The sequence below is a fragment of the Motacilla alba genome, chromosome 4 (genome assembly GCF_015832195.1).
Source record: "Motacilla alba alba isolate MOTALB_02 chromosome 4, Motacilla_alba_V1.0_pri, whole genome shotgun sequence".
Taxonomy (NCBI): Eukaryota; Metazoa; Chordata; class Aves; order Passeriformes; family Motacillidae; genus Motacilla; species Motacilla alba.
This window is the reverse complement of record NC_052019.1, coordinates 48,012,332-48,134,227: the sequence shown is the minus strand read 5'-3', so window position 1 is coordinate 48,134,227 and position 121,896 is coordinate 48,012,332. Positions and strand designations below refer to the sequence as shown.

At 38.5% G+C, this 121,896-nt stretch overlaps 1 protein-coding gene across 1 annotated transcript; it reads right to left on the bottom strand.

The window, feature by feature from the left end:
• Window positions 1-18,784: 18,784 nt before the first annotated feature.
• Window positions 18,785-56,995, bottom strand: TACR3 (tachykinin receptor 3). Its single transcript, XM_038134367.1, has 5 exons — window positions 55,834-56,995; window positions 43,329-43,517; window positions 41,420-41,570; window positions 24,063-24,259; window positions 18,785-21,112 (listed from the first exon to the last, which is right to left on the bottom strand). Exons 1-5 carry the CDS (start codon window positions 56,298-56,300, stop codon window positions 20,797-20,799), a joined length of 1,320 nt encoding a protein of 439 aa, XP_037990295.1. The 5' UTR covers window positions 56,301-56,995; the 3' UTR covers window positions 18,785-20,796.
• Window positions 56,996-121,896: the final 64,901 nt, after the last annotated feature.

Here is a 121,896-nt window from a genome sequence, read left to right as displayed (position 1 = left end):
AATGAGCCATGGAGTGCCCAGGTGCACTGACCCATCACCAAAGGGCGTACAGGTGCAATGCATGACCATGAGTGGTATAAAAAGTTGGGCTAAAGAACAAGAAGGGCTGAGACTTGAAGCCTTCTGCAGTGGTCTGATGTTACTCTGTATGGGTTTTGGTTTTCTGAAATGGTATGAGGATTGTGGCTGTGTATTGTGACTGTCTCAACTGTGACATATGCCATGACATTAATACAAAAAGCCTTTTCTTCTTTCTTTGATTTTTCTTGCACTTGTGCATGGCTCTAATCCCCAGCTCCCATTTTAATTTTAGTCTTCAGGGTACTTCACCAGCATAGAAGAGAACATGGTGTACTGGTTGAAACCTACACTGGTATCACAGTAACTTCCCAGCAGCCACTTATGAACATCAGCAAGGAGTCCTTCATAAGAAATTGTAGTGAGTTCACTTCTCATTTTCAGCTTTTTGTTCTATTTGTATCTGTAAGAACTAAGAAAGATTGAGCAAGTAAGAAAGCGGGAATAGAGAAAAACTTCATAAAGCTAAGAGGCGGGCTATAGATTTTGGGTAGTGTAATAGCAATAGGTTTATTGTTGTTGGATAAGAAATTTTTTCTGAACTTTAAAAAATATAAATGCACCAATGCAGCCTTTAGGCACTAATTCATCAAAGCTATAAATTATAGTTTTGAATAGTATAACTCAACTTGACAGTAAATGAATCATAAGGATTAAAGCTAAGATTTTTTTTAAATGGTAAACTTTAAAATAATAGACTGGAGGTTAGGTTTAAATTGTTCATAGGCAACTGTGCTAAATTATTTTCAAAGGCAGTGTATGAGAAGAAAATTATGGCTGTTCAAACAAAGTAATTCAAATCTTACCAGAATTAATCAGGAAGAAGGCAGAATGGTAATATCTTAATTCAAGTATTTCAGTTACCAACTGATCTAATTGAGTGGAAATCTTAAAAACTCTCTTGAGAAGGAAAGGAGCTCATATTCCAGGAGACAGTAGTTTTATTTTTTATTTAGCAACAATGTATTTAAGTCAAGTTTTCCTTTTCCACTTCAATGCTAACATAAAACTGTGTCTACACAGAAGAGGCTTCCAGGGATAAGAGTGAGATGACAGTGTCTCTTTTCAAAGCATTTATTGATTTTAGACTATATTACATAATTGCATTGGGAATAGTGAAATAGAACAACTTCATCTCTTCAGAATCAATGGAATAGAACTATCAGGAGGTTTTGATTAAAAAATTATATTGAATCATAGAAAAATTTAGGTTGGAGAAGCTCCCTAAGATCATGAAGTCCATCCATTGCTGTGTGTGAGAAGAGAATTTTCGTTGTAATGATTTGGTTATAACTGGTAATTTGCTGGTGAATAGTGCGTTATTCTCCAGTGTAAAAATAAGAAGTTGCAGTATGTTTGTGTTATTGCACCAAGCATTTTGCAAACTTTATATCTATGCATTTCTTGGTGGCAAGATTGCTTCACCCTCAGAAATAACAAGCAGCTCTGTAGACACAGCTGTTTCAGCATTCTCTGAGCGTGCAATGATATTTTTATAATGAGGAGTCTTTGTGTTAATTGAAGATAGCTTCTATTTTGATGGGCATCACTTGTGGAAGGACTTTTTAATATTGCAGAATGCAGACAGGAACTAATCTCATTTTTTGGAATATGCTACTGTGGGGCACCTCACATAAGGTGCATTTTTATTTTCAGCTCATTATTTTTGCTATATTCAATTATTCCATATGAAATTTTATCATATTTAGATCTTTTCTGTAGTCCATTGAGAGGAGGAGGTTTCTGTTATTTTCACTTTTGCAATTACCCTCTGCTCCATTGTCTGAAAGACTTGATGTAGCAACTGGTGAAAGCACAAAATAATTTTGTCAGTGCAGTTTCTGTCTAAGCAGATTTTTTGATAACCCTTTAAGCCCTTGTGCTGTGCTATGATGAACCTAAAGGCAGACTTTGTTTTTGACTTCACATTGACTTAATTATTTCAAGCTTTATCTCTTTTACCAACCTAGTAGAGGTTCAGATTTCTTCATTTAAATTATGAAAGCATTGCAACTTAAATTCAGCCTTTTTACTGCTGGAAGATGGTGTATCCTGGAGAAATTTTTGTCAAGGTAATACATTTGTTCCATTTTTTGGTGCAAGGGTGTGGGGGGATAGAATGGAGATGGTATATAAAGTAATGTTACCCCTAAGGAGTTGCAGCTGGGCTAATTATCAAAATGAGGAGAAGGCCTAACTTCAACAAGCCACAGCTGTAACTAGTAAGAACAATAGGAGCTATAAAAGAGTGGGTTGGCCTCTCAAGAGGAGAGACACCTTAAAGCAGGAAGGGAACTGGAGTCAGTCGGTTATCTGGTGAGAGAGGAAGGATGTGCTCAGGGGAGCTGCTCATCAGAAAACACCGAATAGGTATGAAACTTTTGTGAGAAAGAGATAATAGTATAAAAATTCCTGTTAAATATATGCATATATGATGAGACAAGGCAATTCTAGAACAAGGGCAAGATGGAACTTGATACTCTTTTTGTCAATGAAAATGTGTTTTTCCTGACAAGTGACTTGAAAATTATGGAAATTATTTTCATGGAGATGCTTTATAGCATTTTTTTTCAGGAGACATGTTAAGTAATTTCTTTACTGTTTTTCTTTCTTAATCTTTTTGCAGACAAATTGCTGAATATCTGTCTCTGCTTTAAGTGTCTGTATTAATTCAGAATAATATACCAACATCCTTGAACATGCATAAGTCTGCAATGTAAGTAGTTCTATCAGGTCGTAGGAGGGAAGACCACTTTTGTTTAGCACTCTAAGTAACTAAGCTGTGAAGTGGACAAGAAAAATGTAGGCAGATTGTGCTATGACATGGAACAGACCTAGTAAAGTAGCTACTGAAATTTTGTAAAGAAAAACATAGCCTGAGACAAGGGCACAGGCCAAATTCAGTGCTGAAATACATCAAAATAGGTTTCTTCAAAGAAAGACAGGAATGTCACCAGCTTACAAACTGTTTTCCAAGGAAATGTCAATAGGGTGGTATTTGTGAAGCCAAGTGGCGTGTGAGGATGTGTATGTTGTGAAGCCATGTTACAATGTGCTGATATTGCAGAGGCAGACAGAACAGTGCTAACAGGAGCTGCAGTGCCAGAAGGGAGCAGCCCCACCTGAGTTCCCTGCGTGGTTTGTGGTGACAGAGGCAGATTGCCACAGTAACTCAAGGCACTGCAAAGCCTCGTCGCTTGGCCACACAAATGGCATCTTGCACTGATGAGCAAGAGCTCGAGGAACTTTTGCCCTGCATGTCCTGGCAGTGCTCAGCTACTCTGGCTGTCCTGGTCAACTCCTCCTGCAGTTTCCTGATGTTATTTGTGATGTGCCTGTGCACTCGTACGGTGCCATTCACCAGCCATCTCCATTCCAGTCCCATTTCATCGTCTCTTTTGCCCATTTCTGCCCTGCCAGCTCCTGGTTGGTAGTTCTTGATCTCAGTGTAGTCTTGCCTGTGCTCTAAACCTGGTATCTTTCCTTCATGCTATGTTCTTGAGGGATATAAGCCCTTTGGGGGCTACATCCTGAATGGAGAGATCTGGGAACAAATCAGACAGTGCTTTATGTATACAGGATTATGTATAGGGCTGGCACACCAGCAGGGTTTTCTAGCAGACAATTAATTGGTATTTAAAAATAGTCCAGCTTTTGGTTTTCAAAAGCAAGCAGGTTGTGAGGAATAACTATGTAGCCAGTGAGTTGGAGAGTGACGCTCACAGCTCTGGTTACTAGTCACGCAGTGAACTGACTTGCCAGAATTCTTTTCTACTTTGCAGTCTTCTTTTTCAGTGGTTAGTGCATAAAAGCCTACCAAAGTGAACAAGAGGCAAGTAACCTCTGAAGTAGAAATCCATGTTTAAAGATGAAAAAATATATAGAGGGGACATTTTTAATAATCATGCAGGAAAAAAGTGCACTCAATTTCATGACTATGGCAAACACCAGATTTAGCTATGAAAGATGTGGTTTTTACCTGGAGAAAAATCTGGAGAAAGAAAATCCTTGGGATTTAATTGGACTTTGAATGTAACTATGAGAAGATTCATACAGTGGCTATCCCACTTTGACAGGAACAGTGACTTGGTAGTTATTAATTTGACCTTGGACAACCGAGCTATTTGAACTGTCTTAACCCTGTGATTGCTGCTCCATGGCTTTTATTCTTATCTGTGTTCCCTCACTTCCTCACTAATGGAACTAATGTTTGGGCAATGATTCAGTCTTCTCTTTGGAGAATAAATCCTGCTCCATTGATTGTGGCTTTTTTTTTTCTTTTTTTCTTTCTTCTTTTCCATTCCAATCAGTTCTCTGGTACTGCTGTTTTGGAAGATACCTTCACATGTCTTCCTGCCAGCAACAATAATATCTAGAGACAGAACTGCCTCCCCCCTCCCCCTCCCCCCCTTTTTTTTTCTGGCAGTATGGATGCTTAAGTGCAAGCTAAGCACATGGTGTGAATGACACAAGTTGTTTCTTGATTGGGAGTTACCATTTTTATTTCTTGTCCTGTAGCTACTGCTGTTGTGGAGGTTGCTTGTAACTCTTCTCTGGTATTTTTATTTGCTAGCAAAAATACTTTATAGAAAAGTTTGTTAGTCACTCCTGTGGCAGTATTTGAGAACTTCTCTCTCCATTTATTTGGAAAAAATGTTATCTAGATACTTTAGGATATCTTGCACTGCCTCTTATTTAGTTGGATCACTTTTAATCAGTACACAGGAGTATTGGAATCATTACTGTCCTCTGTGTGAAACGTGGAGACTTGGTTAGACATAAGCCCACACATTCTCTGGGGAGATAGGGAAATACTTTTTCACAAAAATATGGTGAATTGTTTGCTGAAATTGTTCCTCAAGATGAGAATTGAATAGAAATTCCTCTGTGTCCTCACAGCCTCTTTTATCTTGGATGCTATTCATTTAGTAGGATTGTGCTTTCTTGTAAGTCAAGGTATTTTCTCACTCTTCAACATAGTTATGATTTTACAGTACTTCTACTCTGTTGTGACTGCAGTTATTATTTATTCTGGGTCCCGTTTCATGCATTTGCTCTACATTCAGAGTCAAAACTGCCAAGATATTGCTCTCACATCAGCCTTACACCTTTTCATACTATCACAGCAATACTTTGAACTCCTTATTATTCTATCCGTCTGTTTACCACTAACAGAATGTTTGCATCAACAAGATGTTGAAACCTATAGAAAATCTGGTCTTTTAGAACAGTGATATCGAATCTCTGACATATGGGGGAAAAAATTGAGTAAAATTCCAAAAGCATGGGAGATAGTACTTGAAATATGATATACTTGTTTTGTAAAAGAATCATTATTGCTATTGAATGTGTCATATAAATTATGCCAGTCAGCTGCCTTGTTTATTTTTTTTCAGGTAAGGTCATACAAGTCTTCTTGATATAATTGGAATAGCAAAATAAACTTTATGAAATTAAACTACCAAATATATTTTGCTTGGTTAATGGTTTTGCTAGAAAGTCAGTGGAGAAAGAATCATCTTCAATTTTGCTGGCTCAAGATCCACTTTAAATTTAAGCAAAAAAAAAAAGTGAATGCATGGGGAGAAAAAAAGCAAAATATTTTTGGATTTTGCCTGCGTTTAGGACTTGCTGGTGTTCAGGTTTTTGTGGACTAGGTAATGGTTGTTTTTCTCTGATTTTGGTAGTATAAGAAGTTGCCATTTTCAAAGGAATGATTTTACAAACACTCTTCATTTGTTCTAATAGATGAAAGCTAGATAAGAAGAGCTTATGGAAGGGTAAATAGATTCTTGTTAACAATTTGTTTGGGGAAAAAAAAAATCTCCTTTTGCAAACTGGACTGTGTATTCATCCAGGTGAGGAGAAGGTCGTAAAATCTTTATACAACCCTTAAAAACAAATTTAAAAATCCTTTGTAGACTACATTGAATTTGTTGCAGTTTCTAGAAAGATCATTTGCATCCTCACTTCCCCCCTCAGTAACCATGAGACATGAATAGCTTTCTTTTTTAAATTTTGTTATAAACAAATTGCATTTCTGCTACAGAGAGGCAGTCAGTTAATTCATAGAAAACATTGACACTAGATGAGAAATTCTGCCTTTCTTCTTTCCTTTCTGCTCCAAAACTGCTTCTGATATTTTCTCAGTATTGGGATGTCATCTGGGAATCTGCGGTACCTGACTTTTCTAGAATCTCTCTAGTGCTTCTTATGTTTGTGTTTATTTTCTCAATGCAGTTGTTCAATGATTTTCATGTGGAAAGATATCCCAAGTGCATTTGTTGCATATATAACTAAGCACAAAGCTGTATATTGGCATAGGAAAGCCTGAGGACTGGACATAAAGGCCAGTTTCAGTTTGTGATATGTAGCACTTCCTTTTTCATGTCCTCATTGAGTAACATTAAGGTGTGCTTTAACACCTGACTCAGCAGAAGTGTGTGTTTCAACTAGAATAGTTTTCCTGGCTTTTAAAGGAGCAAATACAGACAGATCCTTGTTAGGGGTAAGATTCCTTACCTGTGCAATTTCTTTCCCTTTATAGCATGTCTGCCCAAAGCTGTCTCGAAGTCTTTATTACTGCCTATGAAGTCAGCTACATGTTTTGCAGCAGTGATTTGGCTTGGCAGTGGAATTAGTAGCTAGAATTGGCTCCTTTATCTACTGGGGACCTGTCCTTCTGTCTTCACAGTGTTAGTATGTCTTTAATTGGTCTTTCTACTTAGGCTCATTTCCTGTTCTCCTTCACATGTACACACCTTGAATTCACTTGAAAGGAAGACTTTTCTTGTTGTACTCAAAGCACTTTTCTTGTCTATTTGGTTCATGTGAAACAAAAGTGCATAATGACAAAAACATTAAAGAACCCCATATTGTAATATTCTTTGACAGTCATAATGTAGTTACCTAAATAAGTTAAAATGGGTACAACTGATAGCACTAATGAAAAACAACAGTGATGGCTCGTAGAAATCTGCCTTAGAAAAAATTGCCTTCTGTAGACATCAATCCTTCCTGTCTCTTGCAGACTGTTTTCTTTAACATCTTTTCTTTTTCCTGACCATCTTTTTTCTCATGTGTCTAGGTCAGCTTGATGAGTGACACACAAACCCTCTCAAAAATTGAAAGATTAGCAAACTTAAAGCATCTGCTCTTTTTCTCTTAGATATGAAAAACAGCAGGAAACCTTAATTGTGTTTTACCCATTTGGAATATTTCGGTTCCCACAGGAAGAGGTGGCATTCTTCCTATATGGATTTAATGGAAATTGCTGTACAGATACCACTGTATACATAGCTCAGTGTAAGCTTTCTGTCAGTGTCTTTTTATGGTACTCAGATGTGAGTATGGGGTAGACTTCAGTAATGTAGATAGTGGAGGGTTTTATAAAGAAATATGTTCATACCATTGAGGAGAACCATATGAGAGACCTGCTGAGATCATCCGAATCAGCCTTGGGACACCAAAAGTCTTATTTTACTGTCTAGCTTATAGTGAGGATAAGTTCAGTCTCTTTTTCATCTACTGAGTCTCTGAAGACAGGCAGTTTACTGGCTAGGTGAAAAGCAAATACTGCTAGTAAAAATGGGAATACGCTGATTGGAAAGGACAGTTCAGCTAGAGTTCTTAGTCTCAAGGGTGTTCCCATTTTCTTTTTAGAATGGGTGTTCCCATTTTCTTTTCATGGTGTGTACTCTTTTGCTTCACATTCTCCTTGATCCTGTTGTGCCTCTGCATTGCTCAATGTGCTCCATCAGTATACTTAGTCTAAGTTTCTTTATCACAATGTCTATGATTCATCCATTTCAGTCCCTGAGTTGCTCAGAGAATGTGCATCACATTGTTCAGCTTAGAAGTTTCATGTTTATCTTAAGAGAGCTTTCTGCCTTGTTTTGAGTGATTTAGTGTTTCCATAATTTGTCCCTACACACTGGTATGTTGTCAACACCTTCCTAGCCATGAATTCAAATCATAACACTGTGAGGGCAGCTGTGGGGAAAAGTAGCTCCATCATATTCAGGCCCAATACAATCTCCACCCTTTATTCCCTATGGTTTGCACCGAACTTATGTTCCACATAATTTAATACACACACACACACACATATATATGTACACATCAGTTTGTAGTATTTAGTTAGTTGTTTCTCTTTGCTTTTACTGTGTTCTTTGGGCTTTTATCACATGTTGTGGAAGTTCATTGTGGAAGTTTTTTTCTTCCCCTGGAACAAAATGTTCCACTTTTGACAGTCATTCAGGCAAGCTATTCCTTAGACTTCAATACATATTTATAAAAACCTCTCAGGCCTGTTTATATTTGGATACTTTTGCAGAATAACGAGTGTGTGGATAAGAATAAAGGACAACTAGTTCCCTGAATTCCATTTTCTGACGCATGCACCAGAAACCTGTTTCACAGAGGCTAAAGCAACTAAGTTGTTGCTTTTGAGTCTATAGGTGTCATTGAGGTAATAGCTTGTTTTCGGTGCATTTGCCTCATGTTTGCAAAAAAAACATTGATCTGAAATGTGCTGTTTTTCATCTCCACTTCATAATGTCACAACTTACAGCATTATAAGATTTAGTATGTGCAGTGTATCTTTGGCAAGATGCTGAACTACTTTAAAAGCATATCCCTTGATTTTGTCAGGAATCAGAATTTCTCAGTACTTCAGAGAAAGATGCTTTTCTGTAGTATGAAAAGATCTTGTTTGGTGTGAACTAATTGACTCAAATGCAGACGAGAAAACTGTGTGATGGTTTAGACCCTTTGTTTCAGCCTTTGGTTTCTCAGTTGAGGAGGAGCTAATGAGTTCCATCCAGTGGTGGGAAATTCTGTTCAGCTGTATTAAGTCCACATCACTCAACTCACTGAAGTGCCCTCCCATGTCAGGTGTGGTACCACACTTTGAGAAGCTCTGTGTTTTCTTAATAATACAGAGTACTGTAGCTCAATTGTAGAATAACCCCTAGTAATAGCTTTTAGAATACATAGAAAAGCAGCTATTGCTTTTTAATACATTCAATTTTTAAAATAATTTTGTCTTTTTAAGTGATTTTGCCCATTACAAGTTCTTGCTTTTCTGCAGTTAGGAAGAAGGATTTGTGCTTTTTGGAAGATTAGGACTATGGTTGTGTTGTTGTGCAGTCAAGATTTCCATTCATGATGAATTAGTTAAGAACAGAAGGATAAATATTAGGTAGTTTGGAGGAAAAGTCACTTGAGACAGATCATAAACCCTGTGTCAATAACAAGGTAAACAAGGTCATTAAAAGCTAGTAGTTCCAAGGGACTTAGGATGAAAAAAAGACAAAATTCTTCTAACAGCAGCCAAAGACTGCTGTGCTACCTGCTGCCTCTGTTGGATGTGATCCATGTCCACAGGTAAAGATTTTATTTCACCAACATGGAGCACCTTGCTTTTACAAGTCATGAGGGAACAGACCCTGGCTGTTACATTGCTTATAATTTGAAGATTTCTTTACAAACACCCCCTGTTGTACAGTAGGAAAGGCTTTTCATCTTACATTCAGGAAATTAAATAACGTGAATAGATTAGTGGAAACACCTAAGGTCTCTTTGATGTTTGGATACTATCAGTGCTTTTTTGTTTTCACTTCCATGAGGGTGAGTCCTGCCTGATGAGCACAGTGGCCCTCTATGACTGAGTGACTATGTTAGTGGACAAGGAGAGGCTACAGATTTCATTTATCTAGACTTCCATAAACATTACATGGTTCCTCACAACATCCTTCTCTCTGAATTGGAGAGGTGGATTTTATGAGTTGACTGTCAGATGAATCCGACAGTGGTTGAATGGTCATGTCCAGAGGGTAGCGGTCAATGGCTCTCAGTTCCGATGGACATCAGTGACAAGTGATGTCCCTCAGGGGTCTGTATTGTGACCAGAGTTATTTCCCATCTTCATTACTGAAATAGATCAAGGGATTGAGTGCAGATTTAGCAAATTTTGTAGATGACACCAGGCTGAGTGGTGCTGTTGTGACACCTGAAGGGTGGGATGCCATCCAGAAGGACCTGAGCAAGCTTAAGAAGTGGGTCAATGGGAATCTCATGTGATTTAGCAACACCAAGTATGAGGTGCTGCAGCTGGGTTTGTACAACCCTGGTACCAACACAGGCTGGGGATGAACAGATCAGAGGAGCCCTGCTGAGAAAGACTTGGGCATGCTGGTGGGAGACAGGATGGACCTGACCCAGCAATGGGAACTTGCAGCCCAGAAAGCCAAACGATTAGGAAAAGGTTTTTCCCCAGATAGTGGTTGGGGACTGGGCTCCCCAGGGAAGTGGTTCCAGCATCAAGCTTGACAGAGTTCAAGAAGTGCTTGGATAATCTTCTCAAGCACCTCGTATGATTCTTGGGACTGTCCTATGCAGGACTAGGAGCTGGACTTTGATAAACCTTGTGAGTCTCTTGCAACTCAGCATATTCTATGATTTCTACAAATCTTGTCATTTATAGCTCTATAACTTTATACAAGTTCTCAATTTCTGTGTAAATGGATGTATTAGGTGCAAAGCTAAGAGAAATAATGATTTGGTTTTTTTCTTTCTACCTGAATGAATACAAATAAAATGTTATAATGAAAATATCTGAGTCAATTTTTCTCAGTTATATCAGAGTGAACCTTGTGTGATTTAATTAACTGTATTGCATGCAGTTGAAAAGAAAACTGTATTTGGTTCCAAATACTCTCTCTCAGACCATCTTGTGAATTCAATGTTAACCTTGCCAGGAAAGTGAGGCATTTTACATTTCTGTTGAGAGAACCAGGAGACATTTTGAGAGCCTTTCCTAATCAAGTTGACTATTATTATAAGCAAACCTTTTTTCATCTGCCAGTCATTGTGTTACACATTCTTGTGTTACATTTGAATTCTAAGCACCTTGAAGCAGTGGTTTTGTTTTCTGCTGAGATACGCAGCACAGTGGGTCTTACTCCGTAAGAACTTGGTCAGTATTATACTACTAATGTAAGAGAAGTAAGTACTGTGCTTATATATTAGGATTATAAAATAAGAATTAATTTTATCCTACTGATATCATGAAACATATCCATGCCCTGTCATGGTTTGCAGTACCATGTTTACCCAGTGCCTTCTACAGGTGTACAGTTTGATATATAAAAAGAATTATTGCTTTTTCATGTTACAATGGTACAGACATGTTTGTACTTTAATAGTAAAAGGTCATAGATTATCTGGTGTGGGAAAATAAAAAATTTAACAAGAGCTCTCTTAACATTTGTGGGAAAGCAAGTTGAAAGGAATTACCTTTGCCTCCCCCCCCCCCCCCCCCCCCCAGTTCCCCATTCTTATTAAAAGCTTTTCTGGTGTGTTCATTGAGGAAAATGCTGAGCTTTACAAATATACATTTAATCAATTCTATATCATAGAGACTGACTGCTTTCCATCAAAGTAGACAAGATTAATCTACTTTTTCCCCCTATTCTTTTCTATGTCTTTTGCCATTATCTCTTCTTCCCCCCCCCCCCCCCCCCTCGAATTTCTTTGAAATAAAATGATCAATCAGCTATTTCTAAGGGTGTTATTTAACAACATTTATATTATTTATTTAAGGGCACAATACATAACTATAATCTTGAGCTGATATTTGCTGCTTTGCATCTGTGTTACAGAGTAATGTTTTTTTCTCTTGTTGATTGCCAAAGCATTTTCTGCAATTCTCATCTTTAAGGTTTTATGAACAAACCTAGTTATCCCCTTTCCATCTACAGAATTTGGGACAAGCCTCTTAACAAAAGAGGAGGAAGAGCTGGAGACTAGTGTTTTTTCAGCTTTAGTGGGCTGACTCTAACACACTTTTCTATGGAGGTCACAGTAATTCAATGGGACCATTTTCAGGCTGCCTTACAAGTACAGGCCGTGCATAATAGTCATAGTAGTCTTGCTAGAGGAGCAAGAGAAAAGAAGTGGAATTTACAAATATGGGCAGAAGCTGATGATGAAACTGACAGCTCTAATACTATTTAATCTACTGGAGAAATATGGCAAACTACAAATATTTTCAAGGGATTGAATTTCATCAGTCTCACGCTGCAGTAGTGTGATTTGGTGAAGCATTCAGCAAAGCTGTCATAGGAGAGAGCAAAATTCATTTTGATTAACCATATCATAGTCAAGTCTGACCCTGTGCATCAATAGCTTGTGATAACAAGTTACTTACGTATGCTAATTCAATCTGTGTTCACAGTTGTGGGTTTTTAAAAGCATCCAGATGTTATACTCAGTTGTTCCAAGTGTCAGCTGCTCTCAGGACATTTGTTCTTCTTCTTTGGAGGTTGACTGGCATATAATCCCAGTATCGACAACAGAATTCTCTGCCTTCATCTTCAGTCTGATTAAATATGCTCCATGAAGAGAGAGCAGGTGAAGTTTCTTCTTAGTTTGAGGAGAAACTATATCAAATTTAAAAAAAAAAAAAAAAAAACCAAAACCAAAGAACAGGAGGAAGAAAAAGTATTGTACAAACTGGGAGAAGGGTTTGAGAATTGGTGGCACAAGTGCATTTAGAATAATGCACTTGCTGAGTCCCTGCCAGGTCACACAAGTGGTTCCTGGCTCTTTGCCTCATGGTTTAGTGCTCTGCAGAACATATGTGCAGGCTTCTTCTTCTGTGGCCTAAACTATATGGTAAAATTGCTGCCTCTGGTGTTCCCCAACACCAGTGAACATCTCTCCAGAGACTAACCTTTTCAAAATTTCAAATTCACATCTGTCAGGCAAAAGATAGCTTCTTATTCTAATCTATTTTGTTCAGTTTTTTTCTATCCTTGGGTTCAGGCAGGAACTGTGGACCTTGCAGAGTTAACAGCCTTGGTATGTACTCTACCTCTTCAGCAAAGTTAATTTAGTGTTTGACCTTCATTATTAAGAGCTTTTGCAGTGATTGGAATTACAGAATAATATTAGCAGGGCTTTTTCAATTAAAACATGAAGACTTGTTTTAGTATATCCAGAAACATGTGGTGCCTTGTGTCAGAGTTTTTTTTTCTGTTTTCAATTACCCCTAAGACAACAGCTCCGAAGTATTTTGGTGCCTGAACTCCAAGTTCTCTGTCACCTGCTCCGAGGCCTCAAAAGAGTTAAGACCCTTGTGCAGTTATTAGTTTTCAGGCAGTTTTTCAGTAGAACATGCATTTCAGCCTGAAGATCCTATTACGTTGATTAGGCAAATGGTCATCCAGATCCCCTCAAAGCTGTATATCAAAATTGTATGATTAGCACACTTTATCATACCAACCTCTGAGATATCGACATGGATTTATGTTGAAATACTCACCTGCCAGTGGAAGAAGGTGGAAGATTATTAGCATTTAACTATTTGGTTGTCCCAATGCCTCATTTCTGAATTCCTGTTTATTATTGAGTGTTTATTATATTACTTAAAAATTCTTGCAAGGGTTTGAGCTCTGTGAGTGGGCCCCAGAACCAGTGCTAAGAGTCCAAGGTGCACTGGGAATTGCTTAGTTCTTTTCTGTGGATGAAACTAGTGGATTTCATTCAGGATTGTTTTCCTTCCCCAGGGCTTGTGTGTGTATGTGTGCATTGGTTGTTCTATTTAAAAGAATTGATGTGAAACCCACCCTTCCATGGCAAGCAAGGCAAATGGAATGATTTGGTAGAAAACAAATAGGATTTGGTAGAAAACAAATAGGATTTGGTAGAAAACAAATAGGATTATCACTCCTGGCTCTTCAGGTATTTAGATCTATGTTGAGATAAGGTGTGGAGCTGTCAGAACTTGCAGCCATGCTGGGAAATCTGTCGGGTTGCACCACAATTCTCTCATGGCCTTAGGGTCAGGCTTCTCTTGGGTTGAAACAAGGAAGGGCTGCCAAAGGTGGAGTAGGATGGAATGTGTGTAGAGTGTGTGAGGAGTTCTGCCATTTCCGTTTTTGAGAGCTTGGCAGATGGTTAGACTGATTTTTTTTTTTTTTTTTTTAATTCTCTTGGTACACATTAAGATAATAATTGCTTTGGAATGTGGAGGTAGCTACATGTGCTGTCAGTGGGATAGTAGTGCTGTATCATTAGGGGTAGTAGAAATGGTCCAGCCAAATGCCAGCATGGGCAAGTTTACCTGTGGTAGCTTGGTAATTTCAAGGTAAATTTTAGCCCCCACAGAGCTCCATGTTCATATATCTGTGCTATATGTATCTAAGCTTATCTGCTGCTAGCTCTAAAGTATCTCTACATCCTATTAGTTTTAGGGTGATGACATGTCTAACAAGCTATGAAAAGGAGTTTTGGGGCAAGCTGTTTGACTGCTTCCTCCTTCCTCTGTTAGCAGTGGTCCTGCTACGCCATACACATTAGCCTGGCTAGGTGGCAGCAACCACATGACTTAGTAGCCATAGGGTGCTGCGGTGCAGGGCATGCATAGGATGAGAAGTGAAGATCATAATGCTTTATGATCACTTATTGTCTGCCTTGTTGAAGTTGCCAGTCCTCGGGAGAGCTGCTCCAGGTGGGCCACCTCACCTGGCCCATACCTTCTTGGTGACACATTTGTCTAAATGTTTTCAAGGTTCCAAACTCAACCAAATGAATGAAGCCTGTGAATATTAGAACACACTTCTGAATAAAAGCTTACTTTGCCTAGTGTAAGGTCCCACTGAGTAGAGCTTCAGGTCAAGTAAAGCTGTACCTTTGCTCTTGGAGGTGTTGCTTGCTGCCTTAAGTTTTTCAGTTCTCATACAAGATACAGATTTCAGTATGGCAAACAGGAAAGAGCTGCTGGCTGGACTGCTCAAAGGACTGCTCTGAAGTCCTTTGATGCTGGGACATATCCCTGTCCTTGGTCAGACCTCCTCTGGCAGAACCTTTGCAAATCTGGAGATGCTGCCCAGGAAGTTTTCCCTTGCATTCAAGAAAGGGCTTGCCTGAAGTTTTGATGTGTGTAGTATCTAAAGACTTGGTCTGTTAAGTTCATTTGCATATGGATTTGTGGGCAATGTTGTAGAAGAGTTGCTGAGCCTTTCAAGTGTTGGCAGATTTGTAGGACTTAATTGGTGAATGCCTACTGATTAAATTACTAGTTGGTTTGTTTTGTATTTTTTAAAATCTAAAGTGTGTAAATCCAAGCAAGATGGGCAGCATGAATTTCCATAGTAAGTGTGCTTGGAAAGTACAATTCATGTGACTGTTCCTGGTGTCCCTTTTTCTGTTTGCATCACAAATATTGCAGTGAAAAACTCATTGTGAAACTTAGGAATAGTGATTCCAGAGGCTGTTACTGAGCACCTATAACAGACAGGTTTGGTATTTGTAAGCTTAACCCTTTGCTTTGGGTAATCTGATTCCAGTTTAATGCAATATGCATGTTTCAGTTTTATAGATGGGAGAGAAGCAATTCAATTAGCCAATGACTATGTCCCATGTGATATATGAGCCCATCCAAATACAATTTGTATTTAAATACCCACAGCAACTGCTCATGGACTGATAAAGAATTAACTTTGACTGGTCTCAACAGATCATTTTGATTTATGAATGTAGAACCACTTGAATCTGCTCATGAGCAGGAAGACACAAATTGAACAGAATGCATTATTTAATACAGGGAACTCACAAGATATCTGTAAACAGTCGGATACCCTTAGTAGTATCTCTTGCATCTTTTGTAGCAGTCTTTGATGGTATTCTTTAACAAACAGCCCATAGTATTTGAGACTCTAAATTTAAACTCATCTTGAATTAGAGGAAGAAGTTCAGCAGTAAATTTCTACTTGGAATAGGCACTTCAAAATTAGGCACTTGAGAGAAGTGCAAAAGGAACAAGAGTTTCTCTAAATCCTGTGTCCTAGTGGGCACAGCCTGAAAGGTTTTGAAATTTATATCAGTGAAATAGGTTCTTCTTCACTGGTGCGAAAAGAAATTCCCCAGTATTAAAGGAGGAACATCCACTTCCAAAATACCTGAATGGTTTTATTTAGATAAAAAAGCACCAACTTTTAAAACCGGCTTTGTTCTCCTTTTTTTCCATCAGTTCCTTCTGTACGTTTTTTTTGAAAATATATGTTGGTATTGATCAGTGACATTTCTCAGTGACACATTTAGTTACCAGATGTAGACATTCTGTAAATAGCTCCCTGTGCGGGTCTGCCAGTGCCTCCCAACCTTGGCAATGTGCTGTATGTGAACGGGAAGGAAGGCTGTCAAGGGATTCCTACCAAAGAGATCCAGGCTGCAATCTGCTGAATGCATCCTGTCTGAGTGCCCTGAGCTTGCTTGGAGTTCATTTTTCCTCTCAAGATTATAGTTTTATGTGGAAGACTGTTGCGAATTCTGATTTAGTATTCTGCTGACTATGCCAATTTGTCACAATTGAGTGGTTTAGGTAGCTTAAAGAATCACTGTCACGGGTATTGAGAAAAGTAAGTTTTAATGTAAATGTGTGAAAGTGCAACAAAGTTCAATAGCAATTTTCTCTCTATTATTTACTATGTAAATGAAGCATACAAAGGAATATTGACTTAAAATCACTAGAATGATTTTCATGGTGACCAGGGATCTGAGTGATGAGGGTGCAAAAGTAAGGAGGACCTTCCCATAGTGGAGTGGACCCCATTAACAAACTTAGCCTTAGACCTGATCAATGTTTCATGCTTAAATGATTTAAATAGTACTTAATTGATTAACTAATTCAGCATTTATAAAGTAATTCAATAAAATTGACTAAAATTGCAGTAGTTACTTAATTATCATTCTGAGATGTCAGTGTTTATGCTATACTTGCTACAGGGTATTTAAATCAATTCACACACATGCATGCACACAGACACAATGAAGTGTGTACAGAAGTATCTGTGAAAAATTCCCTCTGATTTCAGTCAAATACCCCTGTCGAGGGCCTTGGCTTTTCTCAGCAGTTGAGGATTGATGCTCAAGGAGTGAGGCTTTATCTGCCTATGCCCTGTCTTCAGCTTTCTCACAAAGATGAGAGTCTGCATGCTCTGAGAGTCATTCCACTCAAAGGGAGATTCTGGTGCACCCCCCTGAAGTCCAGGGAAGCTCAAAGGGCCTTGCTTAGTGCCCCTATTTATAGGGTAGTGAGATGCAATCTGTAAAATTTCCATCCTCAGATCCATAATGACTGGAGTTTCCAAAACAATTCCAAATTGTTTTCAAAACTCCAGCTACAGTGCTATCATTCCCCTTGGGTTATGGTCCAGAGAAAGTCCCAAGGCTTCAAGTGGGGGACTGTGTTCTTGTCCATCATCTCAGGGATGTTCTTGGCTTAACCACTCAAGAGTTGCCATGTGGTCAAGGGAAGCTTGACCACCCAACTCATCACACAAAGACCAATGCCCAGTAGGGATTCCTGAGGTTGTAGAGTGGTTCAGGGAAGAGTGTGGGGAGAAGAATGCACCACCACGAAGACTTGAGACAAGAAATGAGGGGGCCTTTTTTTATTGTTTAAATAGTCATGTTTGCTTTTCAAGTCAGTTTGGTTATGTTTTCTGTTTCTGTTTTTGGGTTTTCTTTTTTGCAAGTTCAGCCAATGTCAAGGGAATGACAGAGTAAACTGATGGTGATTATTTCATCTTTGGTGATGTGTAAGTTAAACCTGTTCTCTACCAAGAGCATCTCCTTACAAAATGGCTGTCCAGGGAGCAATGATCTCTTCATCACATACATGTTTGAGGCAGACTCCAGTAGGAGCCTGGGTTGAAGTACTACAAACTGTTATACTGAGAAGAATGAGCATGTTTCAGAAGGTTTCAGGATCAGCAGACCTTTCCTTATGCTGTTTAATTGCAGCTGTTTTGGAGTATTATTGTGCCCTTCTCAGTGAGAAGTTAGCTCTGTATCTATCCATTTTCCTTAACTCACTCCTAGCAGAATTGAAGAATGTGGATTGAAGGTTGCAGACATGAGACAGCCACAGTGCTGCACCAGCAGTCATGCAAGAGCACGTGCTCTGCCTGCCCACTACTACTTTGAGCAGTCTTACTGACACAAACTGAGGATGACCTGATTTCCTCTACACGGTGAGTGGTGTCAGGAAGCCTATAAGGAATTTTATAGTGACCAGGCCACTTGCTGAAAATGTTTGTTCAGAAATAGTAATTCATATGGAAGCTGCTGTCAGTCACAGCTTTTGTTGTGCTACTTGTTTAACTGTGTAGCCCTGCATGTTCTTAGGGGCTGAGACACTGATTGATTTGCACCATGTTATCACTGTAATGTTTTGTTAAAGCCATGCTGTGATTTCAGGCATATGTTTCTTAATTTGTTATACAGAAATATCCTGTAACTTCAGAGAAGAACTACAGGGATGGTGAGGGTGTTTTTGATACCTCTAGCCCACCAAAATATAGCAAGCTTATCTATGGATTAGTTGTCCAGGAGGTCATATCATAAACACTTAAAGTGAAATTGTTTCACTAGAGGTACAAGTGTGAGGAAGCCACCATTGCTTTTTTGATTTTTGTCAAGGAAGAATCCTAAAAGTTACATGAAGATGATGTTTTATACATTTTTCCTGCTGTCCTTTTATATACGGCTTTTAAAAATTTATACTCTACATTTAAAAACAATAATTTATCAGCACTGATTTTGTAATAGCCATAGTTAGAAAAGACTGTTTATTTAACAAGTATACATTTTCTCTAGGTATGTTCTCAGAAGTTGTATATGAGCAGACAGAGGACTTCACAGCATGTGTTTGTAGTACATGACCTTCAGGTTAATACACTTAGCATAATTTTTTGTTTGTGTGTGACTATCCTGGATCCTCTCAACAGAGTTGTTAAAAACCTGTGAAGAATTCAAGTTCTTAAAACAGAGTATTTCAGGGGAAAAATTCACAAGTATTTTATAGGCATTGCATGACACTTGCTGAATTACTACACACAAAAAAAACCCCAAACAAACAAAAAACCAAAACCAAGGAGAAGTGAGAGGATAACAATTACAATGTTGGATAATACCTGTTTTTTTTAGAGAAATAGACTGTTGAAAAGCATGGATCAACATTTAAAAGGGAACTCACTAATGAATGGAGCTCTTTGTTTCAGTGGATTTAAGATCAGGCCGTAGACAGAAAGCGTGAGTCTGGAATTGTGATACATTTTTGTAAGAGTGCAATATTCTATGACCAGGTTCTTCAGTTATTCCATACATGGAGAGTTTAATGTATCAGGTTGGTGTATTTGAGGATATTTTACCTTATGCAGGATTTTTATTTAGTAAGTGATACCACAGTGCACTGCAATCACTATACAAATACAAGTTAGCACTTAGCAGAACATAACAATTGACTATATACATGAATCACAATACAAATATGATTCTTGCTTTACTGGTCTTGTTTGATATGTTCACTGTCACAAAGCTGATCATCCCCAGTCACTGGGAAGGAATGTGGACTAAAGCCAGCTCAAGCCTGCCTTTCTACAAATGTCTCTATTAATTGCTCAGCTTTGGTACTGTGTTGGGTTCAGCCAGATACGCTCTGTCCTGTGCTGGTTTGGCTAACTCAGGAAGACATTCACATTGTTGCTTGTGTTTTTATTAACTCTTTGACAACAAACCTTCATGTAACCAATCTATCCATGCAACTGACACAGTCATTTAACTAAAACAAAGGCTGCTCTCTGGTCCCTTTTTTTGTTACATTTAGCTTTCTCTGCAACAGTGATGGTAAGTGGATTTTGTCTGAATTCAGTGCGAACGTGGCTGTGTAAGAATGCCTAGCATATTTTGGGAGGCAGGCACAGGAGTATTTTTACATGCATCAAGCTATCGGAAATTTGTGAAAAGAGCCCAAATAGGTTTTTTTTTCCAGTGGAAGTTTTTCATCATGAATCTTGTTACTTTATCTTCTGCAGAGTAGAGTCCATTGCCACTGTGATATTTTTTTCATGTATGAATCTCCAGTTTAAAATCTTTTGGCCTTTATAAAGTCAATCAGAAGTGACCTGTTAAGGTCACTGGAGACAGACCTTACCCTTAGAACCAAGATATCAAGCTGTGAGAGATTCATCAAAGCAATATATTCCCCTGGAAGTACAGATCCCATTAGAGTCTAAAGTTTACTAATATGCAGACTTTGGTAGAACTAACTTAGTCTCTTAGTCATGTTCTCCTGTTCTTATATATATTTGCAGAATTGTACTGTTGCAGACAGAGCTGAACTGCATTCACGTGAACTTAATTTCATCTATTTGTCTGGGAATGGAGTTAAGTTGTGAAACAGCTTAATAGACTTGGGGCTCATTAGACCTTCATTATAAATACATCTTTATAATCAAATATCATGTAATTTTGTTACTGTAGAATTAATACACTCATAATGGAAAACACAGTACATTTCTGCTTCAATAAATAAAGGAGCCTGTTACATTTCGGTAACAGGTCAAACATAAATGCCACAGATCAGGGACAACTTGAAACAAAGTTTTTTATGCCATAGGTTTATTCTGGATAATCCCTACAAATGTGGTTGTGGCTAAGGTGCAAAAATGCTTTTGGACCAAGACATACATATGTCTTCAAATTCCTCTTCCTCTTCAAAGCAAAAAAAGTAAGAGATTCCCAAAAGTCTCACAATATTTATAGCTAGGGTTTGTTAGTGGAATCTGGTTTGCTTTCTTGTGGTGATAATACCAAGTCCCAAAGTAGGAGAACCTTGTCCAATATTGCCCTTCTAGCAAGGTGAAATGTTTAGGAATAAACATCTGCTGATGTGTGCAGTGAACTGATGAGGCTTGAGGCTGTGGAGACAGTCTTGGAATTCCTCTGTGAACAACCATTGAAGTTCAGGTCCCTTGGAGCTGCTCTTTTCTTGTGGCTGGAGTGCATGCTGTCTCCGTCGTTGGTGTCAAACACCACCGTCATGCTGGAGTCCATCCTGGACACAGCATAGAGGCTGCTCTGCCGCGTGGGGTGGAACCTGGCTGCCTTGAGCTCCAGCTCGTCATAGCTGGACACCTCAATGAAGGGGCACCAGCGGAAAGCTCGCTTGAAGCCAGCTCGGAACCTAGGAGGGAGGGAAGAAGCCTGGTGAAAGCCTGTGCCCTGTGAGAGCCAGCCCCAGGCCCTCACTTGAAAAACACACAGTGCTGCCAGGATACTGACTTGGCCAATTGTCCTGCTCCTATGCCTGGGTGTGCTGAAGTCAGTGGGAGTTTCCTTGACTGAAGTCAGAGTAGGGCAAAAAAGATAGTGGTAACAACTAATTTCAGTTTCTGGTTTTCTATATGCTGTCCCTGCATTTTAACAGTGGTGTTTTCCTTATAATGAATTTCCTGGTTTTTGCCTATGCAAAGTAAACAAATACCAACTTTCACAGAACTGTCTTCACAGAAATTGTTTTGATTGACCTCTAAGGAGATCTGCACCTATATTTTCGTCTTCTTTCAGCAAGAAACTTCGCATCTTTCGTTTCTCTAAAATACCATCCCAGGTTCCAAATTTCAATCTCCCTTCTGTGTTTCTCTCTAAAAGGCATGCTTATATGGGAATGATGTAATGACTAATAATTGTTCATGTAAAATATTTGGAAAATAAATTTTAAAATTAAGAGGATCCTCGAAAATTGAAATATGAATGTGAGCAATCTGCAAACTGACTTTTTGAGGCTTCAGAGCATCAGTGTTTGCAATACTCAAAAAGAGGTAGGGATTCACCATAAAAACCATTGTTATATTTGGTGTGTATACATTTCCAGAATAAGAGTTTAATATATTAGAAAAGCAATTCCCTATGTATCTGTGTATAACTGGAAAAAGAACACCTTTTCACCTAGACCTAAAGCTTATCTGACTTTCTCACTTGCCATGCTTCTCTTGTTTTGTTTTAACCATCAGCTCTGTGTATCCTGTCTGTAAGCTTTTTGGAGCAGTGTTTAAACTACCACAGTGATGACTGCAGGTAAAAATTCAGATCAATTGTTCAGTTAAAGTTAACAGATCTCACAGTAATGACTTTTCCTTCCTTCAAATTTTTAAGTTTGCTGTAGAAGTTCTCACATGATGACAACCAAGCAGGTAGCTTGCTATTCAGCATTCTCTGTTTACATGCAGTCCATATTTAGGAAAAATACCTAAAGAACCTCTGATGGAAAAGGATTTAGTGACAGGAATTGTAAAACCAAAATGTCTTTAAACTGTTTTACTTTTCTTGGCACCTTCCGTCCTCCTTCTAATTCAGGGCATGTTTTTTCTTCATCTTGAAATAATGCTCTCTTTATCTAGGTACATAATATCCTAATTAGCCTGGAAGATGAGGCTGGGGATAGATGTTCTAACTCTGCCTGATACTAGATCCAGCAAAGGCACGAATTGATCTGACTCCCAGCAACAAGCTCTATTTTCCTGCTTAATGAAAAGGAAGCAGACATTCTGGTATCTTCATTTCAATATGGAACTTAATTATAAGAACACTGTCACCAGGACTTCATTCTTGCATCAAATTCTGAATAAGGTGACCTTTAGTATGTCTCAAAATATTAATTTTTCTTTGGCTGTATTCTTTAATCCAGACATTTAATTTTGCAGTTTGCAAGTGTCAACATAAGCCACATAAGGGATATTATTCTTTTATAAATACTTTTGTAATGGTGCCAGAAAAAATTCTTGAAGAAAATGGGATTAGTTTAAAAGTCTCATGGTAGTAATTGAAAAAAATGAGGCCTCATTCTTCCTTGCCTTTGATTTTGCAGACATTGGGCACTTAGTGAAATCTAGTTTCTGTTGAAATTAATGGAAAATTTGCCATTTGAGTTAGTTTTGTTCTGGCATGCGAAAACTTTACCTCATCTTTAAGTAGTTGTAAATGATGCAAAGCTCATCCTTAAGCAGTTGTAAAATGATGAAAAACTCATCAGAAGGCAGAAGGCTCTATGAATTTAGTCATTACCTTGTCTTTTTAAAAAATCATGAGTGTTTAATTGTTGTAAGTTATCCTCATCAAGAAGTATGCACCAGTGTTTTTACACCAATAAAAACTTGTTAGGATTTTTTCACTTCATTTTTGATTAGATTCATTTTGACAGGTACTGCATGATCTTTAATGGGGTTTAGAAATACCTTGCAATATTGGTATAAAGTTTGACAGTAATTAAACTTTGCACTGGCTGCTAAGTCAAAAGAGATTTAAAATAATCTTTAAGATTACTTATTCAATACTGATTCGCACTGACTGAGTTTGTGAAGTAATTAATTGTTCCTGTTTATCCAATAATGCTAGAAGACATACTGGTGACTAGGATGGCCAGGATGATGTTTGTGTAGATCCTGGTCCAGTAAATTGAAATGACAGGCTTGAGTCCATTCTGGAATGCAGTAGTCTCAGACTAGCAAGTATCTGTAAAATGTCACCAAACTCAACAGGTGCAGTGCCTTTGAAATTCAGAGTATAATGTGATGCTATCAAACAATACTTTAAGTTAGTATTAAGTAATGAGAATATAAATATTTGTATAATATTTATCAGCCTCTTGCAGATCTTGGGACACAGTAGAAATCTAATGCTGAGATCTACAGAACAAAAAAAAAAATCATATTTTGTATTGCATTCTTCCAGCAAAACAAAACTGGGGCAACATTTACTGAACATAGAGCTTGCGCTCTATGTCACTAATTACCATCTTCTTTATTTTTATATTTTGCAAACCAAAACTATTAAACTGCTATAGGGTTTTTATTTTAATTTTTCAGGTGCACATGGAAAGGACTGGTTTCTGAAAACTGAATTTCTGAATTTTGCTCTCAAATTTTAAGTAGACCAGAATGTTTACTGGAAGTCTGCCTTTGGGTTTTTGGGGATTTTCAAGTACAAACCTTTAAGAAAGGGGGTTTTATTTGCATTTTGTTTTTTCACTAACTGGAAGCTATTTAAGTGGAAATTCTGTGTCTTTTTTTTTTTTTTCCATTTAAGCAGTTTGTTCTTGGTGAAGTTATGCACCTCATTTCATAACCAGCTCTTACCTCTTATTAAGACAGCAGTAGATAATGGGATTGTACATTGTAGAGCTCATGGCAAGCCAAAAGCTGGCTAAATAGATTTGCTGAATGTATTTCCACCGATTTAATTGTTGGTAGATCCCAGTGACTATGAAGTAAATATGATAGGGCAGCCAGCAGACGGCAAATGTCAGCACAACCACAATCATCATTTTTACCACCTGAAAGAAGTAATAATGATATTTAGCCTTTTTAATTTGGACTAGCATTTCAACATCTATTATTAATTTTCTTGTAATTAATTTTTAAAGTTAGTCAGAGGAAAGCTGAATATGCTTTTGTATCGTTTTTCCTTTTGATCTGACTCAATTATTTTCTTTTTCCTCTTTTTCCTAAGAAAAATAGCAAGAAAACCTTTCCTGATTTTATTTGTATTGATTTTTGTAAGTAATATATTTGGCTATCTAAAATATCACTTCTTTTCTGTACATCTAACCATGGTGCAAGGTTGCAGTGTGTTTTATTCGGGCACCTCATTTAGGCCTTTATTGACCTTGGTCTTCATTTTTATTGTGGTCTGCAAATCTATTTCTTGTCCCTAATTTTTAGATGTGATTTGAATAACACTAGGTTGTAGGAAATGAGCAACTGCAGCATCCTGTGTTATTTCAGAGCCTAACAATTCCCTTGGCTGGTGATTCTTATTTGTTGTTTTCTGCAAGCATCACAACATGCATTAAGCTGCCATAGTTTCCAGTAAGCTCAAATGAAGAGGAGCTCTGCTTTGTGCTCCAAACACATGAAGAAAGCTTGCAACTCATGTAAAATTTTCACTCCCACCTTTCTCTTTTCAGCTATGTCAAATGGTAGTCCAGCTACCATTTTCAGCACAATATGTCACATATTTACACCACAGGTTTTCTTTTTGCCACTGCAAAGAAACTAGACATGATAGATCCATGCTGGGAAGTCTGTTGTTCATTCTTACTTGTGAATACTGAGGAATAACAGGGATCTCTCAGAACAGTTCCTTTGTTTTCTCCGTTTTACCTGTTTCTAGTTTTACCAAGGGAAAAATCCAAAGGCCTGAAATTTCCCATACTTACATGTCTTTGGTTAATGTTTTTATAAAATCCCAACTAAAATAATGACATCATTTTACATGTAAATGTTATGGTATCCTCCTTAACTCTCATTACATCTTCCTATGGGAAACAGAGCAATTTTTTATTTAATAGCTGGCACCAATTAACCATCTTTCCTGCTGGATGGGACTGTAATGTGCAAGATTTTGCTTATAAGATTACTTACTATTGTTATATATATGCACTGATCATCACTTAAAGGCAAAAAAGAGGCACCTGGCCACATATAAAACATAATTAGTAGTTGGTTCTTCTGAAGCACTTTCCATCAGTTAACTATCAATCATCCTGTGATCAGGAAGATCATTGTTATAAAGCAAGACAACACACCAAAACGTAGTATCACTTCTACTTTTCACATGTATGTCCGTGTGTCTACATCTAGGCATATATATGTTTATGGGACTATATATGTGATTTTTGGTGTGCAGGGAAAAGGTTATGATTTTATATGGACAAATTTCTGGACTGAACTATGTATGTGAAATGATGCATAAAAATATGTTGTCAAATCAGTCTATCATTAAATGGCATCGCTATTTCTCTGCTTTTGATGTAACTTCCACTGTTCTGCTGGGGACTTACACTTCAGCCTTGCACACATTGTATAGATAGAAGCCTTAATTCTGTAGTTTTACCATGGTAATTAAGCTCCCTGTCATTGATTTTTCAGGTGCCCTTTGCTTGTTGTTGTGTTTTTATAGATCTGTCAGGAATAAGTGTTACCTCAACACCTTTCGGGACTTCTGTGATTTCAGAACACTTGAGAGTCTTAATTTTTTACCTTGATATTTAATTAGCAAGCCTTGCGGTTCCAGCTGTGCATGTGAAATTGTTCCTGGAATTAGTAATCACTGGAATATTGTAGGTATGAATGAAAGGATTTTTGTGTCCAAATTTTCAGAGTGTAAAGAGATAAATCTATTTACAGTTTACATTTCATCTGTGCAGTGCTTGAGAACCAAAACAGTTGAGCTTCCCAGCAACAAATGAAGTTGAATCTGGTTGAGCACTGTGTCACTCATGCCCCAGAGATGCTAGGAATCACAGAAAGAATCCAGGTTGCCTGTTTGGTGTACTCAATTGTGTTAATTTTTTCCAAAAGAAAGGTGTTTGTCTTCTTTCTGATATCCAAATGCTTATTGTCTAGTTTTCTGTGGTATATTGAAGGGCAAGGCAAGCAGTGCTTCCGGAGTCTACTTAAAGGTCTCCTAAAGCTAATAAACCTTCACAAGCTGTACAAAAAAATAGATTTTAGATTTCAACTGCTGCAAAAATTAACCTTGAAGAAATGAAGTTTCAGTTTAAATTACTATTAAATACAACATTTCAGGTTTTCTTTAAGGGACCAGAAATCCCAAATTAACTTCTACCCTGCAAAGAAAATCCACATTTTTTTTGGTCACAACTTCAGGCAATTCAATTCTAATTTTGAATGTTTTAACTTTTTTAAGCTTTGAAGTGAAAAATGCCAAATCACCCACAGAGAATTGCATCTTTCCCTGCAAGGTTACTCTTTTGTTTAAAACAAAATACTCATAGTTTAAAAGAGTGAGATTCCTATAAGGCTTTCTTGTTGCTGTTTCTGTCTGGAAATCCATGATTAAATATTAAGTCATCATCTTCCTGAAAGCAGAAATTTGTGAAGCAAATAGTCAAACTAGACAAGCTACAGATGGTTTTAGATGGACGTTAGTGTTTGATTTAATTTGTGAAGTAACAAGTCACTTGAATGACAGACAGTGAAGCACATTACATTCTTAATCATTCAGGTTTGCATGTCATTTTCAGTATTTATGTACTACAGTGCACTTACTAACATATTTCCTAGGAGAAGATAAGTGAGATGTTGCAAGTCTGTGTGGTGTAAAATTGTTGGAAACAGAAGGCAATTAAGGTTAAATTTGAAGTCAAATGCAGAAATTGTGAGAGGAATCAAAAGGACCTAGTCTATTCTCATTTCGTCATCTAAGAATGACTGTGTTGGCAGAAATGGGGAAAAAAAGAATCAGAAGAAGGAGGAGATTATTCCCAATGTCCTTTTCCTTTTCAGAGAGAGGCACACATTGCAAGGCCATACCTTGCAGTTTATGGCTGTGGTTCTTGTCTGTAATGTTGGCCTTTCCAGTATAAAGTTTCATTTCTTGATTATATCAATAACAATGACCAGAAAGTGACTTCAAGGTCTATAAACCCAGGGCACCTTGAGTTTACTTGGAATAAATTCTGATGAACAAGTGCCTGTAAGCCAACAGACAAACTAAATTAAACAGGCCCAGTATGAATTTACCACAAAAACTTGATTGCCTCTTCCCAGTACACTGTGATGTTTCATTAAGAAACCCCAGTGACACTTTATAGGTCGAACTGCAGAATATAAAAGAGAGCTTCAGTGCTGGGGTTGTTTTTTGACTACTTAAACCTGTCACAAAAAAAAAAGCTCTTTAATAGGTCTTTTCTGTTTTACTATTTTTCAGTTGCTTTTCCTTCTGTTCTGAGTTGCATAGAATTCATTAGAAGGGTTTTCTCTTGTGCATCAGGAAACATTTCTAAAGCAAGAAAATTACTGAGTTCAGTTGCTTAGCTTAAAATCTAGCTCTGTTCCTGCCACCATTACACCATGGAGCTTTCCAAAATGTGAATTGCATCTAAAAGTCAAAATCTTTTATCCTGGTGGCACCATTTTCTCCTGTTGTTCTGTTCAATCTCCCTCTGTGTATATTATGGGCAGCATGACTGGAGGAAAGAGGATTTTTCCTGTTCTAGGCAATACTTTTGTTAAATGAGTTGTGCTGCGTCTCTCAGTTGTGCAACCTTCATGCAAGTCTTGAGGCTAGATTTGTAAATGTAAAATCAAAGCATTTATTTTTATACATTGGTTTTCATCAACCAGTTCTGCTGATTAATGCACTGCTGCCTATGTCTAAGAAAAACTATGTCTAGAAAAGAAAATTGATGTGCTTTGTAGTCTTTTCCTTTAAATCCTTTCTGTCTGAGTAAGAAGCATTGTTTCATTAATGGATGTAAAGAGAAAAAGATATATTTAAAAGAGCAAAACTGATGTAAGTTCATTGGAATCAGGGTTTGCAAGTTTGCTGTGAAACACTTGGAACAGCAACAGTGAAAAGGAACTAACAGATTCTGCTACACTTGAAAAAAACAGCAAGTACATTTATTTTTCCATCCTGTTTCTAGTTTGCATGAAGAATAGCTAGAAGAGTAGTCTGGTTTAAGATGTAGCATTGAGAGCAGATCATGAAAGATTGGGAATAATGTATACTGTTCTGAGAGACTCAGTTGCTGCTGGAGAACTATAGCAATTCACTTTGCAAGGCATTGATTTGCCAGCAATACCTAAGATGTGGACCATGCAATCATTTCCTTTTCAATCTTCTCTGCAGCTCCTTATTGCCTTTCTAAGTCATCTTTGATACTGCGGCTTCTGCAAGTACAGGAATTTGACTTTTGGTTTCATTTGCACTTATATCACAGGGAACAATTTATTACTTTTATTCCAGGGTGTTATGCAGATATAAACAAGAAGCAAATTATTTAAGAATCCATGGAGTGTAACAATGTCTTTGTTTACCCTCTCCTGGATGTTATTTATTCATGAATACAGCTTAAACACAGTTCACAGATAATCCCTGGAATCATAACTTTGGCCCTGTGCTCTTTTGGGACAAGTAAAATGCCACACTGACATTTCACAAAGTGTTTCTCCCAGCATGTTAGATGCAGCCAGTAAATCCACTTCCTAGTCCTGGGGACGTACATGGTGCTTATGCATGAAGCACCAGAGAGAAAGGAGCACCAATATGCCTTTGCTTCTTCACAGTGCTTCTTTGGAGTAAACCATCTCTCTTCTGCCAGAAAGTTAGGATTCAAAGGTAATTCTACTGGCAATAGTACAGAGATGGAACTGACTTCTGAGGTACCAAGTGTTTTGACTCACTCAGGGATTTTCTGTGTTCTTTCAGCCCATAGGAAAGGATGGATTATCAATAGCTGAAGGAGATGCACATTTAGGAGGAGAAAGTATGAGAGTGCTTGGAATTCTTTCAGCCAGGTAGGGTATTTGCCAATTCCAGTGCTCCAGATACTTTTAGTCTTCTGACTTATGTGTTCCATCTGTTTTTCTTAGTTACTTGCAATAAAGAAACTGTTTCTCATTTCAGTTTGCATAATCCCTTGTTGCAAAAAGAATTCATAATCATTTACTTTTTAGTTAAGCTCCAAAGTTAAAAAATATATTCTTGTCTAGAGTGAAGTAGTTTTTAATTAGTTTGGTTTCTTCCAAATTCCCCAATGTGGGACTGCCCTCAAACCAAAGCAATTCTGACATTTTTTGAGAGTGGTCTTAGCTTTGCAAAAAAGGGGTAAATATTTTGCTCAAGAGTTTTATTTTCCTTGAGAATATGTGATTTTACACGCATCTGATTGGGGGCAAGGAGGAGAAGTTCCCACAAGTTTTGTTACTTTATCTAAGAAGAGATGTCTCAATTTCTCACAAGAGATTGTTGGATATTTGGCAACATGCTAATGTCTGCTACTCAACCTAAGAGGTTTTTTCTGTAAGCTAGATAACAAGGAAAGGTAGGTGGCCATATATGCTTTTCTTGGTCTTAAGCGTTGAGTGGCCTAAGAAGTTGATGTTCTTTAGAAAATGACTCTGAGTGGCTGTTTTGGGATTGGCATTATTGGGCATGATTATCTACCAAGATCTAGTCCTGGAAAAAAATGGGAAAGTTGATCTAGTGCTTTTGTGCTTAAGATTCATACCACCACTTAGTTTACAATAGTTTCCTTCCTTACCGGCAATGAATGATGTGGCATGATTCATTTCCATGCCTCCAACCAAATATGAGATTTGGTGTGGGGGGAAATAAAATAATACTATCTTCTCTTTTGTTTTGCTAATAGGGGTGGTTAATTCTGAAGTCCACATGGAAACAATTCCGAAAGTTTTCTGGAACCTTTAATCCTCATTGTAGGCTCAATGTTTAAATTAATTTTCCGTATAAGTGTTCTCAAGAAATGGCACCTTGTGAATGTTCTCTTTTGAAAATTAATCTTATATATTGGACACTGCAATAACCAACTGATGCTATGATAAATTATGCCAATGAATTATGCAGAAGTTGCATACCATTCTACCTGTGTTTTGCTTAATGTGGGCTCCTTATAATGAAATCTGTCCTCCTGAACCTAAAATGAGATGGGTACCTTTTGTTATCTTTGGAATAGGAGCACAGACTCTTATTTCATACAGGAAGACTACTTTTTGAATTGTTTTATTTCCACCTTATTCACCTAGGGGAATTAAATAAGTGATTTATGTAATTAGAGGCCATTTGAATGTTTATGATATTTCTCTAGAATTTTGGCACAAGAAAATAATGAGAAGTAATGCAGATGGTTGACTACATAGTTTGAAAAACATCTTTCTTCTCTTCTCTGTTGATAAGAAAATAACTATGAATTATGCCTGGACTGTACTTGTTTAAATTGCATGGCAAAATGCTGTTAGAGAAAAGCACAGTGAAAGCTATTTTTAGTTGCCATTGTAATTATGCATTTGCAGTGGTAATAGCGTCTTCTCTTTCAAAATCTGAAGAAAAAACTTTTATTACCACCTAAGAAAAAAAAGGGCAAAAAATTTCAATATTGTTCCCCATTCTATTTTCAGTCTAATTTTTTAAATTGGCTTCAAACAAAACCGTTCATGTCAGTAATGTTGAGGTTTATATTTTGAATTTTATGTACCTAGTTTATTTTTGTCATTCTTCAAATGGCTATGCAAGGTTGTGAATTTATTAGGAGAAGTAGACTTGTAACTCACGTACAGAATATTTTGGAAAGACTTGGTCAATAAAAAGTGGTACATGCTATGGTCAATTATTGATGAAAAGTATCAGGAGTGGTGTTATCCTGACAGCATCTACTTTTGTACAGACAAGCATTGCTTCAAGTATTAAAGTATCCACATGGCTTGGCCATAATGGTCAACACGTTGGTCATTATTGCTCTGGTTTGATACTCCTTTGGTATGCCAATTTGTGGAATAAAGAATAAGCTGACCCATGCCGGGTTGGCTGAAACTGTTTCCTAGGAAACCTGCTTTAAAACCTGGGGAAATAAATTACTTCTCTCCACCCCAGAAAATGAGTAATGAAATGAAGGTGCTTTGAATAGGTTGCAGTAGAGAAACTTCTAAAGAATTAAATTCTTGAGTTAAAGGATTAGATTTGTTAGGAGAGGACATTAATAGACGTAACAAAGACACCCCTCTGTGTGGAGGTGTGTAGATTTCTGCTTTAACTCAGAAAAAGCCTGTGCTGAAGTTATGTTTTGTTTTGACATGAGGAGCATCATGTAATGAATGCAGAAGTGTGTGGGTGTAATACTGGAACTACAGTACTGTTCTGCTGAATATACAGGTCTTGGCTCTGCAGTCCTCCAGAATGAGTGATCTGCATCACATTTCCTGGGCTTTTCACCACACAGATGCTTGGCAGTAATCTGGAAAGCTCAGCAGACTGAAAACTCATACTAAAATTCATTTGTTCATAACTTCCCTACAGGGACTCAATGAGGAAGGGGTTTCTTAATAATTTTCTTCTGTTTCTCTCTGTGTGTGTGTATATATATGTGTGTATATATATATATATATATACACACACACACACGTGTTTTTATGCACCCGTGCGCACACAGCACTGTTCACGTGGTCATACTTCAGTATATGTAATGGGATAACTTTGCTGATTAGATGATACAACAAAAGACCTTTTGAAGTTTCCAAGGTGGTGAAAAAATTTTCGTACGACTTAAAGAATACACTTTGTCCTGAATGTGGGATTTCAAGGTTATCGGTCTGGAGGGTCAGGTCCCAAACTTGAACCTGAGGAGAACTGCATAGAAAACATGAAGTCTGTCTTATAAAACCCAGCTCCGTTGTTTGAACCATGAAGATGATAATCTCCATGCTGAAAATCTGAATGTTGAAAAAGAGACACTTGGCTTTTATTTGTCTTTCTCGTAGGTATCTTGGTTTTATTGTTAACAAACATGTATAGTTGAATTCAGCAGTGCATTTGAAAACACACTGAGCTCTCAGACACTGGAGTGAAGCATTGTTGAAATTTTTTGTCGGTTAACCTAGTGTTTCTTCCATTCTTAAAAATATGAGGCACTAGTAAGCAGAAATTTTTGCCCTAGGACTGTGCCTAGACTTTATAGTTCACATAAATTTTCTGCAAATAGTGATGGAAAATATAAAAATAACAAGGAGAAACATCACAGCAACTCTAACTGCACAATTCTGAGCCTAATTACTGACCATGCAGAACCAGTCTCTTAAATCTGCCCCTGATCTGGAGGTGTTGCCAGCTGTTCTATAAAAAAGTATTGACCAGAAAACTTCCATCAGTTTCCATGAATATGTGAACTGGCAAGGCTCATGCACAGTATAAAGCCATTTTTAGTATTTCCTTCGCTTTTACTTCTCTGTGGTTGCTGCCTGAAGCATGGACAATGGGTGTGGCAAGATGTGTTTGTTCACAGGTCATAGCAGAGTTTTAGGACCTTGAGGCAATGTGTTCTGTAGCTATTGGGAGATAGAGAGCAGAGAAGAGCAGCTTCCAATAACTTTGTTATATTTCACTGTGTCAGTCATGTTCAGAGAATGACTGGGAGGACGTCTGACTTTATTTTTACCTCAATAGGAAATCTTTTTCAAAGTTATGGGCAGATCATTAAAAAGATAACAATTTGCTAGGAAAAAAATCTTGAAAAGGAGAACAGGTAATCTTTTTTTTTTTTTTTCTGAAGTTCTAAGATGATAAAACAGCTCTGTAAAAAATATTTTGTGTTGAACATGCAGTGACAGCAATTCCCCTGTACCTCATGCCCCAATTTTTCCCTAGGCAATTTCTAAGCATGTGAAGAGTGAGACTGAAAAATAGAAATCATGATTCACAACATTAATGATTACTTTGCTCATTTCCTACATTTTCAGTGGGTTTTCAGTCCATATACTTGGTAATAAGAAGAGTTTACAGAACTTTTTAAAACTTGAAACCAAAGATTATTGGTTACTCTGCCTCATCCTTATGGGAAAAAAAGGTGCCTCTTTGTGTGTATGTGTTTATGGAGGGGTCATGCATTGTAATTAATGTGATGATTGTGCAAGAACTTAATTCATCGTTAATGAAAAAGCCTAAATCAGGCTTTCATGTCAATATTCTGTATTCTTGTGGAGATTTTTGAGAACTATGGGAATGTATTACTGCTCAAAATAGTAACGGATATCTTATTCTGCAAGTATTTTCACCAGAAAGATACTCCTATGATATTCTGATCCTCATTACCCTTTTCAATTTTTTCTTAAACTTAGAGAAAATAAGCTTGAAAAAAGTCCTATTCTGCAAACATTTGACTGTAATAGCAATTACTTGCAAGTAGAGACTTTGACTATAGTGTTAACAGCAATCTGGTGAGTCTGACAAGGTATTTGTCTGTATGGTTATGGAACAACTGCTCAAAATGTTAGTGAACACCAACATCTGCAGTCAGGTCCAATAACCTTAATGGCCAGTCCTGACTCACAGATGCAGAGCCATGGAGAAGAGCAGCAGGCAGGGTAAGCATCTGTGCTCTGTAGGAAACATACACAGCATCATGTCACATCTCCTTGCATAGCTTACTCTATCTACATGGTTACAAACCCAATTTTAGGCATGTGTAGCACTTTGTGAAGTCAGACTTAGCTTCATTAGGATTGGTTTGCATCTACTGTATTAACAAAGCTATTTCATACTTCCCATGAATAGTCAGAGTTAAGGATATCATAGTAAGAGGCGCCCTGAAGCAGCGTGAGAGGAAACCTATCTTTAGTTATTAATGTTTGTTAGTAATTTTACCTGCTACTTGTCATTACTGAGCATGATTTGGGGAACACTTTCCATTGGAATGGTAGTGGAGAGAAAAAAAAATTGAAAGTATTTAATACTAATTTCTCTCCAATCTGGGGTATATTCTCCAAGTATCAGTCTTGAGATCTACCTAACTTAATGTATTTACTTAGCTGTAATGTATTTACAGCAAAATAAAGGGATGCCAGATAAGTTTGATGACATGACACTTCTGAGTAACTTTGCTGCTGCAGAAGCAAGAAAGAACTGGGATGTGGAAGAACTGTGGGAGCAGAAATGAAGTTTCACAGTGCTGGTCATATACTTTGTATGGTACCAGTAGTGATTGTGTCCCTAGGTGGAGTAGTGTCAGTGACAGATATAACAGAATAGATAGGAACTGCTGGACTGGTACTGTGCTAGTTTTGATGAGTTGTTTTACTGTACTTCCATAGGTATGATCATACTCAGAAAAATTCTGGGATTTGCTCAATTAAGGACTAATAAAATTATCTGCAGTGATAATGATGAGGAGGAGACAGTTGCTATTGACTTATTATAGCAGGACCAGGTCATCTGTTTCATGAAAGGAGAAAATGAGATATTAGGATGTTCCAGATGAGGCATTCTCAATGGAGAACAGGGAGTTACCCCTGTGCAGGACCATGGTGACACTACATTGCTGGCATTCCTTGTCTGGTTTTGGCCACTTGTTGCATACAGATGCTATATACAGAAGCACTTGTTTCACTTATGTAACAAATGTAAACAAAGACTGAGAGAAGAAACAGACATAAAAACATCTGTAGTCCTGACAACAGTGAAGGATGTTAAGTAATTAAGCGAACTGAAAATAATGGGATAGATAGAGCTGTCTATAAAGAAATTTAGCCTGGAAAACTGAACTCTAGGATTGGTGAGATTTTTTTAGAAGATGGAAGTTTAAGATGATATCAGAGGAGTTCTGTAAGAGTTGTTTGTGGTGACAGGCCTGAGGGCTGATTCCTATTCTGTTTTCATTTAATATTTTACTATTGAAAGACCCAAACTGACACTCAGTGAATAAGTGGAGAAAACACTGGACACAGTTCAACATCTTCCAGTGTCTGGCAAACAAGGGATGAGTTTGTTTTCTGAAGAGCCTTTAAAACCACCTGAGAATTCCTTCTTCTTGTTTTCTTTTTCTTTACAATAAGTAACAAATGTGACGTTGTTGAACACAAAACTTTGCATGACTCATTGATATGAAAGTCTTCAGAAAGATTTAATTTCGAGAGTAGCTTCACAAAATCAGAGATGTATGACTCCGTGATTATAACCTCAGAGGAGACTAAATTAAAAGTATGGAATCATAAAGTCAGACTAATCACTTCAGAAACTTTTTGGTCCCTTTGTATATTTCTATGGGGAAGCACAGTGTATGAGCATAAGCTTTCACTTTGGTGTTTTTGTTACACCTTCAGTTGCCTGAGAATTTAATCAGGGACATTTCTATGTAAGGACTGCAGTCTTTAACAAGCATCTCTTTTTCTGTTGATTGTTGGCTGATAACAGAGCTGTGGAGTGCACAGAAGTGGCGCTAGCTGGCGTAAGTTGTTCTTCAACCTCGTATTACTAAGTCTTTTTTTCTTTTTGAATGTGCTGAACAATGATTGCTAAATTTGTGAATGTGGCTACACTGAAGTACACCTGTGGCTTTCAATCACAGTAGAGTTTTGGCCAGCAAGGTGCTCACGGTGCATCAGCCTTTTGGATAAATGGTGATTTAACTGTAGCTGTATGAAATTTCAGCTAGTCTAGCAATACCGCCCCCCACACATTATAATATAAGCCATAGTGCTATGACTGTTAGATCAGTGAGATCACCTCTTCTTAAAATAGTGTTTATTTCTCCAGCTTAACCTTCTGTGTTAGCTCTCTTCTAGTATTTATTTAGTCTGTTTTGCATTTTGTTTTCATTGCTACTCTCTGCAAAGTCAAAGAGAAGACCCATTTACAGAAGATGTGTATCAATGGACCAAAAAATTATACAGGCCTCTATTTTTGGCAGGAGATACAGTGTTCCTAGCTAACTGAGCTTCTGCACCTCATTACCCCACAGCAGGAAGGGTAGGTTGTTTCACGTATCACTCCCAGAAATTTAAGACCAGCTAAAGGGAAGAGGTGTGTGAGCCAAGTGCTCAGACACCACCATTGCAGTAGTTTCTGTCCGGGTGCACAAACACAAACAAATCTTCAAGGTGTTTGTGCCACACTCGTGCCCCATGAATAAATAAATGGTGAGGAAGGCACAGCTCTCTTCATCAGTCTGCTGTTGCATGGCAGGTTTGGGTGATCTGTAGTCCTACACTGTATGTAGGGTGAAGATGCATTCACTGCACATACAGGGTGTTCTAGGATTTGGTTTGCTTTGCACACCTAAACATGTGTAGTGAATATTTTGACCGATGTGCAGCCTTGGCAAATCATTACCTGAAAAAAGACCATAAAATTGTGTTTCTTACTGTCTGACTTTCAAAAACTAGTCACATGCGATGATTCAGTGTATATAAGGGCATCAGCTGTCAAGATTGTGCTTTTCCTTGAAATCTGTAGTACAAATTTGTGTAGACTAGTTGACTGCAGGAGGAGGTTAATTGAATTTAGGATAATTGAGTTATATTTACTTTCTGCTGCCTTAAACTTCTATTCTCTATGTCGTTTTGAAAATGGCATATAAATATAAGTTAGTGGAGATAGCATGGGAACCAGCACTGCAGTGATAAGTCACAAGATGGATTGCTAAAATAACTGATTTTAAATGAGTGAAGATTTTAAACTTACCATGTCTTTGCTTCCTCACGGGACTGCATAATTACTTTCCAATCTTGAAGAAGTCTGAACAAATATGTAGGATGGAAGTGAAGTTTCAAGATGGTGTAGGAAGTCACATGCAAGATAAACCTTTGGACCCAGAGTGTCAAAACATTTTGTTTCACATGGCTGGATGCAAACTTTCATGAAAGGTTTTATGAATGGAGCTGTATATAACCTTTGTCTGTCTAAGCTTAGTGGTTGCTTGTTAACTGGAAGGATCTCTGGTTTCAGAGTTAATTATTGGCTATCATCTGATCTGTGAGTTCATAGTCTAATATTTTCAGCACCTATTTATTTTGAATAAGCTTTATATTATGAGGAAAGTCTTGTTTTTTCAAATATGTGTCAGCCCATGATTAATTCAGTATTTCAAGAGTTTTGATGCCGTACTGCAATGTTTTAGGCTTTGACTCTCTTGCTTTTTTTTCTCTCTTTTACTTTTCTCTTTTTTCCTGCCTCTTCTCCACAATAAATTGCTCCATAGAGAAACAATTCATCTTCTATTTTTTTGGTCTGACCTGGTTGGCTACCTTTTAATGCCAGCACAAGTATCATTATTTCTAATTAGTGCTTCTCTTTGTAAGGTGTGGTATAAAATATGTATTAATGTGTTTTCATGTCATTTATTCATATGAGATAAAGAAATAAAAAAGGGAAAGCTGCATTTTTAGTGGCACCGAAAGCCAGTGAGAAGTCAGGGGTATTTTTATAGCTGCACTGCTATGTAAAAAACTGGAGCATAAAGACACAGGACAGTTCCTTCTGAATCAGACAGCTGCCCATCTATTGTACTGTTCTGTCCCAGAGGCAGTAGGACGTGCTATTTATCCCCTGAACCTGGCCATTTTCCTAATACTATCCCAGCACCCAGGATTGCATTAAAGAGGAGTGCATCTCTGATTCATCCTTTCAGTATCTACTTGGACATTAGGGAGAATTTTTGGACATCAGGAAGCATTTATTCATGGAAAGGGTTGCCAGCCATTGGAAAAGGCTGCCCAGGGATGTGGTGGAGTCGCTATGTTGTTACATCTGAAAGTGTTCAAGGAGTGAATGAACATGGCACTTAGTGTTGTGGTCTGGTTGACCGTGGAGACCGGTCAGAGGTTGGACTCGTTATCTTGGAGGTCTTTTCCAACCTTTTCCAACTCTATGATTTATGAATTTATGTTTGTTAATTTTTCTAAAACCTTTCTGAATCCTCTGATATCATAAGCATCAGGCAGGAGAACATCTCAGATGCTCTTTACTGACTTGAAAATTATCCTTTCTTAAAGTGCTCTCTCTTCTACCAGCCTTGTGCTGCTCTCCTATTAGTTCTTGCATTTCAGGATTTGGTGAACTGGCACTTCTTCAGTCCCTTTATCCACTATCTTTGTGTTTCCCTAAACGCTGACATCGTGTCCCTTGGCCTCCTCGTCTCCAAACTAAGAAGGGTAGGCTATTTTAATCACTTCATAAGTCCTGTGATAATTTTTAGCTGCCCTTCCTTAGACTTTCTTGAAATCTATGAAAAGGAGGGGAAAGAAAAAGAGAGCAAACCAGAGAAATATGTGTGAAGTGTTCATACAGGAGTTCTCACGGAGGCTGTGAGAAGCAAAAATATGGGGCTTTTTTTCTCATTTTATACTCAAATTTGAGAAAAAGAAATGCATTGAAACAATGTGGCTTTTAATCAATCTTCATTGCTAAAATAAATTGAGATGACACCTCAAGCTGTGTTAGGAGAAGCGGAAAATACAGGCAGAAGCATAAGTGTGGAGGAATGAAAATTACTGAAAAAGATGCCTGGTGACATATTATCACCAAGTAACAGTCATAAGTAAAAGGAACAGTAAATGAAATGCAAAACTTAAGGAGAACATTTTCTGCTCCTCTTTATTCTTCCCATTGTGGCCAGCAATAGCATCTTCTGATAAGATAAATGTTCTTTTTTTTTTCAGCAAACTGTTGTATCAGAACTGTACTTCTTGATAAAAACAATACAAACTGGTTTTACTTGCAGTACATGATTATTCCCACTTATGGTTTAAGTAAAGCTGAAAGAATGATTGGAACTTGTTAGCTAGCAAAAGCAGGGTGTGGGGACAACATCTGAGAGCAAGGATTTGCAGTGGATATAAAGAACATTTTGACCTAGAAAATCTTATAGTAATATTATCAGACACTCATATAAACTTGTTATGTGTTACACCATTGAGACTATAATTCCATATTATGAAAGTGGGAATTGCAGAATTGCAGGAGAGTAAATGATGTTCAGCTGAACATCAGTCAGTCTCATGCCAGGAGCTTTAAGAAGGGATAATGGCTGCAAAGTCCCCGCATGTAGGAAAGTTCAGAAGTTTAAGACACTGATACCAGGTAGATGTGAATGGGTCAGTCCCTGAGATATTTGAGCTGTGTATCCAAAAAAAAAAAAAAAGGCAAAGAGAAGTAGGTTTGTCGTTCCATCCAGCCCTGAATTTCTAAATATTTTGTCTTTGACCTTATAGATACTAAGCATGAGTTTGTGTTGTCCAGCCTACAGTGTGCAGTGTGAAATTCTTTGAATCCTTTGTCCTTCAATGTTGCTTTCAGGAGGATTCAGGACTGCATTGCCCAATCATAAATATAAAATGATGACACTTTCTGTTGAACTACTAGCAACTGTCTCAAGCTTCAGATCTTTTGCTGGCAAACATTGTTTCTTTTAAAGGTCTTACATGAACTGTTTGTTACTTAATGTTAAAATTATTAATATTAATATTAAATGCCATTTCGAACAACCCTAATCAGACACCTTTGTGCTGTAACATGGCCTGATATGAAAGGTAGTCAGCTATTTGATATTTCTCCTTCATAATAAGTGCACAGATTTTTCTATATGTCTTGATACCTATATACTTAATAGCAAGAAAAAAAGATTATTTCTTTGCCTGAAAAGGGCAAAGCACTAGCTCTGTTATCAGAGGCAGGCTGAGTTATGGCTTTATTTGGATTCCAGTCTGTTAGTTCCTCTCCATGAATAACCAATTATGATTCATCTTCCCAAATACCAGTTATTTCATAAATCCTGCTGGAGAGCACAGCAGTGTAGCTAAAGTGCCGTCATGGAGCTCTACCCATAAAGTCACTGATGCAGTTATAATATATCTGCACATAATTTAATTCCCTTGTTGCATGTCTTGAAGGTATGCATCCCCGTACTCTCACATTTAAAATCCTTTAATTAGGGATGCTCTTCCTTGTCTCTTGTATATATTTAGAATTCTAAACAGGTGCTTTTTTTAAAGTATTCAAGGGATTTATTTGGGCTTTCTGTTTCATATAGTAAAAGCCAGATTTGGTCTTCAGAGGCCTCTAGTTTCTATGTCACAAGATGATTACTTTTCTTAGTCATTATGATAACAGGTTCTGAACTTCTGGCATGTCCTGTTTCTGCAATAATTTAATAATTTCCCTTCCACATTTGCTTTTGCAAGTTGTGTCTGTTACATAAAGTGATTTCTGCGGTGTCCTGAAAGAAATGAAAATGTTAGTGTTCTCCAGAATTTGCAGGAGATCTCGTGTGGTCTCAAGACTCAACTCTGCTGTTGCTGCAGCACAGTAGCATATTCCACTGTTCAAACATACTCACAGCATCAGGAAGCAAACTGAGCAACTGAAAACGTGCTCATTGTTGTGAATTAGAAGTTTGCATTAGGGTACCATTTTTTCAAGTCTGAAAGGTTAACTACATTTTAGTATAAAAAAATGTGTCAGAAATAAAAAAGTGGAATGCCGCCTTACAAAATAAGAAAAGTTAGGTAAAGAAAAAGAATGTTGTGGGAAAGAAACCTTCATTGCACTGCAACATTAGGAAAACTGAACTGGAGTTAGTCAAATAGTTCATAAGCAATCCCAAATCTAGTTAGTTTAAGCAATACCTACAGTGAAAGAGATTGAAAGAAAATATCTGGGGAAACTTGTTTGCATTTCTCACAAAAAAGTTATTGTTTAAAAATTTAATTTATTTATTATAAGCAGGCTGATCAGTGATTATCTCAAATATGCATGGACCTTAATTACCTGAGAGTTACAGCAAGATTAATGTTTGTTCTGGTAGGATGAGACTCTTGCCTAACAAGAGCTACTGGTTTGCTAGCCCATTGTTCAAAAGTCAGTGTCTTAACTCTGTGAAGGCTAAACTTTTTGCCTTAGCTCCCACATAGCAGACACAGTGTGTGCTGCAACATGTGGAGTAAGAAGTCAAAACCCAAATGTTTCCTTTATTTAATGACAAGCATTAAAGTTATGAAAAGAAGAGCCAGTGAACAGAGAAGACAACTTGTCACACTTAATGAAATTTTGGATTGAAGCTGATCTCTCATTACTTCTATTTCAAGTGATTTGGTGTTTCTGAAAGAATTTACTGTGATATGTTGCAACACAATTGCAGATGATTTTATAAGTATTCACTTAGTGAGATTTACTGGAACAGTACCTTTCTCTTAGCTTTGAGCTGCTCATGATATTTGTTGGATGTGTCGCCTGGTATTTCTCCTCCCCAGAGGGTAATTCCCACCATGGAATAAGTGATGCCCATGACAAGCAGTGGGAAACAGTAGACCAGCACAATCACGATAACATGATATCTGCAATAAAAAGATATTAAGGTGTTAAGTGCTTTCAGAGGAGCTATACCAATGGAATAGGTTGCTACAAGTCAAGACTTCTATTTTAGCACAAAGCATGTTTTATATTAACTGGCTAGTCCTTGGTGTTTTCACTGTTTTTTTGAAAGTCTTGAATTGCACTGCAAATTTATGTACATTTTAATGCATGTGCTTTGTGGGGTGTCTAATGCTGAGCACTAGTATATTATGAGTGACTGTATAGTTTATCATGATTAGTGATAGCAGAATAAGGTATGTTTGCCCATAACTAGCTGAGTTGATTTAATTGCACAGCCGAGTATTATGAGGGCAAGCTAGGCATCTGGAGCTCTAGTCTGGACCATAAATGAAAGAGGAAAATAAGTGTTCTAGTGATATATTGATGCAAAGACCCTGATAAAAGTCCTGTCACCCATCATTGGGTGGGTGATCACATGGCAGATCTGTAGCACATGGACAATACAGATCTGCAGCCTGTGTGCAATATAGTCACCACTGGGAAAACAAAGATAATTTCTTTTGCCTCCTGTTAGTTCCTGGTTAAATGCCAAGTTCAGATGAAATCCTAGTGAATGATAAGTGAAGGATCCCCAGCTGCCACTAAGTGTGACCTTCCTGCCCTAAAGAGAAATGTCTGTGTATGGCTTCTAAAGTGATAAAAATTCTATGTGACTAGGATGTCTTTCACCTGCTTCAAAAAGAGCAAAGGGTCAAATTTGATTCTACAGGGTTACGCAGACTTTCAGCCTTAAACACAATATTTTTCTTAAATGTCAGTGATGACATGAAAGGACAGATGCCTAAGTAGCCACTTATTCCTAATTCTACCAGAGGGACAAATAAGATATATTTAATTTAATTGACTGATATTCTCACTTTCAGAAAGTGGGACCAGTTACGGATTATCCAGTTTTGTCTTGTGGACTAGTATCTGACATAAGTAATTGTGATAGTGTCACAAAATGAAGTGGCAAAATCCAGCCCTCCCATGAAGAGATCTAGAGAAAAAAACCTGGTTAGAGCCTTCTCATTCTCTACAATTACCTGAAAGGAGATTGTAGTAAGGTGGATGTTTGTCTCTTCTCCCTAGTTACAAGAGAAGAAATGGCTTCAGGCTGTGCCAGGGGAAGCTTAGACTGAATACTAGGAAATTTTTTCCATGAGAAGGGTTGTCAAACATTGGTACAGGCTTCCCAGAGAATCAATTGATTCACCATCTCTGGGTGTATTGAAAACGTGTTGCTGTGGCATTTAGGGACATGGTCTAGTGGTGGACTTGGTAGTGTAGGGTCAGTGGTTGGACTTGGTAGTATAGGGTCAGTGGTTGGACTTGATGACCTTGGAAGTCTTTTCCAACCTAATTGGTTCTAAGAAGAGACTAGAAATCCTTGTTTTCCTGGTTAGGATAAAGAGGAAGCTTGCTTTGAATTGCATGTTATGTTCCTAATTCTGACCGTCTCTGTACAGAAGTAGTGCTCTTAAGCAGAGCAATGATGGTAAAAATGTAGCACAGGAGGGAGCTCACTCAGATGTGGTAGAGAATAAATTTGTTCTGTTTATCACACATAATGCTTTATCATCCTTACTTAGAAAACTGGCTCTGCATTTCTCAGATCAAAGCTGTTAGTTATTCTGCATGCAGAGTATCTGCATGATGCCAGAAATTTTGTGAAGTCCATGAAGTCCATTGCAAGTCCCAACACCACCATGCACAAGTTTAAAAGAACAAAAGCTTACGTAAAATGCTGTTTTGGACCACCTGGCCATGCTACATAGCAAAGAGTTCTCCCAGGCATCACCTTGGTTATGGAGTATAGGCACTGGGGAAAGGCCAACAGGAATGCCAAAATCCATATGCTCCCAATGACCACCTTGGTAGCAGTTGCAGAGAGCCTAGGTTTCAAGGGATCGATAATGGCCATATATCTGTAAAAGAAAGCAAAAAACCTTTGTGTAAGAACTCTTTGGAGATTCACATATATCTAGAATCAGCCGAAGCTTAGGATAAAAGCAGAGACATTTGTCCTCCTGCAGTTGTGATGTCACTGTGCTCTTTGTGTAGTTCATCTCCAATGAGGGCAGCACTGGAAGAAGAAGGTTCATTGGATATTATTTTGGAGCCATGGGACACCCAGTTAATCAAATGTGTATCAGTAGAGAAACTATTTTGCAAAAAGTTAGACCATTCTGTTACTGTACACCCTAATTGAAAAGCAACAATGCAGCTGGATCCTCTGTTCCTCTGCTAGGTCATACAACATTTATTTCTTATACAAAAATTTACAGCCAAGCTGTGAGGATTATTAGTCATCTGTCCCAAAGCTACAGGAACCTGGTAAGTCCACATGCATTTATTTCAGTAGAGATAGACTGACTTCAGATTGTCTGCCAAAGAACACCAGAACACTGATTCATACAGAGACTGAGAGAAGAGCCAGTTTAGAACTGGTAAAAGCACTGAGGGAAATAGATGCATGAAGCAAGGAAACATCTCATTGGCCTTCTCAGTTCCCATGCTCTCAGGAAGGATATAGCATTCTTTGTGCTGCCCCATAATTGTATTGGCAGTTCAGGTGTGCTGGTAACCTTAGAAGAACATGTAAAAAAAGAATCAAAATGTTTAAGTATTTACAACGTAAACGCTTAGGAAAAAAAGCAATGAGAAAAAGCATCTAGATAGACGGTAATAGAAAAACAAGTCTTGTTTTCTGGTTTTTGATCTCTGTATCTGATCTCTACAGATGCAGGGAACAAGGGATACAAAATTTGTAGCAATCATTTTTTTGGTCAGTGTTTTGCGTTTGCTGCAATTGAAAGACTCATACTCATTTCAAATAAATGGAGTGATATATTTTAATTGTTACAATACACATCTAGGTTCTTGGCAGACTTGTCCAAGATTTTTACGTATAGACATTAGCCATGATACAATAACAATAATATTGGTAAGATAATGTTCCTGATAAGAATTTGTGGAAGAATCTTTTGCATCTGTATTTATGTGCTGTGGTACAGAAATTTCTCTCAAGATAGTCTTATTTTTTTGGATATTTTATCTTTGACAGATGAGTAATTACAGAACAGATATTTGTTTTAGCAAAGCTAACTCTGTTTATAGTTAATGATAAAATATGTGATAAATCCGACATTGGTCATAATAGTGTATGCCTTTTCTAATAGACATAACTGCCCTAATAGCTTAAAACATCTAGTGCTGTCAGAAACAGGGAGTGATCTAAAACAGCTTCAGTTCTGAATCATCAGTTTCCATATCTGGAATTGCAAGCTTGTTAATTTTTTTGTTTTACTGCACTTTGATATTTTTCTCTGTAGGGTGACAGTTAGTTCCCCTCTCTTTCACCTGCCTTTTGGTTTTTTATTTCAGCCAAACTGGTGCTTCTGGTATTACATAGTATGAAATAGTTTTGAGTGCTGGGTGTCTTCTCTTTCTTGAGAACAGCAGTTGGGTTGCTGCCCTCTACCACCTAGCTCCCTTCTCCTCCAAAGAGTATGTACCACTTGGTAAATGTAGCCATGAGCCCTGTCTTTCAAATTGAGCTGGCTTTTGTGTGGACTGCCAAACACTGTCCAAATATTTGAAGATCTTTACTTGTAGTAAGTGATAAGCTGTAAGCAGATAATAATGCTTGTGAGACTCTTAAGGCATCTCCTCCTAGCCTGGAATCTTTCCTTCAAATTGCTACTTTTCTTCAGATTGCACATATCTATTATTTTATGTGCTATTGTCAGATTTCTATAACATTCACATTATTCTTATTCCCAGTTATATTAATCTTACTCCCAAAAGATACCAACAGTAGTTCTTGTTGCCTGAGATAAAATTTGGTTGTTTTATCACCCCGTCTGCCCTTTAAAGACATGGATTGTTTGGGTGAAGTGACTCATACAGCTGTACTGATGGAAATTTTAACAACTGGCTGAGTAACATAAGTCAAAGGACAAGGATCAGATGAAAGGCATGCTATTTATTTTTAGAGTTCAAATTTGAGTGATAAGCCAACAGCCTAGCTATTGCACAAGATTGATTACAAATATGTAGCAGGCAGTCATTCTAACAAGCAAAATGGAAAGGAGGTTGGGGAATTTTGACTATTCCCTCAATGATATCTTTGTGCTGGGTAGATTTAGTGGAGAGTATTGACAACTCTGTTACAGAGCCTTTGATAACAAATCTACGTTATTCTACTTTGCCAGTACACTAACAATTACAGTGTATTCTGTAAGTTCTGTAAGTGGCTTTTCTGAGAAACAAAATTGCTTAATTAACATAGTAAAATGTTGCTTTATAACTGCAATTATTACAATCACTCAGATTTGTCATACGTGGTTGGTAGCATTTTCTTAGAGAAACCATCATTGCCACAAGTAAGTAAAGCAGAAAATGTGGAATGACCCTTCATTGAAGGTCAAAAACTACCTCCATGTTTGAATGGAATCTGGATGTTACCTCTGTAGCCAAAAGAAGCCTTAAAAAGAACTGATTTCTTTCTACACTTTTAGCTGTAATTTGCAGAGGAGGCACACATGCTTCTGCTTATGATTTTGTTTGCTGTAAATGTTATCTTACCATTACAGGTATCTAAGGGTAGTTTGGCTGTCTCTTTAGGCTCAATCTGAAGTAGTGGTAGCTAAATTTTCAGTTTGCTCTCGCTTTTGATCTCTCTCCACTCAGCAAGGGTGCTTCCAGCAGGAATGAAAGCTCCTGCTAGCACAGGCCAGAGGTTCCATGCTTAGGTGTTGCTCAGAAAATCAGTGAGGTAAGGAGGCTAAGGATAGGATGATGGGTATGTATGATGAGCATATTGCCCCGTATATTACGATTCCCCATGGCTGACAACTGTCTGTCATGTTTCATGTTGTAGCTCTATCATTATGGCTAATGTTTTTGCTCTGTATGATATCCTTACATATGTTAAGGATGGCAAAATGCCAGTTACAAGGGGGAAGCGTAGGCATGCTATCTGAATTGTGCAGTGAATGGTGCTGAACATGGTGTAGAAATAAAAGAAACGTTTGAATAGGCCAGGTGTGAAAGGGAGAATGATGAGACATAGGATCTAGCAAAAGAACGGAGACTAGGGAGCAGTTTGTTGAATGAAAAAAAAAAGAAGTGAAAAGAGAAAAATGAGAAACTAGTAGGAGAAGCAAATAAAGGAGAATTGTAGAATAACAGCATATAGAAATTGTGTTGTGAGAATAAGAAAGGAAACTGGGGGTCATGTAAGAGCAAAAGACATGAAAGAGATCAGCCCTAGCATAGCAGAGATTCCAAGGTAAGAAGTGGAATAAAACCAGAACATTTTGGCAGTGTGGCTATGTGGTGGCAAGCCCTCCTGCCTCTGCAGGTATATGGGAGAGAACTCCCAGAGAGTTTATCCTCTCTGTAATCAGCCAACCATAAACAACGTGTTTAAGACTGCAGTGAGATTTCTCTTCAGTTTCCTCTTCTCTAGGCCGAGCAAGCCAAGTGACCACAGCCACTCCTCATAAGGCTTCCCCTCCAGACCCTTCACCAGCCTTGTGGTCCTCGTCTAGATGCTCTCTAGATAGATAAATGCCTTTTTATGTTATTGTGCCCAAAATTTATGCAGTTGTTCTGAAGCCAGTGACAAATGCAGAAGCCCTCATAGGTTCACCATGTTCAGTGATATTTATACACAGACCTTGTACCTCTCCACATCTCCTCTCCAAGGACAGTAAAAGATGGTAGGCATTTGAGCTGAAGAAGGATTTCTAATGGCTACAAGCAACTGAAGCCTTGTTACACCACTGAAAAGCATTCTGGAGCCACACATCCATTTTTTCAGTGGGATGCTGTGACAATTTGCTTTGCAGTCTTTGGACAGTTTCTGTTCCATCTGTCACCAGGCTTGAGCTGTGTGGTTCCCTGCTGAATAAAGGACTCTGAACTCCCACTGAGGTGGTTTGATTTAAAGGTGGGACTTCTAATGCTTTCTCACTCCAGTGGGAGCTGTTGATAGTGCTACAGATAGCTTATTCTACACAATGAAGCAGGGATATAAAATGTACATCGCTGAAAGGAATGAACTCATTACACTCATCACAACAAGGAAAAATTATTATTACCCCACCCAACAAAACATTTATACTTGGAAAATAATTATAAGATGGAATATTCATATTTAGAAATGGAGGGATAAAAATAGGTGCAGGTAGAGTTCAAGCCAACGCTTCCAAGAATGTGGCTTGCTTAACAACTGCACCATGTTCTTCTGTGTATGACTCCAGAGCATTTTAGGTAGCACTTCAGTTTCATATGTTCATCATTAGCACATGATTTTGTTTCTTGTGACCATATGACATCCCACTGTCATCACTTCTCTTACAGCTTTATTTTGTGTGAATCTTTGTCCCTAATTGATTACTACTGAAGTCACCAAGAGTCTTTCCACTGAGCTTAATGAGAAATCATTCAGGCTGTATGATACAATGGCTGGTGCATCATGGTGTACTTGCTGCTGCACTCTTTTCTTAGCTTCTGGGGTCAGAACAGATCCAGTTCCCTTCTGAGCTGCTCTGTTTGTCTAGAATCTACAATTTAGACTCTTCTCTTCTTGTGTCTTGGGTACCAAATCAAGAAAACCTGTTTTCTCTGAAACAAAAATAGAGACAGTCTTCTTTTGAGTAATGTTGATAAACTCTTTAAGCCAGTAGTTTTAATGGCAGCATAATCATGTATCTCTCTTACAGTTTTCAAGCAACATGAGCCAAATAGCTGCTAAATACTATAAAAGCTTGTGAAGTTTGTGTATGATGATCCCAACAATAGAAAAGATTAAAAAAACCCCTTATTTGTCATTTTGTAAAATAGCATACACTGGCTAATACAGCTAGGAAGACCTTTCGTCTTTAACACATCATTTAGAAAATTGTGGCAAAAATACACAAGATGTTATTAAAATAAAATGAGGTTCAAAATTGGATCCTACAAATGCCCATTTGGAGACCTGGTTGGAAGCCTTTAATCATCCTGATTTGTTTCACCTCTTTACAATGTATTTATAAACTCACATGGGGCAAAATGTAATCATCCCAGATTGTAATAGGAAATTGGAACTTGACAAAGGAAGAGACTGAGAGAAAAATCACAAGTGACTTGTCAACAGGAAACAGCAGAGCATGTTTCTTTCATTACTACACAGAAGCTGTTATTCCCTCAAGACAGGAGCTGGTCTTGAAACTTTCTACTTAGAATCAACTGGTATTTAAAAAACTTAAGGGAATTGCTGTGATTCCCTGCCCTTGTTTAGAACATTGCTGTGGAAAATCCTCCAAAATGTGAGCTATATAGAGTAGACTAAAGGTGATGGAATGAACTGAGATTTTAAATGCATTTTTTGTATGATGAAAACCAAATCTTTAACTTTTGTATTCTTAAATTTTTATCTTCTACCTACTGTAGAACAAGGCACCTTCTTTTCTTGTGGGACTGGTTTGTATTAATTTATTTAGTGTGACTTTCTCTGCAGGAAGAGAGCTGTGGGCATTTCTGTAGGACTATAACTGACTGTTGAGAAGGGACTGGTTTTGGTGTCCTGAAGGGTCTGTTGTGCCGTGTTCACCTTAAAGCTAATGCCATAAAGGAGGTGTGTGACAGCAGACAGATAAACACCTGGTACATTTGAGATATCGGTGGGCAATATCCCAGGGTTATCATTTGGCCTTGATTTACCCAGAGGAATGTGTGCTGCTCTGGGTGAATGACTATTTGTGCTTTGAGCAGGGGCAAACACTGAAGTTTTTCTGAAATCAGGAGTATCTTCCAACGCCTTGCTTACAAGCTCCTCTTAACTAAAACCTAAAACCAGTAACAGTGAAAGTTTTCAGGATGGCTGAGCTCTCATAAACAATGCTTTCTACTTGAGGAGGATCTGGTAACTGACAATGGGCTAGATTTTTATGAGTATGTAATTGATTTTATGCAACGTATTCTACATCTATGAGTATTGATAGAAAAGGTCTGTCTCATAAAATGATAGACTGACTTCCCCTGACTGAAAGGTTTCTCCTTTTCTTTTAGTATCATCTACCTAGGCTATTGAGGGCCAATATCAGTGCAAAGTCTGTAGAAGCAGCTGCATTAAACCACTGTTAGTGTCTACATTTCTGCCAGTGTCATCTAGATGGCTTCCTACTTGTTTCTGCAGTTATCTTGATATAATTTTACTTTAGGGAAACAGATATCTGAATGATACAACTCTCCTGGTTGGTAAATTAGTAAGAAGAACATGCATTTAGGCAATAATATTTCAGAAAATAAATAAATGAAACAAACCTTTCTCCCCAAAAAACTCATCACCCCAATCCTTGACTAACTTTTAAAAGTACCACAGGCTACATTGCATAGTAAACCACAGAACATATTTTAATAGTTTTCATTAAATTAGGAACAAGTATGTATTTAATGCTAAGACTCTGTCTAAAATGAACTTGTTGTTTGAACATAAGGTTAAAACTTAGTGGCTATTTCCTCTCTGGAACAAGAATTCTGGGGGCTTGTTGCTGTTGTAAATGTTGCTTATATTTCTCAAGATATTGGTGTATCAACCTTTTTTTTACAGCACCTTTTGAAAGCAGCTTATTAAATAGAATATTTACTCAGTACAAAACAAGAAAGAAAAAATAACTGTTATGCCTGTATTTTATTTTTCCTGGACTGCCCCAATATGTTGTTAATAGTATAACTCTGACATGAAGTTTGACCAAAACTGCAAAAAAATCCTGTCTTTTTGCCCAATTGCTATGAAATTGTATCATTGCAGGAAAAGGTTATTTTCCCTAGGCCTCTGCATGCTGAATCCTGTATCCATTGTATCAGTGTTCTGCAGAAACTATCTCACCTTTTTAGTAAAAGAGAAAGAAAGAGATTTGTCAAGTCCCAAAAAATACTTTTAGACCCCCTGATAATAGAGTCCTTTGTGTTTCAGCTCTTGATATTTGAACCCTTAATGCCCTGCTATTGAATTTTCTCTCCAGTTCTAAGAACTAGTAAGATGTGCTTCACCTTCAAATACTCTTTGAGGAAGACAGAGAAATGGGGAAGGGATTTTCTCTTTGAATTACATAGTTTGATTGGCAAAGTAAGAATAGAAATAAAAGTGATAATTTCTAAAGCATGTCTTGCATTTTTTCCCTTCATGATATGCGGTGACCAAGACTGATTCCCAAAGTTGTGATTTTGAAGTCATGCATCAGTTTGAAAAAACATTGTGTTGCACTTTAGTGTGGTAGCAGGGGCATGGCAGGTAGTGTTTTCTGTAGTTATGTGGCACCAGAGGCTTTAGGAAGAGCCAGCTAACAGTAAAATGGCATCTTACAGAAAAAAAACAGACAGAAGCACTATCCATTTCTTCTGGTGAAAATATTCTCAGTTATGAGGGGGAGGTCTCTAGACTGTGAAGCACAAGAAACCTGGAAAAAACTCCATCTCCTTTTTTGTTTTTCTTGTTCTGATGCTCATCTCTCCTCTCACAAGTCTTCAGTACAAATTCTCACTTCTTTTTACATGAAAACCATTTACTATGAGACATGTAAATCTGAGGAAAAGGGAATGAGAGAGAGGCCAAAGCTCTGTGCCAGGTGTGGCAGCTGGCTGGGCAGTGCAAGTTTCCTTCTGTCACTGCTTCAGCCTCCTCCATTCACCAGTGAGCCAAGCACAAAACACTTGGTGTCAAGCTCACGTTCGAGGATGCAAATACCAACAGATCTTCTTGATGTGCATCTCCTGCTGACACTGCTGCCATATGACCACAACACAGGGTCATTCCCTGTGCATTGCATGTCTTAACCTGCCAGACATGTTTGAGATCATTTTTACACATACACATTGCCCTGTACTTTATTATTTCTGAGCACACAAGGCAGGTAACAGATACTTAATAACAGTCAGATCATAGATCCTTTGGAAGGACTATCAGTGTAAAATGCTTATGGTGCATGAAGGCCTTAAGCAGTTTGTCCCAGGAATGGGAAATCAGGCAGAATGTGATAGCAAAATGTATTCTACTGGAAAGATAAGACATTTTGGTGCCAATTGCCTACTTCAGAATTTCAGTAACATTAATTTATAGGGCTTGTAGTACTATTTTGTGACAAAAATAACTGCTCTTACAGAATACACCTGGAGAGATTGAAGAGCCTAAGTGATATTTTGAGGATGTGAGTGTGTATATATGATGAGTTTGGATTTTTTTTTTATGAGGTGAATCCTGCGTTTATGTCTCATGTCCATCTTTGTTACAAGCTTGTATCATTACTTTTGCTGGAGTCTGAGTGTGTAGAGGGATTATTAACAGCCATCAGTAACTGAACAATGTCACAGAAAAAAAAAACCTGACACAGTATATGTGTGCTTCTGTAGATATATTATAAGTGAGAAACTAAGGTAGGATGACAAGTATTGAATAAGGACATACATATGCATGCTAGTAACTAGGTAGTACTAAGGTTCATAAAAAAGAGAGAAGACTGTACAAGAGGAGAAATAAAATTGAATATTAAATATAAAGTCACATAAAATCAAGGCAAAACACATTTGCCTTCAAAGACCAAAAACTTGCAGGCATACTAGAAAGAAAATAAATGATAAGATATGAATAGGATCAGCAACTGCTCGCCATTGCTATTAGAACACTTTTAAGTCCAGAGGAGTTGCTTTTACAAAGAGGTAAATTCATTGACATGTGAAAATCATTATGGAATTGCAGAGGAAAAAGTAACTGAGAAAGTAATACAGTAAATGTGCTAAAACCAGGGAACAATGCATAGTACTAAGTGCTCTACTGAAGGTATGTTATTTTGTTCTGTATTGCTACATCCCCAAACTTCCACTGTAATCACCAAGCATCTGCAGAGAATTTTTAGGCCTACACAAAAAGCAGGTTGTATAACGAAGCAATCTCGGGACTCAAAAGTTATTGCTGGCATACCTGAACCACCTTCTTTGCATGCTAAGGTCTTGTAGGAAAGGACAGCAAGTCTTCAGTGGCCAGGTGGCCTAAATTCTGCGTAATTTACTGTCATGAGTATGTCCAAGAACTGTACTGCAGTCACACCCTGTATTGCCATGATCACAGATGGAGTTTAGGATCATGCGCTGGTCAGTGACAAGGGCATATAGGCTCCAGAGTCATCTCCTATTCAGTTTATCTTGGACTATTTACCAGCTTATCCCCACAACGTAGCTAAAGGAACTGTTGCACTGGAACCTATGGAAATGTGGAACTGTGCAGTGTGAGCTATAGAAGAATGCAGGAATGAATGCCCATGAAGCAGCACACTGCAAAATCTATGCTGCTTCTGGTGCCTGAAACAACTTGGTTTGAGCTATCTGTGCCCTCTCTGCAGTAGACTGCAAACAGCCTGCTGGAAAAGAAGGAGAAAGCAGGGAGAAAAAACACCACTAGGAAGGGATAGTCAGAAGTGTGAATAAATCTGCATGAATTTGAGCCTATGTTCTAGGACCAGGATATTCAGTCTTGGATACTTTAATCCTCAGCTCCAGCTGCAGCTCACCCCCGCTGCAGGAAGTGCCTAGTTCACAAAACTCAGTGTCAGCCCAGTAATCTCACAATTCACACAGCTTCGAATGTCCTACACAACCAGATGTGAAAAGAAACATGTACTGCCCATGATCTCTGCTCATTGATGTCCAGATTCACAGTCACACGTTTATACTCTATGAACATTTGGATGCTCTAAAGCAACCAGTGGAGCATATTGCACCATACTTTTTAGTGAGTTACTACCCATGACCTTTAGTGTTTTGGGATGGTAACAATTTCTGAAGGAAAAGCATCTGATCCCCTCATTTCAGTTCCCTTGGCAGCTTTATCCTGATTTGTAGCTTTTGTTGTTTTGATTTTTTTTAATTAAAAGAATGTGTAAGGATGGGTTTACTGGGCTAAAATGGCTGAACTTTTATGAAAGGCAAACGGGAACCAAAGTTTTAAAAGACATCCATCCAGCAGATCTTTGCCCTGGAATAGGGCAGTCTGATCCTACAAGCACATTCCTTGGGATCTATTTTGACCCTTAGATTTCCTCAACTTGACAGAATTGTTTTGCAGAGGTAGCCGGGGAATGCTTAAAGGCACGGGATGCATCAGGTGTGATTTGGTATAAAAGGAAAAGGAATAGCAGTAAGATAGGGAAGGAGGGATGGACAGCTCTTCCGTTTGTTTTACATGACGCTGCTTGGTACTACAGAGAGCTCACCTAAACACAGCTATGTCATTGCTCGTTGGGAAGATTTTCATTTGCCTTTGGAGGCAGGTGAACTTAGAGGATGTGATGGGGTGCAAATGGTGATTTCTTTAGGGGATTTTCAGACAAGAACTAGGTCAGAGTGAGTAACAGGAGCTATTTACTCACCTCTGAGCACCAGCGTTTTGCACTGCTACACCAAAGAAAACATTTCCAATAGATGTATCTGTCCATTGCACTTCAGTCACTGTGGAGCAGAGCTATTTTCTCTCAGTCTGGAAATGCAGTTTGGATTCCTAAGGAGCGGTATTCACTTTTGTTCCTAGTTTCCTAGCATAACTTTAGGAACTGCCAAAGTAGTAAGTACTACATCTCTGTGGATAATTTTGTCAGGAAAAATGAAATAAAACATTACTCAGAGCATCCCTGTAACTGCTCAACTAATGACTTGATGAGCTGCAGCAGTAACTATTCAATATGCAGCTCTGTTACATACTTCAACTAAAGCCCTTTTATGTTTCTGAAAACCTCAAGCTAGATGAGAATTTTAAGCGAAGACAAATGAACTCAAAGAGACTCATAAGGACAATGAAATAAATCTTTTCCTGGTCAAAGGTAGTAGCAGTGGTACATTATCTTCTCAGTTTTTAATGGGGATTAACATTTGAGAAGATACATCACTGGCAGGAGGAAAGTGTACTGATTTCCTCATGTCTTCTCTCATCCTCAGAGCAGGAAAGTACAAGAGTTGCCAGGAATCTAATTTGCTCTTCATTTCTAGCTTTACAGAACAGAAATGCATCTAGCTGAGAATGCCACTGAAAATTTTCAATTAGTAGGGCAAACAGAAAAGTATTATGAACTTGGCCACAAGTACAAAAGGCACAACAATTTTTCACAATCTTTGTACATGGAAATGAGAAATAGCATTTCAGAAAGTGGATTGAACCTTTAAAAATATCTTAACTATCATCACTTAGAAATACTGCAGTTCTGATAAGTCAATTAAGAAAATATGTATAATGTGATTTGAATATATAGGAGTTTAGTGAGTAATCTCAGTGCATTGCTAAGAGGAATAAAAGACCTGAAATACAAATCAATCTGTTTTTCTAAAAAACCCCAAAAAACCCAGTAAGTTATCTCTCCAGCACAGCAAATGTGAAAATAATAATAATAAAGAAACATTTCCCAGGGGAGACTCTGAGAAACAGAGTCCATCAATCCATCTGTGTAGGAAACCCAGCAACTACATCTCCCCTTTGCTGTATGCTCAGTACAGCTGTCTTACTCCATTATTGTCAGGAGTACAAAGGTAAAGTTTTCCCCAGACTTTTTTTCTTTGACTGTCACAAAGCTTTATTTTAGTTCAAGAAATCAGAAAAAAAATTGAGCACTTTGAAATTGTGTTCTTACCAGACCTCTAGATACACACAGATGGCAATGTAAATAGTCTCATTAGTTAAAATCAGCAGGAACAAAGCATCTCAGAGCTGACTGTGAGAAAAGCTATTAAAAACAGGATCTGAAGTGATTTCTGAAGAGGAGGCAAATGCCTCTGCCATCTGCAGAAATACAGAGAAGAGGGAAATTTGAAATCCTCTCCCTTTACACACACACTCTGCAACTCCTTATCAGTATATATTAGATGACTGGCTGAGAGACAGACTGTTTTCACAGCGGGGAGTAAAACCCTGAGTTGCTGTTACAGAATAAGTATTGAAATATGGAGCACAGAAAGCAGCTGAAGTCAAGCAGAGAGAGGAAATGTTTGTTATAAAAGAAAGCAGAAGAATAAAAACAATGGAAGACTGAAGAAAAAAGACCAAAGACCTGGAGAAAAAGTGGTGTTAGGGAGAGATCCTAAAGAAGCACAGAGGAGCACAATGAATGAACTGTTGAGGTCTTTGCCTCTCATCACTATGATTGCTGTCTCTGCATTTTTATTTTGGCAGAGAATCTGATCTCAATCTCTGACTCCTAAACTTTTTCTCACCTGTCCACAGCGATGGCTGTCATGGAGTAGATGCTGGCGAAGACAGCTGTGATTGGGAAGAAGTTGTGGAAGCGGCAGTAAGCTTCTCCAAAGTACCACTCGCTGTGCAGCGCATAGATGAAGTTGATGAGAGTATTGAAAGCAGCCATGGAGGCGTCAGAGAAGGCCAGATTCACCAGGAAGTAATTTGTCACCGTCCTCATGCGCTTGTGAGCCAGGATAATCCAGATGACAATAAGATTCCCAAAAACGGCCACTGCCACCACACCGCCGTAAGCCAGAGACCACAGGGCAATGCGCCAAGAAGGTTGCACGAACTGATTGGAGAAGTTGCCTGCTGAGGAGGCTACGGGGGCAGAAGCATTTGCAGCTGGAGCCTGTCCCCAAGGATTGCCTGCTTCAGCAAGGCTCACGTTCCACCTGCTGCTCATGCTCATGTTCCACTTGGCTGTGGGGACCGAAGTCATCTTGGGTGCTTCTCTCCTCTCTTCCAGGAATGATGTACCTCTCCCACCTCCCTCTCCCAACCCTCCAAAATCCTCACCAACAGATAAGAAGAGGGAAGGAAGAAAAGGGGAAGTAAGGCAGCACAGCAGGTACTGGAAAGGAGAGCTCTGTCAGAAAAAATCTTTGGCTATCCTGTTCAAACTGTTAGAAATGCTCTAACAGACAAGCCAGGAGAGCTCCCTCGGAGTAGAACAGCATCCTGTTTCTCCTCTGTACAGCCTCTTGCTTTTGATTTTGCTTAAGGAGAAGGGGACTGGGAGCCAAGGCACATTTTATAGGCTTGTGAGTTCCCAGCGTCATGAAGGGAGTGGAGCGATAAGCTCCATCAGCTGGTAAGCTAACAGCTCTTTCCCTCTGCTCTCCCTCCCCTTGTATGCCATTCGTTGCGAGCAGCAGGCACTTTCAGGAGCTGTGGAAAGCATCACAGCAAAAATGAATTCTCATCTCGTTTATGTTGAGAGATTTGTTTTATATTGTCTTTCTTTAAGTTTCATTATTGTGCATCCTTTTTAAAATAGTCTTTTTGCCCTGTGTTTGCCAGGCTAATCAGCTGGCTTAGTTGAAATTCCCAGGACTGAGGCTGCCTTTTTTATTGAAGCTCTTTTCAGATAAATTTATTCCAGATCAATTCAGAGCTGCTTTTTTTCTGCACTCTTTTTATTTAGTACACATTTTCCTTGAAACCATTCTGTTACCTACAGGTTTAGAATAGTGACTCTTTCGGACAAACAAACACATTCTCCTGCTCTTTAATTTCATTTTTCATTCTGTAATATGTAATTGATATCAAGAAGTGTTTATAAGCTATTTGCATGTTCAGCAGTTACTGATTTTTACTGAAACAATATGCAGCCCTAAACATAGGTGTCCCTAGTAATGGGCAAAATATTAGTGGTTTGTTTTCTTTGTGTCTTTGAAAAAAAAAAAATTAGTCCTTTTTCCTGATTTGCATTTATTTCATGCTTAGTACTATTATTATTTTGAGCAACCAATATTTTGATATGCAGTGATTTTTATCATGGTATAAAAGGGTAAATGAGGAAATTTATTTCAAATCCAAAATCAGTTTTCTTGTTAATATGTTAACAACAGCTGGCATTAGGAATGCATGTTTTATGCAAGGATTGATTGCAAGGGACTTCAACTAACAAACCTTTGTTATTCAATAGGCTGCAGTCTTAAGGGAGAAAATGTGTTTTAGTGCCAATCTTTCATGTTTCAATAATTTAGAGCTACTACTTGTCATCAGCAGAGGTTTCAATTGTATCACAGCAGTGGGAGCTATTCAATGTCCCTATCAGCAGTGACACATTCAGTACTTTTTTAAACAAAAGCTTCAAACAAAAATCAAATACTCCTGCGTACCACTTCCTCCCTGATGTATTTACCCAGTGGAAGCAGTGCCTGCATTTTAATTGTCAGGTTTTCACTGCAGTTTTAATTTGAATGAATGTAATTGTGGCTGTTTCTATATGAGCTTTTACCAACTTACCCCAGCCTGAGCACCCGCCCACGTCAGGCTTAGAAGCTCTGCAGAAAACCACAGAAGCTCTGCTGTAAACCAGGTGAGCTCACCTGCTCTGCTCACCTGGTGCTGCAGCATGTCTAGAACCTACCCATGCACTGCAGATGCTTGTAACAGGAAAGTCACTGCAGTTAATCCCAAAGTTCCATTTTGAATTCTGAATCTTCCAGCTTCCTCTTCTTTCTTCCTCTCCCTGGAGACGAGCCTGAAGAAAGGCATGGTAGACAATCTCTCTGAGTTTGAGAGATGAAAACATTCGATTGCTGGTTCCAAAGAGTGAGGAACAATGGACTGACTAGTTATAGCAGAGAGTTGGACACTCAGCTCTTAATTCCAGCAGCTGCACTCAAGATTTTCTCATGGCTGTAAGCTAGAGAGTAAAAGCCCAGCCCTGTGCCTGATACTATTCCACCTTTATGCCCAAACTAGGAGCTCCAGACTTTATCCTTTTGCTAAGCTGATGTGTTTTTTACATTTGTACACCAGTTGCACAAGTGCCCCACAGGCTTCTGTTGTTTCCATCCATCTCTTCCAACCTCAGCTGTATTACTCCTTTCCCTTCATTTCAGCAGAGACACGGGCACCTTATTTCTAGCACACAGTACTGACAAGTGTGCAGCAGAGTGTAAACATACAGGACCAGAGTCCTGTAGAGCACTGTGGTAGTTGCCTCTGTATGGGGAGATAAAGGATCTGTGTTTGAACCACTTGCTATAGTTCATGGAATCCCATTCTGGTCATGTGTGTAAATTCTGTCTCAGGTTTCCCTGAAAAATGTGCAATATCCAGTAGTGCTGCAAAGTAGGGACTGGATTTTGACTTTGAAAGCAGCAGTTTAATTTCTTGTTCTGGAATGAAGCTTGTTCTAGCTTTGCTGTGAAAAATTGCTTGCCATTGCACTCCAGGTGTTCAAGAAAGACCATTCCCATGTCTTTCCCTGATCATGTGCACTGCCCCCAAGGGAATTTGTTCTCAATGCATTCCTAGTCACAATATGAGAAGACAGTACAAGGCAACATCTCCTTATTCTAGCAGAACTATAGGTAAACAGAGTCCTTAAGACCTACTTTAAATACAAATCAGGAAGCTTTTTGTAGTCTGTGTTTGTGAAATGTCAGCCAGGCCACCAGCACAGGAGTGTCAGCTTTGCAGTGTAGAAATCAAAGTGTCATTGATTCTGTCTTCCTCTTCAGAGGTATCCTGAGGAAATAAGCCTTCCCTGTAGGGAAATTTTTATACACTATGCTCTTCCCCATCCTCTCTCCCCCATAGATGAGAAGAACTGTGGGGTACCATTAGCATAAAAGGACAACCTAGATTTTTTAATTCGTCATTTGCTCTGTAAGATGGATGTGATCAGCCTGCAGCATGTATCTGACACTGGCAGAAGAGGTGGCTGGAATATCTGAATAGTCCAGAATATCTGGACTTGTTTCATTTTGAGAAGTAGAAAACTAAACAGCACAGGACAAATATTGGGCAGCTGGATTAGTCTCCCGTGGGGAATAGTTATGATTCCTTTTGGAGATGACTGAATATTTGCTAGAATAAATTCTCTGTGTTCTGGTTTTCCTTCTTACTGAAACCACAGAGAAGTAATTGGAGCAAAACCAGATTTTCCTGCACCCGAAGGGCTACAGCAAAAAATAGGGTGATCTGCCTTGCTAACATTGTACTTAACTAAATAAGAAAAGATGTTAGGCAGCCAGTCATTAATTGCATCTTATTTATAGAGGAAATTCACATGTATAGTGATGTCAGCTGTGCTTCTCCATCAAAATTTGTATTGATTACACATGTACTGATTGAAGTTTAGTCAGCTGGAGGCCATCAGCATTGAGTTTCTCAAAAAAAGTTCCACAGCAACTTTGGTGAAAACATTTGTGTTAATAATTTCTGAGTAGCGTAATCTACCTGACTGGGATGCACCTTACGCAAAGGAGTAGTACAAAAGACAAGGATCTATGTTTTTTCTCAGTCTCTCATAGACAATGGAGGGTAAACTGTTACAGGTATGTGATTTCTTATGTTGACTTTAGGCCATTCCAGTTTATGCATATTTGTAGTTGGAATTTTTAATTTTCACTCTGTAAGGCTACTCAATTTTAGAGTGACTTTCTTCTGGCCATCTGTTCCTAATAGTCATTTGCTCCTTTGCTTTTCCACTGACTGCTACTTTGTGCCATGTCAAAGCATGTTGTACCTTTAAACTGGGGTTAAATTTGACACTATTAGCAGCTCCCCATTCCCAGTTTCACAGAAACACTAGGAAATCTATGAAAAATATCTAAAGTGTGAAGAGAAAAGTACCTGTGATTGTCTCTACTTCTTCATTTTTGTTATATAGTTTGAAGCTGTTTTTTCACAGTTCCGGCTTAGCTGGCTCCTACTTAGAGCAGAAGCTAAGCTCCTGACTTAGCATCTTGACTAGAAGGTTTATGATATTATGATTTAATTTTCTACAGGTCTTCTGATGTGCTCGAAGTTTTTATTGGAAATTGTTCTTCCACTGAATGTTTCTGTGTGCTAGAGAATGACAGACAGAGAATATCATCATTATTGCACAAGTCGGGATTTGTGGTAAAGCAGCAGCCTGCATAGTATCTCTGTTTAGCATAAGTGAAAACTGCATCATTAAGATGTTTCACAAGGCCTGTCCTCTGTCCCTTCTTTTGTATACAGAACAGAGGGCATTGTGAAGTTTGCTTTTGGTTTTGGATTTGCTTGCTTGATTAGGCTTAGCCTAATAACCTCTTTCCCTGCCTCCTTCCTCCAGTGCCCTGCTGGAAGAAATGATCCTTCAGCAGAAGCTTTTTTTATTCTTCAGATTTGATAGCTGCTGTTCATCAGTCAGTCATGAAAAGGTTTAGCTAGGGCAGCAGAATTTATGCAATTTAAGGATGCTCAGCACTGTCCTATTTATCACGGCTGTGTGTTTTTATTGTGCTGCTGTCATGACAGTGCCAAACCTAGATTTTAAACAGTTTGCTTTTATTTGTATAGCTTAAAACACATCTGGAAAACTTAATAATTCTTTGCAAAAACTTGAAAACTTCTAATAATTGTTTATGAATGCAAAAGTCTTATTCCTGTCACCAACTGCGACTCAGTAGGATATTTAGCAGCTTCACAAGCACGCAAGTAAGGATGTTGCAGCAAAGGGGAAAGACCAAAGCCAGAAATGTAGTGTGTGGCTCTTCATCATGGCTAGAGGGGGCCAAAAGGTGAGGAAAATCAGAGGCAAAGAACTGATTAGAGACAAGTTTTCTTCTGGAGTATGATGCTGAGATGCACCTTTGCTGAACTATTTTTACAATAAAGTAAAACTCAATATGTCTAGAGATGAGTTTTGAGAAACAAACAGTAAATAGAAATGAAGACTATTTTGAATTTCAGATAATACTCACAAATTATTTTGTATGAGAAAACTTTTTTTTTTCCTCAATGAAAGATTTCTTCAGTCATTGAGTTTGATCTTCTGTTCCTCCTGAAAGGCTAAATATATCTGTTTTCCATTGTCATCAGCATAGCATATCTCTCTGTTCTTTAGCTGCTACACACAGGACGTGACTGAAGGCGCTAAATTGCTGGCACGGTGAGGTGCCTGTGCCAAAATGTAATTTGTAGGGCCCAGTCATTCTGTGAAAAGTAATTCTTATTTATTTGCTTTCCCGGTCAGCTAGGGCTTTGAGAGGAAATACATTATACAAAGTGAGATACTAGCAATTTTTTTGGAAGAAACGAAGTGGATTGATTCAAGTGGTTCTTCTACCTGACAGCAGTGTATCTGGAGAGGAGGTAAAGGCAAAGTGAAATGGACCATGGTGTAATAAACATTTTTTTAGGTTATTGTGATTAGTCTTCTTTCCTGCTGTTATTGTTTTCCTCTTTACATTCTTTGTGACAGTCCTTGACACAAAGTGGGGAACCTTCACTGATACTTTTTTTCCCTCTAGCTGCTGTACATTCTCTATTTTCTCTAGTGGGAGATAATTTATTTGCAATTGTAAATCCAGGCACCTCTTCGTCTTCTTTCTGCAACTTCTCAAGTGCCTGTCTAAGTGTAATAGGTGAGATGAACGGACTTCTTTGTGTGCACTGAATGCATGTTTGCCCTTATTCTTCTCTTCTTTTAAATTGCTTTAATAACTTTTTTAAAAGTTAAATTTAACGACAGAATTATCCATAAGTCAAAACTTGTTGGGTTAGATCTTGTAGGTTCAGAACCTACAGCTTTGAAATTAATGGGTAGCTGCTGTAGCCACCTGAAATTGCAAGTCCACTGCAGTCAATCGAAAAGACACCTACTGGCAAAAAAACCATTTCCTCTGTCTTCTACAGGGCTCTTTCCAGCAATTTTTTTCCTTACAAACATCCAAATCGAGGGGGATTTTATTGGTGCCTTTTCTGACTCTTGAAGTTACTTACTCAATTACATATATATATTGCATGTAATAAGCACACATATTGTATATCATTTACATAAATACTCTTACATAATAAAATGCATGTTTTAAGGTCTCAAGCAAGTTGAAAAGACATGAATGGAACTGCAGTAATTCAGTGCTGAGTAAAATAAAAAATAAGATTTTCTGATGGCTTTACCCATGTTATTTATAGAGCATCAGTGATACATCTGTGTATCACTGTTACATGAAAAGTGAAACAGATAGGCTTTTTGGCTTGGTTTTTTAATAACAGGAGGTACTATCTTATCATTGTGGTATCAAGAGAATATTCAAATTTTTTTTCCTCATATAAAATATTTTTTATTGATTTATCTGTATAGAAAGCACTACAGGAAATCCACAGATTTAAAATACTATATAGACAGTATTTCTAAAAAATAAAATATCAACTCATCTACTTTAGAAAACTAATTGGAATGTTTGTATGGAACTGTGTTCTCTCAGCACAGAAATAGTTGGTTGCTCTTTGTTGTACAAGAACAAAAAGGGAAAAAAAAAGTACAGATTTACACATGGTGTTACTATTTTCTTATGAATTTTGACCAAAAATTTACATTGTAAGTGCTAGAGCAGGGTCAGAGAAAAGGGAATTTTGTAATTGCTTGTGTAGTAGGCATATGATAATTTAGAAAAGCTGTATCTGCCAATGTGTAATAAATACAGGAGGGAACCTTTGTCTTGAAATATATCTATTTTGCATGGTAAGTAAAGGATAAAATGAAAACATTCTCAGCTATTCTCTCAAATGTGCAATACCATTTCTGTTCTGTTCTATGTTTTGTAGTGTGATTTGCCGTTTTTATAATCCAGGTTTTTCATCTGAGATAGAAGTGGAAAGGAGATCTGAACTTGGCTTCTCCACATTTTAAACCACTGTTGTGGCCCAAATGGTGACAGTGTCTAGTCATATCTTGTTCATTTGCCTGTGTGACTGTCAGTGGAAAAGAAATTACTGTCAAAAAACTGATGCACAAGGATTATGTTATTCTTATGACATTTAGTCACACACTATTTCTAAACTTAGAATTTCTTAAGCCAAAAGTTCTGCTAGTTAGTTGGTGTTCAGTGAAATAATTCATTTATTTGTCCAAAATCCCATATGAATCACCTATGTAAACTTTTATGGAGCCTATTGCTGAAATTATTGTGTCTTAAGAACTAGTATTTTTTACTGGCAGTTTATTTGTTGCCAAATGTATTTTTTTTCTTCTCCCTAATATTAAGGTTGTTTCTCTGTTGTGTGACCTTTCTTCTTCCTTTGGAATTGCAATGAAAGGAAAAGCAACTACTTCCAAATCAGTGAAATTCAATTTGTGGCTTCAAGAAGTCAGACTCTTGCACCTTTTCTGCAAACCACTGCACTATCTTGTTTCTGCTGTGACATATATTTACAAAGGAGTTCCTATTAATTCGATTTTCTATATTCATGTTGAAAGAGATTATTTAAGTGAGAACAAGAGTTCAAGTGACCTAACCTTTCTCAATAATTCAGCAAGTTCCAGAGATATTGTAAGGCAACAGAAAGGAAGGCAATTAATTTTCTGAGGTGAAATGACTTAGGCTAATTTATTTTTTGTGGATGATATATATCACTAGATGAATTTTGAAGAAGCAGTAGCAAAGAGGGAGGGACAGGCAGAAAGCAAAATGTAGTAACTAAATATAATTTGTGAAGAATGCATCTTATTAATTTGGCTCCAAGGATTAGCATTCAGATTTGGTGACTAATAACTTTTGAACATCATAGAAGGTACTTATATTTTTGTCATCATGTTCTTTTAGGATTATTTTTGTTAATTTTCAAGTAACAGCCTCCTTCTGATCCTCATTGCTGGGTTTAGAACAAAACCACAACTTTTATGAAGAAATGATTTTAAAAAAACAGTAGATAGCGTTGCTATTGCTTTCCTGATGCCAGATTCAAGGCAGGTGGGTTGACAGTGTGTCTGCTCCTGTAACATGTCATTGTGTTAACAGTGATGGTATTTGATCCTCTGGCATTTCAATTAACCATATTAATCTGCCAGCAACAATGTTCTCCTTAAAGAATACCATTCATTTAGGGTTGGCAACAGGTAGCAGTATCTTGCTAAAAATGCTTTCTAGCTTTACTGGATTTCTTTTAAAATAAAAACGAACAGCCTTTCCTGTCTAGGTTAACAGCAAAGGAGGAGGCTCACAGCCTGAATTTTTCACACGTGTGCACACCCCTGTTCACATAAACAAATACAGACAAGGATATTTTGAAGATAATTTCTGTGTCATAGGGTTCAATAAGATGTTTGACTCCAACAAGAGACAAATGAAAACGAGTTCTGTGGAATTATAAACTTACAAACTAAGCCTCACTGTAGAAAAACACATGCAACTACCCTTGCCTGATGCAATGGCTCTTGCAAGAGAGTAGCTGATAAAAAGACTATAAAAGGAGGTCAGGGAACTGGAATTGTAAAAATTAAAATGTAATTCTTCCTTACCTTTCCTGAGGCAGACAGAAAAAAAAAAAATTCGATTAAATCCCTTACATTCCCTTCAGGCTATTGTCTGAAAATAATTTGTTCTCATGTAGCAAGCACTGGGGATTGAAGCTATTTTATAAATCTTTTGCTCTTTTAAAACCAGATGGTGGGCGTTGATGAAATGTTTGTTGTCTCCTTAAATTGTTCATATAATCTAATTTTATCGAGTAGAATTTGTAGTGGTAGGAATTATGTGTAGAGGTAGCATTTGTAGGCTGAAGAAACTAATTTCTTGTGTCTGACTTCATGTATTGAGGGTTTTATCTAATGGATTTATTTCCAGATTTATCTGGTAGAGAAAGGGCCCTCCATCTCTCCTGCTGTAGAGCACACAATTTCTTTTATGGATGACAAAGAGAGGGAAATCTTGGGCTGGTGTACAGATTCCAGCATTGCCCTAATGAAATACTGCTGTCATAGAAAGATGAACTAATGTTCCCTGCTGCAAAGCAGTGTTTTTCCTTCATGTTCTTCTTCCTTATTGAGTTAGTGTGTGGGATACCCAAGAAGGAAAAGCAAGGGGCAATTGGAGTCTGAACCTGTGGAAGCAGACAATGACAGCTACTAAAACCAATTTACATTCACTGCAAAAAGAGAGAAAACTGGAGAGAGAGAATCCAAAGAAAGGACTAAAGGGTAAAAGAAAAATCACTGAATAGCAGATTGGAATAGGTGATTGGAAAGACAGCGTTGAAGATAATTGGAAACTGAACCAAATTGTTTGGGAGACGAGGGAGAGGAGGAAAGACTGAAACACTGCTTTTGTCTGTGGTTATATTAAGAATTGTATAATGATGAATTTCTACAGGCAGCCAAAGTGATGGATGCAGTTTTATCTGTCAACACAGAGCAGCCTTGTTTAGGCCCCTGTCTTTCAGCAGCAGAATTTTATTCATCCTCCATTACCACAGAGTCCAGATGCTTCTCATGTCTCCAGACTTCAAATGAAAGCATTCGACTTGCAGACTGTGGAAATTGTTTCTTTTGTGAAATACTGCAAAGCAGTCTGCGTGGGGGTGGGTTTTTTATTGTTTGGTTTTTTGTTGGTTTTTTTTTTTTTTTAATCTAAACTCTTGAGACTTTCCACTTGAGAAAAAATATCTCCAGTTCTGTGAAGATATTTTTGTTTTGATTCAGGCCAAAATACATATTGGAATTTCTCATGGCTGTACACTGGAGGCTGTTTTTTTTGCATACTATCCAGCTTGTGGCATGTCTTTACCAGCAGCCCAAAGTCATAATGTCAGGAAATTGTGTTTTGATAATATGGGCATTAAAAAAGGATTTTCTTTATCCAGTTGCAACTCCCTCACCACAACTGCCATTAATCTGCAGCAATCAACTGTGTTTTTCACTGCTGTCACCTCTTGTTTGAAAAGAACAAACTGTTCTTTTTGTAAAGCAAAGTGCAACCTGGCATTGCAGGTTTATATGACTGACAAATTCATATTGATATGCTAATCAATCTATGTTGTCACCTTTGTGCCGAGCTCTTTCCTATCAGAATGGCTCTTTGTCCCACAGGCTTTGTTTTTTTTGCAAGATGCTTTGCTAATGCAATTAATCATCTAATCCAGGAAATCTTCTCCTGGCATGGAAAACTGACATCATCTTTTCTGCTGTATGTACTCTGCATCTTTTGTCTGTGGTGGAATCATAGATTCTTAGATACATCTACAACGTATTTTATCATTATAAATTGTTACCAAATCCCATGCAAAGGTGCTACTATATATATACAGTACATTTACATACATACATACATACATATATATATATATGTAAAAGTTTTTCTATCTTTACCATAGACTTCACTAAGCAAACTAAGCAATTGGTCCAGTGGAAATCTCTCCTTCAATACTATGATGTTAAGTGTTGAAAAGCACATGTTTAGATAATTCTAAAATCCATACATAGCATTTCCTGGTTGGCACAGAATGTATGATACTAGATTTAGAGATAAAAACCTTCAATTTTTAAAAGAAAGGAAACTCAGTGAAGTAAATTACTCTCCTGAATTTCTGCTGCAATGAAATTGTTATTCAATTGCCATGGAGGCTTTCAAATAGAGTGATGCTGCTGCTGGTTTTTTTATCCAATAAAAGAGGCCTCAATAGTTCCAGATAAGTATAGATAAGACTCTTGAAAGGTGGGCTTCTGGGTTGAAGGGCTGGCCACCAAGTTTTTCCAGTACAAAGATGGATAAAGCTGAACCCTCTACATGACAATGATCAGCTGTAGCTTTCTATGTCAGAGATATAAAGATTTGAAAAAGTCTATTACGATCTTTCCCCCAGTGTGACATTCTAATTTTGTTTTATGGTGTCCTGGGAACTTACTGAGGAGATCAGATTTGGGGTACCATTCTTAATAGTAATCATGAGACCTAGCAAAAGTGGTTTTATTTATACTTTTGGTAGATCCAAAAGTAAATAATATCCAGCCCCAAAAAGGTATTGCATCTTGTCTCTTAAATTTGTGGCCTGATAATTTCTTTGGACTCTTCCTAATGCTGTTGTTTATAAAACTCAAGAAATAAGCATTCTTTATATTCTCCAAACCCTGTTAAGATGTATTAGATGTGTTTCTCTTGCAAGCAGAGGATTTATAATATTTTTAAACATTCCTAATTGTAAACTGCACCACAAGCCTCATTCCTGTTAAATATTGTTGCCTTTCTCTGCAAATCTTGTCATTACCCGTATCTTCTTTTCTGAATGTTTATAGTTGCATTATATATTAATAGAGCAGTATAATTGTGTTTTGTTCTTTATACCCTTTCTGGTAGTTAATATGAATAGTTAATATGTGAATTTTGGTTGCTACAAGCCAATGCCTTCTATGAGTCAAGCAGCCATTTAAAGCCTACATGGTGGGCCCATAGTCACAGGGGAAAAGTGTTTATTCTGTGGAAGTTTTTATTGACTCTTTTGGTAGTAAAGGCTCTTTCTATACATGCTGTGTTGTTATTTACAGGATTTAAAATTTCATCCATTAAAATAACATTTTAAAAAGTCTTGCAGAAGGCAATTTGAAGAACTGAAAACATACCCTGAGAAACCAGAAGCCGAATCAGAAGGATTTTCACTGGACCACCTTTGCCTTCCAAGATCAGAATCCTGACTTCTGGATTCTTGGTATGATTGTTCTTGTGTTAGGGAATTGCAAAGGATGGGTGGCCAGAGAAAGAGGGAGAGAGCATAGGAGTCTGGCTATAGAAATCTTTGAAGCAGCATCCCCTTGTGGGAATTCATAGATTAGGATAAATAAGACACAGGAATTGCCCTGGTAGAAGAAGGCTGGGGTGCCTGTCAATTATTTTCTTTTAGAATTATCTATGTATCAGCTAATGAGATAGGAAAGGGCAGGTTTTTGTTATATGAGGAGTTGGTCATTTATAACTGAGGCAGTAACATGAATTCACCTGTTCGTGTTTTCTTGGATTATTAAGAGAAAACATAGGCATTCCTGTAAGACTTAAAAAAAAAAAAAAAAGGAACATCAATAGAATGTCAAAACCTGTAAAAATATCACTCCCTAATACAGGCTACCTTTTTTTTTTTGCAATGTGAAAAAATAAGATGATGTCTTCTAAATCCTGTAAGATTTTTCTAGTTGGGATGAATTTTAAAATTAGATTCTTAGTAGGTTTTAGTTGGTGATTTTAGCAGTGCCTTTCAGAATTATAGAAAGCACAAAATGTAGAAGAAAACTGCTGAATAATCACAGAATAGCTTGGGTTGGAAGGGATCTTAAGGTCATCTAGTACCAACCTACCACCATGGGCAGGGACACCTTCTACTTGACCAGGTTGCTCAAAGCCCCATCCAGCCTGGCCTTGAACACAACCAGGGGTGGGGTATCTGCAGCTTTTTTGGGCAACCTGTTCCAGTTCATCACCCTCACATTAGAAGGTTTCTTCCTAATATCCAATTTAAACCTAACCTCTTAGTTTGAAGGCATTCCCTCTTATCCTATCACTACATGCTCTTGTTAGAAGTCTCTCTCGAGCTTTCCTGTAAACCCTTTTTAAGTACTTGAAGGCTGCTATAAGGTAGCCATGGAGCCTTCTCCAGGCTGAACAACCCCACCTCTCAGCCTTTTTTTTGGTAGCTTGAAGTTTCTGGAGGATGATCATCAGGAGTAAAATGCATAATTCCTCTATAAGTAATTATAATCTGCATTATGGTAGATGAAAAGCAAGCAACAGCTCTAAGTAGTAAGTCTCCAAACTGGTAGAACTATGGATTAGGAATGGATCAATGTACCCTTTATTTGGCAAAATTAACACAGAAAATAAAAGAGGCAGGATATACAGTCAGTTAATTATGACGTTGGAGGTTGAAGTGGTGCTTCCCATCAGGGCTCAGTATTTGGGCCTGTCTTGTTTAATATCTTTATTGAAAAACTGGATGAGGGGGATTGAGTGCACCCCAACCGAGTTTGTAGACAATGCTAAGTTGGGTAGGAGTGTCAATCTGCTGGAGGTTAGGAAGGGTCTGCAGAGGAATCTGGACAGGCTGGGTCATGGGCTGATGCCAGTTTTATGAGGTTCAACAAGGCCAAGTGCTGAGTCCTGCCCTTGGGTCACAGCAACCCCAGCCAGTGCCATGGGCAGGGGACAGAGTGGCTGGGAAGCTGCCCAGTGGAAAAGGACCCGGGGGTGCTGGTCAGCAGTGGCTGAACATGAGCCAGTGTGTGCCCAGGCGGCCAAGAAGGCCAAGGGCATCCTGCCTTGTGTCTGTGGCCAGAAGGACGAGGAGGCCACATTTCAAATTGTGTGTTCAGTTCTGAGCCCCTCATGAGCTACAAGAAGGACATGGAGGTGCTGGAGCACGTCCAGAGAAGGGCAACAGAGCTGGGGAGGGTTGGGAGCACAAGTTCTATGAGGAGAAGCTGAGGGAGCTGGAGGTGTGTTTAGCCTGGAGAAAAGGAGGCTCTGGCAGAGGGAACCTTCTTACCACTCTACAACTGCCTGAAAGAGGTTGTAGATAGGTGGGGGTCATTATCTTCTCCTAAGTAACAAGCTATTTGACAAGAGGACATGGCCTCAACTTGAGCAATGGGAGGTTTAGGTTTGATATTAAGACAAATTTCTTCAAGCATTAGAACAGGTTGCCCAGGGAAGTGGTGGAATTGTCAGCTGCTTACTCTGGAAGTATTTGCAAGATGGGTAGACGTGGCATTTGGTGACATGGCTTAGTGGTGACTTAGCGGTGCTTGGTTAACGGTTGGACTTGATATTAGAAGTATTTTCCAACTTTATGATTCTATGATAATCATGCTGGTTGATTAATTTCATCTTTTAATCTTCCTTGTATTTGAAAAACAAAGTCTGTGCCTGAAACACCTTGACTGTGTAACTGTTATTCTCTTGGGATAAGAATCTAAGAATTACACTGACAAGAGAAAACTGAAGAGAGACTAAATGACAAGGGGGAAAAATAGCATTTGCTTCAGAAGGGCAGGAGGCTGTTTACATTTATGTCTGTCATACCTAATTCTTAAAGGTCAATACAGTTTCTTTTTAAGAAAGCAATCAATTAAGTAATACAGCAATAAGGCATCAAACACTGTAAAAAATATAAGCTGTCATTGAAGAAGAATGCTGACATTTTGCAAGAGATGTTGGGGGAGTCAATGGAAAACACTGAAGAGAGGAAATGATATATTTTCAAACATTAATAAGAGTTAGTGATATTTTCAGGAGAGTGACAGTATTTGCAGTTCAGTAATGGCATTCATTTCAGGCCTTTGGATCTGAATTTTGATTTAGAGCAACTGAAGTGAGCCCTTTATCAGCCCAGCTGGTCCAGTGGAAGCTAACAAAACTGTGAGAAACTGCTCAGGAGTTTTGTTTGTATATGAGCCTGGAATTAACAAAATCATTAGAAGTTATTCAGGTAATCTCAAAAGCATCTAAATTGAGGTACAGGGTCTTCTTGGAAGAGAGTACTGCATTTTTGGCAGTTGATGAAATGTTCTGGTTTTGTTAGTTTGTTTTTATACCTCAGGAAACCACACCCAGGTAATTCCTTTCAAAGTCTCTGATATGGACGTCAGTGAATAAACTGTGCAGCCTGGGAGGGTTCCTCATTGCTCTTATAGTGACTTGTGTATGGCACTTCCTTGCTGAAGGCAGCACTTCCAGCTCCTTCCAGACACCTCTAAGATTGGTGCTAATTAGAGAGAAGGGGAGCTGAGGAAATGCAAAGGTGCTAGGCTTGAGGAAGAAGCAGCTGATGGATATATAGAAGCACAAAGGACAGAGCTCACTGTGTAGCTGCTGTCCACTAAAGCAAGCCTCTGGAAAAGTAGCAGAATTAATTTCAAAGACAAACCTTCCACCACCAAGCTCTTATTAATAATAGTCAAACTTTTAAAAAATGTTTTATTAAATGTTAGTCAAGCTACTATTCTCTTTCATAAAACTGGCAGTATTTTTTTTTTCTCTAAATCTGAGTATTTTGAAAATAGCTGCCTGAGAGCCGTGAGAAACACAGAGCAGACACATCCTATTTTCTTCTTAATGAAGTTTACCATGGTGTCTAAATGGCTGTGCTTGGACATGCCATTTAGGACAGCAACAGCATTCTGAATGAAGCCACCTTTCACAAAGTCACTCATTCCTTGTCCTTTGATGCTGTTTAAATGACATGACTCTGGTTCATAGGAAGATTTTTTGAAAAGGGGTAAGACAGACTGTCTTTTAAATGGTACACTTCTGCAGCTGAAGTAGAAAAATAAACTTGTAAACAGTGATTCACAGTAATTATCTGAATGGTTTTCCAGCAGAGATTTATGTTAGAAGTATGTGGAAGTCAAAGCATGAGAAAAGGTTAAAGAAAATACCTCTCAGTTGTGTTCTTTTATCTAATAATCACTTCCTTTGGATGCTTGTTTTGTAACATAAATGACTAATGTTTATAAAGCTTTTTGGAAAATACGAATATAAACAGTGTGCAAGTGCTCACTGTTATTATTACACATGAATCATTGCATTAACAAAAGCAATGACTTGGCTCAGGCATGGAGCCAATCCCTCTCACACTTGGTTTGATAGGATGCATCTTACGACTTCAATGAGGGTCAGTTTGGCAAGGTTCAGTCCATTTTACTGCTCCTCATTTCATCCAAATCCATTTCATTTTAGTCACTTTGTTTCAGAATTTTTATCACCCCACATTTAATGTTTGATTAAAAAAACACTGTTTTAAAGAAGCTTTTTAAGGTGCTGCATTCTGGCTGCACTGACATCCCTTGTGTTTGTTCTGCCAAAGCTAGCAGAGTGCCTCTCTGACTTAACCAGTCTGTTATGTGTCGTAACTTTTTAATGAGGCTGGGTATCACTGTGCTATGTAAATTTCTTCTTCCTCTGTAATTTTCTTAGCAGACATTATTTTTCCTGTATAGATATGCCATCAGTCAGCTATCTCTTAGTTCCAGCATTTTTATTATTCATATACAGGAAAGTTTGGTAGTTAATTCAGCCCTGTGTCAGAAGCACGCCAAAGGGTTGCGACCTAGACGTGTGCCTTAAGAGCATGAGGTGTCTTCTACCCTCACGGAGTTACCACACAAAAGTATTAAGAATACTCAGCTGCCTGTTTTATTCAAGTACAACAACATCAATGAGCACCCAGAGCCTTTCTGTGAAACTTGTGGGACTGAGCAGTAGATTTGGGCATGTGGCACAGAGAGCTGTGGGCTGAGCAAAGAGTTTTTGTGTGCACATGAGAACATTTGCCTTGCTTGTCTGAAGTTACTTATCTGACATGTTTTGCCATGTAGAGTGTTGAAGTCTGTCCCTTCCTCGCATTTCTTGTACTATTGTTGCCTGGAACAGCCCCATATTAGAAAACAATGGGGAGACCATACAGAAACATCGGCTTGGAAAACTGAGACCTAGGCTGGTGGCAGTGGTGATAGAAATTTTATTTTAATTTTTGTTGTACAATTCATTTATCTCTCCTAAGGCCTCTCTCTACATCTCTGTGCATGACATGAAAGGCATAAAATTCCAATTATGAGATCCATACGGTATCTTCTATTTCTATTGTTTGTGAAACCTAATTTTTACTTTAGTTTTCTCTAAACAAAGATCATGGAAGAACACTAAACCCGCTTAATTTCTGGACCATAAAAAGCTTGACATTGAATATGTTGGGCTTTACATTTTCTTAAATAAAAATGGCAGGAAATTAAAGTAAAACCTCTTTTAAGTGTGAATTTTTTAAGGTTATAACTTCTTATAGACTAAAAAAAAATTGCATTTAAAGAATTTTTACAATTTTTTGGAATACAGAATCTTTCCACATTTTTGGAAAGAAGTATCTTTTCTGGAATAGCACCTATCCATGTATGTGTCCAGTCAAGATAACAGGACTTTAGTCTTTTAGCACTCATTGATTGCTTGGGCAATGGTTTTGCTCCCTTTCATGTTCAAGATAAAAAATTCCAGAAGATGTATTTGTATTTAAAAAGAAAAGAGCTTGTGTCTTGCATTTGAAGCCACACATTACAGACCAAATACAGGATATCACAGGATCAAATGGAAGCTGTGTTTCTGTCTCCACAGATGCATAATTAGGGAGGAATAGAGGGCAGTGCAGAAAAGCAATGAGTTAAACTATTGGACAGAAAAATAATATTTAATATTTGGTAACTAATGCAAATGAAGTCATGCTGAACTGCCAGCTATGGCAACCATACATAGCTATATAAATTATTAATAAAATTTCCTGGTTTGAAGAAAGGAGGTGAAGAATAATTTATGAAGCTCTTTTTCTTCAAGGGGATAATAAAATTTCCTGGTTTGAAGAAAGGAGGTGAAGAATAATTTATGAAGCTCTTTTTCTTCAAGGGGATGAAATTATGGTAGCTGTTCACCTTGTTTCTGCCATGCTATGGTTACAAGTTATCAAATACGTTGTTGGAATCGGCCCTTATTTCAGCACCAAAGATGATCCCTTGTGTTTAGTTTGTTGGGTGGGGATCTCTGCAAACACAGCTTACACAAGTACTTGCAGAGATTCTTGTAAGACTTGAAACACAGCTAACAACAAATATTGAGGCAGGATTTGGAAACTTGGAATGAAAGTGGAACTGACAATAAAATACCTCTTTATAATTTAAGAAATAAACAGAATTTAAATAAGAACTTGAAAAAGAAACAGGGGAACTTGAAGCACAGCAAAAGACAGCTGTCAGTGCTGCTAAGGAGTTAAAGAATCACAGCCAGGAGATAATTCAGAGGTGCTACCTTATGTGTCCTGCTTAACCCTTGGCACCAATCCACACTCTACACCGCAGCCTTCTGAACAGCTATAAGGATGGATAGAAGATGGTTGTGAGGGATAAGTGAAAAGAAAAATAGCTGCAATCAGTGGTCTTCTGATTCCTGAGTGCTCTAAGCTCTTGAGAGTACACCATTATTACAAGACCTAGTTTCTTTTCTGTTCAGTACCATTTTTCATGTAGTCCCTTTGGAATGAACTACAGCAGAATAACTGTCTTTAATTTGCATCCAGCTCTTATTCTGGCAAAGATCAGGATGAGTTTTGCTGCTTTTGTCAACGGAAGCCTTGATAGGTCCTTAGCTCTGCTCTGGAGGTAAGAAATAGTACTGACTCCAGTGGAAAAGGGTGAACAATGTAAGAGCTGCCAGGGAAGTAAATGAGCATCAGCTGAGCAACTTGGAGTTCAAGAAGAGGGGCAAGAGTATAAACAATCCACATTAAGCAAGTATGTGAGAATAGAGTGGCCCCAAGTTTGTTGACTGGGCAGAGCTGGGAGCCCAGTGTAGTACTGAAAACTTCACCACTTACTTCTCTTTGACACTTTTCTTTGTCTATGCTCAGTATCAAAGCTGGACTACCAAAAAAAAAAAAAAAAACCAACAAAAAAAACCCCACCCAAAAACAAAAACCCAAAACCCCCCACTATTCCTGATGTGTTCTGTTAAAAGAGTTACATCAGCACCATCTCTTTATGTGTCTTGGTTTCCTTTCAAGGGAGAGCCTGGAGGCTCTATTGTAGCAGTTCTTAGAATAGAGTGTGATGTGCACTGTACTGCCAAGCCTGCTGCAGACAAAAGTCATTCTCTGCATGAACTGAATGCTCACATGCACTAGCTGGTTTTGTCTGATGGCTACACAGTGCTTGCATTTTCGTCTCTTAAAGGGAAAAACTAAGTGAAATTTAAATATAATTTATTAACTGAATCCTTTCTTATTCTACAGATTTTTCTGCAAAAATTGCCGAAAAGAAGTGTCTCCTTTCTGGTGCTGAGACCTTTCTGTTCAGTTTACTTTATAATATCTTGTTATTCTGTTTATGATGATTAGTTATGGGTTTTATTCTTAAAAAATATTGAATGTAGATATTCCCTGCATGGGAACATTTTTATTTTCCATTCAAAGGGTATCTGAATTCAATTTATCCCTTCTCACCTTTTGGTTGCTGTAAAAATTTAATTGGTCTCTTAATTTATATCTGCATCTGTGTTTCAGTTTTATTTACTAATTTTTGAAGGATCAAAGGCAATAGATGATGAGCTTTTTAAAGTGAGTATGTCTGGTAATTTCTACAGTGCTTCAATATTGGATTGATTAGATTTAGAAGTAGTTTCAGTAACAAATGTTACAGCATTTGTAATCCTCTTTGTACTAGTAAAGATAAGGTGGTTATTTCTTCTACTTCTCTATTTAGGAAGACTAGGAGAATCCTACTGTGACTAATCCAAAATTACTGCCAGTGTGATTTTAAAGATTTCTTGTGCATTTCCATGACACTATTACAAGGGTCAACAAAAGCAGCTACATGATGCAAATATCATTTGCATCAAATGCAAATGTGATTTGTGGTTAAAATTAGAAATAGGTCTAGAAAGTTGTTAATAAGAGCAAGGAGGGCACAAAAGTAATTCTAAGAGCTGTAAGTAGGGAGTGTGTGGAATTGTGTCTCTGTAGGAATTATACAACTGCTTTATAACATCAGAGAAATAACCTTTTCTACTTGGATCTACAACCTAAAATATCCTAAGAGCTAGTGTATGATAAACAATGTTTCTAATTTCTAATTCTGTAACAGAATGTATGCTTTTCGGTCAGTCTCATTGCTGTTAATGCTGATCATGTACTAGCCAGCCAGCTGAGTCCTAATCTGCACAGTGTGCAACTGCTGTGAAATCCGGTCTCTTGCTGGCAGCTGTAGTGAATTGAGCCTGTCTGCAGCTTCCTATCCGGATCATGATGCTACTCTGGACTTCCCCTCTTCTGTTGAAACTGAGCCAGTGTCCACTAAAGGACTGAAGAAAAAGCAAAGCTGGAACAGGGTGGGCTTGTGGCCCAGAGATAAGAGCACTTATTTGAATGATCTGTGTCAGACACCTCAGTGTTCATTTCTCTATTTCATTAAATGCTCAATTTAATACGTATCACAGAAAAAAGTGTTGCTTGGGATAGAAGAGGTTGCAGTGCGACAGGTTAGTGTCTTAGTATATGTTGAGGTCATGGAAGAGAATGGTCAGCCCTGGAGGTATCGAGTCTATATTTTGGTGGTTGGGGAATACACCTTTTGAAGTGTTTGCTCCCTAGGACTAGAACATGACTGAGCAGGAAGGAAAACATGTGATAAGATTTGATAAAACATACGTATTTCTATGCAAAACTGAGGACTGGTGATCTAGCAAGTGATGTGGATGCACGGAAAGCTATTCAAAGTTCATGAAAGATGCACCTCGTTTCTTCTGACACCTTCTTGTTCTTGTGCCTTATGTGTGTTCTCAACAAATTACTGTGCATGATCACTACCTTGAAGACAAAAAGGATTTTGAACAATTTGTAAATTCCTATTCATAAATAACACTGCTCACCTTGCATTTGCCATGCTGCCTACATGTGAGAACTAGTTTGTTGTTAGAACTGACTTTCTTACAAATCCAGAAAGTTAGCTTAGTTAGTTGTCTTGTTTTATTCTGTGTGATCCCAACTGCAGAGAGTGATTCTTTGTACATGACCATTGAGAGGAGCAAGTCTTTACCACCCTTGACAATCCCTGAAAGACTAGCAGCAATTTCTGATGTTTCATGCATTTCCAGGTATTTAGGTTTGATAACAGATTTTAAATAAACAAACAATTTTTTGTTTTTAAAAGAAATTACTTTGTGTTAGAATAGGAAGGAAAAATGAGTGCCATTACTCAGTAATCCGTTTTTTCCCCCCTGCTTCGGGCCTGGTCTGTAGCAGCACTAGGTCTTTTTCTTTCTTTTAAGTAAACATACAACTGAACCCTTGCAAGTGTCAAGACTGAAACATTTCATACAGAGAATAATTCCTCCAAAGATGTCACTTACTGAAAAGCTCAAAACACATTTACTTGGTTGTTCCTGGAGTAAACTAACACCACCACCTTCAATAGAGTGAAAAAAAGGTTTTTAACAAAATAATTTTTGGCCTCACCCAGAGTTCAAATAAACTGCAATTTCAATTCTATCATCAGTCCATGACAGTAATAATAACTACATATTTGTGCCTTTAAGACTTCAAGAACCAAAACAATCTTTGGATCTAAAACTGACCTGATATAAGGGGGAAAATTGACAGGGGTTGACAGGTGGTCCAGAGAGACTGTGAAAGAATGAAGTTTTGGTGTTTGTACTTTTTTGAGTATTCTCACACACTTTCTGTCTTTAGCAATCCATAGCTGCATGCATTGCTGTTCTGTGATTTGACAACAAGTGTAGGTAGGATGATATGGCGTTAATTTGTGGGAAGAAAACAATTTGAAATTGGACAAAGAAAAGGAGAAATTAATTAAGATGCTGACACTTACTACTGTCTGAAGAAAATGAAATTAAGTAAAAGATGTTTGATGTTTTAGCTGGGAGGAAGCAGTGCTAATAGTCTTTACTTGAGTAATTATGGCGATAAAAAATTCCTGCTGTGATCAGTATTTATTAGATGGTAATATTTCAGTAATACTCCATATTGCTGTTAAAATCTAATTGGTGGTGCTTTTATGAATAAAGCCAAAAGCATGTTCAAAGGGTGGTGTTAACTGATGTTCCCAATGAGCCATTTAGAAGATTTTTTTTTTTTTGCTTCCTAAGTATGTTTCAGCCTTTTGCTGTTCCTTGTAATGCTTTGAAAAAAATGCCCAAATGCTTACTGGCACTATTCACTCAGGTTTTTTTCTTCCTAATAATCAGTAGGCCAGATGAAAGAGTTGTGATTAACTGGTCTGTTCTTTTTCAGAATATCTCAAATGACTGAGTTCTACCCATGAATTAATTCAGGAAAGGAGATGAGCTCCCTCCAAGACAGGACCACATGTTTTTGAAAAATATCCGGTTTCACTCCAATAGCTCCAAGTCCAACTGCATTCTTAGGTAACCTACTAAAAATATTTGTTTCCTTGACCACTCCTATTGGTGGTCCCATTACCTAGGTATACACTCTCAAAAAGTCTGTTCCTGTCTTCCAGTCAGGATTACAATTTGTAGTATCCTCTGCCAACAGTCATCTGTGACATTGTTAAATCCACAACATCCCTCTTAATGTCCCTCATTTTGTTCTTGATATGTTCCCTGCCTGATCAAATTGGTCCCTCTTTTATTACTATTCTCAAAGCCTATGCACAGTTTTTCAAACATTTTAGTGACTTTAGTCCTTTCAGACTGAAGTCTTTGATTCTTCTCTGACTTGTAGCCTGATTTCCATCTGTCCGGTTGCTTCTTCTAATTGTATGGCTCATCTGCATTTGCATTAGGTTGTTTCCTGTATGAGAAATGAGAGCTTTCTTCTCATTTATTGTATCATTAAACTCAAGAATTTGATGCAGCCAGCAGTAACACCTGAAAAGTTCTGAGACAATATTTGGATACATTTGTTGTCAAATTCAGTCAAGAGTTTAAGGAGCATTTGGGACCTGTGACCCTGAGGAGTTATAGCAAGCCACAAATGCTGCCGAATTTCACAGCATTCATCTGCATCATGACATGCTAGAGATTTTTAGTAAACAGCTTAGACAAAATGGCATATTTTCCAAAGCCATCTTCTGCAGAACATCTGAAAACTTCCCCTGTGAGCCCTGCAACTCTCAAAATCAATATGGAAGTTACTATGAAAATAATCTAACTTTGCTAGTGAGAACATAGAATTGTTTAGGTTGGAAAATACCTATAAGATCATTGAATCCAACCCTTTAACCAGACCTTCCAGTTTCACTGCTAAACCGTGTCCCTAAGCACCATATCTCCTATGTGCCCCCTCAGATTTTTCTTGTCTTTTAAAGTTGTAGCCTCTGAAAGAACATACACCTAGAGTTACATTTACAGGATCAGTATTATAAATTCTGCTTGGATTAATGATCCAGTGGATTAAAAAAAGAAAAAAAAAAAAGGTTTGCTTATTACTTTAAATAACGAGAATGTCAACTTTCTGTGAGGACTCTTGACCTACCCTCTTGACAGATCTCCCATGACTGGGCTATTTCTTGACTTGGTTAGCTCACTATATTAAGACCATTGCCTATTAACTTAGTTATATTTTGAAATTATTCTTTGAAGTTCAAATCCCTTAGAGGGGGAAAAGAATATTTTTTGGCATTGAAGTAGATGCAGGGGTGTGGAAAGAACAACTATTTCTAATAATTTCACATCACAAGTCAGACTATATATGGGTGTAAAAAAATTTTAAAAGCAGCTGTATGAATTTAATATATAACCTTAGTGATCACTTCATCCACGTCTGTGTTAATCACTTACTGAAAGCTGAGTGTATTATAGAGGGATTAGCAGCTATTTCCCCAACACATTGCTTTTTCTGTAGCACTGAACTCAGTCATGCCTTCTTTTCCATCAAGAGTGAATAAGCAGAGATAGTGTAGTCCCATGTGACAGACTGAAAGCTAAGGGATCTGGAAACATTCACTTCAGTTTGAGAAATTATGTGCTGGGATCCCACTTTTTCTGCAATGTAAGAAAAGTGACCTGAACCCTATATCACACATCCAAAGAGACTAAGGCCATTTTGTGTAAATGATTGGTCAGTAGGGATTTCCCCATGACCTAAAATCGCTGCACATCTTCTGCCTCCCAATGGCCAAACTGGCTGGAGTTAGAGCTACCGGGTCAGAATTGGGTCAGAGCTAGGTTAGTGCATGGGAATATGGTTTAGGAATTCCAAGATGTAGGGAGCTTGCTTCAGGCATTAGTGAAAAGAATTGCATTGAGGGACTAGTGTGGAGTGTAGGGTTAGAGATAAGGGTTGAAAGCTAACTGAAGTGGTCTGCAATCACCATCTCACTTTACTGCCCTGATTACTCAAATCCCCATGATTTTTTTTCATATACTGAATCATCAATTTGATGCTCTGAAGGTACATGAGACCTTCTGAGCTATCAACAGTGAGTGGAACCTTTTACACAAGATTCCCTGTAGATAATTCTCCTTTGTGTGAACAGCCACTGTGAAGGTAGAAAGAGGTTTTATATGACTACATAAGAATGAGGAAACCAGGTATTGGAAGACAGTGGAATCTGGTATATGGGATCAAAACCGACAAGAATATTAATTGATTTATGAGTGGTACTGGGTTCCCTTCCATTAAACAGGTTGACTGAATCAATCTGTCAGGAAAGAATTCAGATGAATGGACATCAGGCAGCTGGTGTGTGTCTGATCCAAGAGTGCACAAATCAGATGGCTGATCCTAGGAGAGGAAGGGAAGGACTAGGTATCTTTGTACAACAGAGATGAGAAAGGAGAAAGAGTAGCTGATAACACTATTATAATTACAACAGAATTTTAAAGTATTGCCATGAAATGGGTTCAAAGCCACACAAGTCACCTACTATGGTTCAATTCTGTTCTGTATCAGTTTATTTGTTAGGAGATAAATGTGAAATTGCAATTCATTTGCAATTTATGCTTAAGGGTGTTCGTCAGTGGTATATGTGGATTCAACTAAATTAGCTTTAAGGCTGATTTAGGTTTAGTTGGTCTAACATTTAGGCTCAGGCAAGATATTTCAAGATCTAGACAGGAATGATACCTTACCTTCCAATAAATTTTCTGTGGTATTGATTTTCAGTGTGCTTCAGCATGTGAAAAAATATCAGAGGGATATGTCTAATAGTTCTTCTGTAAACTAGAAATAACCATTGTTTTGCATCTTTTCATAAATAGGATTTTACCTTGCCAATGGAAATTCTATTACTTCTTGATAAAAGTATAAAAGATGGAGAGAAGGTAGGGATAAGAAAAAAATCACTGCTTCATATTTTACTGGAATTCCTATAAAATTCTAGCTGAATCTGAGTATGAAATAGCTTGAATAGGACTACAGTAATAACCTAGCTAGAACAGTTAATGTAATAGGCAACAAGTAACATCAGTCTGTCTGGAAATTAGTATTAGAAACAGTTTTATTAAATGTCTCTTTATGTAAGCACTCAGAGAGGGTATTGATAATAGTTTAATGAAATCTGAAGGTAGTACTGAGATTATGAAAGAGGTGCTCACAGTAGTTGAAGCAGATAATAAAATGTTAATTTTAGGAAAATACCAATTTATAATATAAGAAAATAAAAAAGGTGAATGTTGGCAAAAAACAAACAAAAGAGAAGGTAATTTATATAGCTAAGGAGGATCTCAGCAATGCCTTACAAAAACTCACATACACGAGTCAGAAGAGACTCACATGAAAAGTTGTTCAACCAAGGAGATCTTGGGTGACAGAAGTGTGGTAGAAAACGATGGCTTATAGTGATACTGCAAAGACGACACACTCAAAGCTGACTTGCCATCCAACAGCATCTAAGGTAGGGAACTCTTTGTATGGCACTGATGTGACAACTCAAAACAATTTATTATCAGAGAAGTAAGAAAACATAGGCATTTCAAATACTGTGGAAACCATCCTCTGCTGCTCTATTCTGTGCTAGTAAATTCGAGAGTGCATAAAATAGAGGTGAACTTTAGCAAAAAAAGAAAAAAATTAAGCTGTCAGGACTGTTCCCCATAGCTACCCTAAAACTGATGTACATGTGTTGAAATTGCTCATGGCAGGTTGAAAATAAACAAAGAAAAAAAAGAAAAACATACACAGAGCTAAGCTGTGTAATTCCTTGCCACAGGCTATTGCAGATATTTAAAGTTTTCTGGTGTTCAGAACTGATTGGATACATGATTAGAAGAAAAAATTATCTATGATATTAAAAGAAAGATGTCAACTGTGGTCGGGAAATTTTAGAATAAAAACCTAAAAGCTAGATGCCAATTCTTGGGAAATATATTTCTCATTTTCTTTCTACTTTTCCTTAAGAATCCTCTACTGGTGTTAATGAATATAGTATACTGACCTAGACAGACCATTCATCTGACATTTTTGTGGTTGGTTCCATTTTCTCACTAAATCTTCTTAAACCTAAAGCTGTTCTTTATCTAAACTCAGCAAGTGATCCTCACCATTGCAAATCTTCCTCTTTACCTCCCAGGGCTTATAGAAGGGGTTACTGAGTCCATGTGGTCCATAAAACAATAAGACACCAGTTTTTCACTAAATGGTCTCATTTAAAAGGAAGGTATTTTCTGGGAAGAATAGACTATAAAAAATAAAAAATAGCTTTATTTTAATATGCATTTTTGGCAACAATTGGGAAAAAAATCTATTATTCTAGTATGTCACACATCCCTTCCTTGCAAGTTTCTGTTTTCCTGTGCTCCTGGTCTCTTAAAAATTGACATAAAGTGATGTACTGGACCTAGCTCTAGGAACTGCAGATGAGGTGAAGGTAGAAGTGCTTAATGCCTTCTTTGCCTCAGTCTTTGGTGGGGAGACAGCTTGTCCTCAGGATAACTGTCCTCCTGGCTTGGTAGATGGTGTCAGGGAGCAGAATGGTCCCCCTGTTATCCAGGAGGAGGCAGTCAGAGAACTGCTGAGCCACTGGATGTTCATGAATCCATGGGACCAGATGGGATCCATCCCAGGGTGATGAGAAGTGGCAGATTAGCTTGTGAAGCCGCTCCCCATCATTTACCAACAGTCCTGGCTCACTGGGGAGGTTCCAGAGGACTGGAAGCTGGCCAATGTGACGCCTGTTCACAAAAAGGGCGGGAAGGAGGATCCTGGTTATTATAGACCGGTCAGCCTGACCTCAGTACCTGGTAAGGTTATGGGACAGTTTATACTGAGTGTCATCACACAGAACTTACAGGATGGCCAGGATATCAGACCCAGCCAGCATGGCTTTAGGAGGGGTAGGTCATGTCTGACCAACCTGGTTTGCTTCTATGACCAGGTGACCCCCCTGGTGGATGCAGGAAAGGCTGTGTATGGTTGTTCTCTGTTTGGACTTCAGCAGGGCCTTTGGCACTGTCTCCCAGCACACTCCAGGAAAAGCTGGCAGCCCACAGCTTGGACAGGAGCACTCTGTGCTGGGTTAGGAGCTGGCTGGATGGGCCCAGAGAGTGGTGGGGAACAGAGCTGCATCCAGCTGGTGGCCTGTCACCAGTGGTGTTCCTCAGGGGTCTGGGCTGGGGCCTGTTCTGTTCAATATTTTTATTGATGACATGGATGAGGGGATTGAGTCTTTCATTAGAAAATTTGGGGATGACACTAAGCTGGGAGCGTGTGTCAATCTCTTGTGGAGGGTAGGAGGGCTCTGCAGAGAGACCTGGAATGGTTGGATGGATGGGTGGAATCCAATAGGATGAAGTTTATTAAGTCCAAGTGCCCAGTCCTGCATTTTGGCCACAATAACCCCCTGCAATGTTATAGGCTGGGGATGGTGTGGCTGGACGGTGCCCAGGCAGGAAGGGACCTGGGGGTGCTGGTTGACAGTCGGCTGAACATGAGCCAGCAGTGTGCCTTGGTGGCCAAGAAGGCCAATGGCATCCTGGCCTGTGTCAAGGATAGTGTGGCCAGCAGGAGCAGGGAGGTCATTCTTCCCCTGCACTCGGCACTGGTGAGGCCACACCTTGAGTGCTGTGTCCAGTGCTGGGCCCCTCAGTTTGGGAAGGACGCTGAGATGCTGGAGTGCATCCAGAGAAGGGCAACCAGGCTGGTGAGGGGCTTGGAACACAAGCCCTGTGAGGAGCAACTGAGGGAGCTGGGGGTGTTTAGGCCGGAGAAAAGGAGACTCAGGGGTGACCGTATCACTCTCTGCAACTCCCTGAAAGGCGGTTGTGGTCAGGTGGGGATTGGTCTCTTTATCCGGGCAGCAGCTGACAGAACAAGAGGACACAGCCTTAAGCTGTGCCAAGGGAAATATAGGTTGGATATTAGGAAAAAGTTTTTACAGAAAGAGTGATAAAGTACTGGAATGGTCTGCCTGGGGAAGTGGTGGAGTCACCGTCTCTGGATGTCTTTAAAACAAGATTGGATGTGGCACTCGGTGCCATGGTTTAGTTGAGGTGTTGGGGCACGGGTTGGACTTGATGATCTTGACGGTCACTTCCAACCTAGAGATTCTGTGATTCCGTGTGATTCTGTGAATTATTAAACTTAGAAAAAAAGCTCCAGGTTTATAGGCCCTTAATATTCCTTGAGGAATAGTGTGCTTTATTTTGAATAAAATAGCACAGCTGTGATGAATGCCTATGAATTCTTGTCATGCAAACATTCTGCTTTTCTGGGTGAATTTAAAAGCATCTGATGTGGACAATTTCTTGGAAAACTAATTTCTTTTTAGTCCTGTGGTACAGCACAGGTGTGCTTTGATCTCTGGCAGAATTATTGCATAGACAGTACTTACTTTGTTGCAGTTCATAAGCTTATTTTTCACTAATTCCATCTGTGTTGCTACAGTGAGAAAAACGTGTGGTATTATGTCCCCAGGATTTTCAAAACAAAAAATAAAGCTTGTAAACTTCAGGTTAACTCTGGTAGTCCTTCCTGAAATGATGTGAAATATTATTGTATATGATCTTACCATTGACCTGCCTTCTTGGTTTCTTAATATAATATGATCTTCATTTACAAAAATTAACTGTACTAAAGTGAGCTGAACTGAACACTTACTGGTGACTCCTCTGATAGAAATGGCATACTCAGTGGTGCAAATGATAGACTGTAAATTCTATGTTAAAATTTCATGTCCTTTTGTGTGTGTGTTTTCTCAAATTTCTTAGCCTAAACTGTTGTGTATTTGCAGAGTTTCTGTTTCTTTCTGAAATGGAAAGAATGAAAAGGCTTTATTGGGGTGGATAAAAAGGGCTGTGATCTGCTATATTTTCATTGATAATCAGACTGAATTTCCTGAAAAGAAATACATTGCTGAAGCAGTGATTGCCTCAGTATACTTTTGGTTTAAGAGACAAATTTTACCGTTTTCTATTATGAGGTTAACTTTTATCTGAATAGGAGATTCACTAATTTTTAATAGCTTAGTGGTAGAATTCCTTCCAGAATCATCAGGAAAAAAATAGTATTCTCCTTTTAAATGACACTCTGCAATTAAATTTAAGTGAAATCTAGAATGAAGTGTGTGTACAGAAAATTAATGAATATTAGCATCAAATATAAAAGAATATGTATTTAAAAATCAGTCCAGTAGTAAGAAGATTGAAAGAGTTGAGAGTGAAAATATTTTTTTTTTTTTTGCTGTAGGCAGCAATTGATTAGGGTATGCCTCACTTTCCAGTTAGTGGATAAAAAACCCAAAGAAATCCAGGAAGGGAAGTTTTCACACAGACAAAAATCTGATGTTAATCAGAGAAAGGGCAGAGGTTTAGAGGGATCAATATTCTGATCTGGCATTCCACACTGCCACCTCCTTATTGCTGTGTACTGGATGAGGGTTTGTGACATTCCAACCCTTTGAAACTCTGCAAAACTAAGTCTCTGCAGTCAGGTATTTCAAACAAAGATTGGGTGTCGGGAAAAGGGGGGAGAACTGGAGTCCGAATCCCTAAATGTCGGAACCCAGGACTCTCCTCTGGGTGCCCTGGATGGCCAGAGCCACTGGCAGGGGGCTCTGGGACCCTGGCATGCAGCCAAAGATACACGTGGGGTTTTGATCTTAGCCCGTGGAGCAAGTTACTAACTCTGTATGAAGAATTACAAGCCACACACACAAAAGTTTAGATAGTATAGTAGAAGTAGTCACGAAGTAAAGGGTAGGATTTTTGAGTGCTGTACAGGGGTGTTTAAGCCTTGTACACAGGGGTCCAAGTTTTGTACATGGGGGTCAGGAGTTTTAAGATGGAGGGATTTGGGTGTGCCCTGTCCTCTTTCTTTCTCCTTCCTAACCTCCATGTCTTTGGTGGTGTTGGCACTCACAGATTGGTCTAGAGTAGAAAGTCACCATTCAATATAGATAGTAGGCATTGGAGAGAAAGCATAAACATGTAGTACGTAATATATGATATAAAAGATAGCACCAGCCCCCTGAGAGGGCAGAGTGCCTTTGTCTGACCTGCTGAACGGGCCACAGCAGTTCAGGAGAAGAATCTTGTAGATAACCAACAATAAACAACCTTGAGAACAGACAACAGAAGACTGCTGAGTCTTTCTTCGAAGGCACGGGCTGGAGGAGGGACTTTTCCATCTTTCGGGGTCATCCCAATCCGGGGGTGAAACCCCACACCTAAATATATCTCAAGTGTCTATTAAAGATCTATGGGGAGATTGGAATAAAATCCCTAAAGACCAAATTGATTTTTCAAGGACAGTCCACTGTGGTCAGACAACCAAGAGATCCGCCTGAATGTGGCGGGTACGTTCCATCTGTAGCTTTTCAATCTAGTCAGTGGTAGCAGTGAGTACAGAATATGCACCATGAGTTGTATATTTGGTAGAAAATTGCCAATGATAAGAAAACAAACTTAGGCTGTCAAAAGCTGAGCTCTTAGAGGACATGATTCTTTCCATTTGTTGTCAGACTCTTTCCTCTGTCCCTTGCCAAGGTAGCTGCTTACGAATGCCTGCTGTGAAGAAGGTCCTGCCGAGCACAGGGGAGCGCATTCCTCTGGGTGGAGTGAACTGTGCTCTGATTTGCCACAGGATGGAGCACAGAGAAGGGCTGAATATGCAAGAGGGAAAATGAAGACTGCCTAGTTCCTGTGTGCTTAGGAACAAACATCATCCCAAGCATTTTCCTTCACCGCTGGTCTCAGGATGATGACTCCATGAAATGAACAATCATGGAAAGTTAACAAGGAGCATTGTTATTGGATGGTCACTTGCCATTCATGTTTGTTCTATCTGTGCTGAAAATTTAAAATTTACCCTTCATAGTTGCTAAAGACACTGTCCAGCCCTGAAGGTGCTGCAGGCCTAGTGTTTGCTTAATCAGAAAACTTTTATTTGGGCAAACTATCAATAGTTACACCCTAGGGATACTTCGAGCAAAAGGACATGGGGTGCTAGTGAAATTGTGCCTAATTTCCTCTGAGCTTACCATCTTAACTAAGAATCCTGTGCTACAGTACAGATAGGACCTCCTCACTCTATGTGTCTGGGATACAAAGACCGTTTAAGTACCATGGGAGTGAAAGGAAGAGCAAAAGGCCAGGAATTTTCTGTCTGGAAAAGGGAAGACAGAAGGGAGAGGTGATTAAAAAGCATGGAAGAGATGAAGGGGAATAATTCCTTTAGAATTTGTCATTCAAGTATTAGTTTTTCTTCCAAGAAATCAGGATTATAAAATGAAGCTACAAAGAGATAGATTAAAAAAAAGCAGAGAAATTTCTCTGTGCCTTATATAGTGAAACTGGGGAGCTCTGCTGCAATGTGTTGTAAAGACCAGTGTTTACATGGATGCAGAAAAGCAACTAGAAAGCTTTGTAGATGAAAAAGAGCTGTTGACCTGTTCTAAAAGAGCTGATAAATGATAAAGATATTACCTCAAACCCCAGAATTTAGGAATGAAATTCACTATCTTTCAGGTCCCTTCCAACCCAAGTCTTTCTGTGACTATGAGTTTCTTTCACCACAAGTGCAAGATTTATGTGACCAGATGACTATATGGGGAAGGATAAATACCTTTGTTTTCTTACAGTCTTTCTCAGGCATTTGCTGTTGCCTGCTGTCAGAACAGCTGGATGTTGGGTGAGGCTGTCACTGTGCAAGCTAAGCCCTGCCCTGACACAGATTTCTTATGGTGAACTCAGATCTCTAAACAGTAACAAATGCAATGAGAGTATTCACTGTAGCTTCCATGACCTTTGACATGGCTGTAGCTGTAGTTCTGTCCTGGCGTGTCTGTGACTGCAACCCCTTAGATCATGCACATGGGATCCTGGGGAGGGCATTAAGAGGAAATGTGAACTTTAGCAAGGAGGGAGTGAAAATATGGGACTTCTAGTGCATGAAGTAATCTCTGCACTTACTGACATTTTGCAAGGTCAGTAAGCTTGCTGCTGCTTAAAGAGAAAGCTCAGCTGTTGCTTTTTTCCTCTGGTTTGACTTCATTCCCTTGTGTCAATATTCTAGAAAGCTGCCAGTAAAATTTCTGTCTAAAGCCTCCAAGGCTGGCATCTTCTGTTTTGAGATAGATATTGTGATGAACTTTTAATTCAGTATATTTATTAGACGTGCGATGTCCTAAGTCGCAAAGATAATAATAAATCACATACAGACACCTACCAGCTTTCCAGCTAATTATTGGAGAAATCTGATTTTGATTTCTGCTGTACTGATTGCTACTTTTCTTCCTATTAGAAAAATTGCTTACCACCTGTGCCTTAGCAGTACTGTTGATACTGTAAGTGTTACATTTCTTCTAAACTTGGCTATGTTCTAATGCTGAGAGCACTTGCTAGCTTTGAATTAGGAAGTTTTTCCTCCTGTTTTCATCTCTATGCAAAGGTACATGAAATTGTTTAATTTCAAACTCCCTTGCATATGTTTATATCAAGTAAAGATACATTTCTTAAAGCAGCATGGTGGAGAGAATTCAGATGACCATGTGTCACACAAATTTTGGTCATGCCTATATGATCTCTAAATAGCTGATCTTACCCCTCTCCTTTTCTGTTACCTGCTGTAAAATGTACATCACTGTCCCCTTCTGACAGTTATATGCAATCATGCCTGCAGCATGAAACCCATCTGCAGGGCTGGCTTGCTACAAAAGTAGATGGTACAGTGAAAAAGGGAAGAGAAACCGAGATCCCTGCATTTGATCTTCACTAGTTCCAGAGTCCATTTGTGCTTTGCACGTACAGAGCACTTCATGAAACCATTTTTCTGATATATGTAACCCCTCTTTTTTTTATTTATATCGTAGATACAAATTTTGTAATTTCCTCAGGAAATCAATGTTAAAATTGAGATTAAATTATTTCATTTTTTCCCCTCTGTTAATATACAACAGTGTTGTTCAGAAGATTTCAGTTATTCACCATTATTCGTCTCCATTAGGAAATGAAAGAGTGCTCAGGGAGAGAAAGTTGTCTAACTAAAGTCACATTTATATTCTGTCCCAGGAGAATGTTCTGGCTATCTTGGACCTACAGATGTAAACAGTTATTAAAATGCTGCACACATTTCAATAATACAGTTAACCTTGGTATTAGGCATGAAGAAGAACATACTGTAATATGAATAAGTAGTAATAAAATCACTTAGCAGTTCTTCTGCACACACCTTTTATTTGTTTCTTAAGGTTGAAGCTGCTGTTGCAAATACTCTGTTTACCTGCTCATGTACCTTCATGTATGGATAACTGTGCAGTTATTCCTAAAAGTAAGAGAACTCCTTTAAAATGCTTTTCTCTACTGTGCTGGCAGTCTCTAGCATCTGCACTTCAAAAAAACAAGGTTTAAGGGTGAATTGAACAAAGTTTTACATGGTCTAATCAAAATTTTGCTCTCTTTTCTTGCCAGCTTACAGGAGTAGTTTACAGTGATTTCTAAGAATGCCTGTGTACCTTCCAAAGATTACAGATAAATGGAATTGTAATATTATTTCAGTATACTGGTCTCCAGTAGGTATCTCAGCTTAAAATTGAGTCCATTGCAGAGTTATTACAAGGAGCAAACATCGTGTCTGCTTGATAGTCTGAACTATTTTTCTAAAATAATATTTATATTGATGAAGATCTTGAGAACTGAAGTTTGGCAGGTGTTCATATTGGTTCCATTCTGCTCTTGTGTTCAAATCTCACATTCCAAAAATAATCACAGAAGATTTGAGTGAAATTCTGAATGCTATAAATGTTTTCGACTTGACACAGTGACAAGTTTACAAGAGTCCCTGCAGGGTCTGAGCTAATTTTAGATGTAATTACAAAGATGTATTTAACTGATTGTGTCTAATTAACACCAGAAAATTTGGCTGGAGCTTTTATAATACTGAATTTATGTAAGGTACTTTATTATTTTGGTATAAATCTAAACCAACTTAATCCATTTGCAGTATCTCTAGATCAACTGGATACTAAAAAGAAGTAATCTCTTAGTTGCATATACTGTTATATGAACCATTGTTCAATAAAATCGCATAGTTGCATATACTATTAATGAATCATTGTTCAGTAAAGAATGAAATGAGCACGTTTGTGCTAGAATCTACTCAAAAGTGACTTTTATTTTAAAATTTCCAGGATGATGTCCTGTATTCTGCATCCAATGAGGGGAATTAATTTCAAATGTTTACAGCATTTTAATTTCCTAAAAGGAAACAATGAAAATACCATGTAATATTTCTGCTGTTGAAACATTTCATAGTCACAGAATGGTTTGGGTTGGAAGTGACCTCAAAGATTGTCCAGTTCCAACCTTGCCTTTATCCAATTCAAACAGAAATAATGTATGTCTAGTTCCTAAACAAAAATAAAATTTTTGTCATGAACTTTGTTACTAAAACTGAATTTCATAATGAGTTCATTAATTTTTTCTGTGCATTGCCTGCTAATGATCTTGTGAAATACACAATCGAAAATAAGCATGCAAACACAACTGTGCTCTGGCTGGAGAGGGGCTCACCTTCTCCTACTTTTGAGAGGTAAAACGATTATGCAAACATTGTGACACACCCTGAGATGAAAATACTTTACCAGTCATGCACAAACACTCTGGTCAGTCCTTTCCAGCTCCTTGAAAACTGTAGGAGACAAACTGTACAGAATGCCATATTAAGACTTTCTGTCCTCATCAGCTCTGCAGTGCAATTCACCCATGCAACAGCACATAGATAACCTAGGGAGGAGCATTAAGGGAGTTTAGCCGGAAAGCAAAATTTGAGACATTTGATGCTGGCTGGTTTTTTTTTTTCTTCTGGTGGTTTCTTTCTGTTTTTCTTTTTTGTCTTGTTTGAAACTGCGGCACAGTACGGAATGACTGATAAGATTCTGTGTGGTGGGAGTAAAAGAATAGATATGATCAGAGCCTTAGGCTGCACTTAGCTGGTTCTTAACACTTTAACAGAGTGATATCTTGAGTGCTGTCAGGGATTCAGGTGCTAAACTTTAATGTTTTCCTTATATTTTCTCTGTGACTTATTAGGCATAAGTCATGTGGTGCCAGGTGTCAATACCAATAGCCAATTTTCAATCAAAAACAAAACTATCACAGAGCTAGCTGGTGGCAGAAATGTCTCTCAGGAATACTTGCTTAATGCAGATCATGTAGCACAGGAGAGAGGATGTACCTTACTCATGTGCAATCTTATATATGCATGGTAAAAAACATATTTGCCTGTTACAGAATAAGATGTAAACAGATACTCTGCTAATTTATGTACCTGTGGCCAGCAAGGACAATCTCATTTGATTTTGGATACCTGAAAGGTGGATTTCTGCATCTGAGTTGGTTGTCTAAGCTTGCTGTGCAGCCAAATCAGAGTTAGCACTTCCAGTCTGTGCTTCTTCAATGAAGCTGAATCATCCTCAAGAGGATCCTGTTGCTCCAGTCTGATTTGAGAGAGTTTCTATGAGCATCTTTGGAAATAGCTACAGTCAGATGGGGACTTAATGAACTGAACTCAAATACATAGTGCTGCTGGTATTCCTCTGACAGAAGGGAATCTTCTGCCTTATTGCTCAAGTCTGTGGTATTGTCCTAGTCTTGCAATAACTCAGTCATGTGCACAATTTTTATTTAGATAATACTGATGGGTGGGTTTTTTCATTGTGGAACTTTAAATGAATTGAGAGATGTATGGTAGCAAGACCTATTAGCAAGATTATGCATTCTGGGCAATATAGGAAAGTTGAGAATGTGAGAACAATTTTTTATTGAAAAAGAATTTTTCTTTTACTAATAACCCAAGTGATTTATATACCATGTACTTTTTTTTTATTTTACTATGTTAATTTTTTTACTAATAACTCAAGTGATTTATATACCATGTACATGATTTAATTTTGACAATTATAATAAACATGCCTCATTCAGAGATAATTCAGACTATATTCTCATGCAGACTACATTCTTGCATTAGTTTTTGAAAGCAATATAATTTAAATTGTTTTAATGATGAAAGTAACTGATAGGACCAAAACTCCAGGTGATATAAAAAAAAGGTGGTTGTGCTATTAATCATTCTTTTTGCTTGCTTTGCCATTTTCATGTATTATTTACATAAACATTCATAAATACTTGTGGGCTGTTTTCATGTTGGCTATTTAATTTGCTAGAAATGGTTTGCTTTAGTATTATCTTCTTTCATTTTGCATCTGTAGCTGTAAATATGAAAGCTGCTTATAAGAAAAAGGAAGATTAATTTTATGTGTGACATAGCTTTAATTTGTGGCTACTTCTTTGTTTCCTCCTTCCTCTGTGTTGATCTGTTCTGCCTTGTATAATGTAATCCTTCTACTCTTCTTTACCCTGGGAGGAATGGTTTTTTACATGTCATACTGTTTCTAAACTAGATTTTGCTGCTTGTGCTGATTTTTTTAACACCTCTAGCCACAAAAGCAATAAATCTTTACTGTGGTTTACATGAGGGGCTAAAGCATGGGCAATCCTTAGTCAAGAGTATCTGTTATTCCCATGAAAACTTGCTTACACCTAGGCAGCAGGATTTATTTATTTTTCAATGAAGGGAGAAGTTCAGCTTCACTGTTTTAGATGGTTTAGAAAATAACAAATGTCAGTGTAAGACTGTCTAGAAAGGAGGGCTTTTGCACAGCTGACATTATCTCAGAGAAAGCCCATTCTAAAAATATTATGTGGAAAGATCTAAAAAACACTGTAACTGACTTATTTGCAAATGCCTTATTTGTGTTCTCTCCTGGTTTGCTGTGCTTTACTTTAAAATATTCAGAGCTGGTGGAAATTATTTTTCTTGCCTGTAATTCTTATATCTTCTTCTGTGACTTTTGTAATAATAATAATAATAATTGTGAATTACAAAAGACAGAGAGAAAAACACTGAAATGTGCTGTTTCATGTTTCCTCAGGTCTGTATTTTTGTTAATCTGGGAAGAAAAACACTGGATTTAATCCAAATAGTTATGTAAAGACAGAATTAATAAATCCTGTGTAGTTTTTGCCACACTTATCTTTGCACTGCTTTAAAAACTGTATGGATTTGTTTCCAAATATAAAAGTTTTTCTTTGCATTTATAATTTAATTTAACTTGTCACTCTCTGGGATAGGACTGAGAAATTGTGTGTGTGGGTGTACATGTAAGAAACACTCAGTTATTTTTCAGAATATAAAAATTAATATTTAGCACTAGGACATACTTTGGTAGATTAGAATTTTTTAAGCATCTAGTCTAAGCCCCTGTGCAATCCAGGGCAAACTTTAAATTACAAGGGAAGTGGCCAGGGCTTTGACTGGCTGAGTTTTGAATGCAGTTTCTCTGGGCTCTAATCCAGAGCCTGATCATTATAAAACTGAATCTTGTTTTTCTATTTATGCGGGCAGAATTTCCCTTGCTTAAACTTTTGAATATTTTTCCTTGTCCTTTTCTTGTGAAGAAAGAAGATATGTAATGTGCCAATCTTATCTATTATCAATAATGTTGTTTCAGAATAGAAATACATTTGTCAAATCCTGCTTCATTCCTCACCACATGTAAAACAGCTTTGGGAAGTACTGCTTACAAAACAGTGGGTGAGATAATTCCTAATGACTCCAGTATTTTTTATTTGTATGTGGAGTGCTGTATTTTAAATGCCTATTTAATTGAAATCTGGTTAATATTACCAGTCAACTTTTTCAATCAGTGTCTTATACATTCCCCACGATATTTTCTTCCTTTAATGTCTAAAGTAAATGTCCTTTTAAAATATGTACTCTTATTAGATTTCTGATATATAATGATTAAGGTGTTGTAAGGTAGTTTTTCCCACTCTCACATACTTTTATTTGGGGCTTATATTAAATTGTCCATTGCAAACACAAGAGGAGGGCAAACAGAAATCCTTGTGGGTTCTTCTGTGTGTGTGTGTGAAAGCAGACCCCAACTACACAAGTGTTTGAACTGTTGTGAAAAGAAGCTCAGGATTTTCCCGTTTATTTTTTGGTACAAATTTCCCGTTTATTTTTTGGTACAAATTCTCTGAGGTCCAATCCTGCCTTGCAATATTTTCTAGAGAAATTTAATTTATGAGTAGCAAGAGATGAGGCTCCTCTGCAGCTTTTCTCTGCACTACCTCTCATTCAATTAAAAAAATCCCAAATATACCCTAAATGTCTCAGACAGACAAGTCCAAACTGATATCCAAGTCTCCTAACTAGTCAGAAACAGCTGTAATCTTTTCAGTCCTTGTCACAGTCCAGCCACATTGAATGTATTTTACCATAGTGTAGCTGCCTTAGTTTAAATTGCTTTCAGTTGTTCTCCTTGAGCTGAAAATTACTTATTCAACAACTATGTTAGTGAGAGCAAGACGTACTATTCCTGAAGAAAAAAATACTTTTACCATACTTGCAAGGTCTAGAAGAAGCTTTACAGCTCCTTCTTGAAAGGCAACTTGGTTTTTTTGCATAAAGTAAAATTGCATAAGGATAAAAACATGGAAGTGTAAAAGTAGAATGTTTCTTAACATCTTTGACCTCAGAAATACTGACAACACCAATGAAACCTATAGCAATTGCTCCCCCAAGTACAAGAATGAGAGCTTAAATTGCTGGGGAATGTGTTTTTCTATAAAGTTGCTGAATGTAAATGGGAATTTAGTGGTGATAAACAGTTTTCTATCTCAAATATTGCCAATTAGTAATAATAGTCATCGTCACATTTTGATGACGAAAAAATAAGATTGTGTACTTTTTAGTTGTTCTTTTACGTCCTCCAAAACAGCTTAATTTTAACCTCTTCAATAGGGAGAAAAATTAAAATATAAAAAGGCTTCTACTTGATTGCATGGGATTAAATCACTGTGGTTTATGTAACTATGAAGGAAAAATGGACCACTGACTCACAGGAGTAGTGAAAACTGTCCTTGTTGGTGATTGGTGTCCCAATTAAAGATGTATTGTGTTCTTTGGAAGCTGCTTAAGTTTCTTTTATGTCTTGGCCCCCCATTATGGATAACAATACATTCACCCATTTTTTCAGTGTGTTTTCCAATAGTACCTGCAGGTCCCAAGCACAGGACACTGTAAAAAGGGTCACCTCTTCAGGGAAGCTGAAATAGATTCTGCTCCCACTAAACTTGGTGAATGTTTGTGGCCAACTTAAAACAGAGAGCTTGATTGAAAATTTATTAGTCTTGATAAAGAGCACAAGAGGGGAGGCAGCTTATCTAAGAGTCTGGAGTTTTTTTCCTTGTTTTGCTGTAACCTGTAGTGGAACACTTCTGTTTCTTGCTTCATATACAGTCACCTGGAGCCTTTACTTCAAAAAGAAGCTAAAGCCCATGCCTCGATTTTATTATTTCAGTTGATATTTTATCAAATAATCATAAGAATCAGCATTGATAGAACCTATAGATTTTGTAACATTGTTGGGATTATTACAATATTAATAGAAGAGCTCTCAAAACAAGCACTGGAAATCTCTCAATTGCTGAATTCCTAATTCTAGTAAAATTCTAGTATTTGTTCATTGAGAAGATACCAGTAATAGTAGTATAATAATAATGAAGTCAGTTTATATGCAAATAAATTCAGTACTTATCAGCTAGGCAAGGCCTGTCACCTGAATGGTCTCCTCTGCCATCCCTTCTATTTGCAATTCCATTGACTAATTAGGTGTTGCACCTTGTTATTTCCTGGAGACAACCTCTGCCTGTCTTTCTCAGGAAAGGTTTCTCCCTGCTGTCCAGTGAGAGTTACAGGGTGCTCCCCGGCTTCTGGGCAGCGGAAGGAGGAGGAGGAGGTGGCCAGAGGGACAGGAACAGAGTGGAGCGAGATGTTGCAGGAGGCAAATGGGACTGACCCTGCAGGCTACAGCTCCACCCAGGGCCCTGTTTCATATGGGCTGTGCACAGAGGTGAGAGCAGCTGCATGAACCTAGACATTCATTTCCTCCACAGTCAGAACATGTTAAAACTAACTGCCCCTTCTCCTGCCACTGGGAGTGGATCTAGAAGAAGGCTGTAGATGCTGAGCAGGTCTGTCCCCCCAGATGGAAGGCTGTCCCTCAGAACAAGCAGTTACAGAAGTTGAATAAATCCTTCTTGACCTTCCTGCAACCATAAATCAGGTGCAAGCTGCTTCACCACATAGTCAGACATATTGCTATGCTGATATTTGTGAGAAAAATGGGACGAAGTATGTGTAGATTTGACTTCCTCTTTACAGAAAATAAATATGTAATTTTCCCATTTCTTTGGATAAAGATTTATGTAGGCATTGCAGGTCATTAGCACCATTCTTTTAATATAGTTGAGATTAAAATCCTTGAAGGCAATATTTCCTCTCTGTGACAGTTACTGCATGATCTGATGGAAAAGCTCCCTAAGTCAACACTGAAGTGACAAAAAGAACAAAAGCATTTGGCCTTTCATTAGACTGTCCCAAAGCAGTAAAATATTTAAAGGTTTTGCTGTCTATTTATAGTGCCATTTATATTCACTAGTTCAGTAAGAAATGTAGCTGTCTCCAAGCAGTGCACAAGATAAATGACAATGGACTTTCTGCCTGCAACATCTCTTTGTGACACCATCAGTACATAATAACAAGTCAAAAACAATAAGAAGAGTAACAGACTTTGAAAACTGCACAATGGTGATTAGTTGAAGAGTAATTATTTTTAATTTCAGAAAAGGGCAAAATGAATTTTTACTGGTTTCTATATGAGGAGTGATAATTGATCTTATGACATTTAATTCACATTTATTCAAACCTGAATCATACATAATACATAGAATAGTTTTGCAATAATATATAGAATATGTATTTTGCATAATACATAGAATAGTTTTGCAATAAGTGATCAGTAAGGATTTCCGTTATGTCTGAGGGAAAACAAATTGCCAGAGATTTGAATGATTGGAATACACTCACATGTGTTGTGTTGGTCTGCAATCTGAATGTGGCCTTCTGACATCCAGAGCTTTTCTTGTCGTGTGGCCAGAGCATCTGGAAGCACAGAGCTGTCATTGAAAGATGATGATGTAAGCTAATAAGTTAACCTTTTATGTGAAATTAAAAATTCTTGGGAACCATTAAAAATTCTTGGGAGTATGTGGAAGCAAATACAGAATAAATAGTAGGTGGAAGAGTAACTTTTACACACTGCTTTCAGTGCAGTTCTAGAGCATCCCTAGGCTGTCATTTTTCTCCCCCAAGTACCTGGTGTGAATGTCCATCACTGTGAAAATCTGCAATAAATATAAAGCAGTCACCGGGTCATTGTTGTGTATTTGTCAGCTACTGGTATGAAATGAGTGCATGTTGAAGGGTGAACTGGAATTATAGGTAGAAAAATACTGAATTCTGCTCTCATTTTTTTCTCTATATCTAACATCATGTAAATGTCTGGTTTTTTCTCTTTGTTAAGGGGAAATATGTGACTAAAAATATAGCGTATCAAATTGCTGTATCTAGAGGAAGTTTAGGCTGCTCTGCTGAAGAAGTAGCTCAAACACAAAGTACCTTTTCCTCAGTGCTGAGACCTGGTTTGTCACAATTCATAGTTAATTTGCTGTCTGAGAGACAGGCAGCCATACAGAGCTCTTGTCAGCTCATTTATCTCAACATTTCTCCCACTGGTGGGGACTCCTCAACTGCCAGTGTCCCCTAGTCCTTCAAAACCAAATCAGTGTATTTCCTGAGGATGCTGGAGCTGTGGGAGTACAAACTGGAGTGAGACAGAGCACTGGAGTTCTTGCTGTAGGGTAATGTGTTGTTGATAAATTTTGAAGTGCCATATAATTGTATGAGATTAATAAAAGTCAGGATATCTTCAACAATTAGCACAGGGATCTCCTGCAAGCTATTTCCATGGTGACCCTCTATAATAATGGCACACTGGGGGTGTGAGAGGATTGAGGAGATGATGTGGAAGTCACAGTTAAAGCTGGGGAGCAAGCAAACAATGCTTGAGAAGGGTATCAGTAAAGAAGAAGAAAGACCTGTCTTGCTTTTGAAAGTGACCCAAAACTAGGGGACTTGCTTTGATCCAGTGGCAATGTGGAGAAGGGCTGAGAGGCATAGTACAAAATACAAACTGCTGTTTTGCTGGAAGGTTCTCTTTAACCAAGGCCCTCTTATATCATGTGAAGTAGAAGCACAGAAAATCTAGACACATCTGGATAGGAATGTGCTGGAGAAGAGGTGAGACTGAGAGGGAAAGAACATGGAAAGGAGAACACTTTTAAGGTCATCAGTTTCAAACTCAATCTCCTGGGTTTGATTTTTTTATGCAAGTTTCTCAGTGGCAATGCAGGTGACTGAGCACTGGAACAGATCAGCCAGAGATGCTGTGGAGTGTCCCTCATGGCTCTTCTTGGTGGTGCCAGGCTGTAGGACAAGAGGCAGCAGGCAGATACTGATACACAGGAAGTGTCACCTGAATACGTGTAACCAAACTGGAGAGGATAACTCTGGCATACCTAGGGATCTCTTGTCACTGGAGATAATCAAGAACTGTCTGGACACAATTCTGATGACCCTGGATTGAGCAGGGTTCTTGGACCATTGTGATCCTTTCCAAGCCAATTCTCTTCCAGTCCATTCTGTGATTATGTGATAGGTTTTACAGCTGGGCTAGAAGCCTTGAAACTTGCTTATCACTTGGTTCTTATGAGCCATTTGTGTGAGAAACACAAATTTGGCTGCATGACTCTGGTCTCCCATTCCTCTTTAGACTCTATTAATTGAAACACTGCAAATTCATTTGCACTAATTGAATAGTGAGGTTAATAAATGAAGCCAATTCAGTTGAAGTTCCCTTTTCTCTCTTTATGACAAAATGTAATTCCTCAATGCAATCTTAAAAGAAAAGGAATAGCATTCAGGGTAATGAAAATTTTGCAAGGAGCAGGGAATCTGACCTGAGCATTGGCAGCTCTGAGCTGATAAATGCAGGAGCTTTATTTTAACAAAACAAAAAAGCATTCTCTTCCTCTTTATATTTAGCTTACTGTGGACTTCAGTATAATGTACTGGGATGGAGAGCAGGACTAATAGCAATCTGGGCTGCATGGGTGGAGGTTACTGGGTGCACCTGGAGGGACTGCTGCTGGGATCAGGTGGGATGGCCCTGACAGGGGCAAGGGTGAGCAGGCATTGCTTGGTGCACGGTGTATGGTTCAAGTAACCTGCCTTGGGGTGCCAGCAGAGTGGTAAATCAGTACTAAAGAGCTCAAAGAGGCAGGAATACCGTGCAAAGGAAATGCTTAAAAAATGCTTTCTATGCAAGAAGCAAATAGAGAAAAGAATCGTGTTCCTATGTGGCATTAAAGGTTCTGAGTCAATGATGATGTTTTTATTTTCATGATTTCTTCTGACCATTGTGAAGGACCACAGCAGCTCTGAACAGTTTTCTTCCTGTCAGTGGTAAGTGTGGCCTTTGAAGGAGAATACCTTATAAAGCATTTAGAGGGTACAAATAAAAGTTGTGGTTGCCTGCTCTTGCTAATGTTCTGGCTAACAAGAGCTTTTAAAGTAGCTTTGAAAAAATAGGGTTCTTAAAGCATGTTACTCAGTAGTGAAAGCATAGCTTTGAAGTTAACTTTGAAGTTAACACACTTCTGGCATTTAGAGCTGACTCTGCACATCCTGTGTAATTCATACCTGTTTAAGTTGTACCACATACATTGCTGGAAAATACTGGTTATATTTTACATGTGTAAGTAAAACTAACTTTACCCTCTGCATAGCTGCTTTTAAAATACTCTTACCAGTTAGGAAATAAGCTTGTTAAAAACAATGAGAACTTGCAGTAAACTTTGTCCTAGGTTTTTGTATTTACATTACAAGTAAATGTAATCCAAAGAGAAAACAAAATGGGGAAAACTGTAAAAGAACAGGAAACTTAACTGTTCCAGTATCATGCTCTACTAAAGCAGCTTTTTTTTTTTTTTTTTTTTTTTTTTTAAGCTTATCTTTTCCTGGCTAAACCACTTTGGCTTGATACTAATTAACTGTTGGTGGTAATTAGAGAGTTTAAGAAAGTTCTTTGCTAAAAGGTCCTTGTAGCTCAGAATGTGGCTGTGGTCCGGTCTAGAAATGCACAATTTAAACTACTGGCATCTGAATTCTGCTGCTCCCTTGAATAATGCCAGTGCTGCAGTGGTGTCCCAATGGACTGATGACTTACAAATTATGTTGTGGAGTCTTGATTGCAGAGGTTTGATGCTCAACTATGCTGTCTTCTACATGTTAAAACTTTTAAATTTTCCTACTGTTGCAATGGAGTTTTGTGTCCCATGCAAACACCATGTATCCACCTGCCATAACTTCTCAGCAGCCAACAGAAATAGTTTTCTAGTAGTGAGGGTGATTTGGCTCTGAAGCAGTCACTGTATGATTAGAAAATAGCAGAGTTTAAGACTTGTTGGTTTTGTTTTTTTTCTGGCTAACTTCAATTATAAAGATGGTAACAATAGCTATCAATTGGTTTACTCTTCAGTTGTACTAATTATTACTGTAGCTATGGGCTTATGTGATTATTAAGTTCACAAGATTAATTTGTTTTGGTTTTGTTATTTTTATTTACCCAGGGGTTGTGTAGTAATTAACAGAAATTCTTACACATAATTTATCAATGACAAGTTGTCTTTGTATACCTAGATGAAATTATGATCACAGGAAATCATATATGGGAGGTCTCAGAGCTGTGTGATAGCCTTCTTCAGGCTCAAAGTATATTTGCTCATGAGAAGGATGCTGCAAAAAGTGTGGCGGAAAAATGTTAAAGTGTTTTTTAAACTTCACTGCATACTTGTTTCACTGCTTTCATAACCCGTGGAGTGTTCTTAGAGGTGTTACCTTGTAGTGCTACATTTTTGTCAGTGCTTCTCCCGGTCACTTAATGAGAACAAACTTCAGGAAGTGTGTTAACAAAGTATCTGTTGTCTGAGCGTGGAAAAAGAAAAGTCAGGAAGGTACAAACTGCATAAGGTCTCTGTTCCAATACAAAAGCAGGGATAGATGGGGGAGGAGAGTTGTACATATCTGAATTTGTGTTACTCACATGTTTGGTTCATTAGTACCAACTGATGCAAGTTTCTGGGACTCTTGGCAGAAGATACTAGTCATTACCTCACGTTGCACTTGCAGGTTTTATTCACAGTGTTCCACAGGGTCCTTGTGGTGTTCAGCTCTTAGTGCCTCCTCAGCAGCCCAAAATACAAATGTGAAAAGTGTGAAGCATTGCTCCTGCCAAGCTGTTAATTGCTGCTGCCTCTCTGTACTGTAAGCAAACATAAATACAGACTACAGAGAGCTACTAAGCAATGAACACTGGCCAGTGCTGTGCCTGGCTGGTATCTACGCTGTTGACTCACTTTGGGCATGGCATTCATTGCTTCTGATCAGGCTGCTTGACACTTAAAATGCAGGATAAAACCTCTTTACAAGTTCAATCTTGTTTTTCTTTGTACTCGTTTTAACTTTCTAATCATGCAGGTATGATTATATTAACTGTGATTAGTGCAAGTAGCTCCTTGCTGGCTCTTGACTGAGATCAGACCAGATGGCAATTAATTATACTGAGAGAAACATAGGTGGGCTGAGGAGCATCCACCTTCAGCCCTGCCTTTGGGGTCAGCTGCAACAGTGCTGTTCTGTAATTTCTAGTGAGCTAAATGAGCATGCCACATGAAAGATGCTGCTGCTAATGGTTTTCTCTCTGAGAACTTGCCTTCAGAGCACTTCACAAATACTAATTAAAGAACCACTGGAAAAGGATTTGCCTACCCATGGATCTATGTGTTGTGTCTGGTTTTTGTGGATGAGAAAATCATTGCAGGAGAACTGTCTTCTTGCAGGGGAGATCAGCAGAGAGCTGAGATTATTGATCAGGACTTTGTTCCCAGGACTGTGCTTAGCCGTGTTGTTATGCAGGGATGATCCAGTGAAAATGCAGCTGTGAATACCAAGACACTGAGCAATTCTTTTAAAAATAAGTTAATAAAAATGCACCATCTATTTTCAGAAGCAACTTTCCTAAGTGAGAATGTTTGCTTAGTTCCCCAACTTTATTCTCATTTCAAGTCCCTGCAACTAGTGGGAAAAAAAAAAAGGCAAATTGAGACTAGTCCTTTGCTGTTGATCTCCCCCAAGTCTTTTTGCTCAATAACTATTTTTGAATACTGAACTCAAACACATGTGTCAAATGATTCATGATTTTACAAAACGCAAGTTTCATGTTGCCCTTATTTCACAAACTCTTTCTGAATCTTATAATGGACTGGGTTTTGGAGGTGAAAATGGTTGTTTGGTTTGTTTGGGGGGTTTTTTTGTTTGTTTTTTTTTTGTTTGTTTTTGTTGTTGTTGTTTTTGTTTTTTTGGTTTTTTTGTGTTTTTTTTTTTTTTTTTTTAAGTTTCAAATAGCATAATGTCAGTCTCTAACTGCTTTTGTAATCATCATTGCTTGTCATTTTCCTCTGGTATACAAAGTGAATTTATGGTTAATCTGTGTCACGACATCATGTATTTCTTTCTGTACTGTTAATTCAACCTATTGGTGTTGTAATAATTTTGTAATAATATTTTCAATATTGTTGAACATTGTGTCTTCCACTGTGTAATCACCTCTTGCACAGCCTAGCTCCTTTGGCATTAATATAATGAATAATTATATTCATGGAGTAGAAATTGTTCAAAATTCCATAGCTAATTTCACAGTCTATGTATGTGTGATCAAATTTTGCTGCTTTTGGAGCCTCCATGTTCAAGTGTATTTCCCACTTCTGCTGAAATGACCTTTGTAGAGGATTTTGGAGTCACATCAGGAGGAAGTATAGCTAGCAAAGAAATAATTGGTCTTTCATTGTGCAGCATAACTAATGCTCTAATTAATGGCGTATGTGTTTTGTATCAGTTATAATCATGTATTACTGCAGAAACTCTTCTATTTATTTTTTTTCTTTACTGGGATCCTTTGTGTAAACATCTCAATCCTAATAACTTGATACTGCCAATGTCATGGCTGTACAAGTGACCTTAGCAATATATGCCACAAATTAAATGGAGTCTGAATTTATAGAGCTTACTGTGCATACAATAGGTACACGATACAATTTGGTGTCCAATGGTACCATCAGACAGAAAGCATGTTTTGAACAATCCTAAATTGCTGCACAAAGGTGGATACCTGGCCTGGTGGAAAACGTGAAGAAGTCTGCATGTTTCAGAATGGGGGTGTGAAATCTTGACTGAATGAGGAAAGGAAAATAGGATATATAGAAAGAGAAATAAGAAGCTATTATTAGAAAGCAAGAGGGAAGAAGAGGCTAAAAATGTGAACAGAAAAATAACCATGAATATATGGAAAGAGTGTGGGAGAGCATAGAGGATGGAACAAAATGCTTAGAAAAGAAGGGAAACTATTATTTACCTACAACTGACTCCAGCTTTCTAAGGGTTTTTTGTTGTTATTGTTGTTCACATAGGTAAACTACGAGAAAGCTGTGAGGAAATAATGATATGTCTGTGTGCGCATATATATATATACGTGTATATATATATGTGTGTGTGTGTGTGTATATGTGTGTGTGTGTGTATATATATATATATGTCCCAAAATAAAAGATGACTAAGTGTACAAAATCACATTCTCAGAAGTTAGGAAATGGTAATGATCCTTGACCTTAATCAACCCCAATAGTGTATAGCCTTTAATTACGATTACATATGACTGATTATTCAAAAGTAACCAGATAGCCTCTAGATAATTGAATTTTATTTAATCAAATAGCATTAAAACCCTTTTTTATTCTATTTTATTAATAAGCATTTAAATTTCCTCAACTCACCTGGCAATCTAAAAGTAAAACTAAAGTACCTCTATTTTCAAGGTATTTAGAGATAGTTTCAGATGCCAGCATGTCTTTAGAGAGAGCACAGTTCACTACTCCCTCTGATACTTGACTGCATTTCTTATTAAAATGTTATTCCAGGATATTAGATAATTTCCTCACCAGCAGAAGATAAAAAAACATCAGAAAGGTCCTTGAACTGTTCTCTTTTGCTACCTTTCGGAAAGAGGAAAAAAAACCCCTAAACCCTGCTTTCTTTTTAAGTGATCATCAGCTCTGTCTGTGACAAATTGTCAGGCTTTCTGGCATAGCTGAGCATGAGGTTGACTTCCCAGAACAGCAACATTCCACTAACAGAAGTTTGTATTGCAAAAAGAAGCCAGATATTCAGGTGACTTGATGGGCATGGGAGGCATACTGTTTTTCATTTGTCATGGCCTGTAACATCCTCTTGCAATTCTATTTATTCCTGTCAAAAAATTTTCTTCCTTCCCCTCTCTGAATGGTAATAAAACACAACAGTCCTTGTTGTCATCTTCCTGCGACCCAGGTTTTTCCAAAACTTCCGTATTCCATAGGTTTTAATCATTACTGTGGGTGGTACTTCCATAGCGAAATTATTGAAGGAAGTCATGTTGATGTGACAGGAGACTAAATAAATGAAATTCTTAATGGCTGATACTGTAGGTGTAGAAAACAGGAGTCCATGCTAACGCTGGAACTTTGACTTACAGGCAGAAATTATGTGGATCCACAGTAGAGAAAGTCAGTTTATTATGTGTTGTGTGCTAACTAAACTAAAGCACAATGAATAAGCAACAGGCCCAGCAGAGCTGATTATAATGATATTCATTATTTTGTGACATTTCATTTATGAGGAAGTTGTGGACTTCAGTGTTCTGGAAATGCAGCTGCAGCAGCTGATAGTTTTCATAGCTACTCTAGAAGTTTTAGCTGGCAGGAAGAGTTTTTTATGTTTTGCTGTTGCAGTTGAACTTCAGGTTGCCAATTTAACTTGTTAGTTAAGTTTGGATACAGCCTGTTTTGAATTGACCCAATGCAATTTAGGAGGGTCATTTATTTATTTAAATAACAGAAGGAAAACTGAAAAGGGGTTAAGATTGTGGTTGTGGATAAGGAACAATTTTATAGTTGCACACCAGAAGCTCCTTTGGATTTGTTAATATTAAGCATCGTACAGTGATTTCATTCATCTGCAGCTCTTGTACATAGCACTATGAGACCAGGTATTAGAGGCCTGCAAGTAGGTTCTCAGCTTAGATTAAAGATCACCAATATTAGAAGTGCTGTCCTTTTCTTTATAACATTCATGTAGCGTGTGAAAAGTAGCTTATAAATCATAAAGCTTCTGTGTCAAAGGCCTTTGGCTTCTACTTTGGCTTCTGTATCAAAGGCCTTTGGCTTCTGTGTCAAAGGCCACCGTTCTCCTTTGGCTTCTACTCTGTGTTTGTGTAGCCCAACAGGGCTACACAACAAGCACAACAGGGTGTTGCTCAAGTGTTTGGGTGTTTGGCTTCTGTGTCAAAGGCCACCGTTCTCCTTTGGCTTCTACTCTGTGTTTGTGTAGCCCAACAGGGCTACACAACAAGCACAACAGGGTGTTGCTCAAGTGCTGCATTTTAGAAAAAGACATAATGTGCACAGCATGACTTTAGCTGTGCACTGAGGTGCAGTTTTATGTGGTTATGGTGGTTGAAAAATGAATAAAGCAGCGAGTCCATAGGTCCTGTTGAACCACCAAAGCCTGTGAAAGGGTTTTGTGTGGCTCTGGGCTGACATGTAGGTGTTGTTCTGAGCATCACTAGTGCTCAGCATCACTATGCTTTCAGCTGGCAGAGGGAGGAGCTCACTGCAGACCCTGTAAAAAGCAAAGACTTGGCAAACTCTGACACCTGTTAATTCCCTACAGCTGTCTGAAATATTTCAGTGTGTTTGCTTCCTACTGCAGCTAAAGCTTGTAAAGCAACTGGAAGACAAATTCCCTGCAGGAAAATCCCTCCCTGCAGGTAGCTGTTACAAACTTCCAGTTGCTACCTCACTGTGTGCAGATGGCTGATCTCTGCTGAGCCGTGTGGTGCCAGCAGCCGTCCTCACGCTGTATTGTGCTTTGCTCCCAGCCCCTGGGGAACCACTGTTTGGCTGGCAGCCCCACAGGTGGCACAGCAGGAGAGAAAGAGAGTTGTATGCACTGTTAATCAGCTCAGGAAACCTTTGAAACCTCTGTCTTTATCCATGCCTGTTACAGCAGCTTGTTCTCACTTGTGTTGTCCTAGTGCCACCTTGCCTCTTTCCAATACCCTTTGTCAGATTGAATGAAGGGGAGCTGTGAGTCAGGATGACTCCTGCAGTAAGCAGGCATGGAGGCAGCTTGGTGGATCTTAACCACTCTCAGCAGCGCCTGTTGCCAGGGCTGTCCCCTCCTTTTAACCGTGTAGCTTGGTTGGCTTTGGGGCCCGTGGGGAGGAAGGGTGGAAACCTGCTTGGAGGTGCAGTGATGGCAGTAGTTCCCCTCCACAAGGATCCCTTGCAGAGGAGGCCCTTGTTTCACAGGGACAAGAAGGAGGCAAACTCTCGGCCTTCCAGATTATCCTCTTTGTGCCCATGCCAAGGCCAGAGTGAGATGCCTACCACTGAAGCCTGGAACTCCTGTTCTGCTCTTGAGTTTTTCAATCTGCCTTTCTGGTGGCAATCCCCAAAGCCATGTGACCTGAGCTGTGCTTAGGGTGTTGGCAGACTGGCTGTTGCTAAAGCTCCTTTGATGGCAAGCCAACATTCTAGCCGTTTTGGTAAGACTTTTGTTAGTGAAGTGCTGACCGGAATTTGCAATCTGATTTAGGGCATCCTGACAATGTCTAGACACCGTGACTGTGATGTTTCCTTCTGATAGCTGTTGGTAGGAACTTTTTTGATATTAGTTTTTCCTGTGTGCAATCAGTGATTGCCTAGCAATAAAATATATTAGCTCTCTGATGGCCTCTGTCTGCTGCTGTGCTGTTGCTCACTATGAATGAGGCACTCAGGAAAAGGAACTTGGCTTCTGGATGGGAATTTATTATAGAGTTGGCATTTTTAAAGAAGCTGGTTTGGTCTGTTCTATGAGAGGAAGAGGAAACACCTTCTCAGGCTGCCAGGGTTTTTTTCTGAAGAGGAGTCCTCTGCAACAGCCGGACCAGCTCCTTTCCCAGGCACAGGGCCATTTGTCTTCTTGGCCAGGCTGGCACTAGGAAGGCTGCTCCTTTTTTCTCTGTGGGTTTTGCTCAGGAAAGAGGCCTGGCTGTGCTTATGCTGCTGGGGGTAATCGCAGCTTAGCATTGTGGCAGGCCAGGATCCAAACAGTTTAATATCCTGCCACCAGCATTCCTGCCTCTCCAGTCTACACGCAGGAGAGGCCTCATATATGTGAGCATTGCCACTTTGGGCAGCACTCCTTTCCATGCGAATACAGCCTTGCCAGGGATTAACTTGTGTGGGCAGTCTGCAGATGAGCTCTGTGCCCAGGTCGTCCTCTGACCTTGGGCAAATCTCTCAACCTTCTGATGCTTCACCGTTCACATCCTTCTAGTAAAATGTGTTACATGTCTTAAAATGCTGCTATGAAGTCAGCTGAAGTAGCTGTGTGTCTTGAAAATTCTGCTATGGTCGGATTGGAAACCTCGATCTGGGCACCTCAGTGCTCTGCAGAATTACTAGGAATGAATCTACAGGACCCCCTGGGGTAAGGCTTCCTTTTATTGAAGAACACTGACAGTTTGATGTAAATACCCAGTTAGAAATTAGCAACAAAAACCACTTACTACTGAGGTCCTTTTAGATATCAAGCTATATGGGAGAAGCCCCCACGGAAATACAGTGCTGAAAGCTAAGGGCATTGAGTAGCAGATTTAAACAAAATAAGCAGTTTTATTAATAAAGGCATTTAGCTACACAGTGCACATTAATTTTAAGTCCACCATTTAAGTAAAATGGTTTAAAGCTTAAACCATTGGATTTAAGCTTAACCACCTTGCTGCAGCTTTTTTTTTCTCCCTCTTTTACTTAGCTAGAGCAGCCTTAAAAAAAACTTAGGGTCTTATATGTAATGAGATGAATGATTCAGCTGCTCTTGTAACTAGGAAAGCTATTGGAGATGAACCTTTCGTGTAACACCTGTGGCTCTCTGAGTTCTCTCATATATCTGTCAATCTGATTAATAAAGTCCTGGTTTGAAAAAGATACCTTCAAAAAAATTGTTCTTAACAACATTGGTTGCTATCTCTTGTATTGGTATGAAAGTCCTCTCTAACGCTGTCACTTCTACTCCTTGCTACTCTCTTCAGAAAGCAATTAATCAGATTAAACATTTTTTGGGAGATGAAGTATTATACTTAATACTTAGCCAGTATTATAACCCAGTGGTTGTTGCTGTCTGGAGTTCATCTACCTTAGAGCAGAGCATGGGTTTTTCTGGAGTTAATAGTCTTGGTACCTCTAGAGCATGCCATGTACCTCTTGATAGAGTGGAGAGGGTGTCCTTGGCAGGAATCAGTGTCCCTAGTAAGGAAAGAAAACAAAGCAGGGCATGGCAGCTACTCCTGTAGCAGACTGAAGGTGCAGCCTTCATGGCCTCTACAAGCAGAGCCAAGTTCTGCCTAGTTTTGGGAAAGGACCGTGTTGATAGTAGCTCTCAGATATTCCAGATCTGTCTTCTCTGGGTCCCAGTTTAACTCATAGTTCAAAACTCCTTCCCCTCCCACTCTTGTTCTGCATAAGTCATCACCTCCTTTGAGGATTGCTGAGGTGGACCTGTTATTCAAGGGACAAAAATAGTGTTCTCTTTGGTCCCATTAGCTTATCTCCTTGTAAGAGTCCAGCTAACAGTGGCTGTCAGTCTGTCTCTCTAGCCTAGGTCAGCCCTCTTGACCCTTTCCTTTACTAGGAATTTCTGCATCTTAGAGCAGAGACTGAGAACCACAGCAGACATGAATTTTTGTATGACCACCTTCTTTCTGTCCCATTTCTGTGCTAAGACTCTTTCACAGTGTGCCTGCAGCAGTGCTTCCTTAAGACACTAGAGGAGAAACTAGAGGAATGAGAAGGAAACATAATGCTGTCAATGAGCTGACTCCACCTGTTGATGAAATTCAGTGGAATGAATGCAATAATTGTTTGAACTTGCAGGCAGAGTTCTGGATTGTTGGGATTTTTTTTTTAATAATAGAACAGGAGGCCCAGAGAGGTACAAGTGTGAGCAGATCAATTTAAACTCTTGCTTCCTGCCCTAGGAATAAATTCTGGTGTGTATGGGAGAGGGGAAGATGCACATAGAATATCAAGTTACACATCCTGATCTCGTTTTGAGCTCTGTATTCAGTGGTGGTCAGCTCGATCTAGGAGAGCACAATGGCAGCACTGAAATAGAGCATGGGTAACAACAAGGGCCTGATATTAAGGTGTCTTTTTACTGAGCCAACTCATGCCAGCTTGCTCTTAAGCAATCCTGAATTATAAATGTGCTTCTCTTTTGGAGGTTATATTTTATTGTCCAAAAGGAGAAATTTGTGGCTTTGGGAAGGATCAGGAAGGAGGCAGTGTGATAACAGGGAACCAGACTGCTACAAGGTCAGAGTAGAGAATTGCCATAAACTCTGTCAAACTTGATCCTTTGAAATGCAGATAACACTAGTGTTCAAAGAACTACAGAGGTGATTTTAATGATCTCTCCAGTTGCTTCTCAAGCAGAGTGATCTAAAAAAAGATAATTTTCCATTGTACTGTATGTACTTGGATTCCTTTTTATAAGGGCTAAATGGTATTTTCCTTCCGCTATCTGCTTTTCCTGCAGATCTTTTTTGATGCAAAATTACTTCTCTAGTCCAACTCAGAGATAAAGCATTGAAACAGAAGTAGTGATGAGCAGTCTATATTTGAGCAAAAATTTGCAGCATTTCCACAGAGAATGTACTCACTGGGATAACTTGAGCCAAAGGAAGGCTTCCAAAAAATATGAAGCTTCCATGTAGGAAGAACTAGACAAATATTAATATTTCTGTAATATCATCAGAAGACATTCACCAGGTAGTCAATGCTCCTTGCCACCTGTATTACCGGGGCTCTCTGACTAATTCTAACTCTGAATTCCTTATGAGACCCTCCATCAAAGGTCAAAGATTGAGATGAGTGACTTAAGGGGAATTGTCCCAAAAGTCACTCTTTTAAACTTGAAATATCTAGACTATAATGAGTAAAAATCACAGGCCAAGCTCCATTGTCAGATTTTGGCAATGGTCCTTTTAACTTTGTAAACATGAGAATTTGTGAGGTTTTGGATATAGAGCACCAATGGTGAGAGACATCCTGCTCAGAGGGAGGTGCTGGCACAGCCCTCTGCAGTTCAGGAGAGCTCAAAGGGCCTTACTTAGGACCATTGTTTATAACATCACAGGATGATTTGGTTTATTCATCCATAAATTTCCATCCTGACCACATTCAGATCCATGAAAAACAGTTCGGGAAAAAACACTATTCATGTATTAACCAGTGATTGGTGTTCCAAGTTCATGTGCATTGATGCTCATGGGTTACTCTGCCCTTTGAGAGTTTTCTGGAGGAGTTCTTGTCCCAGCTACAACTCAAGCTGTATCTCCTTTAGAGCCTGTTCCACACCATTGGTAGTTTGGATAAGGAGGCTGAGTACACCTTCCTAGGATTTATGTCCCCTCAGTGCCCCAATTACAATTTGGTGTACCCTTGTTCTTGGCAAATTAAGGGAAATAATTGGTAGCTGGAGCCATTTGCCCTTTGCATCATGCCACTGGAATTGCAGGAAAACACAAAGCTGCACAGGTACAGTTGCAGTGCTACTGGAGCGAAAACCTCCTAGCCTGCAGAGGCAGAAACTGGCTCAGGTTCCTGCCAGGAGAGTTCAGTTCCAGCCCTGCTGTTGCCTTCCTCTCTCTCAGGGCAGCTGGAACTTGGCAGCTCAGCCTGTGGACTTTCCACAGCCCTTTTACCGGGGAAACAACCCCTCTGTTGTCATTCAAAAGCTGTTGACTAAGTGTTTTGACCCTTCCAATTTTTTGTCTCCGCACCTGGATTGTCATAGAAAGATGCCTGGCTTTTATCTGCCTAACTGTGCTTTTTTTACAGATAGGTCTCTTAAACCTGGGGTCCATGGAGATTCCTGTGTTGGCACCCCTGACAAGGACATCCTTATATGGTCTGAAAGATTGCTGGGTGAAGGACCACATTTTTTTCTTTTTTATTTTTTTTTCTCTGATATTTAAAGCCGATAGATACTCCCATGAAATATTGTAAGGCAGCTTGTGCCATAAAAGATGCTAGAGATATGGTGGAAATCATAGTGTTTTGTCCTCTTTGCACTCAATCTACCAGCAGTCACCTCCCTACAGCAAGGAATGAAGCAGTGCTGTTGTTAAAATTAGTGAAAAAAAAAAACATTTAAAATAAACTGTTAGTGCATTTATGAACTTGCTTACAAACTAGTACAACAGAGCTGATGTGTAGCATCTTACTGCTGAAGTGACCTCTATGGTAACTTTTTAGAGCTTGATCCTGTGTTTTGTGGAAATCTATAATAGAGATTAGTAATATGGCAAATTAAAAAAAAAAAAGGAAAAAGTTGTGTCCAAACAGATTTAATGTGTGTGCCAATGATTTACCCCACACCTTGACAGCACTTAATTTAAAGTTCTGTAATGCAGAACTTCTGTTGTTCAGGTTGGTCAGTGCGTTTTATTCGGGGTCTTTAATTTCCCCACTTCAATAGCTGCCATTTTGGACAGCCCTTAATAGAGATGGTTATTAATGCTCCTGGCAACTCCTTTTTGAATCCTGAACTGGCAGTGTTCACTTCATGGCTTTGCCTTGCATATTCTTTTCCTCTCTCACATTCCTTAGGAATAGTGAAAGGATATATGGTACATTTAGACAGAAAAAAAAAAAAAAAGGTACTTTCTTTAATATTTAGGATATGATGCTTTCATTGAAGAGAAGTACTGTTCCAGGAAGAATATGATAGGATTTCTACATTTAAGTAGGCATGTAGATAAATAGACCTGGGATATTTCCTTCCAAATACATTAACACGGACAGGTCATGCTTAGAACATGACATTTTCAATGATGGGGGAAAAAGCTGTCATAGTTTTCAGAGTTTGTTAGGCTGTGGAAGTGGCAAAGCCAAAATCAGCTGAATTTAAACTTGAATCAGATCTTTTGGGAATATGATATTGTGTATAAGTCTCATGTGAAGATGACAGATCTTATGACTGCATGAAATGTTTAAACATTTGATTCTTCTTTGCTGACAGCACAACTTCTCTCAAACTGTGAGTACTGCCTAGGCACAAGGGCACTTGCCTTCTGGGAGCCAGCCAGAGCTTGGACACTTATTCCAGAAAGGTTTCAGGACTTCAGGAACACCATTAGTTTGGATAGCACTTGGTTTCATTCACCAAATATTCTTGAAATGTACTTTGTTTCTGAGTGTTTCTTGTTCATTTAAAATGCAGTTGTGTTGAGAGATTTTGAGGTGCTATTGCAAGCACCTGTGCTGCTGTTCAGAGGTCGAGAGTCTTCAGACGGTTTTCTTTAGGACCACATGGAATTTCTAACTCTAAGGGGGTTTATAATAGGTAGAAGAAGGACCTTCATTTACCATAAGAGAGATGACAGTGTGGTGCACCTAGGCATTCTTCTAGTTTGTTGTAAAAAGGGTTCAAGGTATTTCACCAAATTGACTGCAATGGTGATTCTCTGAAAGGAGTCTTTAGTTGCAGCTGTATGGGGTAATTTAGCTGGTAGAGAGCAGAATACTGTGCTGTCCTACAGCACAGTAGGAAAATACTGCCTGACTTCTGAGGATTTTTTAACATATGAGTCTAAACAGAAGTTATAAATGTATGAAAATAAGTTCTGATCAGCACGTAATGTTTATATTGAATGTTTATATACATTTACATAAATGTCTGTATTTATTAATTAATTTTCCATGAAAAGTTATTTTGGAAAGGTGTGGTGGTGCACCCTCATTCCTTGGCAATAACTTCAATAAGACACTTTGCTAATACCAGCCTGAGCCAAACTGTTGTCTTTGTTAGACTTGTTTGAAGAAGAAAATAATAAATTTGAAGAGGTGGAATATCTCAGGGTTTGTTTGAAAAGAGTTAGAAAGTGTAAGGATGAGACCTAGTCCAATGGTTAGATAAATGCTTCCAAATTATTAGAGGAGTCCTAAGGATGTGAAATTCAGGACATTTAAGAGGGAAAAACACTTACATACCTCCTTAACAACTGCAAGAACCACTGAAAAGAGACTAACTCTGTTGACAATTGGAAGTACAGCGCTTAGTCTGGCATCTCCTCTTTTGATATCCTCCTGTTAACAGCTGTCTTTCCCACTTAAATAGAGTCCTATTAGAGTCATGCTGGCAGCCTTCCAGTACCTAAAGAGGGCCAGCAAGAAAGCTGGAGAGGGATTTCTTCACTAGGGCATGTAGTGACAGGACCAGGAGGAATGGCTTTAAACTGAAAGAGTGCAGGTTTAGAGTAGATATTAGGAAGAAATTCTTCACTATGAGGGTGGTGAGACACTGGAACAGGTTGCCCAGAGAAGCTCTGGCTGCCCCATCTCTGGAAGTGTTCAAGGCCAGGTTGGATGGGGCTTTGAGCAAACTGGTCAAGTGGAAGGTGTCCTTGACCATGGTGGAGGGTTGAAAGTATATGACCTTTAAGGTCCCTTCCAACACAAACCATTCTGTGAGTCTATCTTATTTCTCATCTTCAAGACTGTTTCATTTCTGGTTCAGAACTTGACGCTTGCACCCTGTTCTTCAGTTTGATTACTTGACCATTTCCTTTTTGATCCTTTAATCTCATGTTTAAGAAAACACTGATTGTAAAACATTCTAGAAGTTGCCCATATGGTAGAGAGTTGAGTCATGAAGACCCTAAATAAGTAGTTGATTAACAGTATAACAGTAATTTAACAAATCTGGCTGCTCCTTTCTTTGCACATTGTACAGTATACAATTTAAAACACATTGGCAAGCATTATTTAGTGATGTATTTTTGCCAGAAGACACCAAGGTCTGTGTTATCTAGGCATGTGTGCTAAAATAACAGAGATAAGAGATGTGGAGGTTGTCCTATGACAAAACCTGCCAACCAAAATTTTCAGCGGAGAATAAAGAAGCAGTGATGACATGTTGATTTTCATAAATCAAATTTTTGTGTTGCTGCATTCCAGCTTTTCAGGATTGAGGTGTGGGCAGTCTGTAGCAGAACAGTGTGCTCCTCCTTTTCCCTGCACCTAAGCAGCTTCCCCATTCTTGCACAGGGCTGGGCTGGTCCCCCTGCACCAGGTCAGACTGAGCTCTGCTGAGTGAACAGCAAGACCACCTCTCTTCAATGTTTGTTTTCTTCATTAGGAGCAGAGATGTTTTATAGTAGGCAGCAGGTGCATTTCATTCTATCAACCACAAGTACAATGCATCAATTCAGGTGAAGCAACTCAAAAGTTGCTGACTTTGGAAATCTAAAATACCGGGGTTCTGATGACTGAATATTAATTCCTGAAGCACAGCACGCACTGCATATTGCTCACAGAAGTAAAGGGCAACCTCTCCACTTTCAGTATTCCCTCCTGAAATCAGGGAGGAAAGACTACCCGAGGAATAGCCATTGCTGTTGCCATGACATGAGAAATTAATACAAACTCATATTTTCTTTGTGTTCTTAGTACTCTTTAATTTCCCCCAAGGAAATCTTGGCAATGGCAGGGAGAGAGAGGGAACAAAACAAGAGCAGGAAAGACTAGAAGACAAGATACATTGGCTTGGAGCTGAGTGAGAGGGAGAAACCAAGGATAATGACAAAGTTGAGGTAGGGGCAGCTGAGGAGTATTATCAGCAGAAAATGTGAACAAAAATAACAGAGAAATTACATTCTGTCCCTTTTTATGCCTGCATAATTGGAACTGCCATAAAATTGATGCCTAGAGTATGGAGAAGACCTGGAGAACTCCACAGTGGCCCAATGAACCAAAGGGGACTACTGAATAACAAATAGCAACCCAAATCCCCTAATTATGTAGCAGATTGTTTCCTTAGAAGAAAAACAAGCTTAATATAGATACAGGAGGACTGGGAAAAAACACCTCAAAATTATCCACAAAGATGAGACAGCAATTTCACAACAGAAAAAGAAACTGAAGTAAATGTTTTGGAACCCAGGTGCAGGAGGAGAATTTTAGACGTTGATTACCCAGTGCCTTGAATTTACAGCCTTTCAATTCCAGAAGCTTTATTAGAGAAGCAAAGGTCTTGGTCTTTTCATCTTGGAGGCTGTGAGGAAGGACTGCACAGCCTTGCTGCACTGCCCTGCTTGTCCCCTGAGAACTGTGGCTATATGCCCTTTTCAGTACCTTCCAAGAAACCAGGAATTAACTTTTGATAACTTCAATTTGTGCTTGTAGGAAGGCTGTATTTATCCACGATAAAGGCTTCCTATAGAATTCTATCAGAAAGGTTGTATTGATTTTTTTTCTCCCCCAAACCCCCTGTACCTGGTGGATTTTATATTACCCCTTAAATGTTTTTCTTTTTGCACGTGGATGCGTTTCTTACCACAAGGTAATAAAGAAAAGGAAATGATCATGTTATTTGCACTGTGGCTTTAAAAAAAAAAAGCACCTTTAAAATACAAGATGATGTAATTTCAGTCCAACGATAATTTCTCTGCTTTATGGTAGGCAGTGCTCTGTAAAAGCAGTTTCCAGTTACTATGGAAACATGTTTGTACACACGCACTCACCTGCGCACATGAAGAGGCTAAAAAGTGCCATCTGTTGGAAATGATGTATAAGTCTGTCCCTGTGCCTGAGAGGAGACCTGTGTGACTGCTGGAGTGCAAGAACAATACTCTGTATTAAAGATAATACTGTCCCAACAGCAAATGTGCATAAATGGGATGCACTCAGTCAGAAGCCGTCTTCTCACATTAAAGCAGTTTGATTTGATGCCCAAGGTGAATACAGCAGCAATTTGCAGTAGGTTTAGAACAGAGGCAGAACTGGATTTCCTGGTGTGATTGACTGCCCTCTGCCAGCTTCCCTTTGACTCTTTACATGCATGGTATCTTCAAAGGTATTTTTGCTTGGCCTTGCATTTTTTGTTTTTCCTGTGCTGTCACAGGCTACAATATCCAAAGTACTCCTGCTTGCTGCCAGTGGCTGCCTGACAGTTCATGCGGCCCCAGTAGGGCCAAAAGCTGACTGTCCACCTGAAACTGTGAGCTCAGGGAGCAGTGAAAAAGGCCTTATCCGCCTTGAGGAGCAACAAACGTGTCAGAGACCCCAAAGAACCCATTTCAAATGTACAGGGTAAAGGAGCATGAGTTGGGTGAGACAGGTGAGCAGGAGAGGCAACAGTGGGGCATCTTCAGATATAAATGGAATTGTTGAGTCCTACATTAGTCGTATGGAAAACTGTTTTCCTTGCTAACAAGGTTGAGAGCTTACAAGATCTACCAGTCCTAGAGCTTGCCAAATTCTGAAGCACATGCAATCATGGAGGCAGAAATGCCTAGGAAGTTACAGTGTATAAACTCTACTGAAGTTACCCTGTGCAAGACCAGATATGGGGTTTTTTTGGTGAGGCACTTAACAATATGATTTCTTTTGCATTATGTTATGTACCCAGCTATTTTGAATATGTCAGAGCACTGTTTGTTTGTTTTATAGTCTATGTCAGTAGGTGGAAGAGACTTTACTAGATGGGAAAATTAGGTCTGAATGATTGAATGATGCTGTATTTTGTGATAAGATGGGCCCTTCTTTTGGTCGGTCACTCTCCTGGTTTCACCTGGGATAGAATTAATTTCCTTCCTATAGCTGGCACAGTGCTGTGTTTTAAGTTTAGTATGAGAGTAATGTAGATACCACACTGATGTTTTGGCTGTTACTCAGTAGTGCTTACCATAACTCCAGGACTTAGAATTTCCCTGTGCTTTGGCAGTGAGCAGCTGCCCAAGAAGCTGGGAGGAAGTATGATCAGGACAGCTGGCCTGAACTAGCCAAAGGGATATTCCATGCCATGGAGCTTCCTGGTTGTGTATAAACTGGAGGGAGTTGGCCAGGAGGTGCTGACTGTGGTCCAGGAACAAGCTGGCCATCAGTCAGTGGGTGGTGAGCAATTGTATTGGGCATCACTAGTGTTTCTTGGGTTTTGTTTCTCGGGTTTTGTTTCTCTTTTTTCCCCCCTTAATAATATTGCTTATTTGTTACTTTATTTCAATTATTAAATCGTTCTTATCTCAACCCACAGATTTAGACTTTTATCTGCTTCTTCTGCCCAGCCACTGGCAGTAAGGAGTGAGGAAGTGGCTGTGTGGTGCTTAGTTGAGGGATGGGGTTAAACCACAACAGACACAATGCTGAGGTGAATTTTATGTCAGTAGAAACCAGATCAGATTGGACTAGGTTGCTAATATTTTCTCACTCGATGGGAATTGAATGTAATTTGAAAAGCCAAAAGAGTAATTACACTGTAATTATCAATTGTCATTGCAATTATGTGTGTGTCAAGTGTAATTCTGCTCTTAAAGGCAGAACACTGTCCTAAAGCAGACACTTGGGTTTGGTGAATGTTCTGAAATAATGCTGAGAAAATTTATTGTCCTACTTAAACCTTTCAGGTGGGTTTTCTGGGTTATCTCTTCAGCTGATTTATAGCTTCAGAAGACAGAGGACAAGCAGCCCTTGGTAGTGTGCATCAGTCATCTACAATCAGGGAGAATATACCCAAGGGCTTTTTTTTTTTGTCATCTTAATTACAAGGTTTATAGAAATGGCCTCCCCTTCTGCAAGACAAAATGGGACTCAAAGAGGAAAACCATGATGCAAGGGCCTAGGAAAGTCACTGACAAAAGATATGTCTACATTAAAAGCTCAAATTGTAACATTACTTTCTAATCAGCTGGACGGTTTTGTTTTGTGGGAATGAAAACCTTTCATTCTTTAGCCAGCACATGGAAGTATGGAAATACATCTACCTGTTGTTCATCCTTTATACAAGTGGCTAGTCTCTAACTACAGTTTTTCACTACAGTGAGCAACGTTTTTCTGCTTTGACTGGGCTGTTTTTCCTGAGCCTTTGCAAAGTGCTGTGACAGCGGAGGAGGCAGAGCAGGGTATGTTGTATATGACAACAGATCATCAGTGGGCTTTGTGAGCCCAACCCAGTGTTTGTGTGTTTTGGGGTGCTAAATTGCTAGTTTGTCTGTCTAATACTATTGGATATTTTTTGGTTTGGTTTTTTTTTTTTCATGATATGAGGAAAAGAGTTTTTAAAGTTGTATGAGCTACTTTATACTACTTGAAAGGCAAGCATCTTAGCCCAAAATTTTGGTTTGCTTTGTTTAATAAACTTCATCTTTATTTCTGGGTCCCATTAAAGCCTTTTGAATGTATGAGTAACCAGCAGTCTGTTTACCAAGAATCGATTGAATTAATTGTGAATCTGAAAAAAACTTAGTTATGTCTGTAAGGTACTTTACTTTTCATATATAGTGTTATAGCCTATGCACTTTTTCCATCAGAAAACTCATTTCTGTGCTAATGAGGAAGGTTAATTTATAAAAGGCTAATTTCTAAATTAGCACTTCTACTTAGAAGTTTTTCTCTAAAGTTACTGAATTGTAACTCACAGAGTACTTATTTGTTCTTGTGAAATTTGGACAATGACACTAAATTAATTTATTGATGGCAGCCTTGGTCTAATTTATTACCAACCAAACATCAGGAGGAAATTCTGTGTTGCATGTGATTTTCATGAGGTGTGATTAACTAATACCAATCCATCAATGCCCACAGTCTGTTAGTTCCAAAAGGAAACAAATATAATTAGAGAGCAGCTGTTAATATTTTTTTAAGCAGGAATTTAAGCTGTGCTTGAATCTTCCAGTAACTGGAAAGAAACTGGGCTCAAATAATTTTAAGTTTTTGTACAGGAACAAATTCCTCCCAGTACTAACTGTTGAGTACTAAAGTGTTTTTCATACTTCAAAACACTAGTTGATGTTCCAAATTTTGGTCAGCTCTGGGGCAAAATTAGATTGGTCTGTTACCAGCTAATGTTGCAGAAACCAGCAGAGTTAGCACTGATTGGAGATGATGTGTTGTGACTCCCACAGCTCATCCTTTTACCCAATGGGATGTTACTGATATTAAAATTTAGATGGGATGTATTTAGTTTCCTGTCTTTCATCCACTGTTGTTTGTGGGTTACAGCTTCTGGGCTTCACAGGGCACAGTTCACAGAGTCAAATCTGAGATGGATGTTGCTCAGTAACCATTGTGAACCAGTCATTAAATGTTCAGTTCTTCTGGGTTCTGGTTAATACACCACACCCCCTGCCTGTTCCCAAACTCCTCCTCTTGTTCCTTTGTATGACAAGCAAGTCTTTTTTATGGATTTATAATTCAAAAGAAATCAGTAGATTTTATTCTAGTACTGCTTAGTCAGTGCTCAGAATCTAAGCACTATATAATTCTGTCACCCAGTCTGATATTTTGCAACTAACTGCTAATTAGGAAGATTTGAGCAGGACAATTAACACCAGAAACTGGCAGGTGTTTAAAATTCCCTTTGAAAAATCACCTAGAAATGCCTTTCTTTAGAAGCCACTTAAGTTGCTCATTTCTGATATAAAACCTCTGCCAAGTATTTGGATCCACAGCATAGATATGCCATGGTTATTAAGCACTAGGGAGTTCTTTGTGGTAATTTAGCAATTCATTATCCTGCTGTTGATCCCTCTGTGGAATTTAACTCACTCTGTGTGTGTGCAACCTTAATCTGTTGCAATGCAAAATAGAATGGATTCACACCATTGACCACTGGTTGTGATAGAAGATGATTTGCAAAAGCCGTGTCAGGAAAATCTGGTGTTAGTTTGCAGGACCCTTGACATCTGGAGCTTTCTGAAGGGTGGACCACACAAACAGCAGCAAAACAATTTTCTTTGGAGTGGTGGGGGCTATACTCACCTGTCTGGTTCAGCCCTGTAGAGATGAGAGGCGCAGGTAAAGCCAGTTCCCCTGCCTCACCCAGGGATACAGTGACCTCCCAGCTGGAGCACTCCTAAGGCTTTTCACTGCTTTGATGCTAGGGTTTATTTATCCTTGTTCATAGTCTGTGAAGCGTTTCCCTTCATGGAGTGATGTCTGGAAACAGAAATGCCCGAGCTTGCTTCAGTTTTAAAAGCAACACTTTGTCAAGGGTATGTTAGTACAGTGCTCTGCTGCTCAGATGGGTTAATTAGCGGTGTCATTTGGCCCCAGTGAGTGAGCTCATTTAGACACAAGCTAGGGGCATTGGAAGTAGTTTGGAATTGCTGTTCAGAAGTTACGTATATGCATATCTACTTCATAATTTTTGCTCTTCATGCCAGTTTGATTTAGTTGAACCTGCTTCCTAATTATACCAGAAGAAGATAATCCTGCAGTAATATTTCCAAACTGGACAATCCAAATGGATTACTTCAGGAATAGCTGTTGTATTTTACACTTGCACCCTATGTTATCCTATTTCAGCTTTATAATGTAGATCACACTTGCTGTATAAAAATTCATAAGTTTTGAAAGGCAAAAGCTTTTAATCAAATAATCATAAAATGATCAATAATTTTGACATCTACATTAAGAATATAAGTAGAAATGGTTTTGTGAGACTGTTACTCCTAACAGATGACTCATGAAAACATGGGTTTAGAAATAAACTGTACAGAGTTCAGCATTTGTGTAAGCTAAAAAATACAGGAAAAACAGCTGATTCCTGGAGAGTGGATTTTGCTAGCTGCCTTATTGGAAACCTTCCCTGAAGTTCCAGATACACAATTCAAGTTAAATTAAAGGGCAGTAACTTGAAACAGAGTTTGCAGTTAGCGTGCTTGTTCCACAGGCAGCGCTTAATTGCTGTGATACCCACAGAGGGTAAAAATCTAGAGCAGGGTGCCAGCTCTGCTCCTGACAGCAAACAGAAGGCACAGCAGCAGATAGCATGTGATTGAAAATGGCCTTGTCCATAGAGCTGAGGCAGTAAAAGATTTCCTTTGTACAAATGAAGTCAAATGTTTATCAAAAAAAGTGTGGAAATACAACCTTGGGTTAAGAATAGCACTAGGACTGTCTTCAGTTTCTAACTGCTTTGCCTGGATACCTCTGAGCAGGTTGATTAGATGTTTTTTTTTTTTTTTCAAATGCAGCTTGAACTTACTTTGAGGTTTGGTGTGGATTGTTTTCTATTTTCATTTATTGTTTGCTTGGGGTTTTTTTGCTTTTGTTTTGTCGTTATTGCTTGGTTTTTTGTTTTGTTTTGTTTGTTTTGCAAACACAAGAATGCACTTATTAATATAAAGTCATCAAAAGGGTGACTTTCTTTTGATTTGTGCTTTGGAAAACACCTAGCACAATAGGGCTCCATCTCAGCTGCTGTTTCTGGATTCCTAATTACAGTGTAATAATACTGTGGGTAATGCATTACCACCTGTTATAGAAACAAATTTGTAGCAGAAACAAATCCCTCCTTTATCAAGCAGGAAGATGCTCGGCAGATGGCTCTTTTTGCCATTGGCCTGAGAGATAACCCAGCACATATCTAGGATAATGTGTTCACAGTGTACACATGACCTCTTTAAACAGGGGTGGCGTGGTCCAAATGGCACACAAGCAATTACACTTGCAAAG

Bases quoted from the DNA above. Each gene is read 5' to 3' on its own strand.
- TACR3 (XM_038134367.1), bottom strand. From the start codon at position 56,300: ATGACTTCGGTCCCCACAGCCAAGTGGAACATGAGCATGAGCAGCAGG. The intron at 43,518-55,833 runs GTGAGAAAAAGT...TTTCTTTTACAG, and splicing joins ACAGCCATCGCTGTGGACAG to ATATATGGCCATTATCGATC. The intron at 24,260-41,419 runs GTACTGTTCCAG...TACTTCTTTCAG, and splicing joins AGCTCAAAGCTAAGAGAAAG to GTGGTAAAAATGATGATTGT.